Source organism: Clinocottus analis, unplaced genomic scaffold (genome assembly GCF_023055335.1).
Source record: "Clinocottus analis isolate CAN_PGR_092001 unplaced genomic scaffold, fCliAna1.0.p SCAF_3, whole genome shotgun sequence".
Classification (NCBI taxonomy): Eukaryota; Metazoa; Chordata; class Actinopteri; order Perciformes; family Cottidae; genus Clinocottus; species Clinocottus analis.
In genome coordinates, this window is record NW_027176042.1 from 18,293,359 (window position 1) to 18,417,120 (window position 123,762).

Genomic DNA, 123,762 nt, shown 5'->3' on the forward strand with positions numbered 1-123,762 from the left:
AGCTCTCATTTGTGAATGTTTGTAACTGACCTTAATTTGTCCTGAGGTTTCATAGGATTTCAGTGTCTTTGCAGTTTGTGTGCCTTTGTGGTTCAATGAAGCTCATCTGACTCTTTTGAATAGCTTGTGGCTTATGGATGAACTCATTCATTGCTTTTGTTTGTAAAATAATTTATATCACTGTCTTGATATCAGCCATAAATCAAATGGACTCATGTAGGGAATCTATATTTCTTTGGAACAATATTTGGCACACAGTTGAGTACAGAGGTTGATTATTCACATGATGATCAGCTGACTAGCACCATATGAGATCGACGTTTTAAGGTTTTGATGGAAATGCATGTTCCCCTCAAATAACGTTGGTAAACCTGCCGTTTTCAGGGGGAATCGTTAATTTGTCCAATACATTATGACCATACACTGCGTAATTAATGACATTGTTATTAGCCTCAGCGAGGCTAATGTATTTTATTTTTATATTATATATATATTATATATATATATATATATATATATATATATATATATATATATATAATATATATATAATATAAAAATAATAATAATATATATATATATATGTTATATACAATGTTTAAACATACATATTACTTAATTGTTAAGTACATATTAATAAAATAATATATTACATACACTATATTATATTATATTAAATCGACTCCTCCAACTCTATATCATCAGTCTTATGGATATGGTCACCCTAGCCTCAGCTGTAATTTGTGTTTAGTGCTAATTAGCAACGGCTAGCAAACAAACATGCTAAACGAGGAGAAAAAACAGGTTATAAATTACACCTGCGAAACATCAGCATATGTCATCGGCATAATTTTGGCATACTTATGTTAGCATTCATCTCAAAACACTGCTACACTGTCTTGCTGAGCTGCTAGCATGTAGACTTGTCTGGCTAAATGCTTACTCCACTGTGCAAGAGATCTTAATGGATTCGGGCATTTGGGTTCAAATGAGGCTACATTAAGTTTAGAAGTGATATATTTGTTGTGATGTCTTTATATTAAACTAAAGTATGTCTTGTCAGATTGCATTACACAAAACCTTTTCAAGAACATTCTCAGCTAGATGGGCGCCGCAGCACTGACGTGAAAGCAAAAGACATCTAGTGTTCAGTGGGTCATTGCTACTTCACCAAGAGCGGTTTGGAGTATCCTGTCACTGCTGGATTCCTTCTGCAGTGACAGAAATGGCCACATTTCTGGATTGGAGTTAAGAGGTTTACCCATCTGGGGACCATCGCATGCATTCCAGCTGTGATGACACAGAAAAGGAAGCTGTGACACAGAAGAAAAAAAGCCAGCAGATACTGTAGCTTAATGGGTTAGTGTTCCAATAGTGTGTTTTTCTGCACCAGGAGATGATGTGATGTAAGGCTACACAGCAGCGGCTTTTAGCCAGCAGTGTAGCCGTGGCCTGATGTGCCTTCATATCTCTCAAGCATTGACAGAGTCTCCTTACATATTTATGTGCTGAGGGAAAAGTATTTTGTTGCTCTGAGAAAAATAGTAAAAGTCAGCCGATAAATGTTTGATGGCCACTGCAGTGTTGAACTTTCAAGCTAAAGGGATTGTCAAAGAGCAGAAGAGAGACAGCTGAAGAAGAGGCATGGTGGACATTTTAATGATGCACATACATACAATAGATACATGCACTTATGACTAAATCTGATCGAAGACATGACAGACTCGCTCACTGGTCTGCAGTGAGACTGGGTGTGTGAGTGGTGTGCGGTGATAAAGTTATGAGCATTGAATCCTCTCTGTTCATAAGCAGTGATGTGTTCAAACTAAGTAGCGTAATATTTTCGCTGCAAGTATTGCCTGAAGCATTGTACTCTTTACTAATGACATGTTACATGATTTCTGGGTAATTAAGTCTATCAAACATTCAAAGCTTCATAGTTATATGTATGCTGCTGCAACTTGAGGCTGCAAAAGGGCAAAGTTTCCATGTGTTTTATGTGGGGTTTTTTCATAATCTGAATCAAAGGTCTGGAGACCGTGTACTTCATAGAGTGCAAAAAAACACCTCGGCACACTTTTGATTTGAGACTATAAAAATAAACTTGATTTCATTTAAACAATTAACAATCAGGGAAACAGAGGTTTATAAGTTATATATAGATACATGAATACTTTAAGTATTTAGATGAAGCTTTCCACGTCCTCCATTGAGCTGCATATTTACTTTGACAGGACATTTTACTTTGACTAAACACGCATCGGCTGATTGAAGCAATGAGGCGGTTAAAACGTACAAGAGCTGCCGCTGCTGTTACAGTTTATGTGTTTTTATATTCGTTAACTGAGATTGACTTTCTGATAGAATAGTTAATAAACAACCGACAGTTAGCTTCACCAGCCAACTTTAGAATAGTAAACATTTCCAGGATTTATGCCCACCAAACGCCCAACTCCAAGTCAGAGCTGTTCAGGATTTACAAGACTAGTGTGACTTTATAATGCTTATCTCAGACACAGCCGTTCCTATTAAGTCCAGTATTTCACTCCAGAAAAAAAGAGTTTGACAGTGGAAGTCTGCGGTTAGTAAACCTCAGCTCTGCTCCAAAAAGCCTGCACTGGAATCTCCTGTAACGATGCAGCTCCTCTGGGCAGTTTGACAAAATATAGTTGCCACTATATTACAAGAAGCTATTATTACAGCGCAAACCTCCAAACACTGAGCAACTTTTCAACTTCCAAAGCTGCAGATTATCCTTTGAGGGTTTGACTTTGACTCCGAATGACACATAAAGGCATGACCAATGCAACTTGGAAGTCCAAAAATATAAGGACATGAATGCAGAATGATAGCGATGCCCCGAAACTGCAAAACGTATCAAATGGCATGAATCACATATCCAAAACAAAACCTAAAAAAGTCAACATAGATTCATCCAACTGATATCTTTTTGTACGTTTTGCAAACAAAGGGACAAACAATCAGGAAAAACCAAACCTCATTTCAACTGTAGGAAGATATTAGTCGCAGCAACGCCCAAGCAAATAGGTTCTTATGTAAATGACAAGCTTTTACAACCATTAACATTCAGTGTGTTTGAGTCGCAAGAGTACAGTTTTATGACTGTACGTGAGTATTTTAGGGTCTTTACCAGCTGTATCCTTCCTTTGCTTAAGTCCCAACACCACCGCACGATGTTCCTCATCAAACAAAAGTGCCCTCTAATCGCCGAGCCGCAACAGCTGCACCCGCTCTGGGCTGTGCAGTGTCGTGCCGAGCTTCTCCATGGGGGTTAAAGTTGAAAGTCACATCTTTAATTTGGGATATATCTGGGGTAGCTAATCACAGAGCTAAGAGAAGTTGAGGTAATCTAAAACACACACACACACACACACACACACACACACACGCACATTATGCATGCATGCATAAACAGATGTCCTACATTCTGCACACATGCATAAGTGTATAGTAAATAATGTGTGCACCCTTCAAATGTTAAAAGCTTTATTTAGTCTCATTAATTGAATTAGTGTGCATGTAATTTACAGCAGGGTGAAGATTTATACAGTGACACACTCTCACTCACACACTCTGCCTTCCACTTCTCATCAGGCTTCCCGAGTGCTGCCGTTTCCTCTTCAGGGGCTGTGCTGGATGTCTCATCTCATCCCATCACTCTCCTCTTCCACCTCCTCTCCCTCCTCATTTTAGGACTAAAATAAAGGGCAGAGATGCTTCCCTCCTTTCCCTCTCACTCTCTTTTCACCTCCTCGTAAAAAGCTACGGCAGGATGGAGTAAAAAAAATGTCATTTTAGGAAAGACAGAATCTAAAGTTCATTATAGCAAACTGTGTATTACCTTCTGACCTGATGCAAGGTTGTGTTAGCAGCACCTGTCTCAAACCCAGGTCGTCTGCACACAGTTAGAGTGCAATGAAGGTATCCAGTGCAATGAAGCAATTCTTTAACAATTACACACTGAGTTATAGTGCCATGCATTCATAAATTGCTTTATTTTGTTATTTGATGATTGGGTTTATACTTTTTTTGGGGGGCAGAGGTGCTTAAAAGTTTTTAGTTTATAGGCAGATTCCTCTATTTTAAGACTCGATATATTTCCATGTGATTATGCTGGTTAACTTTCTGTCACTGACTCGTTCCCTCTCCTGAGACTTCTCCACATTTATTCATGTTTTATTTCGTGTGGTTCCCCAGCCTATTAGGTTCTCTTGGAGCTTTGAAAAGTTCTCTTTTTAAGTTGTGTCAACTCAAGCAAAAATTTAACATCTTTGAAATACGATTTGTGTGTGTTTCTATTTATCAGTTTTACACACATAATTATAGCTGGAGGCTGTTTACCTAAACTTCACTGTTAACGTTTAGCTTTGGCTGTCGCCATAGGATAACAAAGACAATACACATTACAGACATTGTATATATTTTCCCATCAAGGGGTTGTGATATTGACAGAACATGAAATTTGTGATAATGATTTGTGAAAACCCATATTGTCCCTGATCTTGACTGTTGGATATATATCATCGTCTTGATTTCTTGCTGTCTAAAAACAACAAAATGACCCTGTTCTCTGTGTTCTCCCTTGTTCTCCATGTGTGTTAAAGCTGGTGTTGAAGCCTCTGTTGGAAACATTGAGATGGAAAGAAACTTCAAAGGCTCCAAGCAAAAAATATTTTCCCAACTGGTGATTCAGATACAAACTTTAACAAAAATGTATTTTTTTTCCCGCATTATCAGCATATTTATGGGTAAAGGGCTTATTTACAGCAGCTCCCCTGACAGACAGCAAGCATGACTTTCTATTTCTATTCCACTAATGTGTATTCATCACCATTTGCAGACAAAGATGTCTGCTTCAGCAGTAAGCCTGTTAAAAATACTTCTTGGGAATAGGAACTACATTTTTATCAAACTTTGCAGTTTCCACTAAGAGGTTCTACTTTGGTCCATGATCATTTGCATGAAACAACTTGAATGTAATAGAGCCAGAACTTGACAAATCAAAGCTCACCCGTGGATGTGGAAGGAAGATGAAGAGGAAGAGACGTGCTGAGAGTTAGCAGCAGGCTGTGTTGCTGCGACATTTCAGCTGACTATCAGGGTTTATCAGACTGAAGCCGAGACATCTTGTGCGTGTTGTTTTGACTTCAGGCGACTGTGTTACCGAGCACAATGGTCTGTCACCGAGACGAAGAAGAGAGGAGATAGTGAGGGGGAAACAGAAAAGAGGACTGCAGGAGGAAATTGAAGGGGGTGGAGGTAAAGAAAAAGAGGATGAATGTGAAGAGGAGGGAGGAGAAAGTAAAAGATGGATGATTCATGAAGAGGAGAGGGGGTGTGCATATTGTCGGTGGGTCGGCTGCAGGGTTCAAGAGCAGAGAGAGGTGAATGCATTTTTTTTTTAAAAGCCCCAAAAAGACTAAAATATTTTGTCCAATGGTCCTTCATAAAATTGGGTCACCCGTTTATTATTTAACCATGTAAGAGTTTAAACTTGAAAACTTCATGAATTATTAACCTCACATTTGGCCCTGGACGAGAGGGCAGAATGAATAAACCTGATTCAAAGGGTTGGGGTTTCAGCTGAGTCACAACGAAGGTGAGTTTTAAGAGAATAATTATTGAACCGGCTCTGTCCTCCTTAAAAGACTTGGCTTTGTTTCTCTTCTGTTCTCTTTAGTTGTATAGAATAGGCACTGCGTTCCCACACACACACCCATAGGTATCTCCAAGGAGTCCATCCACCACCCCCTTCTTCATCTTTTCCTCAACCCTCTCTCCGAGGAGAGTCAGTGATGCAGAATCAACGTTCTGGCGTGCACGATGGAAAAGACATTTCATTTTGTGGGCCACATAATCCCGGGGAATAGACTGCGGTTGTGATACCGAACAGAATTGGGGCCATGATGAGTGAGTCCTTCCTCTGGAGGCCGCATGAAGGCTGAGAGAGGAGAGGATGCAAGGAAAAAACAAAGCAGTTTGAAGAATGATGTTTTCCTCTTTCAACACTCTCTCTGTTGGATGTAAATTATGTTCAAATGCAACGAATATGCATCAGAAACCAAAAATGGACTTGAGCATCTACATTTCATGCTACTATATACTACTTAAAGAAATGTTGTACTTCACTGGTTCTAGTTACCTGCTGCTTTCAATTGAAGTTTTGACAAACTTAATACATGATCAGTTAATAACATATGATCAATCATTACAAATTAAATCCCAATACTCAATGAAATGGTAAAAAACAGCTCCATCGTTAATACATTCAAAATAATAATCCCAAAAATGTAACTTTTAGTACTTTTGATAATACAGTTGCCGCTACTATTTTTAAAACTGTGGTATGCTACTTTTTCTTAATTTACTTTAATACTTCCATCGCTCTACCACCTCTTCTGCAGGCAACTTTTCCTGCTGCTCCTTAAATCCAAAGATTCCCTGTGTTGCGTTAAAAAAGCACCAGTGTTTGAGTGTGCTCGCCTGCTGTTGAGCTGTTTTGGGAGGTTTGATGCTGTCACATGGTAAACCTGGTGCGCGGTAGAATGTGATATTGGTTTTTGGTCCTATAGGGAAGTAAAATATGTCACAACTCGGCTCCAAGGCTGCAACAAACAGGGAGACGAACGAGCAGCTGCTAACAACGAGCAATTTATTTTGAACAATAACACAAATAAACTGCCTGAAGTGAAGGTATAGAAACAAAGACACAAATCAAAAGATATATAGTGTCAGCAACAGACCGAATGTCCTCCCACAGCGAGGGCGAGCCAAAAGGCACAGAGCCTTTGGAAGGCCAGGCCCAGGTGTGGCTCATCCTGGCAATCAGCACTTGTAACACATAATCAACACAGTGACACCTGGGGCATAGGAGGTCGTCACAAATGTCACCATTGTCTTGGCCATTGTTTATTTGCGTTCTTATTTTTCTGAAGTATTGGCCACATCACGGCTGGAGGCAACATTGGATCAGTGGTTAGCTTTCCAGCCTTTCCATCAGAGGGTCGGTGGTTTGTTCCTCGGTTCTGCTAATTCATGTCTATGTGTCTTTAAGCGAGACACTTGACCCTGAACTGCTCCCCGTTTCTGTGTCAACGGTGTATAGAGCAAAAATGTAGGTCACTTTGGATGGAAGTGTCAGCCAAATATAATCCCACATTTGTTGTCTTGTCCCACACCACCACTTAGAAGAAATAAGATTCTACAAAATTAAATTAAAAACATATAGGGCGAGTGTACATCTCCACCGCTCCGGTGAAACAGTTTTTCACTTCATTGAACAATACTGAAAAAGTGCTGACCCTCGGAGTACTGTGCGTGGTCAATAAATCCTACCTTGACCTTTAGCGTTAATAAGTGTCTGCTGCACCCTGCTGCTGTATATCACCAAGAGGTCTGGGTTTACACTCATCCATAGATGGTATATTTCACACAATTATGTGATTGAATGGTTTTGTTCATCTGTTCCTCTATCTGTCTGTTATCACATGCCTGTGAAAAGTAAACTCCATCCCTGCAACCTAAACGTTGATGCCCGAGAGAGATCTTGCAGCACGAACACACTAACTTTAGCGTTTAACTGCAGGCTTCCCTCCTCCAGTGTACATTTCTTATTGAGACAGGTGTGGATGGAAATGTGGGGTGATGGCAAGGACAGACTGGGGATTTTATGAGCCTGCGTGTTTTAGTAAGTATAATGTTTCAAGCCGGTGGCTTTAACGTCCCACCTGATGAAGACCCTGAAGAGGCTGTTCCTGGTGCATCTCCGCCCCCTGGTGAGCTCATCTTTGGACCCTCTTCAGTTCCCCTTTCAATCTAACATCGGGGATGACGATGCTGTCAACTTCCTGCTACAAAGATGCCTCGCTTACCTGGAAAAAGATGGTAGCACTGTGAGAGCCATGTTTTTCACCTACTAGTGGAGCACTAACACACTAACCACCATGCATGCAGTGAGGTGGACCACCACTGCACTGATCCCACAAACGCATTATACAAAAAGAGACAAAGCAGACTCTTTCTGCTGAGGAGACTGAGGTCTTTTGGAGTGCTAGGAGCAGTCCTGAAACTCTTCTTTGACTCTGTGGAGTGGTCTGCTGGAGCGGCAGCATCACGACAGCTGACAGAAGGAGACTGAATAAACTTCTTAAAGTCAAGAAAGGCCAGCAGTGTGCTGGTTGTGTCCACTGGATATGGTTGAAGTGGTGGGAGACAAGAGGACGATGGCGAAGCTATAATCCCTGCTGGACAACACCTCCCACCCAATGCAGGACGCCTTAGCAGCTTTGTAGCTCCTTCAGCTAGCGACTGCTTCCCCACTGCTGCTGTCAGGCTGCTCAACTCAGCTCCCAGTAGACCACAAGACACTTACAACCTCTGCAATATATAAATACACTGTGCAAAAAGTTATTCTGTCTCTATACTATTTCAGCTACTGTGGATTCTTTACGGTTTTCTTTTTTCTTATTGCTTATTCATAATATGTGTTTGGAACTTGTTTCTTTTTTTACTATGTCTCTTGTTGCACTTTACCATAAACTGCTGTATTCCTGTAAATTTCCCCATTCCTGGAGTAAGAAATGATTATCTTATCTTGATACCTCTTTTCTTTAATATCTGTAACATGTGCAACACGTTCGGCTTCTGTCCAGAGCCTACAGATGTAAAATTAGCTATTTTATGCGATATGTGTATTGTCCCTGCGAAATAAACACAAATAAATAAGTAAATAAGATTATGAGAAAATGGTTGAAAAGAACCAACTCTGAAAACCTTCAAACCCTCCGATTTAAAAAAAGATGTCCTATTTTACAGACGTACAAGATGTCGGATGACTTATGTTGAGTAACACTATGCAGCGTTAAATAACTGTCTGTGGGTGTGAGTCAAAATTGGAGATTTGTGTTTAATCTGGATTAATGATGACGAAGTCCCCCATTGGCTTGTAGTTTATAATTTAATGAAAGTGGGAAAGAGGCAGGCCCCCTGGGGTGAAGCGTGTGTGTGTGTGTGTGTGTGTGTGTGCGTGTGTGTGTGTGTGTGTGTGTGTGAAGGAATGACAGAAATAGAGAGAGGAGGAAGAAATTAATAGAGCAAAGGGGGAAGGATGGTGTTTGTGTGTGTGTGTGTGTGTGTGTGTGTGTGTGTGTGTGTGTGCGTGTGTGTGCGTGTGTGCGTGTGTGTGTGTGTGTGTGCGTGTGTGTGTGTCCATTGGTTTTTAAGACAGTGTGAGTGCAAACAGCCCCTTCATGAGAGCAACACCCTGCAGAGATAAGACCGGCTGAGTACAAGGCTCAATTATTTACTGTTTGAAAGGTTTAGGAGAATTGGAGGGGATTAGTGAGGCTTCGTGAAAATTGATGCTTTTGCTGTTGAGAGAGTGGCGAAGTTAAAACGGCGGTTTGTAAGCCATTAGCCGGGGTCGCCGCTAATCAGAGTGCACGTTGGTCTTGTCGGCAGTGGCGGAGTCTTCCCCTCTGACTGGGCCGGCTGCCATGGCAGCAGGAAACCAGCTCCCGTTTAATGACGACGAACAATCTGACGCCGACGAAGAGGAGGAAAAATTGGAACCATGCTGCGGCTCTGCAGGCGCTCTGATCTGAATGCTGCGACGAGATGATCTCCTAAATTATCGCAGGGAAGCAGACAGCAAATGGAAGCGTCACTTAACGACACGTTGTGATGTTATCCGTGTGGGAGGCAGCAGGCTTCATGCGGCTTGTGTTGACGGAAATGGACAGAAACAAATTAGTCGTCGTCTTTTCCCGCGTTGTCCCTGCAGCAAATATGAAATAATAAATGTCAGCTTTTAGTTTTTGTCTTCGAAGCATCATACATTTGTTATTTAATCCTGTCACAAATAACGAAATCTATTCAATTTACAAATCAAGTTCCTACATTCGAGAAGTTATTGAAACGTATGCCAGTTAATCTCATTTCAGCCTTGGAATTGTACCTCTTGAGACATTTCATAGCCAGACTTTACTCCACAACGCTGCGTCAGTGATCAAGAAAGCTCTGACTCCACACATCATCCATCAGGGGAAAAAAGGGGGGAAAACGCTCTGGCTTTTTTTTTATTTATTTAGACCAATGCCAATCGTCTTGGGCGGCGGTAAGCGCAGCGATGCAGCGATCCTGCTCTTAAATAATTGATGGGGGAGGAGAGGAGGACGGTCGGCTGGAATGGGCGTCCGATGGCCGGCTTATCCCCACAGCCTACATCTGGTTAGTCAAACTACATGTACTGTAATTAGGTCTGTCTTTGGACAAACAATCCTTCGTTGACCTACACTGTGGTTTTAGAAACCAATTCATTTGTTCATTCAATCGACAGATCTGGAAAACTTTCTCCACAAAGGATCACAAGAAATCACCACTTTAAGTCTTCTTGGAAATAAGTCATTCAGCAGGAAACACGTCCAAATCTTTCTGGCGATCAAGTGAAATAAATTAGACTGTAGAGGCTGACTGTGTTTTACTATTAACCTACAAGCTGAAATTAGCTTTAATGTGAAAACTACTTCACCTTCGAATTACATCAAGGCTGCAACTAATTTAGATTATTCTGTCCCTCTTTTTAAATGTATATTTATTCAATATGGAAAGCGTGAAAAGCGAATGTCAAAATGTCTTATTTAAAGTGACGTCTTGGTATTGCTTGTTTTGTCTGAACAACAGCGCGCACATACAAAGAAACACAGAAAAGCAGGAAATCCTCACATTTCCAATCATTATGATTAGTAGATCATTAACCTTTTACCAATTCATTTGCTGTTTATCCACAAAGCAACTCATATCGTAACCGTTTCCAACTGCAAACCATGGATGTTTATGACTTCACCCCCCAAGAAGATTACATGGTCGGGACACAGCAGGAGTCAGACAGCCCTGAAACAACAGCACTTCTGCCAGTCTGCAGTAGAGTTAGAGCAACGTCAGACTACGTTTGTACAAATACAAGTTGAATTCCTCAGATTTAAAAAAGACTGGCAGGCAGGCGGGAGATCAAAGCGTGGAAACATTCCTGTGTATTAGGTTCACCTGTCAGAGCTCCTGAAGACATCAGTCACAGCTTCAGAGGAGGGTGGTCTGCAGGGAGACTCACGTTGCACTCTGACTGTGCTGTTTTCTGTCAAGTTGAAACATTCAGCTCGGCTGGGATCCATCTTCAAACACAAATTATTTGTTCAGATACTTTCTCCACACATGAAGAACCTGTAGAGAATAGTCTCGGTGCATTTCATACTCATATTGTTTGAGGTTCAACGGGTGCATTTTCATCACAAATGGCAGTTCAGAAAGACAAACTGTGCAATGCATACTGGAGAGGTCGTAGAGGCCATACTGGAGAGGACATAGTGTGAAGGAAAAAGAGGTCATAATGTGGAATACAGACTGTGGAGGACATATTGTAGATGTAACACTGTAGAGGTCTAATGACGATATCAGTCACTTCTATAAAGACCACCTTAACAGTGTAAATGTGCAGATTGTGTGGTGTGGAGCCGAGCTCTTGAAATCTGCATCGAAACGAGTGTGCAGCTCAGTTATATGCAATTACCACCTCGACAAGTTACAATGCGTAATTAGAGAGAGGACGTTCCAAATAAACATCTGCACAAACAGCTGCTGTTGTCTGTCTTTTATTTTGCTGCAATACTGCTGCATATCTATATTAACCTACACACTCAAATACATTACATTGTGCATATATATATATATATATATATATATATATATATATATATATATATATATATATATATATATATATGTATATATATATATATATATATATATGTATATATGTATATATATATGTATATGTATATGTATATATCTATGTTATAGGTATATATATATATATCTATGTTATGGGTTTTACATATTGAAAATGTTAAACTGCACATGCAAAAATGACAAAGAGCATATGTCCATGTGTTATTAAAGCATCTTTGTTGTAAAGCCGTCCTCCTTTCATTTCATTACAAGCCCGGGTGAATGATGTTTAATGCAATATGGTTTCATGTCTGTGAAGTTTCACTTTGCATGCATTAGTTAAACAAGAGTGTGAGACTTATCGTGTGCGATACGCAAAGAGGCCAGATGTTAAATCCTAAATAATTTGCCCTAGATTTAACTCTTGCATTTATCTCTTTGCCAAATCTGTCTGCTTTGTGGCTTTAAAATGTAGTCTCTAATTTCCAAAAGGGAGGGTGTTTACGCGCTACTACAAATGACCTATGTTTTTTCTAGCTTTAGCGTGTGTGTGTGTGTGTGTGTGTGTGTGTGTGTGTGTGAAGAGGTCTCGTGTTTCCTGTGGGAACTCCTCTCAGAAAGCCACACTGGGTGACGATTCTGGACTTTTAGTTGCTGACGATTATAAAAAGTGAAACGTGAGCGCATTCCTGAGGGCCAAGGTAGAGCTGTGTGGCTACACAGCTGAGGGCTTATTGAAAGATGAGCGCTGCGCAGGAAATTAGCCTACTGTGGGATCCAAGCGGGTCACAAAAGCATACATGCACCGACATCAAAAAGGCCATATTCACCCCCTCGCGAAAGGTGACACCTTTTTACGATATGATCATCACACGTCTCGTTATTAAGTTCAGGCAATGAGTCACAGTTAACCGCTGAACTGTTGAAGGACCGGGTCTTTGTGCTCAGCCCTCGTTTCAATCTGAGCTCTGCCTTCTAAAGTTGTACAACTGCGCTGCACTTAGGCATTGCGTGCCCCAGATTTGGGGCGGGATTGTTGTGAGGCTGTGAGAGAGCGACAGCTGACTAGCTGGGACCAGAGAGGAGGGAGGGAGGGAGGGAGAAGAAGGAGGGGGAGGCGGTGGTCAGACAGCAGCCAGCGTCCACTGCTGGGATCCCGAGGGAAACTGAGCCAGAAGAAAAGGGACTACAGCTGCAGCTGTTATTACACACACACACACACACACACACACACACACACACACACACACACACACACACACACACACACACACACACACACACACACGCATTCTTCCGAGCTCTTTTTTTAATCTTCAATGCTCACTGACCTTTTCGTGGGGCGTTATGTAAAGTTATGAAGTGTTCCTGTGATGGCGGTAAATCTGGAGGATATTGATCTGAACACATTCGGCATCATTTTACTGTGAGGGAAAATGTTCGACCTCACTTGATGAAGGTTTCGGAAGAAGACATTATACGTCGTTCTGGCTTTTAAACTATTGCGTTTGGGCTGCTACTTTCTATATATATCACCATGATTAATGTGTTTTGAGTAATTGATGAATTATATATTCTGCGAAATAAATATCCTCTAATCGCTTGTTTAGTTGGATTTTTGCTTGATTTAATCTAATAGAAGAATGAACATTAGTCAATTGACTAACTGATTAATCCACTTATGATGGATCTCAGTGAGAGAGGGATGCTGCAGTCACACCCGTTCCAAACCCTGCCAACTGCAGGAGGGAAAGCATTGTTTTGAACACATATTTGTTTTTGGCCTCAATATTTCATACTCAAGTTTCATTATTTATGGGTATCTTTGCACCTCTTTGAATTTGTATCGAACGATTCACACAAAGAAAGAAAAGCACACTTCTGTTCAATTAACAACCGTACAATTAAATAATGTAGAGAAATATTTAGTTTACAATGAAATAAAGCAAAATATATAAAATAATGACTATAATAATATAGCGATTGATGGATGGAGTGATTGTTTCAGCTCCAAAAGAGCCTCAGAGGAGCATCCTATGGCGTTATCTCTGCATTGTAGAGCAGATATGTTTTGTAACCTTCCCAGCAGCTCTGAAGTGCCGCTTGCTTTTCTTGGACAAAGTGCTCGGTGACAGAAAGATGAACTGATTGATGTGGTTTGATGCGTATCTCATAAAAAGCGTCTCTGGGATTGAGTTTCACGAAGAGCCGGTGATAAACTGCAAGGCTGCAGAGTTCATGTTGGTGTTGTTTATTTATTGAAGACCCTGATGGAGTTGTTGTACAGATTTAGAATCAATTTAGAGCACCGCTGATGCTCATGCAGCGAGTGACTTGCTGGCTTCGGCCTCAGTGAACCTGTTAGTCATGCAGCCGCACTTTACTGGAGAGAAATATCAGGCCGAGAGCTACGGCTAGAAGCAAAAGCTGGTGGCTTGAATCTGATATTTTCCTTAAGTTATATAGTAAAGTAAATGTGGTGCTCTTTTAAGTGAGGTGATAATGTAATATTTCAAAAGTTAGCTGCTGAAGATCGCTTGATAGTCGAAATATGTGATGAGTTTTTATATATCATGATATGTGTAAGTATAAGCTCCACACCAATACAAATAATGGCAATAACAGGACTGTCCATTTGAAACACAAAAGGCAAGACACAAACAAACATTTCTTTCTGAAAACAGATTTAATTTACAAAGAGTCACTGACGGTTTTACAGTGCACATGACACAGAATCACAACTGAAGGTTCGCAGAACCCTGATAAAAAAATATCAACAACAGTGCTGAAAATTACACTTCGACAACTGTAAATAGGAAGAAATAAATGGAATATTTACATCCACATACTGTATGATAGGACATCTCAGACTGTGCCTCGTCTTAGCACAACTTTCTCAGCAGAAACGTCTGTGTGTGTGTTGGACCATCTGAATGTACAGTATGTATTGACCTGAATACTGAGACAACACCATATGGATCGACTGGCCAAGACACTCAAAAGACCGAAGGCCTAATCCCTGCTGGCTAGATTAATTGGTCTGGGACCCCATTTAAAACTGAGTGAAATGAACTGTTTTTTTTCACAATAGTAAGAAGTTATCAGATTGTCCTTGCATAACAGTGGTCCTCTATAGAAACAAAGGAGTTTGAGTCAGAACGGGCAGTGTCATCTATTATCCTGAGGAAATCCTGATATTTATGTCAATTTATGAAGGAAGCTGTAGTTGGTTTTTCAGTATTATGATGCTGCTTAATTAATGAAAGTAATAAAACAAGCAAACACTGAAACTGTTCAAAATGATACAGGAGAATAAATATTGTAACATTAACTCATCAGTTGTTCAAATTCATGCGTCGAGTTGTTGTTTGTTGTAACGTTAGTGTGAGAATAAGGAAAACCATGCGATTTGATTTACAGTAAATGTTCCTTATTGCTGCTGTTTGGTTGATGATAAATATGTACAATGTTCTGTACATTAATTCTGTCTGATGGAGATTATCTTTACCTCCACTTTTAACTGTCTCAGCACTCTTGCATGTTCTGTGATGCATTCACCAAATATATATATTTGGTGAATGTATGTAACATCGTCATAATAATTCAGTTCATGCTCAAAGCGTTGGGATTAAACGAGCCAGTATTGGATCTTCTTTGAGGCTGTGGCGAACAAGCTTTACATAATGGCCGGGTACCAGATGTCAGTCGGCCAGTACTCGCGGTCGGCTCTGCCATCTTTACCCCTACGTCTCTCTGCGGACTGACAGTTGACCCAACATGTGCCATGTCTGCATGGCAGAGAAGAAAAACAAGCATTTCTAACATAACTACAAGCCAAACATTGCTGATTACTAGGGAGAAATCTCAAAGTTTAACGTGCAATCCTTGAACTACACATGCACTGTATTGCTGTTCTATCTTTCCAGGCAAGAAGAGATGAGAAAAGTCCTCTCTAAACTGTGTTTGAAAACCCCTGAGCAAGGTGAATGAGACGGGTTCAGTTAGTTTCGAAGGCGCCAAGACCTGTTGGAAACAAGTGAGCTTATGACTGTGTTCAGTGGCAGTGCGTTCAGTAACAGCTGTTTGTAGCATTGCTTATAAAAACGATAACCATGCAATCCAACAGTTGGTGTTTCTATTCATAGATGCAAAGAAGTGTGAAGTAGAGTCCTGCAGCATAGCAGTGGAAAAAGTCTGTGGACTATTTTATAAAGGTTTTATGTAATGATGGAGACATTCTGAGAAAGATGTCTGTTTCAAAGTACCGTCTTACAGGACATCTAAAACCCAGTCATACATGCACACACACACGCACACAAACACACACATAAGATGAAAGTTGAATAATACAAAACTTGCAGCATAAGTCTACAAAAACAGACACGTTGCAGCACATAACAAACACGGTTTCGGTTTTTAGGATTGTCAGACAAAATGTTGCCCTGATAATCTCGTTGTGGGTGTGAAGTTCATCGGTTCATTTTTGGAAGATAACTGTATCCAAGCCTCTCATTCATTCATCCATTCAATCCCCCTCCAGTAAAGCCCAAAATCCCACCCGCACCTGTCACTCACTCAGTTTGGCATTACTGGCAGTCTGTTGGCCCGAGACTCAGTGTCAGACCCACACAGCTGTGTTGTAGTCAAACAAGGGCCTCATTTTCTCCAGGCCCGTCTCTGGCTGTCTCCTGTCTAAATACATCCCAGCAAATGGCTGCTGGTGGACCTGGGGGAAGTGGTGTTGACGGTTCATCTCTGCTTCAGCTAAATGAGAACACGGCCTCCCTTTGCCCGGCTGTCCGTTTGCCCAGAAGGGAAGGTAGAAGCTGCCCTTTGAGCTCTTGGCAGCCATTTTCTTTGGCCTTTTGAAGAGGTCTGCCTCCGACAGCTCAGGAGCCATCCAGCCTGGCCTCTCCTTAAGCAGCTTGTCCCTGTCGGGTCGGACGCTGCGCAGGAACTTCTTGAAGATGTTCGTGGTTAACGAGAACTTCTTGCAGATCTCCTGCGAGCGGCTGAGGCGGAGAGGGTGAGCTGGGGTGTCCGGTCTGTCGGCCCCTCCGTCCGATATCCTCTCCTCTCTCCTCTTCCTCCTCTCCTCTTCTTCCCCCTCCTCCCGCTCCACCTCGGGCAGGTCCAGCCAGTTGCCCACGAGGTCTGCGAAGACGTTGTCGCCCAGCACTAAGGGCTGGCGGTTGCGGCTGCGGCTCATGAGCGAAGAAGTCCAGTCGCTGCCGTCATCTGTGCTGTCCTGGGAGTAGTCGCTGTCCAGTGAAGGGCCCTCTCTGGAGAGGCTGTACAGGATCCCAGGCAGGTCCACTGCCTGAGCCCGATGGGGAGCCTGTGGCTGAGTGTAGGGCTCCGGTGGAGGGTTTCCCACCATTGGTCCGTAGAAATCCACCTGTGGAGCAGAGTATCCTGACCACCTCTTAGGTATTGACTCAAGGTCATTCTCGCTTCGTGCGCTTCGTGCGCTTCTTTCACTTTCCTCGTTCTCACTCTCAAGGCTGGATGCTGAGGAAGACGAGGTTCCCAGGCTGCTTCTGTTTCGAGACAGGGTCCTGTCATCTCGGCTGAAGGCGCTTCTGCTATCCAGAGACGGCCTTGGGCTCGGCATTGGGCTCGTGTGCGGCTCCTCGGGCATGGTCCGGCTAAAGAAGGACTCGCGGTCCTTGAACGACGTGGAAGCCACTGTAGTTGATGCTTCAGGAGGAGCTGGTTGGGGGAATCCGCGATTAATGGGCCGACCTGAAAGGTCGATGTTTTCCAGCGCTGTCTGAACCTGAAGGAGCTTGAGTTCCTGAAGGGCTCCCATCATTGAATTCATCTGAGCGTGGAGGCCATCTCCAGCTTCTTTCATACACAGCTGCAGGGAGACAGAGAGATAAAGACATGATGAGGGACAATCAAAAATGTTCACTTTGGTTAAACAGCTAAGAACTTTGTAAAGGTTGTCAATTCATTCTTTTGACTCCTCAGACTCCTGCAGGACACATCTCATCCATCAAAGACGGATTTCTTCACTGCCCCCCGTCTTGTTCATCATTTATCTCAGCGGCTGCACAAATCCAATTTCAAACCATCAACTGGTCGTATCAACAGATACAAAAAGCATTAAATTCATGTCTTCATGAATAAAACTCACAGTCAGCCCTGCTGTTGGTCTCTGTCTGTTAGACTCTTGTGTGTTTCAGGCTGTGCACCTTGTTTAATTATGGGTCATGTGACCTAGTTTTGGATGACAGGCCAGGGTCCCATATGGCCTCAGCACGAGACGGGATCCAAGCCATGACAGCTGTAAAACAGACTCGCTTTCCATTTTTTTCTCAATCTTGTAATTTTTTCCATCTCCATTTCCCATCCATTTACTTTAATCCATATTTGCTCTTTGCTCCGGGCTCTTTGTCTGCACTTCCTTCCTTCTGTGCAGCAGTAATACACTCTGCTTTTCTCCTCCTCCCCTCTCTTTTTGCTCATTTGTTCAAGAGCCCGTGTCATGTGATCCTGGACTAACCGTCTTCTCCTGAAGGCAGACAGAACGCCCAGAGGCAGCATCCTGACCTCTGTCTTAACTTGTAGTCTTGAGTCCTTTGACCCAGACCTGTGAATCGTTTTCTTGATATGACATCAAGTGTATATCTTCTGCTAAGAACATGCTCACATTGGCAAATTAACCAACTGATTGAAGAGTAAATCTGCCGAGAGACCTCTGTGGGAAGATGAGAGAAAACATGCGAGGAATTTGGAAAAAAGGTGCCAGTGTCTTTGAGAAAAGGTTGTTTCGAAAACATCTGCTGTAGGCAACAATGATCAAACCTTCTTTTCCCCGTGAACCAACCCGTCTGTCAGGATCTTTCGGTTGAATCGCAGCAACATAAATAACCGTCAACTAAACATAAATGCAGTTTATTACACACAAAACAGGCCACTACCATGAGAACGAAAAGCTACTTTTAAGGACTGCTTAAAAATGTAGTCGAACTGAAAATGAACATAAATCTTAATCAATCATTAGAATTGAAACCCACACCTTACCTTCTATAAACTGTCTCAAAGCAGGAGGTATAGATATCCCTATCTGTCTCTGTGTTATTGTCAGTCTGCACCTCTGCCAGCCCGTCGCTGTCTCTCACCTTTCAAACAGATCGGTCTGACGGCCTCTATATGTACCTCTCTCCAATCGGGGGACACCGCTGGGCGTGACAGCCAATCAGCGTTGCCCGTCTAGACTGTAATCCCCAAACGGTGGGAGGGTGGGGTCACTCGGGCGGAAACAGACCGACAATGAGAGGAGCAAGAAGGGGAGACGGCGAGTGAGAGTCAGAGAAGGGGGTTGTATGTGTGTGTGATGGGGAGGGATCCCTCGCCATATGTTTAGATGTCAAAGAGAAAACTGTTGATGGATTTAATTATGGATGACACCATAAGAACACATGGGTGGAGGGTGAAGGTGGGGGCTGGGGGGTTGTAACATCACCAGGCTGTGATACTTAATCTTGAGGGAGCAGTGATCCCAGGGTGGGAAAAGTCGCTGCGTTGGACAACTGACGGGGCAGCTTCATAAACAAAGCAACTAATAATAGCCGTGAGAGAAGGAACACTGCAGAATGATGCTTCTCTGGGAAAACAGACAAATGGAGTCAATTACAAAAAGAAAAAGAAAAATGTAGTCATAGGAAAACTAGCAATTATAACCAAAACATATTAAACTACTAATATGTTTGAAATGTATCTATTATAAAATGTAATACATCGAATTATATAGTGAAATGTTGACTTTTCTTTGTGTTTGGTAATGTTAGTTTCACCCTGTCCACTATTTTAGTCCAGACTAAAATATCTTGTCAACTCTTGAATGGTTGCCATGAAAGGTTGCTCGTCATTCACGATCTCCTGACGATGAAGATCACCGACTTTGGTGATCCCCTGAGTTTTACTGTCGCACCTCAATGAGGCTGGCATTTATGTTTTTTGGTGAAAGACCATTTCTATCCTCTTGAGAACTAATGATTACATATTCAAGCACCATCTTCAGGTTGGAAGTTTATTTTTTGTACAACACTTTAGTTTATGAAATTAATGACATGAACAGCAGCCTCAGTTGTGCAAGTTTTTCGTCCTAATTAGCAAATGTTAGCATGCTTACACTGTAAACTAAGCTAGATATACACTGAGTTCCAAATTGCATACTTTTTCTTTTTACTTTGAGTACATACTGCAGCTTCCCTTACAAAGTATGTGCTGTTGGATGCAGTATACCTTCAATGGGTAGAGGCTGCATCATAACATTGCACCTTGAACTTTGACTTTATGATGGCATACTGACATTGACATAATACATAATAAATATTTTTCTGACACACTAAATAGTATGCTAGTATGGGGATTGGAACACACAGATAGTTGGACATAATTAATACTATGTCATTGTTCATTGTGCATGAATTATCTGATTTATTTAATAAATCATTATGGAATATGATCAATAGATTTATAAAAGAAATTTGTCTAAAACCAAAAGAATTGTATAACAGAGAGAAAAGCAGGACATATTCAAATTAGAAAAACTCGTACCAAAGAAGGTTTAACCTTGATAAATTACTTAATTGCTCATCAGAATTGGTGTCAATTAGTTTTCTGTTCCTTGATACTCACGTTGTTTGTGCATTAACACTTATCCAATACCCTGCACCATTAACATTAAACCTCTGGGTTAAAACACTCTGCTCATCACTAACATATGGCTGAGCAGGTACACGAGGGCGCGAACAGCCGCTGAGATCCGATAATAAGCCCATCACCGCACATGCTGGGAACAAAAGCCTGAGAGCTTTCGGCTGCATCGCTAAATTAGCCAGCGAAGGTACGTGTAATTAGCACAATCAGGTTGTCTCTTGTCTTTGTGCCTTCCACATATGGCTGACTTCAGTAGCTGTAATTGGACGTGTCCTGGGAGAGGCTGGTAGAGAGCTCATAATTATGGTTTACTTTCCTCCACATCAAAGGTCAACAAGTCTGAAGACAGGATGACGTGCGGAATTATGTATTGTCGTTACCTCTTCAGAGGCAGAGATGTGGCGTCAGTGAAGTTTATGAAGGGATCAGCTGAGGGATTACCACACTGTGAGCTGCTGGTGAAATCTGGACCACTTAGATGTATTAAATCTGTTTTTGAAATATTATCTCCAGTCTGAAAGGATCTCACCTGTTTGCACACGCAAACCTAAAACACCCTAATTTAACACTCACATGCAACTTTCCCCCAAAACGCAGGCGTTTCCCCTGGATATTTAAAACACACTGAGTTGTTTACTGATGTTTCTATTCTAAGGCTACATTAATAATTCATATTGTGCCCTAAGGAACAAACAGAACAATAGTAGTAGACTCAACCTTATTATTCCACCTTTCCCAGACCAACTACCTCCAGGCACTCCACCGCTGCCATTTCAAGGCTGAATTTTGTGGCCCAAATATGTCAGCCTCTCCAACCTCAATGTTGCCGTCTGCTCGTGAAAAGTTACCTTTAAAATAGCGTCCTGCAGCGGTTTCTAGTCTAAACAAGGATGTTGAAATCTTGAGATGTGTCACTTTTACAATGTGTGAATCAGCTCAGGACCTCGTTAGGATAAAGACACAAAGGACCTGACAGGACCTACACGAGCACCTTGAGGTCTTACCCAGAATAAAATGGAGATGAGGAAAAAAAAGGCTGTCTAATCTAATTAAATAAGAGAACTGGGGTGAAATTGTGGCTGCAGGGAATTTCTGTGCTGCCCAGAAACACTGGCAGTTTAGTTAAATCTTCTTTTTTAACTTAAGCCTCCAAACTACTTCAGCCATTTTATATATTAAGCGTGCATTTCTTCTTCTTTTTTAAAAAAAAAGCAAACCGAGTGAAACCTGCTGAATGGATGAAAGAAAGACAGACTGGATGTCCAGATTCTCCCCCTACGCCCCCCGCTACTTCTCCTTTGGCTACAGCGATGCCAGCCAACCAGACATAATTGGCAATTAAAGGCTGAATGCTTCAAAGTGTAAAAACAATGGCTGGCAGTCTTGAATCAATGTTGAATGGAGGCTTATTAAAAAGTTCTGGCCATTTTAATCTAAAAAATAAAATTGATTGGTGATCCTTTATTTCATATTCTCACATCAAGGGGCCGTACCGTGGAGGTGCTCTCATAAACCATTCAACATGCATGCAAGTGAATTAAATACCTCAACGTATAAATAAATCAATGCTCTTGCTCGGCTGTCTGTTGAGATTGAGCTCTCTCCGTTGCAGCCTCAGTATTACCTCCTTCGGTTATGAAGAGAAGAAATAAATTCACTGTGCAAACACACTGAGCTCACACATCCGGACATGTCCAAACATGCCTTGCTTGAATGAAGTCAGTGTCTTTTCAGAAGGCATGTATGTGTGTGCTTGTATGTTGTGTTCACTGATATGCATAACCTATATTGTCAGGTGAGAAATAAACACACAAACCAGAACCAACAAACAAAAATTAACCACTGCTCTATCCTGGCTGTGAAATACGAGCTATTCACTGTTGTTGTTGATCTGTTAGTGGCTGGTGGGGGAGGAAGAAGTAAGGCCAAGGTTATAGGACCCAAAAGGTCTTCCTGTTTAGAAGGAGCTGGCCGGCAGCTATGTGTACGCCACCCTCCCTCCACCTCCACTCCTAATTAAAAATGAATGGTGGGCTGTGTGGGTCAAGGACAGGAATGGGGGTCTCTGTCCGGGGGACACAGAGAGGCTCTCTGTGACTGAGCGGCTGGACACGCCGCAGGCCGTTGTGGACAGCCCCGAGGTTACGATCGAGAAGGCAATAAAGCTGTAGAGCATTCACTGGAATAAATAAATGACTGTGCACATGACAATGAATGCCTTCTTTGACGATAAATGTGACATGGTGACCATGTTACATGGTCCAAATGTCCTCAGGGTCATGTTCGGGAGAGGAAGAAGTGTGAATAATGTTCGACAAAAGAGTATGGGTTACAAATACTGATGTCATGACAAATTGGTTAAGTACATTCATCCATATATTTGACCTGAATGTTATATTTGTTATATTTAATATGGTGATATGGTATGCTTGCATGTCGAATTATATATATAGTCCTCACATCAGGAAAGGGTTGGTTCAGCTAAATTACAAAGACTTTTAGAATTTTAGGTTTTATTAGTGCAGATTTTTAGATATTTATCGCTCATATTTCTGCAACCACAAGTAAAAGGAATTTCTTTGGTGGCTTTTACAATCTCAATGGAAAAAATTCTACAGCAACAACTCCTTTCAGAAACAGTATTGTGGTTATTCTGGAAAATCGGATCAAGTCCAGAGATAAATAACACAGTGCCTGTTGTCTGTGCAAATGCTTGCATACAAGGTCTTTGAGGAACATACAAATATGTGTTTATGTACATATGTGTGCATCTCTGTATGTCAACATGTCAGACACAGGAGGCCGTTCCCACCCTGAGTCAATGTTGGCTTCTTTTAAACACGGACGTGATCTTTCAATATTACAAATGGGAGCACTGTCTGTTGGAAAGAAATGATACTCATGCATTTGTTAAAAAAAAAAACTTCAACTCTGTTAACACCATGACGTTCATTGCATTTACTTCATGTTGCAAGCATCAAAAAAAAAACAAAGATCCTAAAAGCTTGGCAAATAAAACCTAAACTGTTAGCAAAATAGAGGACATGGAGATTTTGGTGGACTGTCCCTTTCTTAAAAAAAAAAACAGATTATATTCAAACCAAATGTATCATTCCTCCTCTGACCTGCTTCCCAGCAGAGACTCCCTGGTAGCGTTTCAGAGACGGAAGATGCTTGAATGACTTGTTTTCTGCTACCGCTCGTTTAGGACCACACAAAAACGATGCTGCCGTGGGAGACACGGGATGACGAGTGTCCGTGTCATCATCTTTGGCAGTCAGAAGATATTTGGAAAAAATCGGAGACCTAAATCTGTTGTCTTCCTGGCTGAAACCCTCAGCGGAAGCCATGACTGTGGGATGGATCTGTGATAGTGCAGCAGACGTCAGCATGTGGGCAGAGAGAGAGCACAACAGACTCTCCAGCCCACACTTACAACGTCAAGTGTGACGTTAATGTTGTAGACACTCTGGATCTGGTCTCCTCTCTTAGTCTAACATCAAACACTTCCATGATGCTGGGCATTATTATAACGCAGCATTTAAAGCTCATTGAGTGAAGTGATTTATTGGGAGTAGATATGCCTTCATAGGGTTTAATGCATCTTGTCATCAAACTCATACTTATGTGTCAGTTGTTCAGTGTGAGTTACAGAGCATTTGGGAATGTATGAAGTTTGTAGTGTATGCAGATACTTTGTTATAAACGGTTGAAGTAAATGGACTTAACAGCTGAACTCATTAATATTGTTTTAATCAATAATGGATTAAATGACCAAACCCACGAAGAATTAACACCCAAATCTGCAGTTTACCGTAGCTCGACAGAGCGTTTTAGCATCTTTCCAGCTCTTTGTTTTAATTTTTTTTTACGGTGAATTGTTGCTGTTTTGACTCACTATCACTGTGTTATTTTTTTAAAGCCAGTCAGCTGATTTTTAGAAGAAAATAACCTTCCTGCTACCCACTCTATATTCTTTTGGATGTGTTAATATATGACAACATTTTCACCACAACAACTTTATGCAGTGATTATTTGTCGATATTCTCTTTTAATCCCCCAAGTGGCCCAAAACCTTTGATACATTCTCCAACAGATCTTCTATTTCAATAGAACGATTCCAGAAATACCAATTTATTTTGTCCAGACAAAGCAATACACTGAGACTAAATATAATTTGAAGGCCCCAGACACAAGAACATGAGAGAGCACACTATTGCCCTGAACATCAGTCGGAGCAATAGCCATGAGAATAAACTCCACTTTTATGACTTCAGAAACATAGTGGGTTATGGGCATGGTGATGAACAGGCTTTGTAAAAGCCATCAAAACGCCACAGCTGCCACTTTGAGCGAGGCCAATTTTAGCTGAGGGGAAGGAAGGGCAGGTTGTAGAGCAGGAGCCGTGAGGGAGCCACCAAACAAACACGCTTAACGTCCTACCGCTACACTTCTTTGTTCTGAGTGCAGTTTTCTGATCCCACACCCGAAAGGTAACAAAGAGCGTGCAACTTTGAGGCACACAAGATTTCCAGATTACACTATGCACATTTTTTTCCCCCCCTCAGATTTCATGACCTCATGCTTGCTGGCTTTGGTGTTGAATTCCAAGCTGACAGTTATGTTTTTGAAATGTGCCTCAGGTGTGAAGGAGATAAAGGAGTATGATGCATATGAAGCCAGCTTTAGCGGTGATGACACCCAAAGGTGACTTATGTTTTAGTGTCTGAAGTGCAGGTGTGAACCCTACATTTAGACAAGATGACTCAAAGACATGTCAGCGTTTGTATCCTCGACTTTAAGCAGGCAGGCAGGGCTTACGTTTTCTTTTGTTTTTTTCACGACTCTTTGCCTGTGTTGTGAATAATGAGTCATGCATGAGCTTAAAAATATGTCATTGTTAGCATTATAGCCTCAGGATTTCTATGGAGCCTTGCAGTGCTTTATATAGGAACACATGGGCGCTAACAGCCTGATGACAAACTTTATTTTCAGTTTGTGAAAAAGATGAATAGAACGATGATACAATTGAACTGACTTTTAGCATCACTGGCATGTTGGATGTGGTCAGCGGTCAGAACAAATAGCCCCAGACCTTGTTGGGTCAAGGGTCAAATGTTCAAGCTTGCCCTGACACTACCCACACAGACTGACCCCTCAGCCCCCTCCTCCCTCACACCCCTGACAGGGTTAACACTTTCATATGACACTCTTCTTCTTTGAGAGATGAAGGTGCATGAGGTTTCAGGGTGTCTACGATGGAGAACTCTCTTCACACAGGCTTTGAATGCCATGTTTCAGACTTTACCACGAAACTACAAGGTGAACATTTAAAGGGCCAAATACAAGTGTTTTTATTTTTTAAAGTTCCAGTTACTTATTTACTTCATGAGTACTTCACAGAGTTAGTGACCTTTTTAAGATGCATGCTGTAAAGTTTTAGGACGTTTGGATGTATTTTTTGCACCAGTTCCTGGCAGACATTCGTGTCCAAGCATTGCCATCATCATAAATCCATGAGCAGACTTTTGAAACCTGTTTCTAGACCTTTGAATCAACATTTCAAAGATGTTTTGTATTGTGTTTGCGATGCTGGCTCCAGGTTTTGAAGATGGCTTTAAGAACGACGACGACATCAGAGATAGAAAAATTGCGGTAAAAAGATGAGAAGTAGGGATGAGAGTTATTTTAATGGTGACATACCACACAGAAAAGCTGAGTATTTGTTTTTGTTAATGTGAAAAACTGCTTGCTCTGTCTAAAGACAACAATAGCTAAAGTCACACAGTATAATGAAGTGAAATGGCCATTCGATCTGACCATCAGGCTCATTAAAACTTGCCTAATTGTGCAGTTAATTTACTGAACATCACATCTTTATTACATATTGTTAAACTTATTGTGGCACGGGTAGTCTCGTGCCATCAAATGAATCTTCAACTAAACTGAAGTATCACGGGGATGAATGTTTGACTAAATGAACTGAGACCTGATATTGAGTGTGATGGATCACACAACTCACGCTAGTTTTAAAAGTCTACTAACGGATTTTATAGAGATGAATGGAACCCAACTGCTCTCTGAAACTGAAAAACATCTTAAACACAGCAGCTTGGCCTTAAAAAAAAAATAGTTATCTGTGATCAAAGGTGCATGTGCTTTGTAGTAAATTAACTAAGAGCATTCCAAACAACTACATCATAGTCTTTGAAGCGTATCACAAGTGATACTGAAGAACCGCTCGACTCTTCAGCAGGTGTTTGTCGGCTTTTAGATGTTTGTGATCTCGGCGCCGCAGACGGAGCTGGTTTACCGCTTTCCAGCGGGCACATGGACGAAAATCCGTCACAGTGGAAAGAAACGTGACAACCTTGGCAAAGACACCCCTTGTTTGTCTGAACAACAGATTGCGGCCCACATGGTCCTTTGCAAGGGGGATCCTGCCTCGGCTTTTTAACCGGCATCTGCTCTCTGTCCTCCTGTTTGATCCCCGGCGTGGCGCAACACTTTTTCTATTATGTTACCAAACTGCGATATGGCAGCTATAACACAACATGTCCTCCTGGCACCATCGTCCACTCCCCTAAAGTCTTAAGCGCCACTTCACAGACCTGTGGAGAATACGGAGAAGCGAATTCACAGGAGTCCCAGAGCAGATCATGTTGCAAAACACGCAGCCATGCGAGGCTTTTCTGTGGGCCAGCGGATGGATTGAAGGGGAAAGAAAATCTGTCCCTGCTTTGAAGATGATTCCAAACGAAATCTGTGCCAGTAAAGGCTTCTTTGAAAGTGGGTCTACAGTGTGTCACTGCCAAGTGATTTGGGTGTGAGGGTGCAGCTTAAATATTTTACTTTCAAATTTCAAGGACGGGGGTAAGATATAGCAGTCTAAATTTGCCACCATCAAACACATTTGTTTATCCTAGGACATGAGGTATTCCATATTAAATAAGGGAGACTCGCACAGTGATTTAGGGCATTATAATGTGATGAAACTCACTGGGACTGCCAATTTCTGAAAGAAAGACTTCACCGCAATAGGATTACCGATTATTTTCTTTGACGATTTTTCTGTTGTTTGTTTCCAGATGAATCACTTATTTGTTGCGTGTTTCCCAAAGTTTAAGTTGAGAGCTTCAACTGTATTGTTTCGTTTAATCAACAGTCCAAAATCCAAAGATATTCAGTTCACAATGATATTAACAGCAACACATTATCACATTTAAAGAGCCAGAACAAACAAAATATTGGCCTTTCTGCTTCAAAATTCAACTAGTAATTAGTATTTTATCAAAACAGTTGCTGGATGATGCTGCCGATCGGTTAATCGACTATTCACTCATCAACCCATCTCCAGTCCATTGCAACACAAGATTAAGTAAATTATGGAATGTAAAACTATTTATTTTTAGGATCCATCTGACTAAGTCTTCCTTGAGAGAAGAGGAGAAACTCCTTTGGGCTCATTAAGCCTAAAACATCTGTCCCAGATGCGCGGGCAGACAGGAGGAGGATATGTACACATGCCTCTGGTGTGCCCAAAGCTTTAAGCCACACAGATTAATGCGATTTACAGAAGAAGAAAAAAAACGCATGCACCCCCAACTAAAGCTAAAAAAACCAACTCGAACGTGAGAGAGATCTGTCCGGACACATACTATGAAAGAAGAAAGTGCCACATCTGATGCTATTTTGGATTTGATTCTCATTATCACTCTTTTTTTTTTGGAAACGAGTAAATTCATTAATTTTTCCTGCCGCAGCCAACGTGCACATTGAAAATGCTCCATGTGCAATATGAACAGTGTAAAGTGGAAGCACACGCTTCAATAGTAGAAGTACAGTAGATAGAACGGAACCTACCAGTTCTTGCTTCAGTCGCCTCAGACACGCATCCATGTTTTTGCATTCTGGTTTGGAGAGCTGCTGTTGTTCCATTTTTTTTTTTTTAAAACACAAGAATTTCAGAAGAAAAGCTTCGCCAGTCGCCGCTCGGGCATGACTATGAGAGCTCTCTGCCGGCCACCGGGAACCAAAGCGACGCTCTCCCGGAGAGCAGAAAACAATCTGCAGTTGGAGCTGCGCAAATCCTGCTGAGGAATGCGCGCACGGCTCGTGACGCGGAACCTGTAATACGAAATAATAATAATTTTAAAAAAAAACAAAAAACTACTGATGATGAAAATGCGTTTACTCCAAAAATGCTAATGAGGTCCTTCTTGTGTCTGCATCCAGATAGTCGGTCCGTGTGTGTGTGTGTGTGTCTCAGTGGCCGCTGCTTGGCTACAGTCAGCCTGTTGTGTGTGTCTGTGTGTGTGTGTGTGCGCGTGTGTTTGCTCAGCACGTTTCCCCCCTCAGCGATTCTCTCATTCAAGAGGAGCGCTTACGTTGCCCATTCAATCTCCTCCAATGAGGGAGCCTCTCAGGACGGACTACATCTCATTCAAACTCGGATGCGTCATTTATTAGAGCACGAGCACACATTTGTCCACAGAAATAGGACACTAAAACATCTGGAAATAGTTAAATCGGGGTTGAAATAATTGCTAGTTGGGGCAACTGAAGACGCATAACAAAGAGTAAACATCTCTATGGAACAATGCTGGCCAACCAGAAGAGATCCTGCAGCCACTGTGCAGCTCATTGGACTGAAAGAGGAAGTTTAAGGAGGATGCCTGTAAAAGAAACAAATGTGTCACGAAACGAGCCATAGGGCCAGTTTCCTGGCCACCGTCACTGCGGACAGAGAGGAAACACCTGAGCCACAGGCTTTGTTGCTGTGACCCGGACAGAATGCGTTATTGGCAAAGGAAGCAAGAGTTGCACATAGGAACCCAACTGGAAGTTGTTTGTCAATCCCTCCCCCACAATGTAGATTTGACATTCATAAAAGGTACACAAAGTCAACATTCACTGCATCTCATCCCCGAAGATGTCAAGGAAACTCTATGAGGCCTCTTTCCCTCATATATTGCTTTCAATTATGGAACAATGTTGACATGAATGTAGGCATGTTTAACTCATTTTTGGTTTTCTAAAGGATTGTGTATAAAACTATGTTTGAGTGTTACAAGTATGATTTTTTTCTTCTTCTTTACACCGCATTCATTATCTAATTGCTAAGGAGGATAGGAATATATAATCATGATGATTCTACCTTTACCTTTTTGTATATTCGATTGTGGCTTTACTTATTGTATGCACACAAACATCCCTTGAATAAATTTGATCAAAAGCTTCAATATTTACATGAAGGAAAATGTAAATGGTTGTATTTTGTCTTTTGTCTGCCGACTTGATAGAAACGCTCATTGTGCAATGGCCGAGCTTTGATTGTAATCTTGTTTAGTTTTTTGACAAGATAGCTTCAGATTGGACAACATGTTGCTTTATGCCTTCTAGTGTTTGAACAACATTTCTAACTTGAGCTGACAGTCAGGAAACTGATTGCCCTCCAACATTCTTCTGTCATCTGGACGTTTTCATGTCAGGCCTGATGTTCATGATGCATCAGAGAGGGAGCAAGCGGGACAAATTCATTCAACTCAGATTCCCAAAAGCAAAGAAACAGGAACAAATGAGGAGAATCATCTTTGCATGACTTAACTTCTGACAGAGGGAGAGACGTGTTTTAAGCCGCGCATGTCAGTACTTTGAATATTTATAGTTCTCTTACAACCACTTTCTGAGTCTTTCTGTGTGTCCCGTGTCCTTTTGACTGTCCTTTCTATTATTAACCAAATCAAAAAGAAAACTTTTCAAATACAGTAGGTGATCATTTTGACTTTTAATGTCATGTTTGCGGCTACATCATCAGCCCATTCGAGTGGGAAGACGCTGTACTTAACAGTCAAGTGTAAGATGATGACTCCTGGGTCTAATTTAACGTTTAGCAAGCTGCTTTGGGATTCGGAACAGTTTCATCTCAAACGTGACCTCCAACCTGCAGCTGCTTCTGCTGCAAGTGTCCACTTCCTCTCAGCTGTCAGTGCGCACCCTCAAGGAAGTGTCTCCTCAGATCACTGAGCACGGAAACACACAGTCAGTATGCAGCAGCGACAACTGTTTCACTACACCTGCTGACTTGTGTATGTAAATATAGTTCACTGTTGAATTATCATCCTTTGAGCGTTATGGCTTGTGTGGTTATCTAAACTTTTATCAATCAAACGAGCAAGAAAAGAGAAAACATAATTGGACTTGCAATGACATCATAAATGTCATCGCATCTCACACACTGCCATTGTTTTGGTTGTGCGCAGAAACTGAAGAGATGAAAGCTAAACTATGTTCAAATTAAACAAGAAAATAAGAATGCTGTGTTATGAATCATGTTGGTTGCTTTGTCGATATTCCAAACAGTACTTTGGGTTGTAAAACTTAAAGAAATGGTGTACTACACCACCACTAGTGCATGTTGGTTGGTCCTGGCTGCCTTTTGCAAGATGACATGATTTACAAGTTTCACTAACAAAATCAACCGCTACTTGCATTCCAATAGTTAGCCGACAGTCTGGAGGATCCCTGCCAGGCTCTTGACTCATTCATATGCAGTTTGCAAGCAACAATCATTTGTGAAACACGATGCCGCTCTTGTTTAAGATCTATGCGTATAGGTAGTGCTCGCAAATTGCTTTTGTAAAACAGGCCTTTGAGCGTTAGATTTATGCTTCAATTCCAAATCCGGAGTTATCACGAAGTTATGTGTGAATTCACCATCCCAAGTAATCATGACTTCAGGTTTAAAGTGCATCTTAAATTATGCATCCGGTCTATTAACGCTCCCACTGTATATGAGAGCAGTTATCTTTTGGTCTTATGTAATTTCTCTGTACTGTAGGAGAGAATAACTGAAAATAAGTTGACTTCCTTTCATGCTCTTAGATCTAAAATAAATAGGACCGCACGGTGATGATGCAATGTTTCATTGTGAATGTAATGTAGCCATTACCAAACTGTTAAATATGTAATAAAACCACATCAGTCTCCTGAACTGTCTTTATAAAGTCTTTATGGTATCATGTTACATAAAACAGCAACTGTTTATGTTTCCCACAAGGAGACTGATAGAAGATGATAATGGAAAGAATAAAAGGAATCCAATAACTTGAGTTTATTACTCAGTACTTTTTTATTACATCATCAGCCAGACATATTAGATTCCTTATGAGGCGGCAATAGTTCAGGGATATATTATGTCTCAGAGTTTTACTAATAATAAATAAAGTACTCGAGTTGTTGAGCTGCATGGCAGAAAGTGAACCATCAACATTTTAGTGATTCATTTATTGTTCAAGTAATTCTTTAAGCGTATAGTTAGTAAATTCAATATCTTTGAGTTTTTGACTGTTGGTTGGACAAAAGACATCTGGAGACATTGTTATTGGCTCTCAGAGTAAATACATTATTTATATAAAGTAGAACATTATCAGTTGCTCAGCTAAACAATATCTTAATTGTCCTTGCTTCACAGACACACACACACACACACACACACACACACACACACACACACACACACACACACACACACACACACACACGTGGCTCTAATGTAATGTGGTATGTGTGTATATTGGTATAAAACCTTATTATTCTTACTATTTTTTTTTTACTGTATGTCCCTTTTTAGGCAGACTAGTCAGTCAAAGCAGTGAGTACATCGCCATCTAAAGGTCAGGATGTGTAAACACAGGACTTCCTGTAATTTGTGTTAAAATCCCGTTTACAGGGCTGCAACGTCTTGGGTCCGTGGGCCTGAGTTGCACGTCATTCCCGAAGTATCTCGCCCTTTATTTCCTGTCTCATCTTTCCTGTCAATTCCCAAATCAAGGCATGACGAAGATGTGTTTGCAATGCATTGGGTCAGTGCAGCAGCAGGTTGTTGAGCATGGGAACATTTTACGATGACTTCTTCTGTGATACATTTTCATATAGTGACACTGACAGAGAGGCAGTTACTGAGTCAATCTTCATCTTTGTAATTAAATATGTTTTGGCTTTTCACCATATCAGAAAATTGGATAATAATTCATAACAAACAACCCTGCTTGAATAATTTTTCTCACAATGAAGCTGATCTTCCAGTTTTCTTTTTAATCCAAGCTGAAGTCAGTCTTCAGTTTGTCTCGTCTAGTCATCGTCTGTGTGAGTCATCCCGTGTGTCTGTGTGAAGACATGAAGCAGACAACCACTAATGATGAAAATATGCTGTAAAAAGGTCAGAGGCCCTTTAGTGGCCGGCAATGAGCTGACAGTAACACCTGGTAAAATACATGAAAGTGGTATTTAGGTGCGTCACAAACGTAACTTGGACTTTGTGCATCATAATATGTCAAGCTTTTAGATGCTGTTTTTGCTGTGTGTTCTCCATCTTTGCTGTTCCTAAGCTTTGTGTTTACCTAGTTTGCTCATAGAAGGTTTATTCATTATTTTGTGGCTGCAGTTTGGATTTAGTTTCATATTGAGAATAATAATAAAATATTATGGTTGTGTTAATTCAGAAGGGAATTTAGAGAGAAGCATGAGCACTCTATACATTTTGGATCAGTCATTTAAAAATAATAATTGCAGTGGGACATTTCTTGCAATTGTATTTCTGATATTAAAGAAAGATTAAACTCATTATAACGTTGTGACACAAATCTGAACTCTTATTTTTTGTCCTGTGTGAGAAAGGAAAACTGTAATGTATAAAGTAAAGTAAGCGTTAAAAAGAGATTATGTTTTTTAATGTCACAGGTATTTTGTAAAAAGTACTACTGGTTGTGATTTAGACACATTGGTGTTGAATGAAATCACTGAATTACGCTCCCAAAAGATGACTTGTGTGTCATGCTGCCATCTAGTGAGGCATGTACACAATTGCAGATACATATACAACATAACAACATAATATATAGCTGGTCTATGTAATAGTTTCAAGGATGCAGCTTGTTATTGACTGGTTCCTTGTGTGTATTGGTAGAGGAAGTATTCAGATAATTTAATTCAAATACTCCATTTACACAAGTAAATGTAAAAATTATACTTCAGCAAAAGTGTTACAATCAGAATTAAGTAATTATATAGAAAGTCAAAGTACTGAAAGCAGAACAATGTCTTCTGTGAGTTTTCTACTGTTATATACTGTAGTGATTCAATTGTTGATGTAAAAACAGTCTTTTAAACTTAACAACAGAACATGCACGCCTGCAATGGTTTGACCTCAAAGTACAGAGAAACACTGTCCATCTGATGAACAATCCTCTGAACTTAACACTGATGTTACACTATTTTAAAGTTAACAATATACGTGATTTTATGCCGATATGAATACCATAACCGTTTTTTGTTTTGTAGGGAAAATGATGTATTCTTATACAGAAGTTTTAAAGTTTAAAACCTTCTGACATATTCACCTCAACGTTTATTTGATTATTCTATTAATGCTACATTGTTCCTTACTGCAATCAGCATCATTTCTCACCATTTCTTGTCCATTCAGACACTTTCCTTTTTTCTTTGCTTTCACATTCAATGGCCAGTAATTACATTTTTTATTTTTTTTTTGTGCTCTGAATCAGTGTGTCGATGACCTCATACTCTCTGATGCTGCTTGGCTCACTTTGGCATAAAAGTCAAAGTTGTCCAGAAACTACTCCTGCCCAAAGGACATTGCCGTTGCTGATCATAATTCATCCAAGAGGTGACCTTGGTTGTGTTCACTATTGCAGATAATGGGTCTCTAAGTGCTCTTACAGGACAGGATTTTGAGACAGGCTTGCCTTCAAGACTTTCCTCAGACTGTTGCATGATCCACAGAAATAAGACACCCATTTTACAGCTGATGTGTCTGGGGCACTTCCTGTGGTGATGCAAGACATGCCTGTGTGTTTAGGAGCAGGAGCATCTTGTGTAATGCTGATACATCAAGTTAATACCGTCCATAATATTCTGACATCACGTCTCTGACAATTGGTGATTATCATAAACTAACATTTTAATAATATTGCCTGGTAAAAAAGTATGGCAATAAAATACAAAGGCACATAAATTCAAGGCAGTGAGGTAGCTGGGGTAATAGATTTGCAGACACGGTGACTTTGTCCTGGTTTCAAGGTTCTAACCGGAGTTATGATGTTTTAGATGGATGTTGTAAACCGAGGATACCGGTCTAGAGGTTCGTCGTTCCTTTCCACTTCTTGGTCTTTCCAGTTTGCTCAACAGCTCTCTCTGATATGCATTTGGCATGACTTTGACTATTGCCCTATTGAAAGTAAAGGACGTATATGTTAGGTTTGCCTGACCAGTCAAAAAGCCACACAGTGCTAAACAAATCCAATTTTGTACTGCACGGGGAGTTTACTGAGGAGTCTGACAACATGAGAGCCACATCTTAACTCCGACCCATTAGGAGCCTTCAGGGACAGAAACATTCCCACCAGAGCTTGGACAGAAGGGGAAAAATCTTTAAAGGCTTCTACATCACCCACGCAAATAATGGAGGAGTTCACTATTTCTTGAATTTCATTATGAACTCGGAGCCTTGGCTGACCATATTTCTCTTGAAGTGCTCGGAGAGCAGTGTGCTGTGGCCCCATCACGCATGCTGGCTCCAGCCAATTTGTTTGCTCCTGGGTAAAGATGTTCGAGGATGACCTGGCATTTATACTGCTCGGTAAGATGGAGATGATTGTGAAGAAGGTTCAGAGCCATTTTGAGGAGGGCTCAATCCTTTTCTCAGACATTTTTAATAAACACCGGAAGGGAAGGTCTTGGTATCCCCTCAGCAGAGGCCACGGACAGATTTATGACATTGGGAGTATGAGAATGTGGCATCTGGGATGACATGGCTTGCATTTGAGGTAGACTACCATGCAGTGAAAGTAAGCTAACTCGGACCAGATATGGATGCTATATAATTAGGACCTTGGAAGGGGTACATGGTGATTAAAAAGGGAAGAAGGTATTACCTTGGCAGATGCATGGTGACTGGAAGAGCAGACACATGTTAAGTAGACACCAGTGCAGATTCAGCTGTATCTATAGAGGGCAAAGAGTGAGCCTGGACAGGCGCTAAGCTTTAAGATATCAGTTGAGGCATAAGAAGAGTCTGGGAGGCCCGAGGTAGCTCTGCAGGAAAGCTAAATTGAGGAAGCGGGGAAGTTAAAAGCCGATTGAGAGAGAGAGAGAGAGAGAGAGAGAGAGAGAGAGAGAGAGAGAGAGAGAGAGAGAGAGAGTCAGCAATACAGGTTCAGAGGAGCTGGAGTTAATATCCTGGAAGAAGGCAGATCATAAAAGGAAAACGTCGCTCTGCTTTCATGATGAGATATGGGAGTAGGAGCATAGACCCCATCATGGTGTTCATCTTCTGAGAGATCCCGTCTGATAAAACTGGAAAAAGGATGGTCTGACTCGAGCTCTGGTTCTTTAATACTTATGTGTCGGTTCATGTCGGCCTGTCTGCCAATTCTCTCTCCCTCCCGTTGTGTGCATCTTCTTTGCCTCTGCTGAGCATCTATGTCTTTCTCATCAATACATTTAAATTGGTCGTCTAGCTCCTAATCCATGTCTTCGTCTTCTGAACTCCTACCGCTCATCTCCACTTTCCTTTTCCTTGAGAATGCTGGCTTGGTAATCACTCAAATTAGAAGCATGGCTGCTCTTGCGAAGAGTCCTTTTGCTGTAAGAACTACATGTCAGCCATTGGAGCAACGTCTTATGTTGTGGCATAGGAATCCCATAGTAGTGAGGGGCACCTATCTTGTTTCGGTTTTGCTCTTGGATCATTGCTAACCGGCTTTGTGAGGGGGTAAGCTAATTCTTTACGTGATACTGATGGCAAAGGGATTTAGTTCTCTCTGGAAGAGGAAGGTTATAATGGTTCAGGTGAAAAGCTAGACTATATTTGATGAGCAGGTGTAGGAACTCTCTAGGAAGGTAACACAATCCCAGAAAGTTAAAGCTCACTAATTAAAGGCCAAAGCAGCCTAACTTCAGGATGAAGACCACCTAGAACTGAATGGCTTACCTTGCCCACATAGACAATGCCCAGATAGTCCGAGTACATAAAAAAAAAGGAAGAAATCAATTGATATACTCCACCATTAAAACATGTCATACAACCTCATAATACAGCAGGTCATAAAAAACAACCCTATGAAAATACATTTGAAAGGATAACATTTGAATAATACTAATGTATAACATCTATCAAATGTATCGTGTGTCATGATGTTACTAAATTATTTTAAAAAAATGTCATCGTATGGAATGTCATAGAATGCCTTCAAAAATGGCAGCGTATATTAAGTCATAAAAACATTGTAAAAAAAGTCCCAAAAATGTCATATGTCATAAAAGATTTAAAATGTTCATGATATGGAATGTCATGCATATCTCATATAAATATCATAGGAAAATATGCCATGAAAATGTTAATTCGTAATATAAATAAAAATTATGTCATAAAAAGTGTCACGTGTATTGTCACAAAAACATTGAAAAAGATTGTACAGCATGTAAAAAAAAAGATGAAAAGTAATTAAAGAAGTAATAGTACATTATGGTGAAAAAACAACACAGAGATACAAATATATATCTATCCATTCACGTGTTTTGAGGCTGGTGACAGGATTTGGAAGAAAGACGACACTCGATTGTTGTGGTACATTTTTATTCTCATCTGACACTTCATAGCTGTTAAAACAAATAACCTGACAGAATACTAAAACACAGCAAACAGACAAAAAAGTTCAGTTCAAAAGGAATAAAAAGATAAGAAACTACACAAACAGCAATGCCAAGACTTTTAAAAAAGTAACCCCCACAATGCCTTTTGAAGCCGAGTCCATCGTATAATGACAACAAGTAAAAGCTTTCTGTAGTTGAAGCATGGCGGTGATCAGTGATAAAGCCCTACTGTGTCATCCAAGATCCAAGTTAGGAACACAACAACAGAGCAGACGCTCATTATTTTCAGCATTAATAGCGAGAGGAAAAATTATCTTAAGGGTTTGTAATTTTCTTTTTTTATGAAGCAGCATAAGGAGTACTACTACTTTGTCGTTCCCACAAAGGATGGAAAAGTGGCCGTTTGGGCAAACCTCAGTTTCAAAATTTGACGAAATACAGGAATGCAACAAAGTACAGACAAAACAATTTCACTTGGTGCTTCATAATCCCAAAACAAAAAGTTTAATCCGCCCTTAGCAAAATAATAAAGACGAAAAACACAGATTGTTTATTTCATACAAATAACAATTGCAAACTTGACAAGTAGTCACAAACTATTCCAAACACCAGGCGTCTATCAACTTCAACAAACAATGTGCAACAAGATATAATTAACACATTAATGCAGGAGTAAGGCCATGAACCAGAACAAATCACTTTAATCAATATTCAATCGATTAGTTAGTTTCAAGGTCAAAATGCATCAATTCTGCCGTCCTGTGACAATCTTTGAGATTATCATGATTGAGCTGAGTATTAATTGCCTATTGTTAAGCTTTCAATTTCTTAATTGACCTGGGAAATATTTTGACAGAACAATCCCAACTCAAGGTACTAAATGCCTTTTTAAGCCAAGAACAGTCAAACTTATTCCTGTGTACTCTGCATTACTTGTATCCTGTACAATTGTAAATGTAAAATACAGAAATGACTTTCAAGTTGCCACCTTATGAAGTGACATATCTTCATAGACAGTTTAACTCAGTCCACCAAATGGTACAACTGAAGACAAATAGTTAAGATTAAAAATATAGATTAAAAACTGACTGGATTTACCAAAATATTTTGTGTAATTGCATAATTTACCCTTGTTCTTTCCGTTTGTAGCCAAAACTAATCAGTTTTAATGTTGCTTCTTCAGTTTTAGTTTGAATTGAAAATCCTCCTTCCCCCTTGACCGTGTGCGTTTACTTTATTGTTGAAGGGGAAGTTGCTTGATACGACAGTGGCGCTCAACCTTTTTGGCATTCAAAACCTAAAAACTCACACTGATGTTCATGATGAATACAGACGATATCATTTTCTCACAGTGGAGGCAGCTTAACAGCTGCAGCTTTTATGAAGGCAGGAAATACTCTATATTTTTCTAACAAATCCAATGGAAAGACCAAAATCAACAAAGCATCCATACTACTGAGATGTATTGTGAATGCAGCAAAGGCCGATGGATAGACCTCCATAAAACGCATCAGTGAGCTACACTGGAGGACATGTTCCTTCATCGCAGTAAACCAGGGCACATTAGTTTATATCCCGTATAAATTGTCCTGCTGATCTCTGTGTATTCATCCGCAGCTTAAAATAGTCCAAAACAACTGCACCGTTGACTCCTGTTTGAGTAACTTTTGCTTGAAACTGCAATGCCTAGTTTTGGAGGGAATTACAAACCTTTTTTTTTTTTTTTTTTGAAGAAACATTTTTTGCGATGCCTTTTTCAAATTAATAACACATTGGTTTGGGTCTGAGTGCCAGAGAGATGGTGAGAAGGTCCCAACATTTTTGAGAGACAGGCTGACAAACTCTTTTGATGTTTTAATGTGATTTATTAACAATAAGAAACAAAAAAGAGAATAAAGCTGGCCTTATTCTTTAATAAAAATATAAAACCTTCACTTGTAAGTAATTGTGTGGTCAGTTGGGGGGGTTTTACTACTGCTTTGTACTGCTTTGTACTGCTTTGTACTGCTTTGTACTGCTTTGTCTCACCTCAGTATGAAAACCTCAGTCATGAGGTCAGCCTCATTCGCTGAAGTCCATCTCCAGTCTGAAATTTAAACATGAAGCAACTAAAAAGCACAGTTTGGTTTGAGTCTTTGACACCATGAATGGATACAAATGTCACGAAAAAAACAACTCACGTTTCACATTTCAGCGATATGATATTAGCAGCATTGTATGTACCGGACTTTTCAAATGCTGCTGTAAAGAAAGCCGAAAGTTTCATCGCTTTTTTTCCCTCCCCCTCTTTGAAATCCTTTAGACAAACAACACGTAACACAAACGAGTCGAATCAAATTCAAGTAAACACCGTCAACACTTTTCTTAATCTGTCTTCAAACACTTTTTAATTCCACAAAATATCCTCTTCACTATTCCACTGGTAATCCACTTTAAATGCAGTGTGAATATGTTGCACGTGGAACAGCATGTGCTGATGTACGGATATGCTGATTGCGCAATGTCGTCAAATTGTTTCCCGCAGTACTCGCTGTAAAAACATCTGTGCTGCTGTTAGAAATGCAGCGGCTCCGTCCGTAACGACAGTGGAGACACGGCATGACAAGTGTATGGTTCTGCGTTCACATATCTACAATCTTCTACCTCAGTAACGGCTCCGCATCGTCGGTCTTCTCTAAAACTGGAACAGAGTGCTCCTCCTGTTGACCCTGTGAGACAGGACACGGCGCGTCCATAACGGTAGTCGACCCTGTTTCGCCGCCTCCTCCCTTTTCTTACATCCGGCATCCAGTGAGTCACAGCGCGGAGACTTTAATGATGTTGGTGCCAGCTGAGCTCGTTGTGGTCTGGATGCTCGGAGTGGCCGGGTGATCCAAGGCGAGGGGCGGCCTCCTCTGAGGGGGCCTGCGGAGGCTATCGGCATCAGGTGTCAAAGCGGGGGGGCTCGGCAGGCTGATGATCGCTGTGGTGATCCGGCTGCCTCTGCTGTTGAGCCAGCCGCTTTCATCGGCTTTGCGGTTGAGGTTCGAACGACTGGAGAAAGATGAAAAATAGACGCATGTACAATTTTATGATGTTCATCCATGCAGAGGTTATGCGTAGTGCATGGAGTCATGTTTGAGAGGACACTGCCCACAAGATGAAGCACACAACATGACTTTTAGAAGCCTACTAAAAACATAATATTTTGACTAGTGTTTGATTAAACACATGCTCTATGACCTGCTTTTAAAAAAATCTTTTTATCTTTTTTTCTGTTGAAATGTTTGGCCCTGTAATTGTCGATCTGGTTTTAACACTATTTTTTATTTAGTTATTTTTCCTGACCCGTTCAGCACTTTGTGACCCTTGTCTGTACAAAAATGCTCTACAAATAAACATTATTATTGTTAACAAAACAGGCAGACTTGTCCATGAACACATCACATTTGAGCCATTTACAATAATAATAATAATAATAACAAAAGATATTGCACACATTTCGACTATTGCTGCACGATATGTAGCTCACACAAACGCTGGGAGATATATGTTATTAAAGTAAATGACTTAGCATGAAATATGTCATCTTCTACTGTTTGTTGTAGTTTTAATTCCCTTGTCTTCATATAAAAATATAGCAAAAAATATATATGATAAAAAAATCAAATAAAAGGATGAGTTCTTAGTAAGTAAATAGTTGTAATTTATGAATGTTCAGGCATTATATCATTGGATAGTATTATTATATAAATATATTAGTATATATATATCTAATTTAATGTGAAAATGTTATGGGTATCATACACTTAAAATGGTAATTTCATCCATATCATTGCAAAAGAAAGATTCTTCCTCCACCTCCCCAGTTATATTAAGCTCCTCTAGTTGTATTTAGCTCACCCTTTAAGTGGAAATATTGTGGGCATCTTAATTGTAAACTATTTTACCTTCATAATGATGGCAGACGACAGCAAAGTCTGACGCGGCGGCGTGTTTCTCCATTTACCTGGCGGTGTGCGACGGTCGATCGCCACACTGTATGTGGATGGCGCTGAGCTCCTGCAGGGGCGTTGGGGTGGGATGGCTCGAGGGCTGAGGAGTGTTTCTCTTCCCCCTGCGACCACAGCAGGTGCCCGCAGAGCTGTCGTGGCTGGATATAGAGGGGCTACGTGACGGGTAGGTCTGTAGCGTCGTCTCTAAACAGTTCTGCGCGTACATCTGCTCGTCCACAAACACATGAGCCTGCAGAGAAGAAACAGAACGGTGCTTTCAATACACACGGAGGTGTCGGTGCAGGGAAAACAGTATGTGGAGTAAATAAAAAACAGACTAGGGAATCATTTGAGAAATAAATACACAGGAGATGATTAATACTGATACTAATAAACTAATGTTAAATTCACACACTTAGTATATTATTAGAGGGTCCAAAATTTGTTTTTTTGATACCAAAATCTTTTGCAAAACATATAATTTTACTCTCTCCAACATCTACACTACTGACACTACATCCAAATCCTGTGCACATTTACAGTAACATTTTAAATACAATTATTTGTACAGTGTGGTATTAGTACTTTTAATTCAAGTAAAAGACCAGAGTACTTCCTTGGAAGTTCTATAACAAACATATTTTTCTCCGATTCCATGTTTATGTTGCCTCTAACCCTGAAGTAATGTACATGTGCACAGATTTTGTATATTTTTCACCGGTGTATACATATTATCATCATGATTCAATACTTCAGACACCTCATTAAGGGAGGTGGTAGGATTCTGGAGTCAAAGACGGAGGAGGCCTCCAGTGTACCTACAGTGGTTTTCTCCAGACAGTTCAGTAGGTGGTGGTGTTGGCTCTCTAACAGAGAGGTGGACTTAGTCAGCTTCTGCTCATCCTCTTCTGTGTCCTTCGTAAGAGAGAAAGACACACACATACACAACTGATGAATGTTGACAAATTACATTTTTTGGTGTACTCATTAAAGCCTCTCACTCTGTGCACAGAATTGACTTCGTCATCAGTAATAAAAAGTCGGCCGTGGCTCTTCTGTTCTGCTTTGATCCTTCAACCATTATTCTGAATCTTGTGTGCCATTAATACTGTAATGGCCTCTTGTTCGGTGTCTTGTATAAGTAGGGTGCAAATGAACTCCCCCTTTCATTCTATTGAACTATTACAAGTCTAAAACTGTGTTGTTGCCAGCTCTCTTACTTAATCATCTAAATAGGTATCGCTGAGCTTCATGTGATACTCCGAGCAGCGGAACAGTTATTGATGTGTTTTTCCACTTTGTGAAGCTTCATACAAGAGTTGAGAAAAACAGTTTTTTTTGGTAGTCCCCCAAACGAGACTTGGTTTCAAAGCTCCAGCTACAATATAACTTTGTCTCAAAGTAATCACAATTGCCAAAAAATTGGAAAAACTGAAAACAAATTAATTTCCTCCCTACAGCGCACATTGTTACTCAAAGGATTTGGGTGGGTGGCGATCCAGTCCGAGGACTCTCGTGCACGCGAACAATACAGTGACGTGGGCACGACAAAACTACGCTTCATGTTGTCTCAATGTTAACTATTCGTGGCAGAGGCCCTCGCAAAGACACTGCGACCTGTGTCAAGGTTTAAGGTTATTTTCTTGGAACAAAATATGCTGGAATGTGACCATGCTTTTTTTTTTTTTTTTCATCATGTAAGTAATGAGAGAAAATGTGTTCAACTACTCTTTAAGTTCTCCTAATGTTGTGAATATAAGCAGGTGATATGGGTGAAATTTAATATGGTACATTTTTGAAAATTCTAGTTTATATTAGTCATAATGACCAGATGGGAATGCTTCTTCTTAACTCAGCCAGGAAATTGACAAATTAAGGTAAGTCATCATATAGCCTGCAGGACTGTATATCATGCATTCCCATCCCACAGACTGTGGGGATTTCACTCACAAATCAGCTATATTTCTATTTTAAATGGCTTGTATTGACTTAGAGGAGGAGCGCTTTTGTCATTGTGATTCATTGTGCTGCTTTTTTTTTTTTTACCAGCTTTGAGATGATTTCCTACCGTCCATCTAGTTCATACTTTCTAAAAATACATTTAATGGGCAAATCTTCGACTGAATGTCTGACTGTGATATGTAGCATGCGTATCTGATGCTTGGATCAGTGTTATTCTCTTGTTGTAAATGTGCAATGTCAAATTCCTTATTACCATGAGACAGTCCTGCATATTGATTTGCAGCACGATCTACAATGACACACAATAGGAACCAATTCAAGAGCAAAGTAAGTGAGTTTACAGCAACCAGTTAAGGATGGATGATATGTAGCAGTGGGGGAAAAAATCGATACAGCATAGTATCGCGATATTTTGCATGGCGATATTGTATCGACACACGGAAGCCAAGTATCGATCTTTTAATGAATCAATTATAAAACTTTTGGTCCTCGAATAATAAAATCAATTGCTTCTTCGGCTTTTTCATTTTGCTGCAACATATTGACAAAGTTTTCCTTTGGAGACAATTTGCGGTGGAAAAAAGAAAATAAATAACAATATTTATTAAAACGCAGTATCGTGATAGTATCGAATCGGGACTCAAGTATCGTGATAAAATTTTAAATGGTATGACCTCTGGTGTTTCCCACCCCTAGTGATATGACGATGTACTGTAAGCTGTTGATGATACAAGTTTGCTTACATGCCATACTGTGATACTGTAGGCATCGCTGCATGTTTGCATGTGCAAACAGAATAAATGTATTACTGTTGTTATCGTGAATCAATTATTGGGAGCCTGGTGTCGCCTCCAGAAGAATTCAGTTCGACAACTTCTCTTCTTCTCGTAATTTATTTTCTCGATCACAGGTAAAGTAACAAGCTCTGCAGTTGCAAAGGCAGGGAGTCGTTCAGTCAACGCAGGCTGACCGTCTAAAACAACACCCCGAACAGCCGGAAGTCCGGCTCTTTAATACGCGGTTTTCCGTCATCAACATATCATAAGCAAAGTAACATTTAATTGGCTCTAAACTGTCAAGAGGCGGAGAATCCTGTGTCCTCATCTCTTCTCACAGAAAGCGACGAGCAACGTCCAGTCTGCTTCTCTAGTGTCAACATCCTGATAAACAGGTGTGTGTGTGTGTTGAGGAGTGCAGGCGTGTGACTAAAGTTTCCTTGAGAACCAAACATTTCTCGACACAACTACAGCTGCGTAGCTGTGTTGTACTGACCTTGCTAACGTGATGTGAACTTCACTAGACATGAATATGAAAAGCATCTACAGAAATTTTAAATTTATATTATCACTGTCTTGTATTCCTCCACCAATCAGTAACGTTGCTGATTACATGTCTATTCAAAAAGTCATCACTTCATCATCTTACCCCATTAGACATTTAAAATGTGTAAAGTTGTCATCATACTCGTTTGAATTATTGTGCAACTATGTGTTCAGTAAATCCTTCAAGTAGTTGTTTGTGCCAAATGTAAAGAAATTCCCTTAAGGCGTTCCTGAGATATCACGTTCAAGATAATGGTGCATTCACAGACTGTTGGCATACAAATCTGCCATGCGGACAGTGATTGGGTCACCGGGGCTTATCGGAAATAATTCTGCCCACTAAAGTGTAAATTAAAAAGCACCTGAAGGCATAAAGCCGTATGCTCTTTCTTTGCAAGGTTATAATAAAACCTGACAGGATTATCAATAAATCATCCTCTATGATAATGAGCCTGTGATTTGCGTAACAAATAAATGGCTGTCAGAAAATTAAAAAGCCTTTGGGCGACACTGAAGAAGACCAGCAGAGCAGAACTTCTAATCTAACTATATAGGTTGTGAGAGAACCAGCCATTCTGTCATATAGCCCCACTCCCTCCCATCCAGACCCACGCAGAGCTCCTGACTGACTGACAGCAGTGACACCACCGTAATTTGATGCGGCAGGACTCTGGCAGCCTCATCACACACACGCAGAGGGATGTGGGTCGCTCAGCACTCACAGATGGCATTTATATGATAATTCTAACCACTTCCAGACACCCATGAGCTTTCACACTGGACTCGATTAGATCCAAATGCATTTTAGTAACCATCTGCAAGTAGGGGAGTGTGTCAGTGAAAGCACAAAATGATGGACTGAATGGATGGGATATAGGCAATTTGCTCATACATTACCAAACACATTTTTCCGTGGTGGTGACGAGTTTTTAATAAAACGGGTTGGGTAAAAGTGCAGGAGAACACGGTGGTGGATGCTTACTTGAAAAAGTAGACAGTTGGTTGATGTCTGCGAGGGGAGAGAAAGAGAAGCACATGTAAATTAAATGAATAGTTGTTTGCTTTCTTGTAGAAAGTTAGATGAGAAGATCGATACCTCGTGTCTGTGTGTGAAGTTCAGTATGGAGCTCGATTCAGATGATAATTGGTTTGGCTTGTCCAGAGTTAAAAAAAATACCAATAAGTGAATCCAGGCTAGCTGTTTCTCCATGTTTCCTGTCTGTGAACTCATTTAAGCTTATTGCCTATAGCTTTGGTCATGTACTAAGGCTGAGTGATTTGGAAAAAAAGTATCTAATTGCGATTATTTTAACTGGTTTTGCAATTGCAATATGATTTAGCAAATTGGAGGGAATGGTGTTTTTTTTTTCTCCATTTATATCAAAATGACGAGGATCTGCACCAAACACATATTTGTTTCTGTCTGTACCCAAAGAGCCAGATATTTCCCTGAGGAGAAGGTAGACTAGAAACAGAAACATTGTGTTTGCCCAGTGGTCGGAAACACAAATGCTAACTTCATCACCGGATGTGTTTACAACTTGTTTCAGCCGCCCCCGAGTCGCCCCAAAATACTGCAGGCTCCAGGTGTGATGATAAAAAAAGACAAAATATAACATTGCAGTTGTCTATATTGTAATCATAGAGGAAAGATTAAAAAAAAAAAAAAAACATTTGTAAATTTTGTGGTAGCAGGAGTTAGGGAGAGTTTAAATTCTCCGCTGCCTCACTGCTGCAGTTTGAAATTTGCAGCAGCATCTTTTTTGTTGTTGTTACGCAGTAACCATCTAATTATCACCAAGAGTGAAACAATAACCATGAAAAGTAAAACAACCTCTGTTGTCTGACTTTGCCAGTTTTACAGGCGTGTATAAAATAAAGTCTGGGACTGAAAAACAACCAAGAAAATACTTTATGTGATTACATTGAACGCCCGCATCGGAGATCATTGACATAACTCCTCTGCCATCACCCAATGCCCCTTATAACAACCACAATGTAATGACTCCAACTTCCATTGTTCTTTTATAGCCTCTAAATGACTTCCAAATTGTCCTTTTCTTAATTACAGCAGCAATTGTTTGTCACTTTGTGTGTGTGTGTGTGTGTGTGTGTGTGTGTGTGTGTGTGTGTGTGTGTGTGTGTGTGTGTGTGCGTGCGTGCGTGTGTGTGTGTGTATGGACACTGCAGATGTGAATTTGATGCTTCTAAGATATTGAGTTGCAGTGAAGTGAAATAATTAGCAGAATGGTGTTTGACAAGGAACACTATGTTCAATCTCTCACACTAAATTATAATCTGCTGACATGTCACGTCATTTTTTTAAAAATTTTAAATGACTTCGCAGTAATCGCCACGCCCACTTTGCCACTAATGGTTCGGAGAGTTCAGGTCAGAGGTCGTTCTCACCGTCAGCTCCAGGAGTTCGTTGAGCAGTCCGTTGCGTTTGTTGTGGAGGAAGTTGTTGGTGGTGCCGCACTTCGATATTCTTATCCTGGCCAGTCTGGCTTTCTGGGCGTGGGAAGAAGAAGAAGAGGTCACAGCATCAGACAGGGTGGGCGGGAGGTCCCAGAAGATGACTAATGCACGAATAAATGTTGAAAAAACTGCCAACTCATCATCCAAGCGCTGCATTCATTGAGAACAGTATGAGGTAGGAGAACAGAACTCAATAGATGCTATTCCTCAACACACACTACATGGTCAAAAGTATGGAGACGGGATTCAGTGGCAACCTTTTTAATTATCGGTTAACTTGGGCAACTGTGGCTCAGTGGTTAGCATGCCCGTCTTTCAATCAGAGGATCGGTGGTTCAAGCTCTGGCTCCGCTAGTCTTTGTTGCTGAAACCTTGAGCAAGACACTTAACCCTGAATTGCTCCCCGTTGCTGTTTCTACGGCATATAGAGCAAAAAATTTAAGTCTCTTTGCTTAAAAAGCATCAGCTAAATGTAATGTAATCTTATTCTAAGTGATTTTTCAAGCAAAAAACATGCATTTATAAAACCATATTACCGGTTTTGATTTTAGAGTGTTGGGACGCGACATTTGATGGATACACATTTTTTCTTTTAGGACATTTAAGAAAATATCCCATTGATAAATTGTCAAAAAGATGAACTAATCGTGAATTTAGTTACAGCCCTAATGAGGACAGGGCAGTGAACAAAAGTAGATTTTTCAATAAAAACTCACTGGAGGGGGGCCGGGGGGGGGGAGAAGCAGATGAATCTCACATAATGATTAAATATACTTTTTTGGGACTGTTAAAAAAAAAAAAAAGTATTGAACGATGCGGTGTTATTCTAAATTACCATTAATCTTTATCCTTTAGAGGAAGGCCAACAGCCACTTTGTGGAAGCTAATGGGGATCCAAATGAAGAATGCCTTTTTGAAGCTGCAATTTTTAATGATTCAACATAAACCACAAAGCATAGAAACCCCCCCGCAGAACAAAGAAAAGCCCACCTACTGATGTAGTCTGTCTGCAACTGAGTTACAACAAATGGACCATTTCCAACATTAGTGATGATTCCGGCCGTAAGAGGCTGATGGATTTTACAACAACGCACATGTTTACTGAACACAAAAATTTGAAATTTAAAAGCTTATTTCCTAGCTCCTCTGTGTCGACAATGAGGCGTAGCAGAAAAGATAAATGTGATAACCCCTGCAACAGATAAATGCGATTACTTAACAGAGCGAGGGTGCGAGAGAGAGAGAGCCAGACGGGAAATGAGAGAGAAATCGGATTAGCAATTTTTTGAAATGAAGAGGATATTAGGGTGACTGTATACAATATACAGCTGCCTCAAGTGCTCCTGGACACGTCGGGTGAGAGATTTCTTTAACCTTGTCCTGTTGCTCTCTCTCTCCCAGATAAACGCATTATAGAAACAGGAGACAGGAGGAGCAATATCTGCTTCCAAGATCTGGATCAGAAGTAATGGAATTACTTCAGAAATTGTCCGTCAGACTCTAGATACCTGTGAAGGTGTGAGGAATACTGGAGATTCGGATGTAATGATAATGATTGTGTGTCTACGTGCTCAGTATGTGAAATGCACAGAAAGAGAGAGAGACGCTAACTTCTTTCTAGCTTCAGCGAAAGTGTGAACGAATTTGAAAGGAAAGCGCTGTCGTTGACTGCGTGCGTTTTTCATTGATCAAAAGCTCTACTTGACAGAAGAAAAGAAGAAAAAAAATATGAAAGAATAACTAACTCTGATCCTATTGATGTGGTGATGAGTATTTCATCTCCTCTGATGGTCCATTGAGCTCGAACGGTTATCTAAGGAATCTTTACTCCGAGATGATGAAATTCTGAGTCCAGAGGTCTGAGCAAGTGACGTTTAAGTCTAATACCAAACCAAGTCAAGGTCCATGTCATCATCAAGTCGCATGTTAAGAATTAAAGGATATGTCTGGTGTTGAAGATTTTTATTTTCCGTCGAAAATGTTACAATGAGTTAGTTTGTCCTTCTCAATGCTTTAAGACTTGTCTCGCCTTGCTGTAGCTTTCACAACTAAACCCATGTGTTCCAACTGAAGAGATCCAGTAATGTTAAAAAAAAATCAGTGAGACAGAGTCAAAAACGTCCCAACTTTTAGTCCCTAATGTGGGTTTAGCACCAAAGATCCTGAATCATACAATTCTAATTTTGCACGATCGTCTTTAAGATTGAACCTTCTTACCCGGTAAATTTGTTCATCTATCGAATAATATTCTGTTATGAATGTGTAGTCACTCCACCCAACCATGATGAAATAAAATATAATACAAATAGCTGGGAAGATATGTACAGTGTATTCATTTAGGAAATGTAAACAGTAGAAAAGTGCAAAAATGCAAAGTATGTATGTGTAGTGTATATGAAGTGTAAGTACACAAAAACATGTACAGTGATTAATTAGTCTACAAAGGATCTGGCAAGAGATGATTTATTGTATAGTCTTATTGCCGTGGGCAGGAATGTTTTCCTATATCTGTCCTTGTGACATTTGAGCGTGATGAATCCTTTGGAGAAAGTGCTTCTCTATCCCTGCAGGAGGTGGTGGAGAGGGAGGTCCACGTTTTCCAATATGGACAATAGTTTCTTCAGCGTCCTCCTCTTCACCACCTGTTCCAGATGCTCCTGCTTGCAGCCGATAACGAAGCCGGCCTTTTTAACCAGTTTCGTCAAGTCTGTTGGTGTCACCGGCTCCAATGCTGCTCCCCCAGCAGACAATGCCGAAATACAAGACACTGGCCACAACCGAATGGTAGAACATCTCCAGCATCTTGCGGCGCACGTTGAAGGATCGAAGCTTCCGCAAGAAAAAGAGTCGACTCATGCCCTTCTTGTAGGCAGCGTTGGTGTTGGCCTTCCAGTTCGGTCAGCTGTTGATGGAGACACCCAGGCACTTGTACTCCTCCACCATGTCCTCGTCCTCTCCCAGAACATTCAGAGGTCTCGGAGCCGTCGTCTTCGTCCTGAAGTCGACCACCATCTCTCTGGTATTGGCCACGTTCAGAAGCAGGTGATTCTCACCGGCTCACTCCACAAAGTCACTCACCACTGCTCCCATCCATCCCTAATATATCCAACCACTGTAGAGTCATCTACTTTTGCAGATGGCATGACCCCGTGTTGCAAGTCATTGGTGCACAGTGTGAACAGGAAGGGAGACAGAACAGTTCCCTGTCGGGCTCCAACATCACTGACCACCGTTCCAGACAGCACACGGCCCATTCGGACAAAAAGTGGTCTGCCTTTTAGGTAGTCTGTGATCCAGGAGATGGTGGACAAGTCTACCCCCACCCGCAGCTTCTCACTCAGTAGCAGTGGTTGGATGGTGTTAAATTCACTGGAGAAGTCAAAGAAAGTGACTCATGGCAAAATTGCAGAGGGTCCAGCAATGATTTCACCTGGTGGACCAAGACCAGCCACTCTGGCGCCTTCATCACATGATGTGAGGGCAACCGGTCGGTAGACGTTGAGGACCGTGGGGCTGATGCCATCAGATCTTTCAGCGTTGCCTTTGTGCCTTTTTAAATGAGGGTAGCTGAGCACTGTATTTTTTTGCGATCGTTTACTACCTGTGGAATTATACACATTGATGCCTGAGTGAGTATTCACGGCAGCGGAAAGGTTTCTGTGGGTTTGACTAAAATAAACTAAAGTGCCTATGATCATAGTAATGAAGGAACATTTCCGACATGTATTCCATTGATTCCTTTCTGGGCAACAATTGAGGGTGATGAGAGAGAGTTTTTCATGGCTCGAGAACGAACTTCTTTGAGGTAAATTTCCGTCTTTTCAGAGACAGGCCTAATGGAGCTCCTCGACACCGATCAGAGCCCGGTGATGATGGATTCTTGTGATTTGACCTTTTCTTTTTTTTTTTTTTTAAATCATCCGTGTTCTTGGTTGACAGAGAAAATCAAGCCTACTTGCTCCAACATTACCACTCAGTCAGACAGCCAAACTACAGCAGTCCAGGGAGAAAGGTATGAAATGTTCAGGTTGTAGACAAGTGAGCCTTGAAACTGCCCTTTTCCTTTTTTTCTCTCCTTTACCCCAATCAGCCTCTCTCCAAGCAACTTTCCTCCTTCCCTCTCTCTGAGCATCTCCTTTGTGTTCTCTTTCTGCTTTTTACTTCATGTCCGACCTCCTCCCTTTCCTCATTTTCTCCTGTCATCCTGTTTTGCCCTCATGTCTCCGGTCTTTTTTATTTTCTTCGACATCCTGCCATCTTTCCGTGCAGCTCCACTTGACTTGGCTCGCCCATTACCGGTGTGACCTCAGCCCATTTACTGCCTTGACGTTCATGACACTCTGATGGCGACTGCGCCGCTCCGTGATATAAAAAAAGAAACCCGTCTTTTTCTTCTGGAGAAGTTTTTCTTTTTGAAAACCTCAGGGAATTAGGTGCATTAGTAGCAGGGGTTGTATCACAGGCTAGTTATGCCATCTGTGGGTGACTGAACATGAAGAGGAGACACTGCACTCTACACACTGAGGCGCACACGCACACTACACTCTACAGTAGTTAGTACGGAACGACTATCATTAAATCCAATTAAGATTCTTTACTTTCTATTTTCTGACTGTGAAGCTACAATGGGTACATGAGAAGACCTTTTTGTCAAGTAAAATCCCCAGATGACTACATAATTGTAATGGGAGCCTGGAGCAGCCTGTTGTTAGAGAAGAATGAAGACGAATGAGACCGAGAGAGAAAGGTAAGGCCAGGAGAGATGAGGTAATAGAGGGAGGGAGAGCGAATGAACACGCTTAAAATATATATATACTTTTCCTCCTCCTCTCTGTTCTCAAACTATCAGGGAAAACACGTGGCACATGTGGCTATAAAAGCGGTTTTCTGTGAATTGGTAAATAAAATTGTTCACAGGTGCGCAGTAAATGTGTTGGTGACATGCTAACCTTTCACAGTTGTGGGAATAAATACCAGATAAGAACTGAGCTCCAGGTTTCCACTGTACCAAAAAGCTGTTGCTGCTGTTTACAAGGTCAAAAATGAACTTTGATTATTTTTTTTCCCCAGCATTTAAAGCAGCTAAAACTCTTAAGCGTCTTTCAGTTGAAAAAATAAAATAAAATACAGCATGCAGCTCTGCCGTTCTGGTTCTCTCTCACCGGCCTTATCGGTGTTTTTTGGGGGCATAAAGAGAGCTTTTATTTTTCTGAAAACAGATGGCTGAAACCCCACGGTACTCTACCTGCACGGCAACCAAACTAACTGACGACATTTCCTAATCTGTTTGAGTAAATGCTATATTCTGACCCACGTACTGCCCAAATGTGTTTACTCTACTGATGCAAAGAAGAATATCAGGTTAGTGCTCGTCTGGATTAGTTAGTTTGCAAGACTTCAGGCCAACACTGCTCTTCAACGTTTTGAAACTTGTTTATTAGTGATTTTCATTTCTGGTCCCGCATGACTGCAGCAAAGAAAAGCTGCATTAGAATGTAATTTATTTTAAATGATCATTTAACATCTCTAATGTTTAAAAAAAAAAAAGATTTCCTCTCGTAAAGTGGAATATGTGTCCCAGAGTTTCTCCTCACTAATTTAATGTGGCAGATAAACCAGAGGAGACGCTGACTCTAAAATAACTTCCTTAGAGTGAGTTTTACTTTCCCTTTGTGGTATAAAACATGTTTAACAAATACAGTTTAAAAAATGGGGAAATCTTGAGATGCGTAAAAAAAACTATTGTTTGTCCACAATTATGAGAGTTAAGATTCATTGTTTGTTGCTCAATACATGTATCTATATTTGATTCTTAAAAACATCTGTGCGACTGATTGATCGGCAATTAAATAACGTTCTTCTGGATTATGAAATATTTTGGAGAAGATGAGTCGCAAAAATAAACAGCTGCCTGAGATACGACTCGGACAGATGTCTGTCCTCACGGCATTTTCGGCCGCTCCTGCTGTCAGTAGCTGTTGCTACGCAACAGTTCATTCATGCCCATATACACAAAATGTAAAACAATATTCAACAGTCAAGGAAGAGGTAATAAGTACAAGTTGTAAAAGCATCATGGAACAATTTATGTAGAAATCTTATTTGCCCCACATGCTCTGGTCCTTTGCTGTTTTTAAAAATGTATTGGGAAATGATTTTTACAGAATATGATGAGGTCGAGGAACGATGGAAAGACCTGTAAAATGATATGAATGCGAATATATACAGTTAATGTTGTGGTGAAATGAGATGACGAAACATCCTCATTCCAAGCACTCGGCGGTCTTGAGCTGAGTGGCGGTAACGTGAGTTCATGACAGCTGTAGTTTGTTTACAGCCTAACATTAGCTTTTCATGAAGATTATAATGCTAAACAAAATGTGGAAGTATAATAAATGTTGTTTTGCAGCAGAGGTTTTTTCCTCAATAAGGGAAACAGTATAATCTAACATTCAGGTTGGCATACAAATACGTCATCCCTGCACTTATTATTATTGTATATTATTTAATAAGGAGATGTTGTGAGTCCTTATTGTTTCTTTCTTTCCCATTTTCCTTGGTTGTGGCACGATCATGCCTCACATCTCGGAAAATATAAAATCATATTTGCAGCGTGAGTTACAACATTTTTACTATTTGTTTTTTTAGGCAATTACGGTACCGGAATAATAATAAAAAAATGTGTCTTTACCTAAAAGTGGGACATTTTCTTGACTTTCATTAACGGTTAAATACGGTCTATTGTCAAACCACGTGTGAGAAAATTACCATAACGAATGTTTTTTTCTTGATAGTATATCTATCATCGACATCCTTTTATTTTATTTCCGTCTTATTTTTGCTGATTCAAAGCAATATAATAATGAAAAACCAGACACATAGGATTTTCATATCGCTATGGATTAAAACCAGACTTTTCCCTCCTCAATTAGCTATCAGCAGCTGCTCTCTAACTTAATAGCTCTCTTATCTCGCCCCGCAGAAAGGTCAAGCCCACTGGGTGAGTGTAGTAAGTGGATAGTGAACATTTAGTACTTGGATTTAAAGTGTTCGGTTGAGAACGAGAGAAAGGGAGCGTGTGCATATGTTGAAGGACGTAATGTAGTTCTGAAGGGCAGAACATGTCTTTTGTGTGTGTGTGCGCGACAATGTAGGTTGAAGGACATTAAGGAGATTTATAATGCAGACGTACAGAAAACTGTCTCCTTGTTCTTTATTACAGTTTAATTTATCCTTATCTTTCTTACTGCAATATCGTTTGGGCAAGTACTTTTCCTACTTCTCGGAAAAAAATGCTGGTCCTCTAAAACCGTTTTGCTAGGATTGAAACACAATCACAGTCTCACATCTCAGCTGCTCCTTTATTTCACAAACTTCAGATTCTTACTATTTATGACATTAACATTTCTTTCACTTGCATTTTCATGTGTACGATTATTTTAGGTAAAGGAAATATCCCTGATCATTTTAAGACCTTCTTCAAAGTAAATAATCTGATTAATTCTTACTCAACTCGTCAATCTTCACGTCTTCATCCTTCTAAATTACTGACAAGCAGGGGTCAATTTTCTAATAGATTTTGTGGAACCAAATTATGGAATGACTTTTCCCACTCAGAGAAATGTCCTTCTATAAAATATTGCTGTTTTGCAAGAGTTATTATTTTTGTTTTGTTTATGTATTTAGTGTTCATGTCTTTCTTGTATTAGCTGTTATTAGTTCTTGTATTAGCTGTTATTAGTTCTTGTATTAGCTGTTATTAGTTCTTGTATTCACTGTTATTAGTTCTTGTATTCACTGTTATTAGTTCTTGTATTAGCTGTTATTAGTTATTGTATTAGCTGTTATTAGTTATTGTATTTAGCTGTTATATCAAACATGTTTAACTTTTTATGTTTATGAAATATGCATATCTGTTAATTTTTTGGTGGAGGCTTCAAATAAGCCCAGTTGGCTTTTTGTCTCTTCCTGCACTGATCTATTCATTTATCTCTGTATTGTTTCAAGTGTGCAAAAATAAAGAATTAATTGGGTTCAATTCTTCTCAACATCACCTTTTTTCAAGTTTGTAAAATGTTTCCTTTGACCTTCTGTTTAAAGGAATATATCATTCATCAAGATCTTTTCAACTGAAAAAGTTTTCCTGGTGTCTGTAAAGTGTTGAGCGCTACTCTGACGACACATTTCCCCTTGGAGATTAATAAAGTATCTATCTATCTATCTATCTATCTATCTATCTATCTATCTATCTATCTATCTATCTTTGTCATTGTTTTAGTTTTCTTTTATCTGAATGTACACACAATGATTCAATAAAAAAAAAAATCTTCAGTATCCACCAGCGCAGCACATACACGTCAACCTGCCATCCGTGCTCCCCATCCACGACGCGATACTATCTAATAATTCTGTGGTCTTTTGAAAATCAAAAGCTTGAGCTCTTCTGTGTTAATGTGCAAACACTTTATTCAACCCACACTTTGAATCTCCCTGCTGGAGCAGAAGGGATAAAATAAAGACACTGACTTTTACCTTCTGAGCGCGGCGTTTGTCTGCTCTCTGGTTCTGGTGGTAGATGCGACTGAAGTTTGAGACGATAACTGGGACCGGCAGCGCGATCACCAGCACGCCACTCAGGGAACAGATGGAGCCGAAGATCTTCCCGGCGATCGTCTTCGGCACCATGTCTCCGTAGCTAGAAATGAGACAGATTTGGTGAGACAAAGAGCTGAAATAGATGCATGGTGGCGACTTCATACTCAAGTTAGGTTTCCATCCACATGCCGTGACAAACTTAGTGGAAATGCAAGAGGGGAAACTCTCTGCATGTGCGATGAGCCAGAAAAGCTGGAATAACAAAAAAGAAATCATAGTTTTAGACTACACCTCAACATAGGACAAACTGTAGATAAAGCATGGATATCACGCTGCATGCTGCTCATCACAAAGGCCCAAAAATAAAGAATAATCAGAAGAGACTAATTTATTTCAGTCATGTGTCAAAGCATCAAACCTACTGGAGCTCAAGTAATTATGTCATCTTGTCACATCCTCTAAGATATGAGAATATAATGACAAATGTATTTATTTTAAAAGGCAATTAAAAGAAAAATGCAGATATCTATTGCCCTACGCAAGGTTGAATGATTCCACCTGGTTTTATAAACATTTCCTTTGGCAGAAGGCTCTTTCTATTTGAGAGCAATATAGTGACTTTGTGTCATTTTATTTGAATGTGTTTTGCCAACCATCCCACCACACATGCACTGTATATAATTCCATCCATCCATCCATTATCTGAAGCGCTTATCCTCATTAAGGTCGCGGGGCGCTGGAGCCGATCCCAGCTGTCAAGAGGCGAAGGCAGGGTTCACCCTGGACAAGTCGCCAGTCCATCACAGGGCAGACATAGAGACAGACAACCACTCACGCTCACATTCACACTTACGGGCAATTTAGAGTCCAATTAACCTATGCAGCATGTCTTTGGACTGTGGGAGGAAGCCGGAGAACCCGGAGAGAACCCACGCTGCCACGGGGAGAACATGCAAACTCCACACAGAAGTATCTGAACCCCACCCCGCCTGGGATCCGAACCACAGACCCTCTTACTGTGAGGCGTCAGTGCCAGCCACTACACCACCGTGCAGCCCGTGCACTGTATATAATGAGTGCAAAAAAAAACAAAAAACACTGTGGGACACTACATCTGTTAGTGAGTAAGTACTCAATTTCAATGTCTGTCTCACTATAAAGTTAAACCTGCATTAAGGAATTTTTTCGGTGGCAGCTGAAACACGCTGTCAGCACATTACGGACGTAGCACTTAGTTAAATCCAAAATGCAATTAAGGCAGCTTTAACTGTTACATCTCTTTAACAAGCGTACCAGAAAATGGGATTTTTCACCACATTCTAACTCCTTTTGTTCACAGCTTCTTTCGGGCATCCCATAATTCGATCGCACAGGTGACCGGCTGCTTTAACACAGAGGACAGAGGTACAGAGATAGGACCACTGCTATCTTTGCAGCTCAGACTGGGCATAAATAAAGCCATGCCAGTGGGATCCACGGCCAGGAAGAAGGCCAAGGTCGACGTGCTGGCCAAAGCTGTGGGCCATGATGGAGTTCAATGGATCAAAGTGATTTTTAAATACAGACTTCCAGGACGAGCTCGTAAGCAGGTGGGACATGGCACTGACATCGTCTCCTGGAGAGGCCACCGACATCACGTTTAAGTAGTCTGACGTGAAGCTTTGGGGAAACAATGTTTGCTGGTGCTTGATCTGTAGCGTCTTCAGGGAAAGAGAGTTATTAGATCAGCATTTCACCCAGGTTGACTGCTTTGAGGCTGGTCGCAAACGTCAGGAGTTTTCATTCAAACCAAATTAGGACTGGTCTGTTAACCGCATGCCAAATTAATCAGAGCACAGAAGGCCAAATTGCTCATAAGTTACCAAATGACCGGTAGCTGAGGAGCAACTACTTTTAAAAACTGAGTCCTGCGCAGTGCTCAGGAAACACACCGGGACAATCACTTACATCACTGATGCGTTTTGACTTGATATTATCTGGTTTAGTTCAAATAGAAAACTGAATCGGCACGTCAGTGAGTCGCTAACTACAAAACCTGTTTGTGAACGATAGGCTACTGTCAACGTTATCTTCACCTGTCTCTGCTCTGCTCCACTCTATGTGTGTGTGTGTGTTTAAAAAAAAAAAGGAAAATCAACCTAGACAGCCAGGTGGTTTGTTACACACACCATCTGAGAGGCAAACACTGTAAATAGTTTGGAAAAGGCCTTTTTGGAGACACGTGGCATTGGATTTTATGAACCTGTCAATCAAACGTCAACAAACCTTTTTGGTATTAGAGCAAAAACATCAACAATCATTGACGTTCTTTGGTCATCCGATGAAAAAACACGACACTTCCGATGTAACCGACGCATCCACGCTCATCTCGCCAGGAGCCGCTATTGCGGCCTCTCGCTGTCTTCTCCTACACACCTAAGCCACGCCCGTACAGCTGCCAGTAGCTCCTCCCGACGGGGGTCGGTGCTCTGGATTACTGGACACGACGCATTATTTGAAGCCCGGGAAGATGGATTTTTCTGTGTTATGTGGTCTCGCAACTTGAAGGTAGCCTGAATACAGGTGAGGCACTGAGCTGGAGGAGTGAATATTCTGCCTAAGACACTGTTCTAGTAACCACAGTCCTCGACAGACCATTATCCCCGAGGGCCACTTTAAGAAAAAACAGATCGAGCATAGTGGTTTGATTTTGATCCTCAAAGTTTCTGTAAAACACTTGCTCTTGTTCAGAGGGCTCTTTTTTGCTCCTCTCCCTCTCTGGCTGTTTGGCCTCGTCGGCTCCTCTGAATTTCCTCTCCAGTGCGTTCTCGACACAACGAGACTCTTGACAGGTAAGCCCCCATGCACTGTTGACCGCTGTGTCTCCTGAGGGCCGCTCTCTGCTCAAGGCGTGGGTAGTTGCTAGCTTTCCACTTTTCAGACTATTGTTTTTTTGGAGGGGGGATGGGGGGGGGTTGGAGGGGGGAGGACAAAGCTCCCACTGCAAAGCGCTTTAATCGCTAGACTTACCTCCTGCTTACTACCCACAGACTGAAGAGCTGGGGGATTATCACAAACCCAGCCGTCTGTTCTGCCTGAACAAAATATGCAGGAGAGGGAAGAGCGGGCTATTTCTTAAATCCATTTTTTAAATTATTTTTCTTACAAAGTTGAGCGGAGCACAAATGATGCAAACCAGAATTAATAAAAAACTAGTTGAACAGACTATAAATTCAGACATTATTTTAGACATTTTTTCTATTCATGACGGACAATACATTAACTAATCCCACTGAAAGTCTTAAATCTAAAAGTTGGACACTTTCCAAATTCAATGGATCTTGCAGTAATAAAATATTATATTCTCGTTTCCCTTCATACACCAAACCCCTTTTTTCCTGAGTAAAACTTTTTCCTATATTGTTTGAAAACTCATGGCAGGCAGGCTGATTTGAACTGCGAGCACAGGAGTCAGAAACATGACGGATTATTAACAAGCGATGGAGATTTGACCAGAGGGCTTGTGGTTATTGTTGCCGAGTCCTGCTACCGGCTGCCAGACAATCAGACAAATGATTTCACAGTTCTCTCTGCTCACTGTCTGTCAGCCGATGAGAGATGACATGCTCTCGGCCGTCTTTGACTGCTTTGTTGTAATAATGTGACACTTCATACCCACAATGATGTGTTAAACATGATTAGAACTGCGATACGGTGAAATATGCAACGTTTCGCTCTTTGCAGTGAGTGAGTTCACAACAGGGTGTCATAATTAAAGGAAATGGACGGACAGCGAAACGCTCAAATGCTTAAATGATGAATAGTTTAGTTGTGATTTTTACTCAGGCGGCAAAGGAGGTCATTCTGGAGCTGGCCTTTCATTCACAGCACCCGCTTTCTCTTATTATAAAATGTTAATCTGAATTGCTGATGATTTGATTTCATAATTTTTGTGTGAAAAAAAACAATCTGCAAATGCCTGAACCTTTGTACGATGCCACACAGACGCTACGGCGCTCCACGCGATGCTGCAACAAGTATGTGCAAGGCCACATTCCTGGTATAGTTCCCAGAAAGATGAAATAGCTGCGTTCAACAATCCTTTTCCAGGGCTGTTTACGCTTGTTATATTGAATGTTGTTTCATTATATGAACATACCAAATATAAAAAGTACTAAATAATTGGATGAAAATGAAGAATGCGTGTAAGAGTGCAATTAAAACCACATTTGTGTAAGTCATTACAACAGTGTACACAAAGTAAGTTCGCAAATACCAAAAATAGTGAGAGCATAAAAATAAAATCACTGGAGACCATCTTTTGGCGGGATCGCACCACCGGTAACACCAAATCGTGGCTTTCCTCATCCCCTCATATACATTTATTTCTTTATTTTTTTGACTGATGTGTCATGGCCTTTAGGACTGTTCTGCATGTGGCACATGTAATGGTTACCAAGTTGTGCCGAGCCAATCCTCTCCAGCAGTGTGTCTTTTATTTATTTGTAGCATTTTCCAGTGTCCTGTGGGACATTGCGGCTAATCCCATGACTGTATTTTGCATAAACAGATCTATAAATTAGCATCAGTTTCACAGCAGTGGGCAGCTGCAGAATGAAATGTCAAGAGTAAGAAACTTTTGCTCATTCATATAGTGAGGATTAATTAGGGAGTCAATAAGTTTGTGAATAAATAATGCAAAACACTGCGGGTCAGGAAGGGGCTCGTCTCTCAGATAGGCAAATTTTGTGAACGTATGTTTGCCTCGATGACAGGATAAGAGCTGATAGCCGTTTCAAATCAATACACTGATGTGCTACCATGAGAAACAGGCCAGTATAGAGTCAATTAAGTAAATCATGAATTATTCAGGAAAACCTGAAAGAGTAGTTAAACGTAGCAACAAGGCACGACACTCAGAAGTGGGGCTATTTCCCCGGTAAATGCTCTTCTACAGGGATTCATTACTTCGCTTTTCCCATCTGCCACAGTTTGAAAAAGAGGCCTAAGCGAGTGGAAAAATCAATTGTGAGGGAATGTATTCAGTCATGTGTTTTATCTCTTCCAATCTCCCGCTTCTTTTGCCCTTCATTAAAAGAAACTCAGCTGTAGCTCCCGCAACACGGGCACCGTGGAACGCCGTTCTCTGGAGACATCTGTGAGGGGCCGCAAATAAATCAGAATTGACCCGGAGGTGCTGAATCAAGAAGGTACAACGAAGCCAAAGCAATCAATCGGGCTTAATAGTTTACAGCTGCGATGAGGAGGATTACAAACTTTTATCACGAGAGCAGCTAAAGGACCAAAACCACATTTTTAATCATAGAAGGCGGCTGTGGTATTCTTGCTCTGACACGTGAAGAGCTCACAATGCAATTTGTGATTTCTATTCATTTCCTGAAGATTGATCACCTGTGACATGAAAATGCTCAGAAAACCATGAATTGATTGACCAGTGAGTTGCTGGCCATGTAAGTCATCAATCAACACACCGTGTGTCAAAAGCAGGTTGGATTCTGTCTGATAGGGTTTTGAATATGAACTGACATTACAGAGGACATTTTCAGAAATTGCCCAAATATGGATAAATATGTCTCCATTAAGTTAACACATCTACATACGGTTCAGTGTTTTACTGGAGTTGTACTGTATGACAGTCAATGTTGTCCTGCCAGCTATGAATGCTCCAGCTAAAGTGGGTCCAACAGCAGATTTAATGTTTCTTTGCCTGCCGAATAGGCCATTGAAACCATTCTTTTAAAAATATTTAGAGATCATAATGAACCAGAATGAATAAATTCAACATGGACACCGGCCCGAAAGCTGGGTGAAAAGAAAAGTTAGTGAAAATAGCAAAAGACTCGGGAGTGTTAAGTGAGTGTTTTTACTCGCACAAAACATCATGCCTTCACAGATGGGGTGGGAGCTACGAGCGTGCACAAAGGCGTTTTGTCAAGCGGCAAACCTCTGGCGCTAAGACATAAAGCCAATGTGGAAGAGCCAAAAGCGCCAAAAGTTAGTCATACTCCATAGACCTGCATGTTGAAATGCCATACTTTACAGCCGAAATAAATGTTAACAGCCTGGATCATAAACCGGTTTGGGTCTAATTTTAACGGGTGAGTTGTATAAAGATGTGCTATGAAGGCTCAAAGGTAGGCATAAATTACATCATCTCAGGTCGCTAGCTGCTAGCTTTCTCCACGAGCCCACTTCTTTGAAGTGTCGTCACCTGGAGCCGCCCACTTTGAGCTTCGTAACGGCTCTTTAGAAACCTACCGGTGACGTCCCGGAGACCATTTCCTCTTCATGCTCAGTGCCGTGCTCGTTGCAGTGTGCTCAAACACCAGGGGGCGTATCGGCAAAATACAACATACAACACAGTATGGTGCTCACACGCCATCCGCAGACAGTGGTTGCCAAGAGCAAGTACAAATAAAACAATGCTTTACTTCAATTTAATTAGTTTTGTATAGCCAAATATCACAAATCTGCCTCAGAGGGCTTTACAATCTGTACACACGCGACATCCTCTGTTCGCTCTGACCCTCACATCGGCACAGGAAAAACTCTCCCAGAAAACCTCTTTGACGGGGAGAAAAGGGGAAGAAACCTCAGGGAGAGCAACAGAGGAGGATCCCTCCATCAGGACGGACACAAGTGCAAGAGATAATCCAAATGTCCTTTGTCCTGCTGGTGTCGAGGGAACTAAGATATATTTACTGTAATGAGGTTTCATTTATCTGGAAAAGCTCATTTAATTGGTTATTTATTCATAAAAGCTACGAACATAAGAAAACATTTGGACAATTAGGGATTGAAGTGAATAACTTGCATATGAAAACAATTTTGCTAATCAATAGATGAGCCATTCTTGTCTTTAAAGGATTACCTGAAACCCATTCATATAAATCTTCTGAATATGTGGCAGGCACCCAAATCCTGATTGCTTTTTGTCACTTGCTGTGTGACACTGCAGGTTGACTAGGAGATCTCTTTGCATGATGTTTACATAATCTGCCTTGAATGTAAATGGCTCTGCGTGCGCCACTAGAATCAGTGTTGGATAATCCCATTATAGATACGAGCGCAGTTTGTTTGAGTGCCTGGCAAAGTGGATTGGACTTCTCCAATCTCCAAAACAAAGAAGCAATGAGCTGACATTTGTGACCATTTCAGCCAAACAGAAACAATCAAAACATCTGCTCAATATTAATTAAATGTAAGGCTGTGGATTGTTAAAAACAATATTATACCAGAAGCAATATCAGTACCCTTAAAGTGATATCGATTCCAACACAGGACTTTAATTGATACTTTTTTTTTTCTCCTCTACTTTATTTGATGCCTATAAGATGAAAGGACGCCTTTAGTAAAATAAAATCACCACCACCGCATATATTTGTATAAGTACAGCCACACGTTTGAACATTTTGGTATTTGGTGGCATCTCTGTAGGCCGAATTGCCAACTCTGTCAAATACACAGAGCTTTTCCTTCACCATACAACAGACTGCACGGCGTGGAGCTGCCGTGATAGCGAGACAATCACATTTCGTGGTAAGTCTCGGGATGCTTGCAGTGATTAGCTGCCAGCAAAACCCAGACAAGTGGGCAGTTTTCTTTCTAGATCTGGCTCTAAAAAAGATTGACTGCAGATATCTTTAGACGACAGAACACGTGATAGTACATAGCGGTGGATTTTTTTGTGCAATGCTTTTTAAAGAGTATCAATTCCCAACCCTAATATAGTTATAATTATTATTCATTTGGAATGTATTTCCTTTACTTGAACTTTTACTCTTCTTAATTTAATCTTTTTTCTTTTTTTTTTTTAATTTTTTTTAATCATTTTCTCAAAATAAGTAAGTAAGAGTTGGGGTTGCTGACATTTGACAATTTCAAGGGTCTCATTTTTGAGATAGAGTTAGATAGAGTTTGACAGGGCAAGAAACACTTTGTAAAGTCTATATCTCAACAATAAATTTAAGTGCAAAAAATATGAAATGTACTTTTGTGTTTGTAATAATCCATTACTGAACTGATATGATTGATGAGCGCCATGATAGTGAATTAAAGAAGTGAACTATACATGAAAGTCGTTAAAATGCTCCATAGAGCTGAAAGGAACTGCAGAGTTGTGTGATTATTATTATTATCAGTTTATACTATAAATGACCCTTTTACATTACATAATTTAAACCATTGTTACCATAGAGATAATGATTAGTGCTGCTGAATGACCTGAAAGATCGATTCACTCAAAGATCTCAGCAATTAACTTGAGCACCGAGCTAATGACACAAAATGTAATAAAATGAATACCCTCTGCAGCTGCAGTTGCATTATGGAGTTGCTTAACATCACAAAGTACACACGAGCACACAGACTTATATTTTAAACATAACTTGTTGTTAAGAAGGTAAGACTGCACAATTCAAATGTCTTGCTTCTTTTGCAGTAACAGCGGTGACGACATTTTATCATCGATGACGACATTTTATCAAAGCGCAAAGTCAAATGTTGCATTTTAAAGCTGGTGCTTAATTTAGAATTAGAGGAAGACTAAAAAAACACCTCATACACTTCCATTTCTCTGCAAGTAAAGCAGCGTTCAAAGGTCAAACAGCTCCCTGCAGAACCATTGTGGGTTTGGTTTAGTGCTCTTATGACTCCACCGATCTGCTCTACGAACTCTCAGCAAAGGCAATGGACATGGCATGAACATCTTTCCAGGGGGACTTCAAGGGTACACAACCTGCAGTATTGATATTTACACTCCACCTCACCTTGTGTTTTCTACTGAAGGAAAGCAGGTGAAAAACAGCAGAAACAAGAGGAAAGGAAGAACAGCGGGTGGGGTGGCGGGGCTGTTATTAAAGCTTGCAAGCAGTGCGGGATATTAGTTTGTGTGACCTGCTGCCACTGGAAAGAAAGCGCCATCCATCATGACCTATGGGAGCACCTGGTTAAATTAGAAGCTGGTCTATCTTAACAGGGAGGCTTAACATCAAGGGCAAATACACATTACACAGAAGATAGGCGAGAGCATGACCTTACCAACAGTGGGTTTATCCAAAAGCGTGAATAAAGCTGGTTTAACTGAGGTTAACTGTGTGACAGAGGATGATGAATGAGAGCAACAGCAACAGAGAATAAAAAACGGTGAATTTCTTCATCTAAATTTCACCACAAGCGTGCGTTGTCTTTTTTTAAACTCACTGCTTGATATTCATACGGCGACAGTATCGCTGCAATCCGTTCTCGTCACAACTGGTCAGATACTGACACTTTTTCGCGACGCCTCTGCGTCACTTTATCGAGCGTTGGTGTAGCGCGGCAAGTCAAACTAGGAGGCTCCACTGCGATCACAATGAACACACGGTTAATGTCGTGAATTGAATCAAAAACACTTGCACTGAGGTTTGTTGCAAGTTTTCACTCCACCGACGTCATGGAATCTGTTCTCTCCTTCATCCCGCTTATGAAAAGATGGTATTTCCAGCGTAAAAGTACTTAAAGACTTGAATGTCTCGCATTTACAATCTTATTTCAGCAAAATTATTAATATTACCAACTTAATATTGAGAAAAATCAACAGTAAAAGTACTAATCTAGCATGATTCCCAAACAATGGGTCAGGCCTCTGCAAAAGATCGTAAAATACATTTTGGGGGGGGTTGTGAGATGATTGATAGAAGGAAAATAAGAAACACTTTGAATGAACCAAATATTCAATATCTCACCAAAAAAAAGCAAAGTCCAAAAATAAATACAGAGATGACGTATCTCTTTGGTTGAAGGGGCCCAACCTAGACTCACTTTTTGTAAGGGGTCACAACCAGAAAAGGTAGGAAACTACGATTGTAATCTTTGAAAATATGCTGTATTTTATAAGCTTGTCGTGTGTTTATGTTAAATCTCCATTCTCCCTCCACCTTATGGACACTCTTTGCTCTCTGCACACTTCTTCACAACTCTCTCTCTGTCAGACAGGTTTCATTAAAACACTCAGCTACACAATCATCAGACGTAATGAAACATCTTGTCCTGAAGATGTGACGGAAAATACATATTTGCTTTTTGTATTTCACTCGTTTGCAAGCTCCAGCAGCGCCGGGGCAGCAGAGCATTCAGGAACAATGTTGCATCAGCGTGGAGCCAGGCAACAGAACCAGTATTGACTTTTTGTTTTATTGTGGTAAAAAGACTTCAATGAAACATTAAGCCTGCTAAACCTTAACAGTGAGTCAATTGTGTGTGTGTGTGTGTGTGTGTGTGTGTGTGTGGGGTGTGTGTGCAAACACAACTATAAACCCACAGCATTGTTTAGGCTTTGGTCTTATTTCTGGTCAACAGAGGATTTACAGCGTTGTATTATATGGGCAGTGAACGCCAGACGGACTTATTCGGGCTGAATAATTAACATTTCTGCGTGTTTGGAATGTTTCCAAATGATGAAATGCTGAGTAAAAAATGACCAAATGTTTGCAAAGCCTCAGTAAGTGTGTTAATCAGGAACTGATATATTTGAGAGAAAATCTTTTCTGCATCAAACTTTCCTGTTGATGAATCAGACCCATTGTTGGTGGTGTAACTTGTACTTGTTCATCCAATTTAAATACACACCCAGTTAGCTTATTAGCAATGTTTACTAGGTTTGCATATGTATTAATATAAGTATTATTAGTATAAAGGCTAGAATTTGACATCGGTGTAAACATCTTTGTGATACTGTGAAACAAATTGCTGCTGTTCAACACACATTTTTATTTAATATTTACATAAATAATATATTGCATCAAATGGACTGCGGTTTTGAAATGAGTTGAATTAAGTACAAACACACAGGAGCATTTTCCACCTTAAATGTCCTTATAGTCAGGAAGTATTCTCACTCAGTGTTAAATGATTGCAAACTCCACTTTCCAATTGTTGTTTCCGATACAAGAATATGTGACATGCGGTGAGTCTAATAATGTTGGACAAGCGCAGTCATAATTTCAGCCAACAACTTAACCCACAACTCTTTTTTTTTATTTTGTATCTCTGCTTCTCCTTCTCCTCGCCTTAATCTCCATGACCAGGGCTGAAGCTCTTGATCAATGGTTTGCAGATTTCTTCAGCCATGGTGTGATTGCATCACAATTAGTTGTGAATCTGGGGAACTTGCCTCCTGTGTCATTTTGGATACAAGCAAATGAAAATGTGACATTTAATAAGCAGGAAGTGCTGTCCTATCATTCCCTCCCTAATGGGCCAACTGGTAATTCTGTGCTCAAGCGCCGACACCCGGAGAACTCGGCACTGACCGTGCAGAAACCAGATTAAATAGACATAATATCAAAAGGACCGTTGGATAGGACACACTAACCCACTGTTATACAAATTGCTTTGATATTTAAGTATTCTGCATTAGCAATTGCCTTCTCAGGGAAAGCTGAATGCCAGCTAAAATGCCTGTGAGTGTGCATAACTCAATCAACTCTGTCTCTGTTTATTGTGTTTGCATGGAGTGTTTGTCATATTAAGGGCCATCACAAACCAGCAGTGTGGCAGGGAAATGGACGATAAAAAAAATAAAAAAACAAACAAACACAATGCCGACTTCCTATTCTCAAAGAAGAATCAAGGGAACGAGATCCACGTTTTTAAATTCAGCCTCCCAAATAATATGTTTTAATGACGGGAGTATTCTGGCGGCCCAACGAGGCTGCAGATAGGCATAATGGCCCAGCGGTGAGCAGAGTCGTCCTTTAATCAGAGAATCGGCGGTACGATCCCCGGCTCCGCTCGCCCATGCCCAGTACGTGTCCTTGAGCGAGCCACTTAATTGCTCCCATGGATGTGATAATTCTGATGTGGCACCTCGTATGGTAGCTCCTCTCATCACTGTGTGAATGATGTCATGTAGCGGTAAAGTGCTTTGAGTGGTCGGAAGACTAGAAAAGCCCTATACAAGTACGGGTCCACTAAGTGCACTTTAAATTAAAGCTGTCACTAAAGTTACTACGATTCATCCTGAGAGGGACATAAATGTCTTTGCAAAGTATCATGGAACTCCATTGAATAGTTGGCCGGACACGTCACGAAAAACCAAAAATGTCAACTTTATGATGCCGACAACAGACACATCAGGAGAAAATAGTTTGTCTGATGCTGTGTTCACACCAAACGCGTCAAGATTCCATGCCAAGTCAATGCACAGCTGCGTCGAAGCTGCGTAGACGCGTATTTTCCAGCGGGCTTCATTTATTTTTGTGGGACTACGGATACTATGATGAACCCAGACACCATGGAGTTTGATGTTCCGACGTTTTTGTGACTTCCACAACAAGTATAAAAGCAGATCTAGTGGTTATGTCATTGTCTATAATGGAAAAGGTCGCTCTTTTCAATGAGAGAAGCGGCTGAGATAAGCCACGCCCCCTTTGTGGCACCGAGATTAGTCTTGCTGCTTTTGGTGTGAACACACTTTTTCTCAACGCGCGTCGAAAAAAAAAAAGTGTTGACGTGCATCGACAAATTTTTTGACGCGTTCGGTGTGAACACACCATTACACACACCTAATGTTTAGAGGGAAGTTGTTCCTGTGCTGTTGGCCATGATTGACTCCAGGAGGATGTCTGCACCGAGCTCTCTCTCGCTGCCATCTTTTTGTACTGATGGGTTATTCATTCACTTTGGCCTTTTCTGAGCCAATTTGAAGACTCAAACCAGCAACCTCCCAATTCCCTTCAGGCTACGATGACACTCGTCAAAAGAACATCCTGTTATCTACTGCCTTTAGGTCTCAAGGCAAAACTTTGTTGTGGCGTTTCTACACACTAAATTTAAATTATTAAGCCTCCCTTACTCTTCTTGTGCCACCAGAGTGCCACTGTAGCTGCATTAATACATGATGAACACAACACAGACGACTCATAGGGTCGAGAAGTATTGGCGGAAAAAAAGAAAGAAAAAGAGATGATGTGAGTCAGAGAGTATGGACCTGTTATCCAACACAGATGGTCAACAAGAAGCAGCTGATCACAAGCGAGTAAGACATGATTTACTGGACTATGGCCAACTTCCTGGAGAAGACTCTCCAAACAGCTGCTCAATTACATTTCCTCTTCAAATTACGAGATTATAAAACAACAAACATGGATGTTTAAGGGCTGTTTCAACAAACCTAAACAGTGAATAAAAAACATTTAGGAGATATTATTGCGATACCATATGCAATAGACTGGCACTAGAGAAGCACATGGGAGGTTGGCCTTCAGCGCTTCATCCCAGAAAGGGTTTATTTCAACCCACAATGTTTTCCTAAATCTAACTAAGAAGGCTTGTTGCATAAACTTAAGATTTCTGGCAGAAAGCTCTGAAGGCAAACTTTTCACATGTCCATGAGTGCGGCAGGGATGCCATATTTTTCAGCATGGCACTGGTTCCCATGACAAAAAAAACAAACACAATGGGATTTTTTTCTATTAACTTTGGTTCATCGCAGATAATACATCTGTATTAAATAAACACATGTTCATGATACTGATCGTTCAGCAAGATAATCTTCACAAATGAACTGTCAACGCAATCGGCAGCAGTTAAAAGCGAAGAGTTATACACAAGCTACGACATGAGAGGTATACAATGAGAATTTAAGGGTGAACTAGTCGGCATGATGACGTTTTGTCGTCCTATTTAGCCACTTGATAGCACCCGCCTCATTTTAAGGCCGAATTTACTGACGTATTGTATATCTTAAAACAAAACATTCAAATCTTAAACTTGTGTGAACTAAAAGTCTTATTTCATGCATCCAACCTAAAACCCAATCAAAAAAAACCCCCACTGACTTCAAAAGGAGGGAAACAGAAGTGCAAAAAAGCAAACTCATTTCTGGGTTTTTGGACTGCTGCAGCACTGTAAGGAGGAGAACCACCGTCCCTGTGAGATGTGAGCAGGCATGTTGGCTGATTAAAACCCACTGTGCTGCAAAAGAAAAGTGTGTGTGCCAAAATGAGATGGATGGTAGCTTTTCAGAAGACGAGACATCTTATTTTGTGAGCAAGAAGAGTTTGCTTTTGCAGAGGTGTAAATACGTATTATTACCGATAGCAACACGAAGCAGCATATGCACAAAGCTGTGGTTTCACAAAATACACTCAATACATAGTGAGACACAATAAAAATAAAAAAAAAACACTGTTTATTTCACACCTCATTGGCTGACAACGTTCCTCGCAGAGAAGAGCAACTGCTGTTTGGATTTACATGTTTACAGTCCGATCCCACACCTTCATCAACCACCTTCCCACGTGTCTACCTTCTCTCAGGGTATATCCCTCCTCGCGTCCGACCCCCAAATCAGCTGTCTCTCCATCCGGCTCTATTAGAGAGCGTGAGATGAGAACAGAAATGAAAAAGCTTTCTTTGGGATCTTTTTAAAAAGCCTCCTAAGTAGGTTACAGGAGAAAGTAGGCTAACAGGAAGGCTCAGGAGACCCAAGGAGCTACTGTTGTATCACTCAAGAGGAGTGGCATCCCACTTCAGGAGTCCGCAGGAAGAGACGAATACACATGTGGTATTTGTGATGCAGCGTAATTAGCTTCATATGTACATGTATGATTATTCTCTCTAAAGGGCAATTTACGGGGAATACTGTAAATAGAAACATTGGTGAACTTAAAAAAACACTTCGGTATTCCAACAAGTGGGGGAAGTCGATGCTTATAAATCTTTTGGATCTGAAAAGAAACATCTCTCATAAAACACATAAAAAAGAAAATTTAATTCCTGCTGTGGCTAATTTCTCCATTTTAATTTCCTCATTATATAAGAGGAAGTAATCCTGATAATTAAATTATAATTAGGCATGAAATGTGTAATGGATAAGTGTATTTCCATGTGGGGCAGCAGATGCATGGTGTTATGACGCAGGATTGCATGATAAATGTAATTCTCCTCATCAGTAACCCACAGCTTTAATCACAGCCTTTTCATTATTTCATTAGCGTCCACCCAGGATGTAAAGAAGGGAAAAAAGTACTAATTGTAAGTCATGAATGTGTCCTCTATCAACTATAATGTGGTACGCCTCGTGATTTAACAGTGTTGCTCACCTGCTTTTCTAATTCTTATGCATGTGCTTCTTCTCTGCCTTTCAATTAGTTTGAGTGGAACAACTGCTCGGGTTGTTTGACTGCTTCTCCAGAATATGAAAATTGGCTTTGAATATTCAGGAAGGCTGAATTAAAAAAAAAAAAAAAAAAATGTGGCTGAAATTTTTTTGATGATAGAGATACAGTAAGGACATATGCAGGGAAAAATAGATGGGTAAGACATGCAACAAGGAGCCTCCAACAAGTGTCTATGTTCAGGTGCCAAAGACCTCTAGTGGCTGGAGTGATTACAACAGGAATAATATGACAGTGAACCTTGTTTTGGTTATATTGAAATCACGACCACGATTGGTTTTGAATCATACGTTTATCATCTTCACCAGACCGAAAAAGCTCCTCTGACCTTAATTATTCCTTTTCATTATGACCCAAACTAAAATGTCTCAACAACACTCTCCTGTGCCCAAACCGTGACCATAGCGATGCCGCTTCATAAAACCAATGCATTTCTCAACAGGGATTTATAAAAATGTAATAAAAAGGCACAGACAAATCTGAATCTGAATCAGCTTTAATAGCCATGTAAAGGCCATGTAAAATTGCACATATATGGAATTTGACACCGGTTTCACTTTGATCTTTGCACTTTACAAGATAAATAAAAAAAAGACAAAAAAGACATTAAATAAAACAGTAGCCCAGAAAGTATTGATAGTGCAGTTGGAGGTGTCTGATTAGTTGTTCATCAGACTGACAGCCAGCGGGAAGAAACTGTTCCTGTGTCCGGTGGTTTCGGTGTACAGTGCTCTGTAGCGCCTACCAGAGGGGAGGAGTTGAAGCAGCTTGTGTCCAGGGCGTGGAGGGGTCTGCAGTGATCTTTCCAGCCCGCTTCCTGACTCTGGAGGTGTACAAGTCCAGGATGGAGGGCTCCACCTGAAGTCCACTGTGATCTCCACAGTCTTGGACTTGTTCAGCTCGAGGTGGTTCTGACCACACCAGAGGACCAGCTGTTCAACCTCCCGTCTGCACGGAGACTCGCCACCGTTCCGTATGAGACCGATGACCGTATAATATATAATGTTGCTGTGCTGAAATTAAAGGTTTGACAGCCAGAATCAACTGCATTAACTGCAGATATATGTTAGGCGCCTTGAACTATAGGCCACCATATGCAAAACTAATGCTTTAAATTGGAATAACAAATGATGTGCTTTGCCCATGACTGATTTTGGATGCAGTAACTTGTTTAATACATCTAACATTACAAACTAATTGAACGCAAACACAGATTCAACAGCGGCGCACAGTTTATTAGGTTGAGTATAAGCATGAAATATGTTGAAACTACTTAAATGTAGAACATGCATTACACCGGGTTCAAGTGGGAGTAAAAATGATCCGATATAATGAAGAGGAAATGTTACACAGTTCAAATGAAGTTAAACTTTGAGATTTCAATTGTAAATCAAGTCTCCAAACTTGTTACCGCGATGAATGGAGAACTGCACACATCTTGCAAGAAGTGGAACAACAGGAACGGTCAACTGTGGGATCACCCTGTTTTCGATGAACAATCTGTCTTTTGACGTTACCAACGTGGTACGAGCAATCCTGTTGTTGAGAGATAACTGGTAAACGAGTGTGACCAAGCAAAATTAAGCCTTCGTAAAGTTGTCATTCAACAGAAGCACACTTGAACAACTTAACGTTTTTTAAACTAAAGTTTATGAAGCTATTAATCCAGATAAGACGCAAGTGCTGAGAGCCTGGATTTAGCAACAGGATTGTTTAAGACGCTTCGGTTTCACTTTAGGCATCTAAACAAAATTTATCAAAACAGAGAAGAGGTCTTAATTAAAGTCTGGAGAAAAAGATAGGATCTAATTAAATGATAACAGTACAAGTTGTTCAGTTGTTTTTTTCATGAGGGACAAAACTAATGAGAACAGAACTACAAGTCCACAAAGAAACGAGACCATCATGATAAGCAAAACAGAATTATTCCCTCTTCTTAAAACTCTTATTTAGGCATTGTTCCCCTGGAATAAAACCAAAAGGCACCACACTTGCTTGTAAGATTTGTTGTTGAAAAAAAAGAGAAGAAAACAGTTTTGGGTCCACTAATGCAGTGAGAAAAGGGAAGAAAAGAAAGTGTATATTTTTCCGGCATGAATGCAAAATATCATCATGATTTTCTTCCAAAGGGTCCACAAGATCATATGCATAACAATGTTGCGGGGAATTTCATCATAAAGTCAACCGAAAAGCCAATATACTTTCTGAGATATGTTGAATTCCAGTGATTTTTCATTTAATGTTAGAAAACTGATTTTAACACGAGGAAAGAGAAATGTCAAATCATTTTCCATCAAATGACTCATGAATACTGTGCTTGGATGTGATATCAAAGTGGTTGAAAGATATTCAGATATGAATATATTTTACTGCTTAATGATATGTTCGGGCGTTGCACATGTGTATTTTAGCCAAGGTATGGACACAATCCTTTTTGGTCAGCGTGGAACACTGTGGCTTAATGAAGACATATGGAGCCCCCCCGCCCACAAGCATCCATTCAGCTCATTCACAGCAGTAATGACTTTCTCTCCTCTGATGTTCCTAATTAAGGCATGAAGATTTTTCCCCCCTTTTTTTGGTTTAGTAAATTGTGCACATGAGTTGATTGGATTCACACCAAGATGGAAAAAAAGAAAAAACAGACAGGGCATCCGCACTTCGCATAGCTCTTTTGAACATGAAGACCAAAGTGGTAACATAATCGGTATCAGTCAACAACAACAACAAAAGATATTTCCTCTCTGTCTGTCCATGGCTAGTCTTGCATACTGTCGCATGTAAACGGCAGAATATTCAAGGTGCTCATTTATGGCTGCATGTTGGAGGACCCCTCATGGTTGCCGTTGCTCACACGTTCTCAAGATAAATTCTGTTTGACGCTGCCATTCATTAATTGCAGACTCCTCACTCTCTACTTCTAACCGCAAGGGTCCGCAAGTGAGACTCAGCCAAGTACATTGACGAACTCCAGACGCTGCTCTGTAGCCAGAGTCTCTGCTCTGTGGCCAGAGCAGAGACACAGTTATTCCATGGCTTTTTTTTTTAAATGGGGCATCAATCTTGCGTTTAGCTTAAAATAAACACTTAAAGTTACGAATACGAGCGTGAGACGGAGCTGAGACACGTACCTGAGCAGAGCTGGTGCAGACATCTGCATGTCATTTAAATGAGAGTGACTTTGTTGTGTGAGATGTGCAAGTGAAAAACATGTCTGATGCACTTGTGGTCTAAACACAGGGTTTAGAAACATGTCTGATACACTTGTGGTCTAAACACGGGGTTTATAAACATGTCTGATACACTTGTGGTCTAAATGTGCAGTTCATGAACATGTCTGATACACTCATGGTCTAAACACTGGGTTATAAACATGTCTGATTCACTTGTGATCTAAACACAGGAGTTAGACAATTAATGCATGTTTATTCAGTAGACAGCAGTTAGACAGCAGTTGTCGTATTATACACTCTTTACGAAGATCTGCAGTCCACTGAGTGCACCTTTCGAGTATTTGCAATATTTTTTGGTCTGCACACATTTTTGTTTGGAAACCACGGTTATAAATGTTGTGCAAACTGATCTACAGGGCATTTAATAACTCATATAATCTATTTGAACATGTTGTGTAGCATTAGCTGAATCTTGTTTGTGTGTGAGGATAAAAGAGACTGGGATGCAGTAGACGCCTGGGGTCTCCTGGCCCCCGACAGGGTGTTGTCTCTTTGAAGAGGTGCTTGCTGGGAAACCTTGGGGTGTCAGCCCTTCAGCTTAAAGGTGGTCCATGTGCCAGTCAATAAGAGTGGCTTACTTCCTCTCATGCTTGTAAAATAAGGGTGAATGTGATGATGGATGGTCTGGCTGGAGTCTGACACTGGGTGCATGTAGCAGTCAGGCAGAAAACTATAGCCAGGGTTGACAATTTATTACCCTGCAAAAAAAACAATGTAGTCTAGTACAACAACCTGCTATAAATCCTGTCAATGTTAAAAATGTTTGAGAGAGGCGTCTGTGGAGGAGTCAACATTATGGTCAATTTAGAGACTTTAGTTTTGTGATGCTGTTGGATTGTATTACATTTAACTGTTATAATATTGCTCTATCCCACGGGGTAGACATATAGTGTTAGCATTTAACAGTTTTGTATTGTCCAAATGAATGATTCTTGGCAAATATAATTTAACAATTCTAGTTGCTGAAATAATTATTTAAAAAATATGTAACAGTGTGTTGCTTTGAACATTTTAAATACATATGGCACACCATATAAATAAATTGGATATACTATAATAATTTCATATATATATCTATATCTATATATCTATCTATATATATATATATATAGATATATTTATATATATAGTGATAAGGATTTTAACCATATTTCCCAATACCCATCCTTTCTTTAGTATTACTGATCCTCTCTTTAACTTAACTAGATAGTTGTGTTAAATGTCCACCTATTTATCTTTTTTTTTGTCTGGTTCATGCCATTTTTGTTCAGTGGGAAAACACATCACCAGTGTAAGGACATACACAACCCATCTTAACCACAGTTATCACTGCATATATCCTATATAGTGTAGGTGTAGGTTAATCTTGTTTGATGCCTGAAATCTGATCAGACAGTCATAAAGGCTGGAGCCCATTCTCAGATGGCTTTAACTGTAATGAAACATTTAAATTGATCCGATTAGACCCTCTGAAATTCAATACCTGCATCGTAACACTAGGAAATAAGGAGTGATTTCCATGACGGCAGTTTGAACAGTGTAATATTTCAGAGACAGGCTACTGAACTGAACCTGCACATATGAGGTCAGTTGGCAGTGATAGCATCAGACATTTCAAATCAGTAACAAAAGCATTAGCCAGCTAAATGCGAGGCAGGAACAACTTCATCCCAGACAAGTATTTTGTTAGGATGTCAGATCCAGGTAATTCCGAGACGATTACCATCTGTTTGTGCTTGTCTCCGTGTGTTCGAGGCCTTTAAACAAACAATTTTTACTCCGCCGTTTCCCTGGGCAAACATCTGCTCAGCTGAGATAGGTTTTAAATATTAGGCAGCAACGCTTCCCCAAGCTACCTGGAAGGGGCAGAATAAATTATATTTGACATTTTCCATTGGGGATGATGATTTTGCGCCAGCAAAAAAAACAACAACGTTGTTTATGTTGTTGTGTTATTTGCATACTAGTTGAGTTTCCTCTTTCCGCTCAGCTTTATACGAGAAGCGTGCATCTCCTGTGAATCACTGAACACAAACTATAATTACGGTCTTGTGGCTTTCCTGCTGGTGTCCCTGTGATTTTTACCATTTCCTTTGACTTTCTCACCTTGCATTTCATTTCCCTGTCTTCATCCCCCAATATCTCTCCCTCCGTATGAGTCCCTCCACCTGCGAGCAGAAGTGTGATCAATGCGAGCCAACTAGGAAAGGAGAATTTGATCCACATGTGTTGAATACAGATGGCTTCCTCTAGGCCTATATTCTTCTATCTATTTAAATATAATATTATGTATGGAATATGCTACTACTGCTAACATGCTTAACAAGCTGAACATTTGTAATTCGATAGCTAAAAGTGTTAAATAAAGGGGTAATTTGACTGACGCCTAATCACAAAAAGAAAAAGCGCCACTGGATAATACCAGAAAAGGAAAGGGGAACCCATTCACTGCTATATAAATGTGTAACATTTCACAGGGGAAATTCACAAGAAATCATCCAAATGGTATCGAAAAAAGTAGCCTGTAATTCTACCAAACTGGCCACAAAATGTTTTACTTGTTCCATTAAACAAAAAGAAGCCCTCGTTACCATTTATAGGTCTGTGCGTTCTAAACTCAGAGTCCTGTTTGTCTCAAGCAAAATGTAATGCAGTAGATGTAACCTTTGTTGAATCATGTCAGAGGAAATCTTTCACCATGAATCTTTTCAGCTCATCCTCTGCCTCTTCCAATTGAAAAGAAAGCTAATTAGATTTTTTTTCTCTATAAGTTTTCATTTAGATGGAGCACAACAAGAAATAATTAAATTAATCTTTTCACTGGACTAGACCAAACCGCATCAACACGTGTGTCTTTTGTTAGGAACCAAGTAATCAGCAGCTTCTCCTGAATTTCCACAGTTGAGAAAGCACATAATGTATTTACTTGTACTTTGTATGACAAACAAACAGCATCACAGAGCATATCAGGAGATGCTTCTGCACGCGATAGATGAGGTCCATCAGAACATACTGTATCAGCCAAAGCAATAACTTTTCATCCCTGGAGAAGATAGTATTTCTGCACGTATGCAAACAGATATTATCGGTTTACAATGGTTGAATATTATAAAGGTCTAATAAGTCTGTCCATCTCTCCACTTGCGAGTTTACAGTGATAGTAAAATCCGTCCTTAAGGGTTTTACTTGAGTATATTCTGGAGCCACGTCATATTGTAAAGTAGGCTAACGTTATGCAATATGAGGTTTAATAAAACAGCGCCTAGGCACACAATTGCGATGAAGATAAATGTACTTCAAATTATATATCATCCAGGTTAACATTGTATCTTTCTCTTTTAGGAAAAAGATTAATTTGTTTTTTTCCGTCTGGACCTGTATACGCTGTTCCATTCCTCCTCTACTCTCCCTGCTGTGAGTCACACAGTCGGCTTAGAAACCTGCGTTAACCTCAGCCATTACATTATCGTTTTCGCCGAGCTTCACAACATTTATTTATTCGGGGCCACTCTCAATACATTGGGGGGGTTCAGCTTTGGCAAAATCACCTGGCGACACGGACACAGAGGAGCGGAGGCCTTTGAGCCGAGGCTGAGCCTTGGACAGCCGCGAATCCGCGACACAATTGAACCCCTGATTATGTCCAATAATCTCATTATGCAGAGGTCACACATCATGATGTGTTTTGCAGGCTGCTGTTAAGGTCCTGGCATCTGTAGGAATGCAGACAAGGAGAGGCGGATACCAACAGGATGGAAATTCAAAAACAAGGAAGGTCACGGGGACGGATGAGACCTCCCTGAAGCTTCCAGTAAGGTTGTTATGAATTAAGATATAGTGGGGCAAATATGTATTCAATCTGTCAACTTTGGTTTTTCAATAAAGATTCTTCCAATGTAGCTAACTATATGAAATTTAACCAGCAAATAGTATTATCTCAATAAAACGTAGGTGTGAATCTTCAATGGCAGATGTACATTATGATTTACCTGTCGACTGTTAGCGTGCTCAAAGATTATCGATGTAACACATGCTCAATTTTTTACATTGCTGCACATGACTGCTTTTTCATCAATTAATACAGTTAGATGGACATGAACTCTCTTTTTATTTATTTAGAAAGTGCATTCAAAAACACTGCGGCGAGCAGACGTGTTCTTACTCTTGGCTCTTTTGCTCTTATTTAGTTTGAGTCACTGCATCTCGTGACAGAACAAAACCCCATTTTACTTTGAGAATGCGAGCACGTTTTTTTTCGGCCAACATTGTTGAAACAGACCGGCTAATATTGTAGCAAGAGCAACAAGATAGCGCACCGCCGTCGCTGCTGCACACACAAACAGAGGGCGAAGAGGAGAGAAAGAAAAGTGATAGAAAATGATTCAGAATAGGACTCAACTGAAGCTCCAGATTGTCTTTCTTCACTGCACTGATGCACAAGCTTTTACGTACAGATTCATCTAAGAATTAAGAAATATCCACAACTGCAAAAATCCACACAAAGAATCATTCTAACCATGAAAAAAAAAATGTGCAAAAAATATTAAAGACACACTACCTGACATTTATTCATCACTTGATGGAGAAACAGTAGTTTGCAAAAACATCTTTATGATGCTTTCTGTACAAAGAATAATCTCTCCGTTTTCAGGTGGGATTTTAACCAATTCATCCACACAGACCATCTTTAGTCTTAAACTTCTGGCTCACTACTAAAAACTTAATCTTCAGAAGTCAAAAGCCAAACTCAACATCTGCAATATCCTCATTTCCATAAAAACAACAACAGACCACTGCATTTATTCACCTGCATTAACTTTGCTGGCCACTCTTAGTTTCTCTTTGTTGTGGTAATGATGGTCCCTGGGTGGAAAGTCAAAACCCACAGACTATACCTGCACCAAGTCATTCAAATATGAATAGATGGAAACTCCTGAAGACAGTCTGCAGGCTACCGTAGATCTATAGTTCTGACATACTTGTTTGAAGAAATAAAAAAATTCTCCTTTTCACCCGTTGGCACTCTGCCACGCTCGTGTTTTGAAGTATTACAGAGAACAAGGTGTCCGTTCTTATCAATTGAGATCAGTTCTAACTCCCTGACAAGTTGGGAACTTCGGGGCATTGCAGGTGATACTTTATGAAGAGATGGGGCTAAAAGAAAAAGATGAGTACCAGACTGGATTTGATCAAATCAGTTCCTCAAGTGCTGGAGGCATGAGGAGGGGCTATGATAGAAATAACTAGCTATAGGAAAGGGAAAAGTGGAACTTCTACGCATCTCAATGCAAAAAAGAAAACGGGAAACGGTTGCATGCGTGTATGCATGGCTCTGCCCGCCGGCAAAGAATCAAACACAAGTAAACAAAAATCACACATTTTAGCACAGCAGTCAGACATGAACTGTAATCGACTCTTTGAACCTCCATACTTACACCACTTCTCTCTTCCATCATCCCCTGCTTTGATCTCATAGAGGCTGGGCTTGGCGAGAGAGAACAGAACATTATTTCAGCTATTCAGAGCTCTCTACCCAGCGAGCCCCACAGCAGGGGGAATCTACAGCCCAACTTACCCCCCCAGTCCCACTCAGACTTTGAGGATTCACTTCATGACCTTTCAAATTGACCTTAACCTTTAGCAACCAGCAGAAAAGCACGAGAGGACGAGCTCCCCGTTTCTCTGCCTTTTCACGAAAGCCTCCATCAGTAAAATGTGTTTGAGTGCAGTCAATACAAGCGGGGGGGTTCCTGATCAGAGTCTACTCTGCATTTAGACCACACAGACAGAATAAACAAAGCTAAGAGTCGACATGTACAGCCATGCTCGCAGCTCTGGGAGACTGTACTTTGAACTAAATGTTGACAATTTACACACTGACACTTGTTTACCACGTTTGACATCATCATTTAGCATCTTGGAAACAGTAGTGTTTGCACAACATAAGTTTAGATTATTTGAGAGAAGGGACAGTGCAACTTGAATACATGCACATTGTATTAAAAAAATGCTAGAATTAGCCAAAAGGCTATTTTTAGATGTAGTCACTGGCCAAGAAAAAAGCTTTCTATAATAAGTAAAAACAGAAACAGGAAGATGGCATGCAGTTTAATAGCCTTCTCTAAAAACATTACAACCCAAAAAAATATATTAAAAGGGTTGGTAAAGGACACACAGTTATTAAACGCAGCAGAAGCAGTAATGACATTTAACTTAGACAAATCAAAACGGACAAGAAGGACGTAACAGCAGCAGCAAAAGTTAAGTTAAGTGCTGACATGTGTATGTATTTATCCTTCAAAGTTTTAATTGGTTACTGAAAGTTCAATAAATATTCAGTTTAGAAATATATTCCATTCTCATGAACTTCTTTAACAGAACCCCTAGCGATACGATTAGTATTTCTTTTGATATAGCGCAGGCTGCAAGGGGTGGTGGAGATAAGTCATGGATGACTTCCAAGCAGAAGTTTGTATATTTTAATCAGGTCATCCCACCAAAAAATCTGATACTATTTTGAATTAGGCAGTAATGGAAGTGCTTTGATTTTGTATAGAGTGTTTTAATTACTTGTTTGTATTGTGATAGAAGATGTTTCAGTACCATGTTGTTGGCCTGTGGCTAATAGTTCAGATGATTGGAAATCTTGAAGTGTAGAAACATTTGGTACCCTATTACTGAACCTTTCATCAGTGTGTATTTGTGTGAATGACATGTAGTGTTAAAGCACTTTCAATGGTCGAAAGACTAGAAAGGTGCTCTACAAGTACAAATCTGTTGACCATTACAATTACTCTGAAGACATGGGATGTTTAGAACTGGAACCGTTTGCATGTTTCTTTAACATGTTGCTTAAATCAGAGGTCGGAGTCAATTAAAACCCAAAGATCTTTGAACTCACACACTCTAGCAACTCCAGCAACCTCGTCTGAGTGCAATGTATGTCTGAACAAAATGTTTTGGCCATTCATCCAGTAATTGTTGAAATATTTCAGCCTGAACCAAAGTGGTTGGCTGACCAACCGTCATCACCCGTCAGACCATTAACCCAATTGTTGGTTCAGGTTGAACAACTGGTACATTTTCCAGTTAAATGAAGGCTTTTGAAAGAGGATAATTGCCTTTCTACAAATACACAAACACAGAGAGACCCTATCCACCAGTGGTAATGACCCAATGAGCGCAGCATTGTTGTAACACAGACAATAGAAACCAATAAAAGCATCCGAACTTTAAGTTCATTCTCATAGGTTGTACTGAAAGGCAAGCAGCTAGCAGAGAAATCAAACAACTCTGTCAACCTTTGCCACCACTCACGGGCACTAAGTGCAATTCACCTAGAACAAGGCTCTGTAATTTACAAATCACCTTTGTTTAGCTGTCTGGGGGCGTCTTTGGTGTCCAGCTGCCAGGGACTGAAAGAGACGTTTGTTTACCGCAATCAAACAGTGCGAGCAGAAGCACTGCAGATCCCACAAATTTTGAGCCACGTTGCTGCACCTTTCTCTCCATTGGGCATCAAGGATCAAGGCTCTGTTTGATACAGAGAATGAGGAATGAATAGTTTATTTGTTTTTGTATACACAAAGATAAATAAATAAGTCTAAGGACACACAGAGGAGGTAGAAGTAAAATCTCAGAAAACAACCCACAGCGTTCCGTTATTTAGTAATGTATCTTATTTTAGACTTGACACATGAATACAATTATCATTATAACTACACTAGTTGGCTTCTTATCCCTAAGTTTAACAATAACAACAACAAAAAAGCAGTGAGCCAATAAGACTTCTTAAAAACAATCACAGCAGGCTCTGTACGGGCATGAACTTTGTGTGTCTACACTTCATATTAATGTTCAGAAATGAATCATGTTAAAATATGATGAAGAGATTTGTTAAAATAGCTGTGTCTTTTCTGTTCTATAAGAGTTGTCCTCCAGGGTTCGTTACCTAGTATTGTTTTACACTATTCTATTGGAAGCAACTTCAGATCAGATATTAAATAGCATTATTCAGACAGAACAGATTAAATGATAGGTGCACCCACACTGGGTGTTTAATCTCTGTTCATACCTACAGCTCCTGCATTTCCCTGATGTGTATGTTGTTGCTATGAATACATTCATATTGTGGTTGACCAGGTATGACTATTGGGTGAAGCAGAACATTATCTTTTAACACTCATTACAGAGCAGCCTCACACAGAGGCCAAAAACACAGATTTTACATTTTTGGAGTTCAGCCAGGCATATTCATTATTCAAAAGATGGGCATAACTTCCACTAGCCTGCAGCATACAGTATATTCTATATAACATTACACAGCATATCTGAGACCATTATAGTATCTTTTTTTTATTTTAAGCCATTAGATGATTGGACTCATTTGTCTTTATTGTTCAAAGTATGTGCAGCTGCGCTTGGATATTAACTACATAAACGCAGAACTACAAGCCTGATTTCTTATCATCATGTGGCGTTTGTGATGAGTCGAGGCGCTAGATGTAAGCAGTCACAGGCAACAGCACACAGAAACGGAGACCACATTGAACTCATGTGGACTCAATGGTTCGCGAAGGTCTCTGGAGGACCACTGAGCAGTGTGATCAGGCCCTCATCTGGCTCAGCCTCTGCCTGCAGCCCAGGGGACCCAAGCCTTGTGTTCGCACCATGATAGCGTATGTACACCACAGAGTTAAAATCACATTAACAGATGCCCTATTTGGCTGCAGCACTTTAATTAACACCGATGAGGCCTTCAGTTTCCATTGAGTTTTTTTGAATGTTCCATCGTCACTCCATGAACTCAATTTTAGTCTATTTTGTTGTCATTTGGGATGTTTTTGCAGCTGCTTATGCACGATTCAAAAATAAGACCCATGAGATTGTGTTCCTCTCTTTGACCTGATGGAATTGAGGATGAGCTTTGATTGGCTGCAACTGCACAGCCATGTCATAATGAAATTTAGGGCACATATGGCCTGTTATTATTTAATTTCGGAAAGAGGGCAAAGAGACAATTTCATTGCTAAAAACAAACCATATTAGTACTACTAATCTATAAAATCTATATTTTGTGTCATACTCCTCATTATAGTAATAACACATGGTTTCTGAAATCGCATGTAAAACAATATATCAAATTTTCACAACATGTACTGTTTTATCATAAAATTATTTGAAGTCAACCTTTTGCAAGTTTTACAAATGAATCATCAAAAAGGGCAAACTACTGAGCTGATAACTTCATCTGCAAATCCACAAATCTATTGGAAATTTTTATTGGGTCAAAATGACTAAATTCACTTTTTTTGGTAAGATTTTTAATAAAGTAGAGCATGTATTTCACCTGTCAGATTTTTCAACGTTGTTCAGACAGTCACTCGTATTTAATTTTCCATTCAAAGCAATGGGTATTCTACATTGTCGCAGACATCACTAAACTTTTTTTTAAAATCAAAAACTAAGAACAAAAAAGTCACTGATCACACTCTCACTTAATGTGGTAAACATTTTGAAATATATGACTCTTCCTGTGGAGAGGGAAAGACAGCAAATACATTTTAGCGGGTTTACTGTAAGCTAGTGTAATACCAGTCTTCTACAGTCGGCTATTATAATTTTGTGAAGTGGATTGTTGTGAGCATGAGAATTGCAATCATATGTGGAGACTAACTAACTTTTCTATTAGTGAGCAGCCTGGCTGCTGCAGAGAGAGGAGGCAAGCAAACTCCACACCTCCTAAAAATAAGCTTGACCTGGAGGATTCAAGCCAGCCTGAAAACAACTTCTCCTGCTGTTTATCATTTGCTGAATCAATTGTTCTATTTTCCCCATTATCATTATTATTGGCCTAATTAACTTGTGTTGTGAAAAAAGTCATTTGTTGTAATCCCTGATTGCACTTTATTTCATGTTTAATTTCATTAGGTTTTAAACCCCAAATGCACAGGTCTTTTTTTTTTTTGCTTGGAATTTGGACCATGAGATTACAACCACTGCTATTCACGGCAGCAACTAATTATATTCCGGCTCAAACATGCAATTTAATAACAGTATATTCACTCTACAACCAAATGAAAAAAACAATGCAACAGTAAACCACACACACACATATTTAGTGACGTCCTGATGATCTCAGCTCATCTAAAGAAGTCTTTGAAAGCAACACAACACAAATACCTCAAGGTCACAAAATTAATTAATTCTGTTGGCGTAAACCTCTCGTGCTTTTTAGCATTTCAGCCATTGTGGGATCAGTGATGCCTTTGCTGTGGCCCTATTTCGTGTTTATGTTGTGTGGTTGGATCATTTGTTTCAGTTTTGTTGATATATGATTGAATGAGTACATACACAGTATAACCAACTAATTATATTGCAACCAAAACAACATTATGAAGCAAACTGCCCACAGGATGCCACCTGCACACAGAATCATTAACATTAAAATCCTCCTCCAGATCTGTTATGACATCAGGCATTGTGAGTCCTCCCTAATGTAGAATCCCATTAGCATTCCATTACATAGAGTAAATGCTCAAGGCTTAAGGTATCATTAGCTCTCTGCTCCCTGCGCCACGTACTGAACAGTTTGTAGTGGACACAAATACTGCAATGATCACCTTGATCTTCAGCCAAAGCAATTAACATTACTGCTGTTTTCTTGTTGTTTGAAACCGGTAGTTTCATGAAAGATTAAATGTCAGATCTAATGCATACCTGAGCATCTGCTGGAGCTGCTTTATCTCTCTGTCCGTTTGCTATGGGAGTTGCACCATGGGCTCATCGGGATGGAACATTATTCGAGAGCAAATTGGGTCTAATTGCAGAATTAGGAATAGAAGGAGTGGGAGGAAAGGAGATGGACAGAGAAACAGCCTATGTGTGAAGAGTTTGGAGTTGGTGAGCTCAACGAGTTCATTTGAAAGCCTGAAACATTCGTCGTGCTCGAGTGGTCATCTTGTGGCTCACTTATAAAAAGGTCTAAGCCATCATCATCAAGCACTTAACCATTCAGCACCGGATACTGTAGATGTGGTCGACTGAATCAAATGAGGCGGCCCGATGAAGGACATAAAGCATATGAAAGCTCAAAGTGATACTCTGTTATGGAACAACATGGGTGGCCCTTCTGGTGGCCTAGATGTTGCAAGTGCTCTGAATATGTGCTCTAAATAATTATCGTGGATGAATGAAAGTAATAAACATCCTTTCTTTAGGCAGTAAACAATCAAATTGCAGTTGTCACTAAGGGACCACAACCAGATTTATAAAATATTTTGGCTCATATATTTTACTTTAAAGGCGTTTCTGTAAAACGTTGCAAAATATGGGAAGGAATAAAAAATATAGAAATACAGATGTCGCCGTTTTATCATTGCTGAAGACCATTCAGTGTGGAAAAAAAGTAAAATCGAAGAAAATTTCAACTCAATTTTGAAATAGAAAATTTAACTGTAAGGCTTTGAGTTTATCCATCTTAGAATTAAAGAAATTGAAGTTTCCTGGGTCCAGACCTTTGAAACCCTCAACTCCACCAAGTTCACGCCCACGGTTTTGTCTGGCGTCGTTTCATGGTAGAGCGGTTTATTGATAAAAAGTAATCGATTAATAAGGTCAGCGGAGGGGATTAACAATTAGGTAATCAGTGCTTGGGGGGAGACTAATAACGTTGTCCAGCTTTCAAGTCTTTGTCAAGGGCTGTAAGCTGTGCGGTGAAATCAAAGAGTAACATTAACAACAATGGAGACCGGTAGACAAAATTGGCGCCGCTAACGAGGCTGCTGTAAATTGATTTGAAGTACCAAACAGCACCCTGCAACTCTCTGTATGAGGAAAAAAAAAGAAATCGTATTTACCAGGTAAATACAATTTTTTTTTTCTGAACCTGGAATTTCATATTAGTACAATAGAGGTACATTTGACCTCTATTGTATTGCTATGAATATGGTTGACACGGGTTGATATGGCGACATAGACACATTTATCCATAGCGTCTTTGTTGGCGTATCACAGTCCTCCTTCTTAACTCTTCTCAAGGTTTCCTACTTTGTGTCCATGTTAATAAGGTTGAGCTCCGAGTGCCACCTCTTTACATTGTGAATATAGTACTAACCTCACGAGAAACCTCAAAAATTTACACAAATGCTCCTTGAAAGGATGTCGGGTCTCTATGGGAGAAAATACACTGACATCTCTGAATTGTTTATTTAGTGGCGGCTGACTAATAGTTTTATTTATTTATTTTAAACTTTATATATTAATATGTACATATTTTGATACGATCCAACCCTAAAACACTGGCACAGAGAATGTCATCACGGCCTGAATAACTTAACCTTATGATTACATGAACTATCTATTGGTAGTATTTTTACTTGCTGTGTATGATTAAAGCAGCTTTTAAAAGTGATGAAATAGTTATGTTGTACAACTTTCAAGCAATAGTTTAATCAGAAGAGTGTACAAGTTTTACAAAAAAAAATTATATTGGTCTATTGTTGAGCTGACATGTTTGCTACTCAGCTAGTCGATTAGATTTCGCCCTCCTCTTGCACAGTAAATACATAAAATTCAAAATGGCCTTACAGCCCATATTCAAGGTTCAGTAGCAGAAAACCTATTACTTTACCCTCCAGATGAACTGCTGCTGGGCTCATTTACAATTGTATTCTTGGTAAAAAAAAAAAAAAAAACCTCTGCTAAATTGAACAGTTGCATTGATAAAACTTTGCAACCCTGACAGTAATTTGTGTCAGGCTTGCTAAACATCCCCCAGTGTCTCATGGACGCCTATCAACACATGAAAACTGCACAAAGAGAAGCCATTAGCGTTTCCTACTGGTGTAATTAATGGTGGAACATTGTGCAGAGAAAAGATGGCTCATTTTGCAGCTCACTCCTGGTGAGGTAATGTCAAAATGATGTGCTCCATACGTGAACAGAATCAAGCCACACACCCCAATAAGTCTCTTAAAATTGTGAGCCTTAAAGCGACCATGTTCTCATTGTAAAATATAGACATGATTGGATGAATTACTTGCCGTCAGATATTTTTTTGGTGTTAAAAATTGATCTCTAGAAGAGCATTTCTTATGGCAACAGTGATAGTGTATCTGAGCCAAAGCTCTCACAGCCACAAGGTTTTCCAGGACAAGCACCAAACAAGACAGCCTGTCTATTGTGCTGAGGACAGTAGAGGAACACATTGCTGACAGCTCAAGGGAATGAAGCATTGTGCTGCCGCTTCGTCAGAGGAGACAATGACAGAAGAGAAAAGGCCACAGGAGACAATCTCGACGGAGTCGATTCGTCTCCATGGTGACTCCTTAGAAGAACTGCCCTGGTCTTCCAGTCTGACTTGCTGCTAACAAGATTTTTTTTTTTTTTTTTTTAACAAAGTCCAAACATAGACAACACCTCTAAAAATATTAGGTCTTTTTGGGATCACCATGAGTTATTGGAGCACTACATCTTGGATAATTACTGTCCACTTAAAGGTTTTATGACTTGTTCACAACACGAGCGTCAAAGTCGACAGCTGACCCTCGTTAGCCAATCGTTAAACGTTAACCGACAACATTAGTGCCAGGTGTGCAGGGGTGCTGGAGTTGAAGTGCCTTACATGCTGTGCCGCTGCACCCCATTCCACAAACAGGATTAATCCATCACTTTATTGCCAGCTGCATAATATATACGCAGAACAGGCAACTGGGCCCCCAGTTCAGTTCGGTGCTTCAACTCCTCACGACCAGAAACAAACATCTTACCTGCCAGCCGCCTGCAGATTAAAGTGAACTTTGGCCAAGGCACACTAAAGGTTGACTGACCTTTAAGGTGGTCCAGAGCTGTTCTCTTTTAAAATACTAGTTAGTCCTTCGTGAACTACGTAGCCTTTTTAATAAAAAATGAAGAAAAAAACCCATAAACAATCCTTTTAACTGTTAAATTGCTATCAATAATTGTTGAAAAAAAATCTGTAAACGGTTTAATTATAATTATTTACATCTCTAATTGTCAATCATTATGCATTTACATTAAAAAAAAAACAGACAATCAAATAGAAAATATATTTCAGCTTTACCTTGAGGTGGTTAGCTCATGATATTCTAATACAGGGGTGTCCAAAGTCCGGCCCGCAGATTTTGATGCTTTTTTTCAACACACGGCACTTCCTCCAAAGCCACCCGCCTCCCCCCCCTGCGCCACCAATCACAAGCCACAACCCTACTAACAAGCACGCTGCTCCCCTGTGATTGGCCGGAGAGAGTGAGAGGCCCCTGACCGACACCTGTACAGGATTGCTACACTACCGTGAAGTAAAGTTTCTGTGATCATTACTGATGGTGCACCTGCCATGGCTGGCAAGCAAAAATTGGAACGCTCATTTCTGTAAATTGGATGCTTGAAGCAAAAACACTTGCAGCCATCACAGTAAACAGTGTTGTACATTTAAATGCATCAGCTGCAGAGCAAGTTATCTGTTCCTTGATCAATATAAAATGTAGTGTTTTGAACAGTTACATATGTCACTATTCACAGAGAAAAATGTGACACAAACTATTGCTTTTCTGAAAAGATCTTTTAAAAAAACACGGGCAAAATTCACTTGTTTTAAATGTTTACGAGGCACTGTTATTTAACTCATAGAAATGTAAGATATTCTATACAGTTTGTTCATCTGACTGAATGAAAGACAGCATTTGTTACATTACATTCTATTTGGTTACATTGTCATTTGAAAAATAAAGGTAATTGTGACTGTGAAAGTGTGTATTTTCATGTAACTTTTGTGGTTAAAAAAAATGTCAGAAGGAAAGATTGGCATCTTTACTTTATCAAATTTGGCCCTCTTTGCAAAAAGTTTGGACTCCCCTGTCCTAATATAATATCCGAGGCATGCTAACGTTAGCGAAGGGCATTATATCAGACAAACCATTTGTTATCTATTTATGACTTTTTTCTTACTTGTTTAGGTTGCAAAAAAGTAAGCACACACAAATTGTATCAATCAAATGTGAGAAAATGTGGGTTTTAAAAGGACATTTTCTAATTTTCTACAGTTGTGTGGTGTTTTTGGATGCAGACACTATCATACAAGAAAGTTTTGTGTGTGAGGGTGTGTGTGTGTTTGTGTGTTTTGCACACATATTGCAATACACTGAAGTAAACAGTTCATAAATATATGATAATGGATTTGCAATGATGAATTGCCACATAGATATGGTGTCGAACATGATCCCAAAACTCATGAAAGGGATTCATCTCTGTGACTTTGTGTTTCTATTCCGATATTTTACATAACCTATGCAACAATAGCAATACGGATCCTGTCTTTGATGTAAATGTTGAAATTACAGTTGTGCAAACAATTTCCAAAGAGACGTAGGACAATGGTAACACACACAGCAGGTATATGCACTCAGTCAAATTGCATAGTGAGTCAGATGTGGCCTCCAGAAAAGAAAAGCGTGAGATGACTGTGAAAGAATCCAGTTACCGTATTCTTTCAATGTTTGAATCAATTTTTTTTCTACTATGACGTTTCTGACAAACACAACATCACCAGCTGCCGCAAAGTTTGTCAGAGCAGCTGAAGATGAAAAACACCCCCCCCCACCCCCCAAAAAAAAAGAAAGCTGAACTTTCATTGTGCTATTTTGATGATTCAACCGTAGGGAATTTGCAAGTGACTTTATCGTAGGATTGTGGAGAAAGACGTGTGGGGACAGGAGGAATACATTATCAGAGAATTAGTCATAACCATTCCTCTCTTTGAAAGCGGTGCACTTCTCCCAAGATGAAAGCAATGTCCTTGTGCACACGGTCTTTTTGATGCGTGGACGTGAACACCTTGGATAAAATAACCTTGGGGAGAAAGAACACATTTGGTTACCTTGTTACTGTGGTCCTAGGAGAGTCGTTGCCCAGTGAAAGGATTGGTGTAGTGGTAGTATCAGTATTTCAGTGGTGAAGGCCAAAGAGAACCAGCAGCTGCCTACAGGGATAGTGTGATGAATGTACACACTGACAGCTTTCGGGATGCTCATGTGTATTTAGTTTTCTTTCCTCATTCTTTAAAACCTGAATGCCACTCCTGCTTAAGATGTTGTCAAGGCCGCGCTGAAATAACTATCTCCCATATATACGATTTACGTTGTGCTGAGTCTATAAATACAGAAATACGCTACGTTATTATTAAGAGGCACGATGGTACATTTTGTTTAATTTTAACAATTCTCGTGGTGTGGCTCTATGAAATCTTTGAAATGGTTTTCTGGGAGTCCATCTCACATTATTTTAATTAAGTGTTTATGTTTGATGACACGTGTGCTCATACTTGTCGTACATCAGTCTCACACAGGTACATAGGCGCACGGTTGCGGAAGCTAACAACAAATGTGACGGCAGCTTGATGGTATTACACGCTTGCTTGTTTTTTAAATAAATAATAATTCAGTACATATATATATACATATATATATATATATATATATATATATATATATATATATATATATATATATATATATGTATTCATTTGTCACATTTTGTTTTACAAATCTAGGAAAGCAATCTTGACTAAGTCAAGCTTAATGTTGCCATACTCATTAAAGTATGATCCCAGTTACTTTCACACAGTGAGGCATACTGCTTATTAATTTAACACCAGTATTCTGTGTTTCTCCCGCAGTCTGTGCCTCTCTTGAAGATATTTCACCTGGGTCTTCGTGCAGTTTAAGGCATAACGCAAGTCTTCATGAAGATGTGTAGAGCTTTTCTGGCACGGTGGTGCTTTTTGTCTTTGGATTCATTGGGGTCAGAAAACTATCTGCCCCAATGGTGAAGATTTTTCTTGTGAATCAGTGAGCGAGTCTGGCTCAACTAGACAGTTTCATTGGTGCATGTAGTCCTACTGCAGTGCCAGGATAAACCAAACAGCTAAATGATGTGTGAAATGATTTTGTCCATATATGTACTAACGACTACAACACCTCATTCAAGTTACATTCAATTGTGAGACTAATGGTTTGAAAATTGAATGGCAAATGGACTTTTAATTGTACAGCACCTTTCTAGTCTTCCCACCACTCAAAGCTCTTTAACACTACATGTCTTTCACCCATTCATACATTGATGACAGAGGGCTACCATGCAAGGTGCATGTCCTGCCCACCAGGACAATCTAAGCATTCATTATTTTCACACGGCGATGGCATGGCCTTCAGGAACAATTTGGGGTGAAGTGTCTTGCCCACGTTGTGTCTTGACACATCGACATGGACTAGAGAAGTCGGGGATGAAGCCGCCGATCTTCTGATTGAGGGCTGACCCACTCTACCATCAGAGCCAGAGCCGCCCCAGTCGCCAATGCTTCTTAATAAAGACCATATATGATAAAAAATAAAAGAAAGTCAGCGCAATAAACTGTATTGTCACAACACACCTTTAATCCCAAAGTCTGTTTTATCAGTAGTAGCAGTAGTAGTAGAAGAGCTGTATGTCCCCACAACTGGAGAAATCCCTCCAGAAATGATTGTGCGTCTGAAAACGTTATGTTTATGTAATTGAATTCTGTCAGCCCAACAGATTTGTCATTATAGCGTCAGCTAAATATAGAGGTGAGTGAAGGAGTCACGTAACCTCGTAAAAAGGATGTCAAGGATTTCCAGGATGAAGGAGCAAAGCCGCTGAGGAGAACAGGGTGAGCAGGGAGATATTTCCAGAAACAAGAAAAATAAATCTTCACAGGTCACAGTTTCAACAGGTGGAGCCTTTGAATGATCCATATCCAACAGCAGAAAAGAGAAGATCGTTAAAAATGACTGCAAGACAAAAATTGCCCTCCCCATTATTCAAGAAAATCACACCGTCACATCATCATTTTACCTCAAATGTATTATCTTATCACAGAGGGGTGAAGCATTTTATACTCTGAGAGCATAATTTTACCTTAATTTGTCCAAGAAAGGCTACATTGATTTAGTCTTCTGCTCCTTGTTTTAGATGTGTTTTGCCCTTTCTGCGTGTGTTGTTTATCAAGCCTGTACACCAGCATGGAAGCACAGTTGGCCGAGACATCTGAGACACACTCTGTCTGCTACCAAAGTAGTGCACAGATGTCCTTTATGCTTATGCATTTAAGAGAAGGGCATACAAATAACACAAAAGGATATGATAAGTGCTGATAAATACACATTTGATTTACTAGATTTAATGATGTTTGCAAAGTCAGCAAAGTTAAGTTTTGCATGAAAAATCATCTTCAACATCTGAGTTCAGTGTATTATCATTCTAAGATGATATAGTCTGCTGTGCGTCTGTTATTTTGTTGGCATTTTGGTCTTCAACCAAAATATTGGAAACATTTCAAATTTGACCTATTGGTGGCACTAGCATAAAAGTCAGGGGATCACTAATTTCATCAGGATTCCTCCTCTGGGCACAATAGACATCTGCAACGCGTTTCAAAGCAATCCATCCAGCAGTTGCTGAAAATATAGCACTAAAAAATGTCAACTTGTTTGATGGGTAACGTCAGGGTATCATCAAAGTCAGTGGGATTCATCCTCTGGGGATCATAAATGTCAATCCATCTGAGATGTTTCAGTCTGGACCAAAGTGATGAAGGGACTCCATTGCCATCCCTTGAGCCATGCATGTCTAAAATAAAACACTTCCCTGGTGCGTTTAATATTTGCTGTCAAATAGAACAATTATTCTCCAAATGTACCTCAGGTGTGCAGCGGGGTGACAAATCAGACAAGTCGAACTGAACTGAACTGAGGCGGTTGGTCTCAAATACAGTAACATGTCGCATTCACAATAATTACATCTACAAGAGGTCTGCAATAGCCATTCAGTGTAGTCGAGACTAAAATCTTAAGGATTAGAACTTCATTGTTTTTGTATCTCTTTCATAAGACGGAGTGACATCTGCCACCATGATTATTACTCCTCAGTAAACCTCAGTTCCATCCCCTAGCCCTCATCTGAAATTATTAAAACAAAGAAGGGTCAGATAGAACAAGCACGGATGAGCCCTCCTGAGGACAGCAACACAAGAAATCAATGGCGGCAATCACTGTTGGATGTGAGGTGACGGCCGGGTGGAAAACAAATCTATACAATCTCCTGCAAAGTTTTATGAAGAATTGACAAACAGTAATGTGATTTGTGGAACAAATAGAAGTAATACAGGCTTGCGCACACACGGCGTCATGAGCACCAGCGGGGCACTCTGTGAGCTCTTCATGTCTGACCCTTTGCCATTAGACTGCAGATGATATTCCTGCTTCTTTATGGACCACTTGGAAAAATTCTGAACCCACCGTGTTGTCCGAACAAGCAAATCAAGGATACACGACAATATAATGAGGCCAATAATACGTTTGATGACCCTGAAAGCAAAAGCCTTCCACTAATATGGGTCTCATGTCATCGCTCCACTAAATTTCAGCTCATGCTGACCTTTTGCATTCTAATGAGAGAAATGTGTAGCGCTAGAATACATACACACAATGCAGGTTGTGGCAGAAAGGAGTGCAGTGTGTGTGTGTGTGTGCGTTCTGGTACTCCAGAAGGTCAATATTGCAACTGTTTAATGAGACACTGGTCTAAAGTAAGTAGTTAAATTTGGAGATATTAACACAACATATTTTATATTTTATTGTCACCTCAGTACCGTCAATTTTATTTCTAGTACTCAACTTTAGAGAAAAAGGCCTGTAAATAAATGGCGAAGCAAAGAATCTATGTTTGAAGGGTTATGTGACTATATTGGGTGGAAAAGAGACAGTGACGAAACCTAAAGTTGCTCCTTGACCAACAGAACACACACTATTTGAGGCACATGATAAAAGAGAACGAGTGCTTTTTTAAATTCCAACCTCTGCAGATGAACAGCTGACCTGACATCAGCGTCAAAGACAGCTCAAACAGAAGAAGAACAGCACAATTTATTCTACAGCATCACAGCGACGGCGAAGACAATCTCACGACGACAGAACTAAAGATGAACTTCTGAACAAATATGTAATGAATTAACTGTGTTGAACAGTCCATGAGAAAGAGTGACTCTAAAAAACTTAACTAAACAGCCTTTGTATAGATTCTAATCTTGAAGATTTGAATAATCTGACTAATTATGGGAAAATGTACATATTTATAATTGGTTGTCATATCTCTTTGTTAAATATGTTTTCCTTAACAAAATAAAATGGTGCATTGTTATGGCACTACTCCTTAAGAGGGTTATGGTTACTTAAAATGATGCAATATTAAGTAGCTAATGACAATATTAAGTCATTTTTAAAGCATAAAAAGAAAACATATCACCAGATGTCTTTTTTGTGTAATAATTGATATTAATCACGCAACGTTTCTGACATTCTGTTACATCTTCATCAGAATCAAGCTCTCTGCAGCCAAACAGAAGTCCATCAGTGTCATGTGACGTGTGAAAACCTGTTGTATTTTAGTGTTGGCTTCTAATATTGAAATTAATGCACTGGGCACATGATTATTCTGTTGCTCATAGGAGAACCAATCTGCCGACCCAAGCTGCTATTTATTATGAACTGCTCAGAAATGCAGGGAGCTCTTTTAAATCCAAACTTGATATGCACTTCACTTGGTCAATTTACTCCTCCAGTTGGTTTGTCATTATCTCCTGTCGACCGCACAATTATATTTTAATGGCTTTGAAAGGCTTGTCATAATTTCTGTGGATTGTTTTATTTTCCCATTTTTTTCTCCGATTTGATAGAGACACGAAAAAGTTTCTTTGATAGGCAACATGAATAGAATTTGCAAGGCTAAGTTTCGGTCGGGTAAAGATGGTCATAAGTCGACAGAAGCGACAGCAGAAAAGCTAAAACGCGTGAGAATGTGCAAATGAATGTCTCATGCAACAATATAGTGTAGTTCCCAGAGAGGGAATTCGGCAGAGTAATGAGTAATGAAGGCATCTCCCAGTAAAGCTCAAAACTATGCACTGGGTTTCATCCGAGAACCCCGACTGCCTGCGGAGATTTAATATCTTGCTGCATTCTTTTCAGGCTTTCAGCTTGAGACCTAAACTCTCTAAACAGATTTAATAAAGTAACCGGGCAGAATTCAATTGACGCCATTCAATACTTGTCCAAGGATTGGTCGACAGAGGAATTCAAGCATGGGCACCGCTATCCATCGCACCCTGATGCTCTATTAATTGCTTTAATATCTCTAGATATCACAGGGGCCAAGGTAAAGGTAAGAGACACATACTGTAAGCATGCCATGAGAGTTGGCCACTCTAAAGTGGTCACTTGAGGGCTCATGAACAATATGCCACCTAACGCCTAAATATGGTACCTTTTTGAGTATAGTGTAATCAAAGTGCATTCAGTATATGCAGAGGGTCATACAAAAAGCAATGAACATAATGCGTTCCTGAGTTCTGACATAATAACATGGGTGTGCCAATGAAGATGTGGTCACCTGTTTTGATCTCACAATAGAAGCCGTGATTACTCTTTTCCTGCGCGTCTATGAATTGACTTTTTTTTTCTTTTCTGAAACAGCCTTAACAGCAGCATCAATCCACAAAGATTATGGAAAAGACCATTAAATATGAGCGGTTTACTTAAAAATCCAACAAAATAACATCCAGATGTTGAACCTCAGTGTTAAAACACTGCGGGGATTGAATTCCTTGTGGACAATAATTAAATATTTTTAACTTCCCATTATTGTAAGTGAGCAGAAACACTCAAACAATGCCAACAACTGAAACAGTAAGATAAGCATAATGTGTCGTTTTCAAACGGATATTGGTGAAAAAATAAATGAAAAAAGGTTGTCTGGTTGTTGAAGGTTTTCAGATGGAATACATTGTCGCAAACCAATTCTGAGCCGAGAGCTATAACCTTACAAATCCAAAAAGCTCAAAAGAAATATTAACCCTTACCTGCATGATTACATATTTGTATCCTTGATAAGTCCATTCAACCAATCTTCTTTCCCGTTTTTTATGGCGAACAAAAATGTTGAAAAAAAAAAGAACACAAACTTTAGGTCTTATAACGGCTAAACAGAAACATTCAGCTTCTTTCCCGTTTTTTCTCCTCAGTAACAACGGCTGGTTTCCACATAACTGACATCAAAACACAAAAGCAACAGTGAAGAAAGTAACCACGCTCGTGTGTGGGCTCACAAGCATCGGTGACGCTTCTTAATCTCAGAATACACAAAGAGGTCAACCAGGTTAATGTGGCCGAGGAAAGAAGCTGCAGGCCCGTTTGATGGAGGATAACAACTCAGTGAGGAGCTTTTCAGGGAGGTACTGTGGCTGTTTGAATGGTAAATAGGCAAATTCAAGTCGGTCATCTTCTCATTTTATTTAATTTTTTTATCAATGCACTGCACGAAAACACTGTCAGCAGAACTTTGTCAGTGAATGACGGCAGGCCAAACTAATATAATCATGGACTGTTACTGACACAATGCCTGCAGACATTATTGTCTACACTGCAAAAATAAAGTGTAATCACACTGCACCCTGCTTTGGAAATAGAGGGAGGGAAAACACATGTTTATTAAACAATGCTTTACCAACCCAATCTTAAGATTTTAGGTTTAAAAGGGTTTTAACAATTTTAAAAGGAGCAGACCGGTCAACACTTTTCACCCAGTTGTGTTGTACTGGAAAAAAAACATCCCAGCATTCATCAATGTATTGGTTCACAAACTTGTGATACATTTAAAAAGCTACATGGGGCTAAATAAATCGAAAAGGTCTCCACGATCTGCTTGTACAGTGAGGTGGGTCATATCGTGACATCTATGTACTCAGAGCACCTTTAAGTCGGTTTCATGCCTCCATTGCTAAATGATTAGCGTCGCTGCAAAATTCAATAGACTCGCTATCTCTACGTTCAGCGGCCAGACTCATAGTGAGGGTTGACATTGGACAACCAAAGACATTGCTACCGTTTAGGCTCTGGACAGCCGGAGTGGAGCGGAGACGGCTGAAGTGAAGATAAGATTGTCGGTACCGGTTAGAAACGGGCTCGGCTGTGAGCGACAGGCTGACGGATTCGCTGCTTTTGTGTTTTTTAGCTGAGCTGTAGACCAGATATTATTCAGTTTAAAAACAGATTGGCGATGCAGCTGTGCCTCGACGGGTCTTTGTCAGGTTCGCTTGAAGAGATGTAAGCGGCACTGCGCCAGACTGTGCGAGGAAAAAAAAAAGCCACATTGCCCGTCAACAACCAGTCACATGGTAACTTTAAGCAATTTGGCCTTGTTTGCTATGATTAATTTGGCACGCAGTTATGATCACACCGGTCATGATTTGGTTTTAATGAAAACTCAGCTCCTGGCATTTGCTCATTTGTTCTTCATCCTTGCCCTGTTTGGAAAGATTTAAACAATGGGAACAGGCAGACCCGCTTGAGAAGTGGATTAAAAAAAAAATTATACATTTTAGGATAAGTAACACAATTTTAAATCAAGTACAAATACACTTTACAGTAGATGTTATGTTTCTTAACCTTGTGGGGCTTTTGGTTGTACCAATCAGTTACTTGCAATAGCGAGACTTGAAAAATATTTGTGATGAGACTGTTGACAGTTTAGTTGAATTACCACTCGTCGTGTAACAGGACACAGCTGACCACATCCTCAGCTGAACCACACAAAGAACATCGCAAGACGTATTCATACACTGCTCATACATTATTTTTCATTTTTTTATCAAACAAACTGTAATTCAATTCATGCTTTCAGGGTCGCCAGGTGTTTCTGGAGTCCTCCGGTTCAGCAGCAACACAAGAGACGCGTCTGCTTCATTCTTTAGTACCTTTTCCCTCATCAGTGTTTATCAAGGACACAGGATGTTCTTTGTTGTACACTGCAAAGCCCTCTCAGGCAAAATTGATATTTGTGATTTTAGGCTTTACAAATTAAATTAAATTGAAAGTGACTGTGAATGTCTCTTGAATGCGCATTACTAACTTTACTTCTTCCTGTGGAGCCTCTGTGCTTTCTGGCCTCACGTTTCCGTGGATCTGGAGCCGGTCCTGCCTCACGCCAGAGCGGCCCTGCTGATGCCTCGATCGTGGTTATCTGGATCGTTGTCCAGGCCTAATTCTCATCGTATGAATCATTTCTGTCATGTTCATTCAATGTGCTGTAACTCTGTTACGTTGTTGATTCTGTACACATGGCGTCTATTGCTTCTGTCTATCCGGGGAGAGGGATCCTCCTCTGTTGCTCTCCTGAAGCTTTCTTCCTTTTTGACCCCGTGAAATTTTTCCTGATCCGATGTGAGGTTGTGTTAAGATTGTAAAACCCTCCGAGGCCAATTTGTAATTCTAAGCTATACAAAATACACTGAATTGAATTGAAAAAGCTGCGTCATTTGGCTCACAAAAGATCACTCTTTTTTTTTTGTGTCTTTTTTTTCTTTACCGCAGCACAGCTGGAGGCATCAAACTGAAATTCAGGTCAGCCAGTCGGGCAGTCCACTTCCACAGCTTCATGACAGCTGTAAAGGAGGACAGCTGCTGAGCTTGTTTTGGACCTTCATGGTTACGAATCGTCACAATGCCTTCGACAGTTCCGCTTATAAACGTGCATGTTTAAGTTTTTATATTTACTCTCAGATTTATGATCGGATTCGTGAAAGAGTTCGCCCATTAATGCTTTCTTCTTTTCGCTACAGCAGTATGCTGGTTGGACATGGTGAGAGCTGCCACCATGCTGTTTCAACATTAACATCTTTTGGTGCCGAACACATCAAAACAGCTGTTTACATTTGGTAAGACATAGCAACACGGTCAGTCACATATTTTTGCATCCCAAAAATACTTGATTTCTTTCCATCATTTACTGTATATATATATATATATATATATATATATATATATATATATATATATATATATATATACCGTACTGAAATTCATATATATAGACATCTTTGATTTGATTTGAGATAGTCGTTACTGGGCAGGTGAGTATATCAGTGACTTCCCTTAAACATGTTGCATACATATGATCAACAACATGCAGAAACATTGTGAGTGATTCATTATAATATCCTGTGAATGGAATTGGCTAATAACTAAGTTTCACATGGCTCTAAAATGTTGCACAGTCAGGATTTCTTGCACCATTTCACCTCAGGCAGCAACCTCCGGTACTCAGCCGGTGAAGTCAGTAAAGAAGTGTCTTAAAACGTACATTATCTCTACTGGCCAGCAGGGGGCGATCTGACTGGTTGCAAAAATATGTCAGCTAGTATGGAAGTCTATGAGAAAATGACCATAGTTCTCACTTCATTTCACCTCAGTAAACACAGTCAACATGAGTTTAGTCAATTATGATCCCTTTTAGGTCACCGCTAGAGCCGTGTACAGCGTCTCTCCGTCACTCCTCCGCAGTTCAAATAACTTCCATCCACTGGTTGCAAAGAGCCAAGATGGCGGTGGCCAAATCCTCAAATTCAGGGGTTCAAAAACGACGGTCCAGAAACAAATGGATGACGTCACAATGACTACGTCCACTTCTAATGTACAGACTATGCTTCACATACTTCCAAGAAACAAAAAACGTGAACAGATAAACGGTCCTGACTCCAACAACATTCATAAAGTTACATTTCATACGACACTTGACTTTGCTTCACAGCGTCTAATAACGGTCTAATTACGACATAACGTCAGACCTTTGTTGTGTTTCATGATGCTAGTCTAATGCAGCATTAACACTAATAACCAATATTATCGCTACAAACGACAGTAACCTTTGTGTTGTACGTCACTCCTTGCCGATGGCACAATGTATGAATGCACCGTGCGCCTTCATTATAAAAAAACTCCCAGATGTCGATAGCTTTTGCCGTCCAATCAGAAAACTCATTCTGGTTAATGCATCTCATCTCCTGCTTCGTGAATGTTTGAATTTAACATACCCACATCGTCACTTTTAGTTGTGCTTGATTCAAATAAATGTAAGAAAACCTACACTTTACATTCTTTTTAACATTCGAGGAACTCTGGCTGCATATAAATTGATATTTAAAGGTGAGGTGAAAAGGAAGGTATGAGACTGTATCCTGGAGCTGCATTTGAGACTGTAATGGAAAACATAAACATGCTAGTATTATTTATAATGTCAGGTAGGCCTGTGCGGCCCTCAGGCTAGATAGGTAGAGGACACACACTCACACACTCTGACACAATGACATGTAAGTGTATGCTTCTCTGTCTCTGCTCCAAATTAGTTGAGACAGAACAAAACAATCAAGAGTTTCTTTGTTCCTCTCAAGGTTTTATGGACTTTATTTTATTTTCCCTACACAGTCAATTATATCTCGAGTTCCACTCCTCGTCTGCATCCTCCTTCACAGCACACTGAAGGTTATTAGTACATGTTCTTTACCTTTCTCTGAGCTAAACCCTTGCCAGCTGTGTAGCAAGATAAGGGCCAAGTCTCTAAAAATAACCCACTCATTCGGGGTCCAGAGCACGCCGTGTCATTCAAAGTTCTCCTTTGTGCCCCAATACAAACATCCTGCGATAGCATGTTGGAAACTGTATTAGATAACATCACGTCTTCTGTCCTCCTCGCTGGCTTCCTTCCTTTTCGTTTTAATTTGACGTTCACTCTCTCCCTTTTCACCTTCCTCCTACTACTTGCTTGTCTTTCTTTATTCTCCTCCATCTCCTCTCATTTCCTCCCACCGTCACATTTTAAAGATATGTCTATGTTGTATATCATGTTCTTCTATGCTCACGCACGTCTTGCATTCCCTTCGCTCCTCTTAATATTGCCGACCTTAGTGTTCCTCGTTCAGTCACACAAACCCGTCCACGCATACTTATCTATCGAAGGCCACTCTGCTAACAGGCTGCTGCTATACACTCGCTAAAGGTAACAAACACCTGGGACTTCAGAAAAATGTCATGGACCTCTTTAGAAATCTGTTCCGCACACAATGAAATCATTTCTAGTTTGTTACCAAACAAGGCAACAAAATCTGCTTGTTTGCATGTTTAAACTGTGTCAATTTATGGATCCTTTAAAATACAATTGTCTGTAGTTTCTTGTCAAAAAAGAGTTGGCGTCCTCCGTCGATCAGACTCAAAAATTATTTATTGCCATGTATGTTTTCACAAACAAGGAATTTGTCTTGGCAGGTGGTGCATAAGCTTAAATAATAAACAGTAAACACAGTGCAAAAAGAAATAAGAGCACAGACAAACAGATAACAGCACTTAGCTCAAGTGAAATGAAAGTGTGATGTGAAAGCGGCAAGTGTATTTAAATATGAGGACCTGGAGCTGCGGCTCTGTTTGATGTAGAAAGCAAAAAGAAAGATCAAAGCTGGTAACGGCTCGAGATTACAGCAGAAGGACTTCTGCAAGTGAACTGACTTAAAACATAATCCAACTCAGTTGCGCAAAAATGTCGAGACTGAAAGCGTTCTTGCCATTTGTTTTGTTTATATGACAGAATCGAGACTGAAATGCACCACTCAGTGATGTGTTAGGCTAAGAGAGAAAAGATACTAAAGGTTTAACAGGTTTATCACACGCTTAAAAAAAAAACAACAACTGACAGCCGTCATGTTTACTGATATGTGAAGAGAAGTTGCTGGAGATTACCAGTCCGCAGTTTGCAGTATAATAAAACAATAGTCATATCTTGCTGGCAAAAGGAGAGTCCTAAACAATTAGAGCTAGAAAGAGAATGATGAGATGAACGAGATGAAAGAAAGAAAAAAATTGGAGTCCAGTGACAGCAGAAAACCAGAGTTGGATCGCTCTGAAGACGGATGAAGGTTTGTTCAGTGATGCCGGAATTGCTTGTTTTCAGATGAATGTGAACATGAAAGAATCCACTAAAGGAATAATAAAAAAAACTGACGGTGTGATACATCAACCGTTTTGGAGGGTGAAGAAAAACCTTCAAAGAAGATCCTCTGGGAAATCAGTTCCTGTTCAAGTTAAGTTGCAAATTAATCATTAAATTCTATAAATACTACAGTAAATTTAAACCTCTACTCATATATATATCTTCATATTAACACTTTATTGTATGTGTGTAATGTTAAAGGTGTCACAAGAAGTGACAAATCCCTTAGAACACATAATGATCAGACTACAATATCTTCAGTTCAAGGAACATTTGTTGCCGGCTTCAGCGCATCGTTTTGGTTTGACGGTCCACAACTTCACGGTTTCGGTTCAGTCGTCCGCTTCTCATCGTCAGCAATGTTTCTCATCGGGCAGCTGCAACTCAGACAAATCCAGTGTACGTTCCCGGCCAAGCACCAAACGTCAGACAGATAGAGTTAGCGGCTAGCTTGTAAACAAAGTGAAGCATTTAGCAGCAGCAGAGCCAGATGTTTCTCGCGCGAGTTAGTGGAGACCAAAACAGAACAAAAAGGAGAATACATGCATTCACCAGGGGGCTAGAAACCCAACTCAAAATGAATGCCAATGTTCATTCCTGCTGGATAGGTAAATAAGCATTTCTTCTCCATGTTTACCATAACAACTTTGAGGATTTAATGTCAACTTGGTGTTTGCAGCTTATTCTGCTGGCCCCAAGCAGTGGAAGAAATTAATTAATATTGCTTCAAGGAAGATTAAAGTCACTACTGCACTCATCTATAAAAGGGTTCAGTAATGAGGTGAGCAAACAGTGCAAAGCTGCTGCTATGGGCAGGCCAATGCTTCATATGACGGGTTGTCAACCACAAAATTCATATCTGATCTGAACAGAGGTGCATTCCTTTTTGAAGAAGGGGATTACAGCACCCATTTTCAGACAGACTGTCTCCAGGAAGACTCACAGTGTAATGTATTAAGAAAGAGAGCTTGAGAGGGACAATAAAACCCTCTCACCTTTAACTTCACACAGGTGCGGACGTCACATTGTCAATTTTGGAAAGTTGCAGAAATTGTCGGAGACGGACCCCCTAATCCGAGGTTAGAAAGATGTGAGCTTTTCAAAAGCTATTCGACCATCCAACATGCATTTCTCACGGAGAATAGTGGCGCCTCAAAGCATGATTACAATGTCTATATTTGAACTGTGTATGTAGAAAAAGCTGTGCTGGGATCAGACTTCATGTTATAAGGCTCTCTCGTATGACGATCACAATTGTAAGTCAACAACTCCCCATCACACCAGGAAAAAAAAAAAAAAAAACGCTTTGTCGCTATAAAAAGAAGATGATACCACTTTTATAGTGCACTCAGGATGAATTTTTCAGACCAGAGTATTGTGATATGTTTTTGTGCGGCTCTCCGAGCTGCTGCTCGGCTGTGCCCATGGCCTGCATGTGGCAGCCGATTTGATAATTTGATTTTTGTGCACATGTTGTGCCGCTGCTCAAACCCAAAAAGGTAACAGATGGCACTACTGACGCAGGTTACTGTAAGGAAACAGCGCTGCGGACTTTTCAGCCGATTTCTTTCATTTGCTGCTTTCAAACTCCAGGGCATCTTATGAATGTGCTTGTGTGTGTGTGTGTACTAGTGTGTGAGAGAGAGAGAGCATGGGATAAATACACTGCTGAAAACGCTTTGGTCATGTCTTACAACACACAGAGTGAGAGAGAGAGAGAGAGAGAGAGAGAGAGAGAGAGATTTTCAGGTTTACAGACACTACTATCTTTTGTAAGTTTAATTATTTGGAAATGAGCTTAGGTGTTAAATGAAGCTCTGTTTGAGCTAAATTAAATTCCACAGCTATCATTAGTGGGGTTTCTATTAAAGAGCCTTGTGTTGGGAAATTGGCACCAAGAGCAAGAGTCCAGATGAAAGGCAAGAAGATTTCTAATTTCCTATAAGCTGCACTTGTTTTGACCCCAGGGGTTCAGCAAGGGAGAAAAATAGCCCATACATTCGTTCTGAAAGCAGGCTGCCAAAAAAAAATTACAATATGCAACCTCGAATGGTTTGTGAAATGCGGTGAAAGAACATTCCCAATTACAAACCATGCAGCTTGACATCCCAGTTCTGTTTGAGCGTGCCGCAACGATCTTCAATTATTAACAAAACGATGTATGTCATTCCAGAATTAATAGGCCAAAACGCCTCACTTCTGTTCCCAATTATCCATTATTAACTGTAAACACAATACATCCAGCACATTTGGAAAATAATTTGCATATCAAGCAAATCAAAAGAGAACCACCGAGCCAATTTTTGCTCACACTATGATATACCATATTTTAATCAAGAGAGGATACTTCAGATATTACATATATGCTTAAAACTAAAATACTCAAAGACGTTTTATTAACTCCCAACAAGAGATGCTTTGTTCAACCCCGTGTTAATTAATCCCTTCATCCAGAGCCGCGTGCCGCTAAGACTAGAGTTAAAAAAAACCTTTCATCCGAACCGGAGGACTGAGATTATAACTTCCTTTGTTGACACCAAACTCACTGCTTAACCCCAGAACACAGACGTTAAAAATAGTCACACTATCACTAACAACGGGTGAATTTCACCCGATATAATGTAGCTGATAAAATATACTTATATATATATATATATATATATATATATATATATATATATATATATATATATATATATATATATATATATATATTCAATACAATAATACAAGGAATGGATGGGTGGAGTTGAAGTACTCTTCTTTTATTTTACCCTATAGAACGTCTTATAAAGTGAAAACAAGGTATCACAGGGAAGTAAAGTGAATACATTTTGGTTTCGGACTGTTTCCAATTAAACAAGCCATGTGATGGAATCGCTTTGGGCTCCGTGAACTTTAAACATTTTGTTGAATATCGATGAAGATTGATTCAATGGTTGTGACTCCAAAACAGACTCAGACAAGGTTCCGTTCAACAGGTCCGTCTGGAGTAAAATGACACTTCATCGTGACCGCAACGTCTCTTTTTGAGCCGACACCTCGATCAGCAGGTCAATATCCCGACAAAACTCAAAACTAATTACCAAAAAAGCAAAACGTCCCGCTTTGCTTCAGACGGACAGGAGTCTCAATAACAAAGGCCTCTTGTCGCACGGCTCAAAAGGCTGACGCTGCGGTTTTCCTCCGCACGGTGTCTTCTCCTTTATACTTCACTGAGTGACTGCAGACACAAATGTATTAACACACACACACACACACACACACACACACACACACAGTATATGACTACGGACGCTGAAACAGATCTGAAGCAAGAGGCAAAAAAGAGAAAAGTTTTGTCCGGCCCTCCTCACATCGTCGCTTCCTTCTGCTTTCCACCACCGAGGTTTTGTGAACCCGAGGCACAGCGTCGCCTGACCTCCCTCTTCCTGCCTCCGGCCCCGAGGCCAAGTCCACACAGACTAATAGAGACGTTGAGCAGAGAACGCAGAGGGGAGCGAGCTGAAAGTCTCTCTGATGAAAGAAGCAGATTATATATAGCCACTGATTAAGGCAGAGATGGGAACATGACCTACATGCATAACAACATTTTCTCTCACTTTCCACAGAACAAGCCTCCGTCCAGGACCAGGACTCTACAACTGGGAGAATCACTCTAATTATAACACCGGAGTCAGATTCCAATGCACACCTCATTAATATTTCTCTTATTATTGAGTTAATAATGTTTTTACAGGCGTGGGAGGCTTGGGAGCGCTGAATGAAGGCCAGCCGACCTTCCAGGTCACCGGGCGCGCAGGCGAAATACGGCCGCTCTCATCCGTCGAGCTCGCATCGGTGTGTCCGATTCAAAAGTTAAAAACACAAAAACAGATAACTCCCTTTCGCACACCGAGCCCGTTCTCAAAATAGCCGTTCCTCCGGGACGCTCGTGGTGGTGGGGGGGGGGGGGGGGGTGACGACGAGGGGGAGAGCGGGCTTTCTCCTTCCCTCATCAATCTTTTCGGATCCTGTTCCACGGACGCCGGTGACCGCGCCTCCGACAGCGCCGAGCGCCGGCCGGCAGCCGCGGGGAGCGCGCCTCGCTGAGATTCAATCCAGGTTCTTTCATCAGCCACCTGAGGTTGATTTAACACCCCGTGTTCCTGGACAGTGAAAGCGGCTGATTATACAGCCAGTCAGTCCCTTTCCCCCTCCTCACCTCCGTCAGCTCCAGCCCATTACTGCCGCGCTGCGCTGTCTGGGCTCATGCCGACACAGAGGGCTCGCAGAGAGGCAGGACATGGAGGCGAGACGGGATCAAAGGCAATGACTGTGTGTGTGTGTGTGTGTGTGTGTGCGTGTGAATGAATCAGCATACGGATGAGTGTGTGTTTGCGTGTGTGAGATCTTTAAGACGTATATCTGATCAAAATGTTAGCAGGCTGTACAGTCAGCTGGCTGACATGTTCACAATGTCGCAGAATGTCTTTGCAGAATGTGTTCATGTTGTTAAAGTCCAAGTGGCAGGAAAAAAAATGGAAAACTTGAAAAGATTTAAGGCTTGCAAACTTTTCGCACAATTACTAACGTGTGGTTTTTTGGTGTGTGTGGATGTGTGTGATTCTGCCAGAGGCCACACTTGGACACATTATGGACGACGCAGCCGGGACAGAGTTTTCTAACTAACTTGTTGAGAAGGGGGGAGGTGTGCAGCGCGTCGCCTGCAACTCTTCATCGAACAGCCCACTGCGGCTGCTTCTTCTTGTTTTCCGCTGCTCCCATGCTGTAACTGAACCTGATCCAGCGTCAAAAGAAATCAACATCTGGTTTTGCATTTGCCATCAAAGCCAACGCGTTTCACCAGCTGGACGCAAGGCCGTGTGTGTCGTAACAAAAGTAAGCCTTGATGTCATGAAATTATTCAATATTTCAACTGTAAAACAATGCCAACATGTGCTTATGAACACGGTGTTATTGGTCGCCATAAATGTTGCAACCCAGTGTCCACGGTCCAGTGATTTATAGACTCAACCTGGGAAGTCGAAATATCTCAACCTACGCTCCATAAATTTTCACTATTCCTTCCTCTCATAAGCCTCAACTTTATAAAAGTGCACTAGAAACTGTACTAAATAATACTAACTTGGTTGAGTCCCTCTTTAAATTGGGTTAGGTATAGGCGAAGTAACATTTGGTGACGTATTCACTTTGGTTTGAAGAATTATATTTGAAAAAAAACATATGGTGTTCAGCCAAAAACACATTCCAGTATGTTTTGTACCCTATTAATACCACGTTTTTTGTAATATGGAAAAACGGATTAATGGATGAACAGTTGGGTTGTTTTATGTACTGTGTGCACTGCAGTGCATGTAGCTTCTTCTGTGCATAAACAGATGGTTTATTGGTGACCTCATCACCTGAGCATATGTCCCTTCAGCAGGTGAACAGATTGACGGGCGACAGGCAGGAGGGAAAGCGGAGCCTCATGAGAAGCTGCTGGCTGTTGTACTCAGGTACACATTAGCCTCTCTTACTGCTCTATTTAAGAGGAGGGGCACATCCTGGACCAAGCACCAGGATTTCAATATATTATATTTTCACCTGCTTGCTTTTGGTTTGGTTGTGTGGGTTGGAGTTCTACATATCAAACACTGTGCTGAACCTGTTTTTTTGTTTGTTTGTTTTTTTACATATTTATTCTTAGTTAGTCGGGGGGGATTATGTTGTTGTTTTGATCAAAGGAGGTAACACAGTGCTATAAACTGCTCAATACTGTGCCGGTCATAGTTAGATTGTAAGCACATACAACAAATATCATGCCCATTCATTTTAAAGTGACAATTCATAATATCCCTATTGATCAGTTTGTGTATCAAATCCCAAACATTCTGAACCCCGTTGTTACACATATTTATGCCCCCTATGCACCTCAACTATCTCACATCTAAATCTGAGCGAAAACATGTTCAGACTCAGTGTCCACTCCTCTTTTCAAACCACATTTCTATGAGTCCTCCATTACAGTTTCCAACCACGGCCGCCCTGTGTGGCTCTACGGAGAGGCCACGTTGACCGCTGCACACTCACGTTCTCATCGTGTGAGCCTGGGACATGCATCAAATTGATAGTTTTTTCTGATTGTTGATGTCTGTCCTGGTTAGCTATAAACATCTTTAGATGGACTCTCAGTGCTGCTGCCTATTGTGTGTTGGACATAAAGACTCCACACTCAAACAAATTGTTCAGGGTTCACGATTTACATAATGCTTTCACCTTGGCATTTCTATCCTTTTGTATGTGTGATACAAAAGATGCTCTTATAAAACACACACACACACACACACACACACACACACACACACACACACACACACACACACACACTGTAGAACAGGTAAGGTCAGGCATCCTTTTAAGCCCTTGTGCTGCACAGAGACAACAAGAGCTATTCTGGTCTGGAGATCCATGCTTGACTTTTTATTTGATTTCCATTTCAAGACAACACTTTGACACACTGATCATAACGTGAAGAAGACATGACTGAAATAACTACTTCTGGGTCAGTTTAGAAAAAGCAAAGATTGTTTCAGCTCGGCCAGCCAAGCATGTCACTCACAACAGGCAGACTAAAGATACTTAAAGGTGTCTCGCTCGGGGTCAAATGAGGTGCAGCATGACAGCCCACGCATTGTTTCTGTCTAGTGTTTCTTCGTCTCTGAGCAGATCCCTCTCAGTAATGAACACAGCAGAAAACACAGCGCTTTTGACATAATAGTAACAGCTTTTAAAGCTCTCAGTCAGCAGACCTTTTCGGAGAGATATATATCGGTTCAAAAAAAAATATAGTGTCTTTATTTCCCTTTTTCTTCTGGCGTTGTAGATCCTCATTACGTAATAGTTAAAAGGATATGTTCACATCTAAAGTTATAATCCTTGAGACTTCAGTCACAGTTAGCTTCTGAAATCCAGCAGAGGAATAGATTCATTACTGCTGGGGAAATTAATTATAGAGAGATATAGAATATAACTGTATTGAATGGCTATTGCAGGACATGTTATGAGAGGATATTTTGTGTTTGATAGCCAAAGTGAAAGCATTATGTCAATGGTGAACAACCACAAATACAAACGGGGCTTGATTTCATGATAATCTTCAGGTTTTCTTAAAACAATACTAACATTAAAGTCATTAGATGCCATAATTGCTCCGGCTGGCCAGAGTACAATACCAGCATGAGTAATGAAGTTAGACAAATCAGATGAATTATTCACTTCATTCATTGAGGGGAAAAAAATGATATTCAGCTTCTCAAACGCTCCTTTTCTCTCCTTCTCCTTCATTAAACTACAAACTGAATATCTTTTGACTTTTGGTCCAAAGATATTCAATTACAATTCCTATTGTCCTTTTTATCTGGTGAAACCACCAACTGCCTCCTGCCGTTTTATTCCAAAAGGCAGTTTGGCATTTCCATACAAAGCTTCATCTCCGGAAAAAAAAGAGTGCCGGAGAGAAAAACAGATTTTTAGGAAATCCTAACTATTCTTCCACCGCGCCTTCATAACTCTTCACTCAGCCAAACTTCGGGAACACACTCAGGTTCACCGTGCCGTTCATGGCACCGAGCCTCAGCGAGCTCGTGTGAAAGATTAAGAGCAGAGGGGAATCATAATAAAAGGTGGCGAAGAAGATCTCATGGGACACCTCGACTCCAGGCGCACACACGGCAGAGAGAGAGAGAGAGAGAGAGAGAGAGAGAGAGAGAGAGAGAGACGACTCTACAATGCAGTCACATTCACTTCCCACCCTGAACGCCCGTGCCGTGGAGCTTCTGGTGTGGCCCCAATTATGAGAACAGAAATTCAGTACGGCAGCTAATATGTTCTCTGTAAAACAATCAAACTGAACCCGCTGTTCACACAAAGATAACAGGGGGGAGGGGGAGGGGTTGTGTCATCTAAATGTCACATGGGCGCAGAGGTGGAAACATGATTAAGATGCGTTAGTTTATTGGATAATTATGATAAGGCTGGCCATTCGTGATCCTTTCCAACAGCCATGTTATTTAATCATAATGATTCCGCCTATGCTCTGCGTCTTGGGTCAGGCGACATGTTGTACATCATTTTCTCCGAGGGACGAAAGAGAAGAAAGGGATAAAAATGATTTTGAAAGCAAAACATAAATCAAGAGAAGAGAAAAAACATGAAATATAGCGCTTCATCAATGGAGCCACTAGTGCGCGCACACACACAGACACACACACACAGCATCTGAGCATCTTTTTCACACTCACATGCATCGTATGTATTCAACCGCTGTCTCCTAATTTGGCGAGCTCCGGGTGAGGCAGACAGAATGCCACGAGTGATTGTGCTGGTGGATAAATGCCACACTTCCCACCATTACTCACACTGGCAGCCTCAAATAAGCTGCAGTGTGCTGAAGTATGGGGGCCGGCTGTCTTAATGCTCATTTGAAATTCAAAGTGGTTTTCATAAATTATTCAATTTTCAACAAAACAAAACAAAAACCAAAAAAATGCATCAAGTGCATCTATTAGCGTCAGAAAACTTTTATGTGGCGCAGCAGAATGCGATAAAAGATGCTTCAAGGTGTTTACATGCGCATGTATTTACCTCTGCGACTGTGTACACATGTCTATTACTCACCCCAGCGTTGTCATGGTGACAATAGTGTACCAGAAGGATGCTGGGATGCTGGTGAACTTGCTGGAGCTGGAGCCCTTTTCCGCGTAGAACATGACGGTGGCGAAGATGATGATGGCCATGGTGAGCGAGAAGAGGAGGAAGCCCAGCTCCGACGCGCAACTCTTGAGCGTGTAACCCAGGATCCGCAGGCCCTGCGAGTGGCGGGAGAACTTGAAGATGCGAAACACCCTGAACACGCGCAGCGTCACGAAGGCGCCGCTCACGTCCTCGTTGTTGGTCATCACCAGGCCGATGTAGTACGGCAAGATGGCCACCACGTCGATGATGCTCATCACCGAGCGCATGAAGCGGTAGCGGCTCGGCGCGGCGAACAGGCGCAGCAGGTACTCCACGGTGAAGATCATGACGCAGGCGGTGTCCATGCAGAAGAACGCCACGGTGTAGCGCTCGCCGCACGGCATGTCCTTCTGGTTGCCGGTGGAACCGCAGGGCACCGTCTCCACCACGTTGGTGATGACCGAAATGGCGATGAAGAAGCCGGTGACGTAGTAGAAGACCAGCGCCATGGTGGAGGTGTGGGGGTTCTCGAAGGCACGCCACATGGTCTCCCTGAAGTTCATGTGGGGCAGCTTCATGTCCTTGTTCTCCTCCTGGTCGTCCTGAAGCCGCTCCATGTTCTCCCGCTTTCTGTCCTTGTACTCTTCGTAGCAGCAGTCGCCGATGATCTCGGGGATGATGCCGAAAAAGATCAACTCCTCGTCGTAGGCGGTGATGCACTCGTGGCGGGGGTAGTGGAGCTTCCCCGTCCGGTAGAAGTTGAGGATGCTCCTGAAGGCGTCGGGGTCCCGGTCGAAGAAGTACTCCTTGATTTCCTCGTTGTAGAAGAAGTCTTTCTCAGAGCTGCCCAGCAGGGTGTCGGGGTAGCGGTCCAGAGTGGTTCTCCAGGTCTGGAAGCGACGGCCGCTGACGTTGAGGATTATCAGCTCGTCCTTCCTCTTGCTGTTGTCCATTGGCGCAACTGGCATGGGGCAGTTGGCGACGGGCATCCAGCCAATGGCTGCCGCCCTGGCAAACGGGAGCCACCCTGCCACTGTCGCCATCGTGAAGAGCAGAGTCTTAAAAGTAGTCCTCCTCGCCTTCAGAGTCGAGACTGCTCAACATCCACTGACATCTGAGGGGTAAATATGAGCCAAAGAGAGGAAACATGAAGCTGAAAACATCAGCACACGAGATGTTCAAGCAAATTATCAGTGTTTGCCGTCACGGCACTAAAATGAGCAGCGTGACGCTCGTGACATTTTGAGTTCCAAATGAGTTTTTCTCTATTAAATTTCCAGTCACTCTCTCTTGGTTTCAGTCCAAATCCACCCAAAATGTCATCCTGTCTCGAGGACAAAGCTGATGTGTGGCAACAACTACATGCCGGGGGGGGAAAAAAACAGACAGGCGGCTAAAGGTGAAGTCTTGCTTCTGGACGGTTCTGTTCTGGTTTTAACACAATACCCTGAATATTACAATCCACACTCCATCATTTAGGATCAGGCTCAAAGCCTGCAACAACGTGCTTGCTGGTACCAGTTTTGTTAAGTTGCATTTGGGAACCAGCAGACTTCCGTTCTGGACATGAGCCCACACTTACGTCTCCAGATGTGAATAAATACAGTTACATGTGCAGTGAATACAGTCTGGTGTATGAGTTCAACAGCAGCAGTAAAGACACGAGCATACATCTCTTCTGGCAGCAGCATCGACTGATCGACATGTGGACACGCTGGCTGTCGGGGACTGAAACAAACCTGTTGCATCAGAATAAGGAAGCACATAGATCTAGGTGGCGATATTAGACATCAGAATGAACTGGCATCGCCCGGCCAGGGAAACATTACATTAGAAGTAAACTGTCTCTTTATACATATATCTTTACAATAAATACAGTTAGTCGGTCAGGCTGAACTGAAAAGTTATTCTCACAATGCACACTGACTAACTATTTCTTCACCTTACGTTTAGCTGCATGCTTATTTTGAAACGCACCTCAACACATGTCCATCTAAGGACATTGAGTGAACGGAGCAAACGCAAGAGAAGCACTCACCGATGCAAGTGGAGAGAGAAGGAGGGGAGAAACACAATCCCAACTCTCCCAAAGCAGATCCAGACTTTCTGCAAAGACCCGTGTCCTCAGTGAGAGAGGCAGAGCTCGGATTCATCCAGCGGGATGAAGCACCGCTCTCCTCGTCGGTCGGCGGACTCCGGCACCGCGAGCAGAACGCCACACACACACACAAAAAAAAAAAAAAAAAAAAAAAACACGCAGTCGATGGAGCAGAACGAATCAGTCTGGTGGAGCACAACACTCAGCAGAAGCGATGTGTACCTTCACGTGGGGATCTGCTCTCTAGCCTTTTTGTTTGTTTGTTTGTTTTTTTTACATCCTGGCTTTGTTAGTTTTCAGTGTTTGTAAAGTGAGGCGCGATGGAGAGGCGCAGCGCGCTTCCTCCTGCTCCATCCGGCTCAAAGTGCAATGCGCGTCTCTCCCTCGCGGAGCCTGCAGCGTGTCGTCAGCCCTCCTCCCCCCTCCGCCTCACTTTCCCATCGTGACGTGACGGACTCACCTTGTCACTTTGGATACTTTCAAGACTGTGCCGGTGCATTGCTCACCGCAGCGGAACATACCACTGTCTTTGTGATGGTGGGGTCAGTGATAACCGAAATACAACAATTAAAAACAGGTCACCATGCATCGCACACTCGCTGTGGTTGACTGCATGTGGCAGGAAAAGGAGTTCCCGTCCTAATGTGTACACCAGAAGGGTTTTGAACATGACCGGATGAAACCTCTTGAGGGGCTGAGGGCAACAATGAGCTGCTCGGCCCCCAATAACTCCCCATCCTTCTCATTTTGTTAAACACATCGTTTTTCTGGCCAATTTTGAGTACCAATATTAGAGAACCATGGTTGTTCTAAAACCTCCCCTTTTCCTCTATAGATAGTCTTTATTGTTTAGCCATGAAGTCTATTATGGAAGTGTAAAGTATTAAACCAGGAAGAAAAAAAAACACCATCCTCCATTGTTTTTTTCTCAAACAAGCCTTCATCATCAAACTGGAGAAGAGCAGAGAGTGGTGTTTCAAAGGGGGCCCTATAGAGCCTCGTCATCAGAGAGCCCCTCTGGCTCTCCCTCCTATATCTCGCACTTCAATCCCAGGCAGCATGGTCTGTACACAGGAACCTCAGGGGACCGCCGCGGCTGGATGAGGACGGTCTTTGAAAGGGTGGCCTTGTGTGTGGCCGTTGGATGGAGAGAGGGAGGCAAAGTGAGTGAAAGAAAGGCGGGGAGAGAAAGTGAGAGTGTGTGGCCCGGGTGTAAAGACAGATAGGCTATTGATTAACAGTGCGTTCACATGTTCAGACGAAGTTCTGGCACATTGTGTGAAATATTCATGAATTAAGTCTTTGAAAAAATGTTAAGTTGCAGGGAATATCACACAAAGAGGCTTGCTTTTGTTTCATCAGTGGTCTTTTAGCATTGTGTAGTCGAAAAATTAAAATATTTAGTGAAAAATAATAGTTTTTCTTTTTTATCCACTTTAAAATCAGTGCACTGTATTTCCTGTGTTCTGTAATTCCTTTTTCAGTGAGCACTGAATACACTTAAAGCGTAGACCCACACACACACCATCATTCTATCCATCTATTAAAGAAGAAATCTGAAGACAAAGTCAGACTCTAAATACATCTTTAGCAACATCAGTGCTTTCCCCGCATGTACATATTTAAAAAAAATATAGGCCTATATATCTGAAAGTATTATTTGGATTTTTGATGCTCATTGTCTTCAGCAGAGTCAACCTTTGTGATTTATTTTGCCGATATAATCCAGTTTTTGTTGTGGATCTTTTTCCCTCTCTCAGTCCTTTTTGTGAAATGTTCAAACCTCTGGGGTGGCAGTTGAACTTTAAAAAAAAAAGCAATTTTTCACAATAATTTGCATGAGATGGTAACAGAAGTGGTTTCCAATTTTCCAAAAAGAAAGATATTCTAAGACTAAGAAAGATTGCAAAAGGAAAATTAGAGAGAGACTCCAATGCTTTCCAGAAGAGGGAAACTGGTACGCAAACAACTTTGTAACCAAATAACGTCGACCATTTTTTAAACTCCACGTCTTTTGAGGTGATACAATTTTGGTTACTGTGGCATATTTTTCTAAAGCTAAAATTAAAGTTAAAAAAAACCTGTTGGGATGACATCCTATATTGTTGACATATTTCACATATGCAATAGTATCACCATTTTGTAGAAACATTCCTATAAAATGACGGATGCCCACGTAAACTTTTACCAACCAATTCAACCAACAATATCACAACATCCGTCCATCAATCTGCATCTGCAGAAGCCGAAAAGGAGGCGTGTGTGTAGCCACTGTTCCCCATAGCTCCATAGCGAGCTGGTCTCTAGGCCCAGTGCTCCAATCAAATGCAAATTAATTGACTTAAATCCCTCTTGTAACTGTACACAACTTCAATATTTTGTGTCACTGGGAAATATGTGCACAGTACAGAAGCTAAAGACGCCTAACTTCTGTTTCACTGGGACTTAAAGTCCTTGATAATCCACCAGAAGGGTTTCACAGTAACTTGCCAACTCTATTTAAAACTCTATTATAAAGGGAGGAAAACAAAACATTTATTGGTGCTCATTTACAATAAATTGTGTGATAGCTTTTCAGTACATACAAATTGTCGAGATTCATTCAGCTCCAATTTTCATGTATTGATATGAAGGAAACAAATTGTTCTATCATACATCATCCAAATATGTACTGATAAGGCTACATTTAATCTGTGCAGGCCTTGGCATTTAGAAATGCATCTCTAATCAATCACGGTCTATCAGGTATTTCAATCTTACACACCAATTGGTATCTGTATTTCTCTAATAGTTCATCATCCAGTCTCTGTTGACCAGAGCAAAAGCAACTGCTGAGATTTCAAGGTGTTTTTCATTTGGCTGTCCTGCCCCAGGGTCGCAGCATGCTGATTGGATGAAAGCCACATTTCGTGAATTATAGCCCCTTTTTACACAGACTCTATGAAAGTACAGAACTTTATACAGACTTCCTCTGCTGCCATTTATGTGAGCTGTTTCTCATTTTGACTGAGGCACTCATATTAGATTAGAGCTCTACAATAAGATCTTATATTTAGATGTTTGATCATCGTTATGTCAGAGCGTTATTATGTCAGGGTTATTTCTATGTCAGGCCTCCCATCATTCATGGTTCTTATAAACAAACATTTTTTTTTTCTCTCTCTGCACTTCAGTTGTGGCAGTTAGTCCATAGGGAGAAAAAAAACTGCAGAGACTTAATAGCATAAGGAGATAGTCCATGAGGTAGAGCGCTCGTCCACTGCTGGTTCCATCTGCAGTCTATATGTCAAAGTGTCCTTGGGCAAAATTGAACCCCAAAATTGTGAGTGTGAATGAGTTTTGCTACTACTGGGCAGGCGGCACCCATCTTCTTCCCCCCCAGTGTTAGAATGTGTGTGTGAATGCTTGTGTTGTAGAGCCAACAGTCCCCAACCGTTATTTGCGCCACGGACCAGTTTCGTGTCAAACGATTTTTTCACGGAGATCTTCACGGTGTGGGCGATAAATATGACGCAAAAAAATGATACGACCGGCATGACGAAATTATAAAGTGCATAAAGATACAACTCAACATTACGCCGAATTAGTGGGAGCCCTGAGCCGGTCCCAACGTCACCCGGCGTGTGTTTATGTCCTCCTAACTCCGTAAATTAAACCTTTATGTCCAGTCTACAGCTTAATTTAAACCCGCTTCACAAAGACAGGATGGAGGCAGGGTTTCCAGAGCTTTATTGGTGATCTTAATGATACTCTGTCTTGATTTTAATCCAGAACACCAAGTTGAAACAGACTTTTAAGTTTAATTTTTGGGGTAACTATCACGTAACATGTGTCAAGTGGTTCGTCTGAGGTTACGCGCAGACGGATGTATCCGGCCTTTTTTCAAAATAAAACTTTTTTCTGACCTTTATTTTTTTTTCATTCGTTCTTTCTCTGCAGCCCGGCAGCAAAGGGACCCACAGACCCGGTGGTTGGGCCCGGCGGTTGGGGACCATTGTTGTAGAGGGCTTTGGATGGTTGCCAAGACTAGAAAAGGGTCAAACAAATGTAGCACTTTGGGTTCACAATAACCACCCTCACAACTTTCACAAACTTCCTGTATCTCTTCACCTTGAGACTCAGAATAAACATTAAGTGAATGTGGATTGACGACTCCTGCTGAAAGCTACCGTTGCTGTCGCTGTGAACTGCCATCTTTCAAGAACAGCTGACTGACATTTTTATCGTGTGAAGTCTGACAGAAAATAGACAGGAAGCCCTTTCGGTCATTGTAAAAAATACAGCGAAATGAACGCTCAATGTCACTTGAGTCAGCATTGATTGTGACTGAAATCTACAAGATTGATGATTTAATACATTCAGGGGTGTGGACTTAGAACAAAGAGAGTTTACCTGACTTTTGTAGGTCACTCATTATCTCTGCTTGAGGCTATAGGGACTACATCCCGGGCGACTAGCACAAAACAACCACCGACCAAACTGTCGCTGCATTGCATTGTGTGAAATGGAGGAGAATGAATGCAAGGAATAAAAATATATGTTTCTGCTTTTTTTAATTAAATTTTTTATTTAAACGCTCCATTGTGAGGGCGCGGCTGTGGCTCAGTGGTTAGCATGCACGTCTTTTAATCAGAGGATCGGTGGTTCGAACCCTGGCTTTGCTAGTCCATGTTGATGGGTCCTTGAGCAAGACACTTAACCCCTAATTGCTCCTGTTGCTGTGTCTACGGTGTATAGAGACAAAATGTAAGTTGCTTTGGATAAAAGCATCAATGCAATGCAATGGGTCCAGCAATGCTAAATTGTTGTTTTTACTCTTTTTCCAAGACTTGGAGTTTTATCTTTTTTCCTTGATGTTGGCGTGAAGCTGAATTCAACATTACAGTGAACCCCTATTTTTCTCCTCTAAACTGACCATCCTTGAATAATTTTAAATCCTTTTCATGCTAAAATGAAAACCAAAAACATCCAATGGTTTCATAATTTAGTGTGTATCATCTCACACTGCATAAAACAGCCCTCAATATGCGACCCATGATGACTGCAGATGCTTTAGTATCCTGCAATCTTCCTGCCAAGCCCCGCTCTTTTGAAAATTTATCATGAATATTTTAAATACAGAAGGTTTTGTGTCCTTTTTTATCTGGTGAGTATCAGTCTACAGGCTCTATCCATTACCCATTCATCAGTAAAATATGCTTTAATACTACAATTCAACAGAGATACAGTGGAGATTCAATGGAAAATAGAGGCGGATGTCACGTCTTTGTTAAACCACAGAATGCAATGCCTCCCATTATAAAATCATATAGATAGAATGACAGAGGAATAGATAGTTAATGTGTATCGAGATAGGGATGGACTTGGCGGTCAAGAAAAGGAAGTAGAGGTAATGAGGTAGACATGGGCCACAGGTGCCTGATCAGCTGGAAAAGTGGGCCTGAGAGGTTATAAGGAGACTTACAAAAGAAAGAGCTCATAGAAAGACGGTGGTGTCTAAATCGAGAATGAATGCAAGCGTGGAAAATCACAAGTGTGCATCTTAAAGAGGGAAAAGCAAGGCAGCCCATCAGTCTGACAGACTAGACCCAAAGAGATGTTGTGGGTGTGTGTGTGGATAAATGAGTTCAGATGAAAGCCAGTAGCATTGATTGTGTTTGAGTGGTCATCTTATGACTCACTTGCAAAACGCCCGGGCTTCATTATCCAAACCTCGAACCACACGCCAGCGCAACATGCATGAATCCTGTTGAGCCGTCCTGTTGCGGCGATGCAGAGACAAAGACGGATCGACTGCAGTGTTCCACGGACACCGTCGCGCCGGGGGCTGTGCAAAGCAGCTGCTAATGGACGCCCGCCACTTAGAGATGCATTATTTTGACTCTGGCAACCCCTTGAGCAGCAGAGCAAATAAACACTACACAAAATCACATGTGAAAATTATAGGAAAACAGTCGAGTCAGTCAGGGGGAGAATGACACAAAATACACACACTGCCACGAGTCTCACTGAAATGATTAATAGAAAGCTTCGTGGCGGAGTTTAAAAGAAGTAATTTGTCAACATTAAGTGGAGCCAGAAAATGCAGGTGTCAAACTAACCAATTACACATGAAAGCAGTAAAGTCGCTGCACTCTGAGGTAAATAACTCCTTCTGAAAGTTGCGTTTTTTATGGCTTCCTTTGCATATTTGCAGGTGCAGACCATTTTGCTTTTACAAATAACATATGCTTTTAGATTAACCTATGCCTTTAAAGTGCACGGTATAGAACTAAACACAAATGAGTCATCTCAATGTTCGCCACAGTGTCCTGTAACGAATACAAATAGATTTAATTGAGCTGTAATACCACACAGGGCTCTTAACTATTCCATTTGATCACTTTAAACTTTAAATTTGCAATTTGCAAAAGAATTGAGGGTTAAATGTGTGAAGAATTTGTCAACAACATAATCTTGCTTCGCCGTGTTAATTTGACTTTATTACATGTGGTGATACCTTGTAGTGTACAACACAACAACAACAAAAAGAGGACATTTAACTTTTGCCATTATATCATTGCCCTTCAGAAAATAGCAACGTTATCATAGCTCAGTGTTTTAATTAAAACCATAATGAGCGCTGTAAATGGTCCATGGACTTCGAGGCTGATTTATGACAAAGTAATAAATTACATACAGTAATGAATATTTTCAATTATGGAGGTCCTGCCTGACAAAATCATCCACCTCGATGGGTTCAAATGTGACAAATGTCATCCTAAAACAGCTTAGTAGGGATCTGATGCGGGAGCCATAAGTGTTTTCTTTCTGATTTCTTTTTGCGTCAATTATTTACAGTTGTATGCCCGTGCAAATGACTGACACCCCCGCACACACGAGATCACATTGCTATCCTAATAGATGGCACTGTGACAACAGGAGGATGTAAAAGCCCAACTGGGTATCTCCCATCTTGACCTAGTTACTGTATAATGGTTTACATCATTATCTGCGACACAGTATTCAGATACATCAAAGCATTTAAGATATGCAAGACAGCCACTCGATTGTCCTCCGAGGGAGGCAGGCTGAACAAGTTTGAGGAAATCCACAACAACATCTACATTAATTATATTGTGCAGACACAATGACTTGGTTGGCTGATTGGCTGAACGACAAAAAGACATTCTCACTCCCAACTCTACGCTTGATTAGTGGCCCCCCTCTTCCAACGGTGACGCTGTCGGTACCCCACAGCGTCAGTTTCTGCTTGTTTTATGCATAGCGTCTTTTCATAATACACTTTCGCAGGGCTACAGGCTACTGGTAGCACTGGTGCTAGCAACTTTCTCATTTGTTCACTCCTGTGGCTAAACATTCTCTGGTCCCAGTCTTTCTTGTGTGATGAACTGCTGATCGGTGTCATCTGAAATATTGTGTGCTCGGTGGTTAGCATGGCCGTCATTCAATCAGAGGACAGGTAGTTCGAGCCCTTCGGCTCCGCTGGTCCTTGTCGTTGTGTCCTTGAGCAAGACACGTAACCTTGAATTGCTCCCCGTTGCTGTTTTTACGGTATATAGAGCAAAAATGTAAGTCGCTTTGGATAAAAGCGCCAGCTGAATGTCATTTGATAGTAAGAATGTTACCTTGAGCGACTGTATAATAAGCCCTTGGCAAAATTAATTGAAATTACTGGATACTTGCAGACCTCTTATTATATTGTGGCGTCCATAAGGAGCTAATGTGTAAAGAAAACACATAATATAATAAGAAGTATTTATTCTAAATGACATACAGACTTCTCTTTATTTAGATATTTAGAAGACAAGCTTCAATTCAATTACATTTATTTTGTATATCCCAAATCTGCCTCAGAGGGCTTAACAACCTGAACACAGGCGACATCCTCGGTCCCGGGAACGTCACACCGGCACAGGAACAACACCTTTAATGGAGAGAGAAAAAAGAGGAAGAAACCTTAGGGAGTGCAACAGATAAAAATCAAAGAAACTGGTACAGTATAAGCGTCTGAACACTGTGGCAAAGCCGCCGCGGGTCAGTGGCCAGACACACGCACACAAGGAGATGTAAGGTACAATGTTGTGATGACATTTAGATGATATTTTCGCTAGAAAGCTACTTGCATGCTCAGAACCTGATGGGCTTTAAAAGTCACAAACACAAAACCAATTTAAACCAGCTATAAGACAAGTATGGGTTTCAGACATTTTCTATTCAACAGGAGTCATTTATTCAATAGACTATATTTTAAACTCTGTCAAAGACGCAGCTTTAATGGACATTTATGTGCAGTTATTCTTTGAAGGCAGTCAATTATTTCACATTCACATTTCTCACACACGCACACACACACACACACACACACACACACACGCACACACACCTTTTCTTACAGAAACAATTACACACACTATACAATCCTCTGTCTGCGGGTATTTTGCCTTCCATATAACTTTGTGATCTAAAAACTGACTTGATGATATCATTACATCCAATTTTCTTTGGCTATTATTATACCTCATTTATAAAAGCTCTGTCACTAACCTTATTCTCGGGCTTTAATTTCCAACTCAATTAGATTAGAGTGAAGTATGACTGAGTACTTAAACATTTTTGGGCAGCGGGATTCAGACATTTTTAGCTGTGTCCAATTTCCTCCCCAGCGTGGTATGCGTGTGGGGTAAATACCATATCTAAATACCTACATCCGTTTGGCATTTCTGTTCAAAATTAGGCATTTTTCTACCGCCTCGTCTCAACCACTGCTATGACGCTGGAATTCTTTTCAACTCATTTCAAGAAACTTTTGCCCCCTCATTCTTCAAGTGTCCTTTAGTGGTCGTGCCAAATGCGACACTTTGCAATTTGTCCGTCACCTCAAAAGGGAGGCACGCAGTTTCAAAATTACAGAATGCGATGCTCATTCTGGAGATCTTTGCCACGGTGAGAAAGTGTGGCTCTTTTTCCAACAGTGAGAGGGGGCATTGCACAAAGAATACCCAAAGCCAGAGAGACGTACAAACAAACAATCTACTTCAACTTGTCTGATTGGGCCTTTGCAACCAATCTGTCTAGTGAGTGAGGATGACAAAGCTGGAGGTAAACACGGCACTATATGAGCAGTCACAGCCTGCAATTTCACATCAGAGAGGGAATTACTTCTCTCACCTGCAAAGTCAAACGCTGTTTACTTCAGTCCAGCTGCAGATCAGCTTGATTATGTTTCACACAGACTTTGATTAGCTCTAAACAGGAGTAGCAAGCCTACGACATCTGTCCATGCAGACGTCATCCTGTTTTACCAAATCATTGTCTTCTATGTGTTTTGACAACCGCTGCTCGTCCGCGTACGAACATGTTACTCAAGAACATCGTTTCAAATCAGTTGTTTGACCATTTGGAGGATTTTGCTCTGATTTTTGGTTTTCTCGCAGGAATACACTGGCAAACAGATAGAGAGGGGGAGGGAGATGCTTTGAAAGCCTTCACCGTTTGTCTTGGAATCAATAGCGCCACCGCCACCAACATGAAAGTGAAAAGCGGTGGGCTTTCAGAAACAGCACAGTTAAAACACCCTGCCACCTCCTGAAAAAGCAATCTGTTCTTTGACTATTGATTAAAAACAGACAATATTGGTGAGGGGGAAAGAGAAAATGACTACCGCATGTGGTTTATGCTCCCAGGAGTGTTAAACATGCACATTATCCAAGAGAACATTTGAGAAGTCGCTGATCAAAGTTATTTTGGTTTCTGAGTTTGTCTTCTTATTTCATAGAGAAATTGATGACACAGCTTGACAAAAATCCATACTTGCTGATATTATATTCCATTGTAGCCGGTGCAATTCCACATCTCAACTCACAGGAACTGACCATTCAATCAAAAAGAGTTAGAGTTTTTCCCCGCGGTGTGGAAGCCCTTCCTGCTATCGGCTATCAGAGCAAAGCGCTCTCTTTTTTTTTTTTACTTTGGGTTAGTACAAAGTTTGACAGACAGTGTTTCCTCTTTCTTTTAAGGTCAAAAGCAAACCAGTTCGGCTATGTAAACTAAATAAACCAAACAGGAACAAAATACCAGTTTGATCTTTGTTTGTTTGTTCTTCTTGTACTTTTTTAAAAAGTTTTTGTATATATTAGGACCAGGTAGCTCTTTACTTTAATACTAGAATACAGTTTATTGATTTCCACATCCATCGATTATCCATCTTTTAAAACAAAAGCATGCATATAAACACCATATGGTTACCTCTGAGTATTAAGATGAGCATTAAACATTTAAACTTTCAACCAGCTCATTAGACGGTTAGCTCGCTGCAGCAAAGTTGATGAAATCCCCCAACAGGCTTACCAATTCAGCCAAAATCAACAGCCGCTGGCTAGAAATCACAATAGCAAATAGCAAATAGCAAACAGTCAAACAAATAGCAAATACTGTGCTCACAGGCGGAAGAGGCGGACATTTATGTTGTGGAGGTTGGTGTGGTAAAAAGCCACATGTCACAGATCTGCAATTAACGTTTGCATTTTAATGAACCGGAAACATGCATGTAGTTGCCATGTGCACGTATTGCAAAATGCAAACATATTAAACAGTGGCATGAGACTGAGCAAGAAAAGAAAAAATAAATCCGTTATTGTACGGATTTTGCAGAATCGCTCAATATTAACACGCTTGGCAATATTTCATTGTGTAGTGTCGACAGCTGCCGAAAGAGGAGCGTCGATGACAGACTGAATTCTTATTCATCTTTAAATCAACAGCCATCACTGAATGGACTCGTGAAAGACCAGTCAATTCTGATGTTACTCATTTTTCATTTTTAAAGACTTGAGAACATTATTATTTTTTTTTTTTAAAAAAAGGTCACACAATCTTATCAACTGTCTCTTTGAATACCCCTAAAGCTCTGCCGATAAATGCTTAAATGTGCATTGTAGAGCAGGAGGAAAAAAAGATAAATGGCCTCACTTGAGTTCTTATGGCTTAGATATTTCTAAGAAGTAGAAAATCTAATTCTGTTTTATACCAGTGTTCATATCAGCCATGCACATCCATGCGCTCTTCTTTGAGTTATTATATTGAATCTGTTGGAGATCATTTTCCATCAGTCATGAAGAGAGTCTTCTTAAAAAGAATAAAACCCGTCATTAAAATTCATACCACATACTGTACTTGTTACTGAGGAGCAGACACAAAGAATTCGACTTCTGGAGAGCTACTAGGAGC

General features: G+C 40.7%; 2 protein-coding genes across 4 annotated transcripts; both read right to left on the reverse strand.

The window, feature by feature from the left end:
• Positions 1-14,454: 14,454 nt before the first annotated feature.
• On the reverse strand, positions 14,455-28,797 carry inka2 (inka box actin regulator 2). Of its 2 annotated transcripts, none has more exons than XM_068595213.1 (2): positions 28,279-28,797; positions 14,455-17,605 (listed from the first exon to the last, which is right to left on the reverse strand). In XM_068595213.1, the coding sequence occupies exons 1-2, from the start codon at positions 28,351-28,353 to the stop codon at positions 16,361-16,363; spliced, it is 1,320 nt and encodes a 439-aa protein (XP_068451314.1). In that variant the 5' UTR covers positions 28,354-28,797; the 3' UTR covers positions 14,455-16,360. The 2 variants fall into 2 exon arrangements, with proteins under 2 accessions (XP_068451314.1, XP_068451315.1); XM_068595214.1 differs by lacking the exon at positions 28,279-28,797 and adding an exon at positions 18,775-18,846.
• Positions 28,798-37,090: 8,293 nt separating this feature from the next.
• On the reverse strand, positions 37,091-112,628 carry LOC137796819 (A-type voltage-gated potassium channel KCND3-like). 2 transcript variants are annotated; one of them, XM_068594976.1, is made up of 8 exons: positions 112,474-112,628; positions 110,379-111,549; positions 55,358-55,520; positions 46,757-46,858; positions 45,330-45,356; positions 41,886-41,978; positions 41,078-41,313; positions 37,091-40,122 (listed from the first exon to the last, which is right to left on the reverse strand). In XM_068594976.1, exons 2-8 carry the CDS (start codon positions 111,476-111,478, stop codon positions 39,885-39,887), a joined length of 1,959 nt encoding a protein of 652 aa, XP_068451077.1. In that variant the 5' UTR covers positions 111,479-111,549; positions 112,474-112,628; the 3' UTR covers positions 37,091-39,884. The 2 variants fall into 2 exon arrangements, with proteins under 2 accessions (XP_068451077.1, XP_068451076.1); XM_068594975.1 differs by having other exon boundaries at positions 55,352-55,520.
• Positions 112,629-123,762: the final 11,134 nt, after the last annotated feature.

Coding starts and splice junctions, on each gene's coding strand:
- inka2 (XM_068595213.1), bottom strand. CDS start 28,353: ATGGAACAACAGCAGCTCTCCAAACCAGAATGCAAAAACATGGATGCG. Junction 17,606..28,278: donor GGCGACTGAAGCAAGAACTG/GTAGGTTCCGTT, acceptor GTCTCCCTGCAG/CTGTGTATGAAAGAAGCTGG.
- LOC137796819 (XM_068594975.1), bottom strand. CDS start 111,478: ATGGCGACAGTGGCAGGGTGGCTCCCGTTTGCCAGGGCGGCAGCCATT. Junction 46,859..55,351: donor GCCGCGCTCAGAAGGTAAAA/GTCAGTGTCTTT, acceptor TCCCACGCCCAG/AAAGCCAGACTGGCCAGGAT. Junction 41,314..41,885: donor ACTGTCTGGAGAAAACCACT/GTAGGTACACTG, acceptor TCTTCTCTGCAG/GCTCATGTGTTTGTGGACGA.